Raw genomic sequence first — 142,376 nt, forward strand, 5'->3', positions numbered from 1 at the left:
ACTATAGCCTTACCTCAATTTCGAGGCGTTTTAAAAATTTTCCCCCATTTTTATGCCTTACTATATCCTTATCTCCGTCTTTAGGCGCTTGAAATTTTTTTGCAAAATTTTTAGTCGTACTATAGCCGTACCTCTATTTTGAGGTGTTTGAAATTTTTTCACACAATTTAATGCTTTACTATAACCTTACCACCGTTTTGAGGCGTTTGAATTTTTTTAGCAAATGTTTGTGCCTTACTATAGCCTCACCTCCGTTTAGAGGCGTTTAAAAATTTTTTGCAAAATTTTGTGCCTTCCGATAGCCTTACCTCAGTTTGGAGGCATTTGAAATTTTTTCGACGATTTTTTTGCCTTACTATAGCCATACCTCCATTTTGAGGCATTTGAAATTGTTTAGCAAATGTTTGTGCCTTACTATAGCCTTACCTCCATTTTGAGGCGTTTTAAAATTTTTCCCCTGTTTTAATGCCTTCCGATAGCCTTACCTCTGTTTTGAGGCGTTTGAATTATTTTTGCAAAGTTTTCTGCCTTACTATAGCCGTACCTCCGTTTTGAGGTGTTTGAAATTTTTTCGCCCATTTTTATGCTTTACTATAGCCTTACCTTCGTTTAGAGGCGTTTGAAATTTTTTTGCAAAATTTTGTTCCTCACTATAGCATTACCTCCGTTTTGAGGCATTTGAATTTTTTTTTGACCATCATTATGTCTCACTATAGCCTTTCCTCCGTTTTGAGGCGTTTGAATTATTTTTGCAAAATTTTGTGCCTTACTATAACATTACCACCGTTTTGAGATGTTTGAAATTTTTGAGGCATTTGAAATATTTTCGACGATTTTTTTGCCTTACTATAGCCTTACCTCCGTTTTGAGGCGTTTGAAATTTTTTTGCAAAATGTTGTGCCTTACTATAGCCTTACCTCTGTTTTGAGGCGTTTTAAAAAAATTTCCCTGTTTTTGTGCGTAACTATAGCATTACCTCCGTTTTGAGGCGTTTGAAATTTTTTTTGACTATTATTATGTCTCACTATAGCCTAAACTCCGTTTAGAGGCATTTGAAATTTTTTAGCAAATGTTGGTGCCTTACTATCGCCTTACCTCCATTTTGAGGCATTTGAAATTTTTTAGCAAATGTTTGTGCCTTATTATAGCCTTTCCTCCTTTTAGAGGCGTTTGAAATTTTATTGCAAAATTTTGTGCCTTACTATAGCCTTTCCTCCATTTTGAGGCAATTGAAATTTTTTAGCAAATGTTTGTGCCTTATTATAGCCTTACCTCCTTTTAGAGGCGTTTGAAATTTTTTTGCAAAATTTTGTGTCTTACTATAGCCTTACCTCCGTTTTGAGACATTTGAGTTTTTTTTTGACTATTATTATGTCTCACTATAGCCTTTCCTCTGTTTTGAGGCATTTTAAAATTTTTCCCCTGTTTTTATGCCTTCCTATAGCCTTACCTCCGTTTAGAGGCGTTTGAAATTTTTTTGCAAAATTTTGTGCCTTACTATAGCCTTTCCTCCATTTTGAGGCAATTGAAATTTTTTAGCAAATGTTTGTGCCTTATTATAGCCTTACCTCCTTTTAGAGGTGTTTGAAATTTTTTTGCAAAATTTTGTGCCTTACTATAGCCTTACCTCCGTTTTGAGACATTTGAGTTTTTTTTTGACTATTATTATGTCTCACTATATAGCCTTTCCTCTGTTTTGAGGCATTTTAAAATTTTTCCCCTGTTTTTATGCCTTCCTATAGCCTTACCTCCGTTTAGAGGCGTTTGAAATATTTTTGCAAAATTTTGTGCCTTACTATAGCATTACCTCCGTTTTGAGGCGTTTAAAATATTTTTGCAAAATTTTGTGCCTTACTATAGCATTATCTCCACTTTGAGGAGTTTGAAATATTTTTGCAAAATTTTGTGCCTTACTATAGCATTACCTCCGTTTTGAGGCGTTTGAATTTTTTTTTGACAATTTTTATGTCTCACTATAGCCTTTCCTCCATTTTGAGGCATTTTAAAATTTTTCCCCCGTTTTTATGCCTTCTTATAGCCTTACCTCTGTTTTGAGGCGTTTGAAATTTTTTTGAAAAATTTAGTGCCTTACTATAGCATTACCTCCGTTTTTAGGCGTTTGAAATATTTTTGCAAAATTTTGTGCCCTACTATAGCATTACCTCCGCTTTGAGGAGTTTGAAATATTTTTGCAAAATTTTGTGCCTTACTATAGCATTACCTCCGTTTTGAGGCATTCGAAATATTTTTGCAAAGTTTTGTGCCTTACTATAGCGTAACTCCGTTTTGAGGTGTTTGAATTTTTTTTTGACAATTATTATGTCTCACTATAGCCTTTCCTCCGTTTTGAGGCGTTTTAAAATTTTTCCCCCGTTTTTATGCCTTCCTATAGCCTTACCTCAGTTTTGAGGCGTTTGAAATATTTTTGCAAAATTTTGTGCCTTACTATAGCATTACCTCTGCTTTGAGGAGTTTGAAATATTTTTGCAAAATTTTGTGCCTTACAATAGCATTACCTCCGTTTTGAGGCGTTTGAATTTTTTTTGACAATTATTATGTCTCACTATAGCCTTTCCTCCATTTTGAGGCATTTTAAAATTTTTCCCCCGTTTTTATGCCTTCCTATAGCCTTACCTCTGTTTTGAGGCGTTTGAAATTTTTTCGCAAAATTTTGTGCCTTACTATAGCATTACCTTCGTTTTGAGGCATTTGAAATATTTTTGCAAAGTTTTGTGCCTTACTATAGCGTACCTCTGTTTTGAGGTGTTTGAAATTTTTTTGCGAAATTTTGTCGCCCATTTTTATGCTTTACTATAACCTTTCCACTGTTTTGAGGCGTTTGAAATTTTTTTGCAAAATTTTTAGCCATACTATAGCTTTACCTCCGTCTTGAGGTGTTTGAAATTTTTTTGCAAAATGTTATGCCTTACTATAGCCGTACCTCCGTTTTGATTTGTTTGAATTTTTTTCGCCCATTTTTATGCTTTACTATAAACTTACCACCGTTTTGAGGCGTTTGGAATTTTTGAGGCATTTGAAATTTTTGAGGCATTTGAAATTTCTGAGGCATTTGAAATTTTTTTGACGATTTTTTTGCCTTACTATAGCCTTACCTCCGTTTTGAGACATTTGAAATTTTTTTTGACTATTATTATGTCTCACTAGAGCCTTACCTCTGTTTTGAGGAGTTTTAAAATTTTTCCCCCGTTTTTATGCCTTCCTATAGCCATACCTCCGTTTCGAGGTGTTTGAAATTTTTTTGCAAAATTTTGTGCCTTACTATAGCATTACCTCCGTTTTTAGGCGTTTGAAATATTTTTGCAAAATTTTGTGCCCTACTATTGCATTACCTCCGTTTTGAGGTGTTTGAAATTTTTTTGCAAAATTTTGTACCTTACTATAGCATTACATCCGTTTTGAGGTGAAATATTTTTGCAAAATTTTGTGCCTTACTATAGCATTACCACCGTTTTGAGGTGTTTGAAATTTTTTTTGACCATCATTATGTCTCACTATAGCCTTACCTCCGTTTTGAGGCTTTTGAATAATTTTAGCAAAAATTTGTGCCTTACTATAGCATTACCACCGTTTTGAGGCGTTTGAAATTTTTGAAGCATTTGAAATTTTTTCGACGATTTTTTTGACTTACTATAGCCTTACCTCCATTTTGAGGCATTTGAAATTTTTTAGCAAATGTTTGTGCCTTACTATAGCCTTACCTCCGTTTAGAGGCGTTTGAAATTTTTTTGCAAAATTTTGTGCTTTACTATAGCCTTACCTCCGTTTAGAGGCGTTTGAAATTTTTTTGCAAAATTTTGTGCCTTACTATAGCCTTACCTCCGTTTTGAGGCGTTTGAAATTTTTTTTGACTATTATTATGTCTCACTATAGCCTTAACTCCGTTTAGAGGCATGTGAAATTTTTTCGACAATTTATTTTGCCTTAATATAACCTTACCTCCGTTTTGAGGCATTTGAAATTTTTTAGCAAATGTTTGTGCCTTACTATAGCCCATCCTCCTTTTAGCCTTTCCTCTGTTTTGAGGCATTTTAAAATTTTTCCCCTGTTTTTATGCCTTCCTATAGCATTACCTCCGTTTTGAAGCGTTTAAAATAGTTTTGCAAAATTTTTAGCCTTACTATAGCCTTACCTCTGTTTTGAGGCGTTTGAAATATTTTTGCAAAATTTTGTGCCTTACTATAGCATTACCTCCGTTTTGAGGCGTTTGAAATTTTTTAGCAAAATTTTTAGCTTTACTATAGCCGTACCTCCGTTTTGAGGCGTTTGAATTTTTTTGCAAAATTTTGTGCCTTAGTATAGCATTACCTCCGTTTTGAGGCTTTTGAAATATTTTTGCAAAATGTTGTGCCTTACTATAGCATTACCTCCGTTTTGAGGCGTTTGAAAAATTTTTTGACTATTATTATGTCTCACTATAGCCTTACCTCTGTTTTGAGGCGTTTTAAAAATTTTCCCCCGTTTTTATGCCTTACAAAAGCATTACCTCCGTTTTGAGGTGTTTGAAATTTTTTTGTGAAATTTTGTCGCCCATTTTTTTTTGCCTTACTATAGCCTTACCTCCGTTTTGAGGCGTTTGAAATATTTTTGCAAAGTTTTGTGCCTTACTATAGCCGTACCTCTGTTTTGAGGTGTTTGAAATTTTTTTGCCCATTTTTATGCTTTACTATAAACTTACCACCGTCTTGAGGCGTTTGAAATTTTTGAGGCATTTGAAATTTTTTCGACGATTTTTTCGCCTTACTATAGCCTTACCTCCATTTTGAGGCATTTGAAATTTTTTAGCAAATGTTTGTGCCTTACTATAGCCTTACCTCCGTTTAGAGGCGTTTGAATTTTTTTTGCAAAATTTTTAGCCTTACCTCCGTTTTGAAGTGTTTGAAATCTTTTTTGACTATTATTATGTCTCTCTATAGCCTTACCTCTGTTTTGAGGCGTTTTAAAATTTTTCCCCCGTTTTTATGCCTTCCTATAGCCTCACCTCTGTTTCGAGGCGTTTGAAATTTTTTTGCAAAATTTTGTGCCTTACTATAGCCTTACCTCCGTTTTGAGGCGTTTTAAATTTTTTTCCCCCGTTTTTGTGCGTTACTATAGCATTACCTCCGTTTTGAGGCATTCGAAATATTTTTGCAAAGTTTTGTGCCTTACTATAGCGTACCTCCGTTTTGAGGTGTTTGAAAATTTTTTGCGAAATTTTGTCGCCCATTTTTATGCTTTACTATAACCTTTCCACTGTTTTGAGGCGTTTGAAATTTTTTTGCAAAATTTTTAGCCATACTATAGCCTTACCTCCGTCTTGAGGCGTTTGAAATTTTTTTGCAAAATGTTATGCCTTACTATAGCCGTACCTCCGTTTTGATTTGTTTGAATTTTTTTCGCCCATTTTTATGCTTTACTATAAACTTACCACCGTTTTGAGGCGTTTGAAATTTTTGAAGCATTTGAAATTTTAGAGGCATTTGAAATTTTTTAGCAAATGTTGGTGCCTTACTATCGCCTTACCTCCATTTTGAGGCATTTGAAATTTTTTAGCAAATGTTTGTGCCTTATTATAGCCTTTCCTCCTTTTAGAGGCGTTTGAAATTTTATTGCAAAATTTTGTGCCTTACTATAGCCTTTCCTCCATTTTGAGGCAATTGAAATTTTTTAGCAAATGTTTGTGCCTTATTATAGCCTTACCTCCTTTTAGAGGCATTTGAAATTTTTTCGACGATTTTTTTGCCTTACTATAGCCTTACCTCCGTTTTGAGGCGTTTGAAATTTTTTTGCAAAATGTTGTGCCTTACTATAGCCTTACCTCTGTTTTGAGGCTTTTTAAAAAAATTTCCCTGTTTTTGTGCGTAACTATAGCATTACCTCCGTTTTGAGGCGTTTGAAATTTTTTTGCAAAATTTTATGCCTTACTATAGCCTTACCTCCGTTTTGAGGCGTTTGAAATTTTATTTGACTATTATTATGTCTCACTATAGCCTAAACTCCGTTTAGAGGCATTTGAAATTTTTTAGCAAATGTTGGTGCCTTACTATCGCCTTACCTCCATTTTGAGGCATTTGAAATTTTTTAGCAAATGTTTGTGCCTTATTATAGCCTTTCCTCCTTTTAGAGGCGTTTGAAATTTTATTTCAAAATTTTGTGCCTTACTATAGCCTTTCCTCCATTTTGAGGCAATTGAAATTTTTTAGCAAATGTTTGTGCCTTATTATAGCCTTACCTCCTTTTAGAGGTGTTTGAAATTTTTTTGCAAAATTTTGTGTCTTACTATAGCCTTACCTCCGTTTTGAGACATTTGAGGTTTTTTTTGACTATTATTATGTCTCACTATATAGCCTTTCCTCTGTTTTGAGGCATTTTAAAATTTTTCCCCTGTTTTTATGCCTTCCTATAGCCTTACCTCCGTTTAGAGGCGTTTGAAATATTTTTGCAAAATTTTGTGCCTTACTATAGCATTACCTCCGTTTTGAGGCGTTTAAAATATTTTTGCAAAATTTTGTGCCTTACTATAGCATTATCTCCACTTTGAGGAGTTTGAAATATTTTTGCAAAATTTTGTGCCTTACTATAGCATTACCTCCGTTTTGAGGCGTTTGAATTTTTTTTTGACAATTTTTATGTCTCACTATAGCCTTTCCTCCATTTTGAGGCATTTTAAAATTTTTCCCCCGTTTTTATGCCTTCCTATAGCCTTACCTCTGTTTTGAGGCGTTTGAAATTTTTTTGAAAAATTTAGTGCCTTACTATAGCACTACCTCCGTTTTTAGGCGTTTGAAATATTTTTGCAAAATTTTGTGCCCTACTATAGCATTACCTCCGCTTTGAGGAGTTTGAAATATTTTTGCAAAATTTTGTGCCTTACTATAGCATTACCTCCGTTTTGAGGCATTCGAAATATTTTTGCAAAGTTTTGTGCCTTACTATAGCGTACCTCCGTTTTGAGGTGTTTGAATTTTTTTTTGACAATTATTATGTCTCACTATAGCCTTTCCTCCGTTTTGAGGCGTTTTAAAATTTTTCCCCCGTTTTTATGCCTTCCTATAGCCTTACCTCCGTTTTGAGGCGTTTGAAATTTTTTTGCAAAATTTTGTGCCTTACTATAGCATTACCTTCGTTTTGAGGCATTTGAAATATTTTTGCAAAATTTTGTGCCTTACTATAGCATTACCTCCGTTTTGAGGCATTCGAAATATTTTTGCAAAGTTTTGTGCCTTACTATAGCGTACTTCCGTTTTGAGGTGTTTGAAAATTTTTTGCGAAATTTTGTCGCCCATTTTTCTGCTTTACTATAACCTTTCCACTGTTTTGAGGCGTTTGAAATTTTTTTTGCAAAATTTTTAGCCATACTATAGCCTTACCTCCGTCTTGAGGCGTTTGAAATTTTTTTGCAAAATGTTATGCCTTACTATAGCCGTACCTCCGTTTTGATTTGTTTTAATTTTTTTCGCCCATTTTTATGCTTTACTATAAACTTACCACCGTTTTGAGGCGTTTGAAATTTTTGAGGCATTTGAAATTTTTGAGGCATTTGAAATTTCTGAGGCATTTGAAATTTTTTTGACGATTTTTTTGCCTTACTATAGCCTTACCTCCGTTTTGAGACATTTGAAATTTTTTTTGACTATTATTATGTCTCACTAGAGCCTTACCTCTGTTTTGAGGCGTTTTAAAATTTTTCCCCCGTTTTTATGCCTTCCTATAGCCATACCTCCGTTTCGAGGTGTTTGAAATTTTTTTGCAAAATTTTGTGCCTTACTTTAGCATTACCTCCGTTTTGAGGTGTTTGAAATTTTTTTGCAAAATTTTGTGCCTTACTATAGCATTACATCTGTTTTGAGGTGAAATATTTTTGCAAAATTTTGTGCCTTACTATAGCATTACCACCGTTTTGAGGCGTTTGAAATTTTTTTTGACCATCATTATGTCTCACTATAGCCTTACCTCCGTTTTGAGGCTTTTGAATAATTTTAGCAAAAATTTGTGCCTTACTATAGCATTACCACCGTTTTGAGGCATTTGAATTTTTTTTTGACTATTATTATGTCTCACGATAGCCTTTCCTCTGTTTTGAGGCATTTTAAAATTTTTCCCCTGTTTTTATGCCTTCCTATAGCATTACCTCCATTTTGAGGCATTTGAAATTTTTTAGCAAATGTTTGTGCCTTACTATAGCCTTACCTCCGTTTAGAGGCGTTTGAAATTTTTTTGCAAAATTTTATGCCTTACTATAGCCTTACCTCCGTTTAGAGGCGTTTGAAATTTTTTTGCAAAATTTTGTGCCTTACTATAGCCTTACCTCCGTTTTGAGGCGTTTGAAATTTTTTTTGACTATTATTATGTCTCACTATAGCCTTAACTCCGTTTAGAGGCATGTGAAATTTTTTCGACAATTTTTTTTGCCTTAATATAGCCTTACCTCCATTTTGAGGCATTTGAAATTTTTTAGCAAATGTTTGTGCCTTACTATAGCCCATCCTCCTTTTAGAGGCGTTTGAAAATTTTTTTCACAATTTTGTGCCTTACTATAGCCTTACCTCCGTTTTGAGGCATTTGAATTTTTTTTTGACTATTATTATGTCTCACGATAGCCTTTCCTCTGTTTTGAGGCATTTTAAAATTTTTCCCCTGTTTTTATGCCTTCCTATAGCATTACCTCCGTTTTGAAGCGTTTAAAATATTTTTGCAAAATTTTGTGCCTTACTATAGCATTACCTCCGTTTTGAGGCGTTTGAAATTTTTTAGCAAATGTTTGTGCCTTACTATAGCCTTTCCTCCGTTTTGAGGTGTTTGAAATTTTTTGCAAAATTTTTTGCCTTACTATAGCCTTACCTCTGTTTTGAGGCGTTTGAATTTTTTTAGCAAATGTTTGTGCCTTACTATAGCCTTAACTCCGTTTAGAGGCGTTTGAAATTTTTTAGCAAAATTTTTAGCCTTACTATAGCCTTTCCTCCGTTTTGAGGCGTTTGAAATTTTTTGCAAAATTTTTAGCCTTACTATAGCCTTACCTCTGTTTTGAGGCGTTTGAAATTTTTTTGCTAAATTTTTAGCCTTACTCTAGCCTTACCTCCATTTTGAGGCGTTTGAAATATTTTTGCAAAATTTTGTGCCTTACTATAGCATTACCTCCGTTTTGAGGCGTTTGAAATTTTTTAGCAAAATTTTTAGCCTTACTATAGCCGCACCTCCGTTTTGAGGCGTTTGAATTTTTTTGCAAAATTTTGTGCCTTAGTATAGCATTACCTCCGTTTTGAGGCTTTTGAAATATTTTTGCAAAATGTTGTGCCTTACTATAGCATTACCTCCGTTTTGAGGCGTTTGAAATTTTTTTTGACTATTATTATGTCTCACTATAGCCTTACCTCTGTTTTGAGGCGTTTTAAAAATTTTCCCCCGTTTTTATGCCTTACAATAGCATTACCTCCGTTTTGAGGTGTTTGAAATTTTTTTGCGAAATTTTGTCGCACATTTTTTTTGCCTTACTATAGCCTTACCTCCGTTTTGAGGCGTTTGAAATATTTTTGCAAAGTTTTGTGCCTTACTATAGCCGTACCTCTGTTTTGAGGTGTTTGAAATTTTTTTGCCCATTTTTATGCTTTACTATAAACTTACCACCGTCTTGAGGCGTTTGAAATTTTTTAGGCATTTGAAATTTTTTCGACGATTTTTTCGCCTTACTATAGCCTTACCTCCATTTTGAGGCATTTGAAATTTTTTAGCAAATGTTTGTGCCTTACTATAGCCTTACCTCCGTTTAGAGGCGTTTGAAATTTTTTTGCAAAATTTTTAGCCTTACCTCCGTTTTGAAGTGTTTGAAATCTTTTTTGACTATTATTATGTCTCTCTATAGCCTTACCTCTGTTTTGAGGCGTTTTAAAATTTTTCCCCCGTTTTTATGCCTTCCTATAGCCTCACCTCTGTTTCGAGGCGTTTGAAATTTTTTTGCAAAATTTTGTGCCTTACTATAGCCTTACCTCCGTTTTGAGGCGTTTTAAATTTTTTTCCCCCGTTTTTGTGCGTTACTATAGCATTACCTCCGTTTTGAGGCGTTTGAAATATTTTTGCATAATTTTGTGCCTTACTATAGCATTACCTCCTGTTATGCACCCGTCTAGGAGGTAGGTACATAACCATATTACGCCGGAAGGTATTTGTCCCCAGTCCCCAAATTACTGATTTAACAAACAGACATGAGGTATATTCACAATTTATAGTGTTTCAACAATTTTTTTACAAAGCAATAAAGAACAAAAACAGGATCACAACTAGGGAGGCCAGTCTAACACTCAGGTTTCTAAAGATCCTGAAAATCACTGACAGAAAAATAAACAAAGGCAGAGAAACTGAACAAAGTCATTACTATAACCACAGATCTCAGTTTTTGGAGGCTGGGAACAACAAGGTGTGCTGCTGTCAGAAGCTCCACCCCGAAGTCAACTGCATGCTGCCTTTTATAGGTGGAGGACCTATCAGTGCAGCTTGTCTCCTCCAATCAGACAGCAACACCTGGAACACGAAGATCCACTCACAGCACTCTCACCCTGGAAAAATAAAAAGAGACAGACACTCTCCTCCAAAACAGAATACAAGATACAAACAGCTCTCATTACGGCCACAGTCGTAACACCTCCGTTTTGAGGCGTTTAAAATTTTTTGTGACTATTATTATGTCTCACTATAGCCTTTCCAATGTTTTGAGGCGTTTTAAAATTTTTCCCCCGTTTTTATGCCTTCCTATAGCCTTATCTCCGTTTTGAGGCGTTTGAAATATTTTTGCAAAATTTTGTGCCTTACTATAGCATTACCTCCGTTTTGAGGCGTTTGAAATATTTTTGCAAAATTTTGTGCCTTACTATAGCCTTACCTCCGTTTTGAGACGTTTGAAATTTTTGAGGCATTTGAAATTTTTCGATGATTTTTTTGCCTTACCTCCGTTTTGAGGCGTTTGAAATTTTTTTGCGAAATTTTGTCGCCCAATTTTATGCTTTACTATAACCTTACCAATGTTTTGAGGCGTTTGAAATTTTTGAGGCATTTGAAATTTTTTCGAATATTTTTTTGCCTTACTATATAGCCTTACCTCCATTTTGAGGCATTTGAAATTTTTTAGCAAATGTTTGTGCCTTACTATAGCCTTACCTCCGTTTAGAGGCGTTTTAAAAATTTTTGCCCTTTTTTATGCCTTCCTATAGCTTTACCTCAGTTTTGAGGCGTTTGAAATTTTTTTGCAAAATTTTGTGCCTTACTATAGCCGTACCTCCAATTTGAGGTGCTTGAAATTTTTTTGCGAAATTTTGTCACCCATTTTTATGCTTTACTATTACCTTACCACTGTTTAGAGGCGTTTTAAAAATTTTTCGACGATTTTTTTGCCTTACTATAGCCTTACCTTCATTTTGAGGCATTTGAAAATTTTTAGCAAATGTTTTTGCCTTACTATAGCCTTACCTCCGTTTAGACGCGTTTGAATTTTTTTTGCTAAATTTTTAGCCTTACTATAGCCTTACCTCAGTTTTGATGCGTTTTAAATTTTTTTGCAAAATTTGTAGCCTTTCTATAGTCATACCTCCGTTTTGAGACGTTTGAATTTTTTTTTAACTATTAATATGTCTCACTATAGCCTTACCTCTGTTTTGAGGCGTTTGAATTTTTTTTGCAAAATTTTGTGCCTTAGTATAGCATTACCTCTGTTTTGAGGCGTTTAAAATTTTTTTGCAAAATTTTATGCCTTTCTATAGCATTACCTCCGTTTTGAGGCGTTTGAAGTTTTTTCGCCCATTTTTATGCTTTACTATAAACTTACCACCGTTTTGAGGCGTTTGAAATTTTTGAGGCATTTGAAATTTTTGAGGCAATTGAAATTTTTTTGACAATTTTTTTGCCTTACTATATATAGCCTTACCTCCATCTTGAGACGTTTGAAATTGTTTGCAAAATTTTGTGCCTTACTATAGCCTTACCTCCGTTTAGACGCGTTTGAATTTTTTTTGCTAAATTTTTAGCCTTACTATAGCCTTACCTCCGTTTTGATGCGTTTGAAATTTTTTTGCAAAATTTGTAGCCTTTCTATAGTCATACCTCCGTTTTGAGACGTTTGAATTTTTTTTTAACTATTAATATGTCTCACTATAGCCTTACCTCTGTTTTGAGGCGTTTGAATTTTTTTTGCAAAATTTTGTGCCTTAGTATAGCATTACCTCTGTTTTGAGGCGTTTAAAATTTTTTTGCAAAATTTTATGCCTTTCTATAGCATTACCTCCGTTTTGAGGCGTTTGAAGTTTTTTCGCCCATTTTTATGCTTTACTATAAACTTACCACCGTTTTGAGGCGTTTGAAATTTTTGAGGCATTTGAAATTTTTGAGGCAATTGAAATTTTTTTGACAATTTTTTTGCCTTACTATATATAGCCTTACCTCCATCTTGAGACGTTTGAAATTGTTTGCAAAATGTTGTGCCTTACTATAGCCTTACCTCCGTTTTGAGGCGTTTGAAATTTTTTTTGACAATTATTATGTCTCACTATAGCCTTACCTCTGTTTTGAGGCATTTTAAAATTTTTCCCCCGTTTTTATGCCTTCCTATAGCCATACCTCCGTTTTGAGGCGTTTGAAATATTTTTGAAAATTTTTGTGCCTTACCATAACATTACCTCTGTTTTGAGGCGTTTGAAATTTTTTTTGACCATCATTATGTCTCACTATACCCTTACCTCCGTTTTGAGGCATTTTAAAATTTTTCCCCCATTTTTATGCCTTTCTATAGCTTAACCTCTGTTTTCAGGCGTTTGAAATTTTTTTGCAAAATTTTGTGCCTTACTATAGCCTTACCTCCGTTCTGAGGCTTTTGAAATATTTTTGCAAAATTTTGTGCCTTTCTAAAGCATTATCTCCGTGTTTAGGCGTTTGAAATTTTTTTTGACCATTATTATGTCTCACTATAGCCTTACCTTCGTTTTGAGGCGTTTTAAAATTTTTCCCCCGTTTCTGTGCTTTACTATAGCATTACCTCTGTTTTGAGGCATTTGAAATATTTTTGCAAAATTTTGTGCCTTGCTATAGCATTACCTCCGTTTTGAGGCGTTTGAAATATTTTTGCAAAGTTTTGTGCCTTACTATAGCCGTACCTCCGTTTTGAGGTGTATTGAATTTTTTTCGCCCATTTTTATGCTTTACTATAACATTATCACCGTTTTGAGGCGTTTGAAATTTTTGAGACATTTGAAATTTTTTCGACGATTTTTTGCCTTACTATAGCCTTACCTCCGTTTAGAGGCGTTTGAAATTTTTTTTGACTATTATTATGCCTTACTATAGCCTTACCTTTATTTTGAGGCATTTGAAATTTTTTAGCAAATGTTTGTGCCTTACTATAGCCTTACCTCCATTTTGAGGCGTTTTAAAATTTTTCCCCCGTTTTTATGCCTTCCTATTGCTTAACCTCTGTTTTCAGGCGTTTGAAATTTTTGAGGCGTTTGTAATTTTTGAGGCGTTTGAAATTTTTGAGGCGTTTGAAATTTTTTCGACGATTTTTTTGCCTTACTATAGCCTTACCTCCGTTTTGAGGCATTTGAAATTTTTTTTGCTAAATTTTGTGCCTTACTTTAGCCTTACCCCCGTTTTGAGAGGTTTGAATTTTTTTTGGAAAATTTTGTGCCATACTATAGCCTTACCTCTGTTTTTAGGCGCTTGAATTTTTTTCGACAATTTTTTTGCCTAACTATAGCCTACCACCGTTTTGAGGCTTTCGAATTTTTTTAGCAAATGTCTGTGCCTTACTAGAGCCTTACTTCCGTTTTGAGGCGTTTGAAATTTTTTTGCAAAATTTTGTGCCTTACTATCACATTACCTCCGTTTTGAGGCGTTTGAAATATTTTTGCAAAATTTTGTGCCTTACTATCGCCGTACCTCCGTTTTGAGGTGTTTGAAATTTTTTCGCCCATTTTTATGTTTTACTATAACCTTACCTCCGTTTTGAGGTTTTTGAAATTTTTGAGGCATTTGAAAATATTTTCGACAATTTTTTTGCCTTACAATAGCCTTACCTCCGTTTTGAGGCGTTTGAAATTTTTGTGCCTTACTATAGCCTTACCCCCGTTTTGAGGCTTTTGAATTTTTTTCAGCAATTTTCATGCCTTACTAGAGCCTTACCTCCGTTTTGAGGCGTTTTAAATTTTTTTGCAAAATTTTGTGCCTTACTATAGCCTTACCTCCGCCATTGTGCGACAAAACTTACAGTTAACTTCAAAACAATAGCCCTTTTTAAAAAGCGTTAAAAAACTAATGGAAGACAAAAAGAAATGCTTTTGTTTTGAAAAGGGGATGTTTGATTTTTAGCTTGAAGCTGGTCCCAGGACAATTTTACGCTCTGTTCGCAATGCATCATGGGGCAGTTGAGTATGACTAGTGTGCTCACTGTGCATACTTAAAAAATGTCCCAATATATTATACATTCGGGTATTTCTCACGTACTCAATCTTTCCATACTTTGTATGAGTAGTACATTAGTATGAGATATCAAACACAACGTTAGTCTTCTTTCCTTTCTAAAAAGTCCACTGACACTTTCTCATAGAGGTAATCTATCTATCTATCTATCTATCTATCTATCTATCTATCTATCTATCTATCTATCTATCTATTCAGTAGACACACAATGGGCCACTTGCTCATTCAGTTTTCTATATCTGAACTTTAAAGTTATTCATCACGACAATTAAAGCTTAACTGAACTTCTCGCTGCTCGAGCTCACATCAAACATATTGGATCATCTATTCTCTTGCTGAATCACTCTCTCTCTCTCTCTCTCTCTCACACACACACACACACACCTGCAATCATACAGCATTTGTACTCAACCAGTCATCCACTAACACAGAGCGCCCTCTAGTGTCTCTGTGCATTGATACAGTAAAGCAGGACAAAATTGGAGCTGATAAAAGATTGTCTTTAATGTTTGGTATTGTTAATGAATTCCATACCACAGCAGTTATGGGAGTAGGAAAACCACTTGTACAACCAAACACTGTGTGTTCATGCTAACACCATATGTACAGGAAAGCACATTGAAAAGTGTATAAAGTATTTATATGAGAAGACTCAAAGTCAAGAACGGTGGAGACAGCCACAGTCTAATGGATTTGTCCTTTTTCCAAACACTGGTTATAGATATTTATCAATTACATTGATCTCTGGAGTACATGTATATACACAAAACAACGATAAACCATTTCAGGAGCTTCTGTGATATTTCTCAAAAATATTTCACAATACTGCTGTATGTACACAAACTGAATTTATATTGAAAAAGTCTATTGTAGCTATATTTTTGAGTATCACTTCAGTCGCCCTCTATAATCTACTCAACTTTTGCACTCATTAGGAGATACTCACACATCGCACGTATCCGATAATAACCTCGAGCTGAATACAAAGTCTAGCAGCCTCTGCGGTACCTTGGCCCTCTGTTTCTGTAAGCTTTCTGAAATATGTTCGCACAACTGATGATCTCACATACAAAAATAGATGTTGTCTGGACTGCTGAGAACGTAATGTACAGGAACAAAAAAGCATCCACCAGCAGAAAAAAAGCCACCAGGAAAGCGAGGAGTTGAGCAAATATTAGCTATATCCTTCTGACCCACGAGATGAGAATAAATAGAACTGTTGTTTTGGTCCATCAAACACAAGTAAGCAAAATGGACCTCTTTTCTTTTTTTTTTTTTGCCATTACAAGCGTCAGTGTGAAAGACATCATCAGAAGGTGATTGATAAAAAGCCACAGGCAGGAGATGAGATATAAGATCTAGGAACTCTAAACAACTATGAAACTGAAGCAGAAAAACATCACTGAGTGAACAGATATCCTGTTTATTTCCCCTGGGGGGAGAGAGAGTTCAGAAAAAATAAAGACGGATGTCACTAAATGAGCTTCTCACCGTCTAAATTAGTGTCGAACTGCATTTCAGTGCACTTAAGGCGGGAAGGCGAATTCGATGCTGAAGCCGAGAGCGCCTCAGTGGCCACTCATTGAGCAGCAGGAGGTCCAGGCAGTAGCTCCGCCTCTCACGGCTTGGAACAAAAGGAGGGAAAATGGAAACAAGTTAGGAGAATTAGTTTGTTTCTGGGGGGTTTTTTTGGCGTCCAGTGGGTTTTCCTGGTATAAATATTGATGTGTCATCGTCCACAGTCTCTCCCTCAGACCTCTGAAAAACACTCTCGATCCTCTGAAGACATCTTTGCCACATGAACAAGACAAATAGAGACCTTTTTCAACAGAGACCAAAAACTTAAAGCACTTTGAACAGAAACCGGGATTGAAGCTTGACCAACATAAGTAAAAACATCTCATCGGAATACATTCACGTGGGTTTTCTGTACGTGAGGTACAGGCTGAGAAATTGTCCATGAGACGCCGATCCAAAGAGGAAGTTTGATTTTTACAGGCCGGCAAATTTATGAAAACTCCGGCAGCGACATGTATCGGGAGAACGCCATTTGATAGGATTGACTGTTTAAAGAGCACTTGACAATGTTGGTGACATAAGCCTTTCGGAAACACTAGAATGTAGCAAATTGATGAAAAAACGAGAATTCAGATGTAAGAAGCGCTTAAAGCAGAGGAGTTGTGTTACCTTAGTGTTGTGGATATGAAAGAAAAAGGCCCAAGAGGTCGGACCCAGGAATGGCGTCTGTGATCATGGTTTCTTTACAAAACGGTTGTCGTAATTTTGTGAAATGAAAAAAAAAAAAAAAAAAAAAAAACATGCTCACAGACGAGTCGTACAATTGGGTACAATCAATATCAGTTGTTGAACAAAAAGTAAACGTTTTCTGGTTTAAAGATATTTTCCTTTGAATGTGATTCTAAAGGGTCTGATTGACTCCTTGTCTTGTCTTCATGTGCACTGAAGTTAAAGCATCCACTGAACTCACTCTGCCTCACTCAGTGCCGATGAAGAGGAGAAGAAACGTGCCTCATCATCCTCACTGCGTCTCCTCATGCTCCTCACTGATGCACGTCTCCCAGGCGTGCTTGCCTTGCTCCTCCCTGTGGCCGTGAGGAGAGTGGAAGATCCTGCGAGGCAGCGGGATGGGCTGGGGCTGCAGGTCCTCCTCTGGGATGCAGCCCTCCCTCAGGTAGGGTTTGGGGGGCACAGAGGGAGGCTGGGGCCTGCGGTAAGCGATGTGGTGGGGGCCGTGGGTGGGAGCGTGGTGGTGAGGCGGAGGCCCGTGAATGTGGATGTCCATCCCTGGGTGGGCGTGTGCGTGAGGGTGGGAGTGTGTGTGCGTGTGAGGGTGAGAGGCAGGACTGCGGAAGTGGAAAGGGCGGACCGGGTCCATGGAGTCCATTTCTGGACCGCCATAGTGGATGTGCAGGTAGGGGGAGCCCAGGTACTCCTCGGGAGGGGACCAGAGGTGGTTGGGGAGGGGCTCCAGAGCGTCGTTCCTGATCGGGCCGGGCTCGGGGTACTGGCCTCCGAAATTACTCTCGCTCAGGGAGGAAACGCCACTGCTGGCACTTCCTGACAGAGTGGAGTTACTGCCTCCCAGTGCTGACTGTGGACTGGTGGGGGAGCCCGGGATCGGGTGGAGGGGGGACTGCAGAGGAAGAGACGGGAAGAATTACAGATGTGTGAGACTGCAGCAAAACAAATGAAACTTTTTAATTATAATGATAATAATTTTTTTATTGGATAAAGTCATAGCTTAGGCCTTATATATCATTGAATCAAACATCATTTACTCCAAAAAGGGAGGAAAAAGGTTGAAATTGACACCAAAAGTTTGTTTTCATCTCCACTGTGAAGGCGCTGTTATGTTGACATTTTTGAGCATTGCATTGTGGGATGTGGAGTCCAGTAGACTACTGTTTCTCAAGCACTAAAAGGGGTACTGGAGAGAGATTGAGTGGGAAATGAACAAATGAAATCAGTCAGTCTAAATGATACAATCAATAGAAATCAATCTATTCAGGAGCCACTAAATCAGTGTTTTTCAACCTTGGGGTCAGGAACCATATGGGGTCGCCTGAAATTTCTGAAAAATTAAAATAGATTTTTTTTTTAAATGTTTTAAATTGCTATTCTTTTTTTTTTTTTTAATGAAAACAACACACAATCTTAAACAACTGTTTTTCTATACTTTCACTTTGTGAAATGTAAATCTAGTTCAAATAAAATGTAGTTAAAAAAATATCTGAGCTCAAACATGATCAAAAACTAATTTTTTTTGGGCTTGCCAGAAATTCTTGATATCAAAATTGGGGTCACGATCCAAAAAAATGGTGAGAACCACTGGACTAAATAAATACTGTTTATTTCCACTTCTTTACAAAATGAGATTCGTTCAAATGTGTGTTATCACTCGTTCATGCCATCATTATGCTTTATTGTTGTTTTTAAATAGTTTTATATAAGCAAAATGTTGTAGTCGGGCAAAGGGGGTACTTGGATTTAGAAATAAGAAAAAGGGGGTACTTGAGCCAAAAACGTTTGAGAACCACTGCCGTAGACCACTGTTTCTCAAGTGGGGGTACGCAAAGGCACTACAGGGGGTACTTAAGAGAGTGTAAAATTAACAAATGAAAGCATTAGCAATACGGGGTTTTATAATATTCATTTTTTAGTTAAAAATGATAATCATAATAATGATGATGGAAATTTACTTGATTAGAATAAATAGATAAAAACTATGAAAATAAATGTATTCAGGAGGCACCAAATAATGTTTTAAAATGAGAAAATGAGATTTTAAAAAAAGTGTGTTATCACTCATCATTCCATCATTATGCTCTATAGTTGTTTTTTCACAGTGTTCTGAGCATGTTGTAGTTGGACAAAGGGGGTACTTGCATTCATAAATAAGAGAAAGGGGGTACTTTGAGAACCACTGCCGTAAACGGATGCATAGGAGCGTTTTTTAACTGAATCCTCACTGTGATTCCAGACAAAGAGGACAGTGATCCATTTGACACTATTTTTATACTTGTAGTTTGTTCCTGGTGTTCCTCGTGATGTCAGAATGAAGTCAAACAAAAACACTTCTATGCACTCGTCTCCGCATCGGAGAGGTTTTTGCTCTTGTAGTGAATTATTTACTGTCTCGTGTATCAAAATGTTTACTAAGTAAAAATAAAACTGCTGCTATGGCTGTACCTTTCGAAGAGAGCGGACAGGAAGTGCAGGGGGCGGTTCGCTGTTCTGATGGTGAAACGCATCACAGTGCATCAGGAAATGTCCTGAAAGAGAAGAAGGTACACAGGTAAATAAAGGACATTACGTTGGTTAGAGCTACTGTATGCTAGCTGGCAGGAGGAAGGATAATAGAGCTGTGTTAAAGGGTGTTCGATAGTGTGTCCTACTGAATGCTAACTAAAGGTTAAAGCATTGCTTGGTTTGGGGAGTGCAGTGAGCATGTCTAACATGAGGTCTAAAGCTATTATAGGGCCCAGTTAGTCACTATATGCAGAGGCAAAAGAAATGGATTACAAGTACTCACTTTACTGTGAGTGAGTTGCTTTATATTTCTATATCAGTAATTTTACTTGAACCTAAGTACATTTTAAAAGAAGTAAAGTCATTTGTTACATTTCTACACCTGACCATTACTTAGTAAATTATTCTTTTTTGTGATTATCTTTTTATTGAACATAATCCATATGTTCTTAGTCGTACCATTTTTGATCAACGCCCAGCCACTTTCTTTGGTTCAGGTTGTGGTTTCTACCTATTATGTTGTTACCCACACCATGGCACATTTGGCAAGGCATTGTTTTAGAGTTCATAAATGTATAGCTATACTTAGAGCCTGAAAAAAAATGTTTTATTTTGAAATGAGATGATTGGTGTTATTTTATACAAAAATAATTGTACATTTTGACAAACCTTTTATTATATACAGATGCCTTTGAGGAAAATACATTAAGTTCTAATTGTGCAAGATTTAATTTCTTCCTTTTTAAGTTTATACATGAGATGTTTACTGTATGCAAGGAGATTTATTACCAAAAATAAATGGTTAAAGTAAGTAGTAACTTTTAATTTGAGTACTATTTAATTGTGCTACTTTTTACTTGTACTTGAGTATCTTATATATGACTTTCTTGCACTTGTATTTTAATCATGTAACAGTGCTTCTACTTGAGTAGGATATATCAGTACTCAAGAAAATCAATCACATGCCTTGTTGCTGTGAAAAGATGTGGTGAAGTACCTGATGGGAAGGACCTGGGTGGCACAGGGGGCATGACAACACCTCCAGTGGAAGCTGGCATGTAGGTCACCTGCTCTCTGTTCTCTCCATCCAGACTCCAGCTGTTGGGGGCGTTGGGGGGAAAGACTGACGTACAGAAATAAACACAGACACACAAACATGAACCCACTGCCAACACCGCAACATTCAACCGTTCCCTTTGTTTGTGAGTTACCTTTCTCTGGAAGGTTCATGTGAGGATCAGCACAAGGCTTACAGGGGCTAACTTGCTGAAGTAAGGCACGCTGCATGTGGTTATTCTGAGAAAAACAACAGAAAACCAACTGAACATACAATAACGTTGCATTTTAAATCACACAAATTTCCCTAAAACTGACGCTTAATGTCTCCTTTAATCCATTTACAGTGTATTCTGTTCCCATCCTGATCAGGTTCTTAATGTGCTAGGGCCAGATTGTTCTTACACACAATTGACATAGGACACGTGTCAAACTCAAGACCCGGGGGACTGTTTAGAGCATCAAATTCGACCCCCTCGAAAAGATAGAAAAAACATGAAACTGTAAACTACCAACTAATTCAGTTGTCTCCCATGTTATTTGTAACTGTTCTTCCAGGTTCTCATTAGACAGGATGATACTGAAATGTTTCTATACTTGTACCTGTGAAAAGCGCTATATAAATAAAGATTACTTGATTTCTTAGCCCCTCCAAATACAAAAAATCTATTAAAATCCACAATATTTGCCGAGCTCAGCTTTCCAGTTCTTATATCACAACGGCAGACTTTTTTTTTTTTTTTTGGTTGAAAGAACTCTCAATTTTTCCAAAATCTGGTAAATTTTCCTCAAATTATTCCACAAAATGTCCCCAAATTCCCAAAATCAGGGAACTTTCAGTGAAGATCCTGCAAGGACTAATATACTCACATACTTGTGGAAATAGAAACAGAGGCATGTAATGTTGAATTCGCTCTCTTCACTACAAAAAAAATCTGTGGCCCACTTAAGGTCAAACTGGTCCATATTTGGCCCCTGAACTAAAAGGAGTTTGACACCCCTGACATAGGACAAGGTAACCATTTAAACCTGCACCTAACAGAGTGTGACACCCCTCCGTTAGAGATTCTGTTTGAGATTTTTGTATCAGGAATGTGAGAAGATATCAGAGTACTCTGAGAAAGGAATTATTGCCCCCAAACAATAGCCAGAAATGTCTTCATCACATTGGTTATATGAGCGCTGTGCAGCTGTGTCGTACCTGTCCATTCTCTGCGATGTTGTAGTACATGTTGTTGGCCCTCTCACGATGAGACGACGGCAAGAGAATCATGACTTCACGGTTGTGTTTGGCCTTATCGGGCAAGGACGGAGAACCTGGACAGAGAAGAAGTAGCAGGCAAACCTTAAAGTAACCAAGAAAACTCCCAGTCTACAGCTACAGTGTTTGACTTTTACAGGTTTTTTTTTTTTTTTTAAAAAAAACCACATATTATTGGCATTTTTAAAACACATATTATTCATGTTTTCCTTGTCCATCCTGTGTCACATCTGTATTTGTACCTCGGGCACTTGAGGGAGCAGAGTTGATAATCTGGGAAGAGTTAGAGCGGATTGAGCTCAGGCTGGACGAGGACGGGCTAGGCTGCGAAACACAAAATGTATACAAAATATGAAACTGAAATGTAAATTTGTTGCTCTGTAACATGTGCAATGACAAATAAACTCAACTCAACTCAAAAACTATTGAAAACGTAGCTCATATAAAGACTGAAAAAAGTGTGTTTACACAAACAAAATCAAAATAACGGTCACATTTTATTTGAAGACATTATCTGTCATTAACATGAATAAGGTGTCATAAAGGCTGTCGTTCGTTAAATTATGCCACCTTTGGAGCTATGTTGGCATTTTTTTGGTTAGGTGGAGGGATCTAGTGGGATTAGGTAGGGTTAAGGTTTGGGTTAGGGGTTAGGGCAGCAACTGGCGGCCCGGGGGCCACATATGACCCTCAGCCGAATTTTGTGTGGCCCCCAAAACAAATCATTAACAGTCAAAGTACACAAACAATTAGAAAAAAACACAAAATGACTCATAAAACACAAAATCACAACAAAGACAGACACAACAACCACTTAAACAAACAAAATAACGACAAAAAAACATTACAGAATAGCTCCAAAGACACACAAACTATCAACAAAATTGCACAAAATGACAGGAAAATACAGAAAACAACTTACATTACATCAAGCACACAAAAAATAACAAAAATACACATAATGACTCCAAAAACACACAAAATGACTAAAAACTTACAAAACAACGAGTTACAAACAGATACAGATACAATCACATTTTTGTGGCCCCCGCTGTGATAGAGTTGCCCATTCCTGGGTTAGGGTACCTTATTCATGCTAATGACAGGTGTCATGTCATAATAATGACAGTACACAATGTCAGCCTTATGTATAAAACTTCAAGTAATGCATTACCAAATTAATTAATAAAGATGTTTTTTTACAAAGTGTTCATTGAAAAGCTTTTATTTGGTTGTATGTATGATGTGTTTTAGGTTCTTTCACACCTGCATGTGTAAAGCGTCATCAGGGTGCTCGCCCAACAGCCCGTCGGTCATTATAATGAGGTTACTGGCCTCACTGGAGGTGTGAGAGGACAGCGAGGAAGAGGAGTGACGGATCGAGCCCTGCAGGTTCAGTGGACTAAAGAACAGAGGTTTGTTTATTTAGTTATGTTTTAGAATAATGTGCATATGTGTGTGTGTGTATAAGTGTGTATGTGTGTGTGTGTGTTGGACGAACCTGTGTCTGTGCATGAGGCGTACGCTCTCAGGGCTCATGTGGCTGTGGGAGGACAGGATGCCTCTAGGGGAGTTGACTCCTGGACAGCCTGCAGGGCTGAATCGATCCACGCCAGGGACGCCCTGCTGAGAGCCAATCATATACTGCTCTGAATATTCTGACTGCTCACACACACACACACATGCACACGCGCACACATAACATGAACCTCTGTTTAACCTCTGACATTTAAACAGGCTGAACTCAAACGACATAGACTCCATGTTGTAAATGATGGTTTCTGAAGTGATTCCTGATTCTTTACACATATTATCATTGTGTTAATTTGATGGCCCTCGGCTGTATCTAATACCTTTGTCTCCCTGGCAACAAGTTTCTGTTTAGCTCAGTGATCCCTAGTTGACATCCATGTCCTTTCTTGCCAAATGTCTTCCCTCTTTCTCTCTGTACTGTGCACAGGCCCATGTGTGTGTATACAGTATATCTTCTATTTTTTATTATTATGCTCTTTTATTTATATTTATTTACCTGCTGCTGAAACTGTGCAAATTTCCCCTTTGTGGGACAAATAAAGGTTATCTTTATCTTTATAAATCCATCTTGCTGTGTGTAAAGCTCCACACACACACACACACACACACACACGCACACACACACACACACACACACACGCGCACACGCGCACACGCACACACACGCACACTCACAGACATTCACACCAATGTTCCAGTCATACTCTGTTCCAACATCACAAAACAGACTGGGCTCCTTTAGAGTAGATTAGGTCAGATTAGATTAAACTAGACCACATTAGTTTGGACTATATACATTAATATTATAGTATAGACATATTACATTATATTACATTGATTAGATCACATTAGATCATGTTAGATTATATACATTCAGATTAGATTAGATAAATTAATATAAAATGTAATAAATTCGTATTGGATTAGATAGGATTAGATAAATTAATATTAAATTAGAAACACTAATTTTAGATTATAAACCTTCAGGATTGATTAGATTAGATTAGATTAGATTATAGGCATTCAGATTATATTATACTGGATTAGATAAAAATTGTAATAGAAACATTCAGATTAGATTAGACAAAATTAGATTAGATAAATTAATATAAAATGTAATACATTCATTTTTGATTAGATAGGATTAGATAAATTCATATTAAATTGGAAACACTAATTTTAGATTATAAACCTTCAGGATAGATTAGATTAGATTAGATTAGATTAGGTTCAATTAGATTAGATTAGATTAGATTAGATTAGATTAGATTAGATTAGATTAGATTAGATTAGATTAGATTAGATTAGATCAATTCATATTAAATTAGATTAGAGGCATTCATATTATATTATACTGGATTAGATAAAAATGATAACAGAAACATTCAGATTATATAGAAAATATATATCATATTATATTAGATAATCAGATTAAATTAGAGTACATTGAGTTTGATTCAATACTAGATTACTTTATTAGTTGTACTTATTCACACATGAATAATTACAATCAACTATAATTAAGTTGATAATAAATGAGATGTGTGGTGGATATTTCTTGTTGTACTGAGTACTGACTGTGATAGACTCAACAGTCTCATTAGGTGAGTGATAAACTGGTGATCTGCCCTTTGCTATTGATCTACTCACGTGATGTAAACCTGTTCTCATCATGTGAAACTGGTCGACAAGTTTTTTGTGGAGAGGACGCATCTCTGGATGCACCAGCTTCTCATGAACAGCCAGCCCCACCCCGAGAATATGAACCTGATGATGAAAAACAGCAGGAAACAGTTTGTCTGGCTGTTGTTGAGCATTATTTTATGTCGAGACAATGAAAATAAACCCAACCTGCTCTTGCATGAGATCCTTTAAATGTGTGATTCTCTCTGTATCCTCTGGATGACTGTTGATGTAGTCTTTGTCAAAGAAAGCCTGTGGTAGAGACAGACCGGAAGATTAAAAAAAAAAAAAAACACATTTTTACATCATAATTTTTTCGGGAACTTTTGGCTTAAATTTCTAACCATTCCTTGCTCAGTAGAATTTGGGTTTGGATATTTTAGCCCAGAGGTTGCAAAAGTACAAGTCTTCAGAACTCAAGTAAAAGTATAGATACTTGAATAAAAAATGACTCTGGTAAAAGTAAAAATATTGATGTTGCTCCCTTATTTGAGTAAAAGTAAAACAGTAAATGCTACTAAATGTACTTAAGTAATAAATTTAAAGGAAAACAAATGTCCCCTCAATAATAAGACTAAGCAAATTTTATATCTTCTATTTTTTTTTTAAGAATTTGAAGAACACTGGTACGTGGAAACAAGTGAAATCTGTTACCTTGATAATGTAGCAGTCATAATGAAAACAAATGTGTAAATAAAATGAATCAAGAAAAAAAAAAAGTGTAAATGGTCAATAAAACCCATGCAGAGCAGCTTGGAGTTTAAAATTTTGGAAAAAAACTTGAAAATGTTAACTATTAAACTAAGAGACCTGCCCAATGGAAAAAGCTCCAACTAAATGTTTCGTCTTTTTATGCAAAAGTAAAAGTAACAAACTCATTTTATAATGTAAGGAGTAGAAAGTACAGATATTTGTTTAAAAAAGTAAGGAATAAAAGTAAAAAGTCACCAAAAATAAATAAATACTCACGTAAAGTATGGATACCAGAAAAAAATACTTAAGTACAGTTACAAAGTATTTGTACTTCGTAACTTGTCACCTTATTAGTGTTCTGTAAATGAACCATTTTTTTTTTAATTTAGTGTTATATTATTATTTATTCAATATATGTTATGTATAGGACTGATCAAACCTTTAATTCAAACTATTTTTGAATGAATAAAACGCTGTAAACTATTCAAACACACGTGACAGACAGTAGCACTTTCTTTATTTGGAGTTTGTACATTAAGTCTTTGCTGCATTATGAGGAAAAACTGATGTCTCAGCTGGGAGAGGCTTCTATTTAAACATTATCTGCTTAAACTAATATATTAAATTTAAACACAGAAGACTTATTGACCTTTCAATGTCTATAACAACATATTGCATTATATATATAAATGATTGGTAAGGAGCAAAAAATAAATCCTACAGCTTTACCTCCTGATATCTGGCGATGCCTCCATTCACAGCCGCATCAATGACTCCATTGAGGCACATGCTGAGTGGGTTGATGTTGCCGTGATGCTTTCTGTGCTGATATTGGCTGATCAAAGTCCGCAGCTCCTGACTCTTATTCTCCACCACATAGATGGCATTCTCCAGAGGACTCACTTCCACCTTTAGAGAAACAACAAATACCCTCAGAGAGAACGATGGAGAACATGTTCCTCGCTAACACAGTTTTGTGTGCAGTACAGGAGAGAACCTCTGCTCTGTGCTTCTCACCACTTCTCGTCTTTCCACCTCGGCCCAGCGAGAGATTCCAGGGAGAGGACGGGAAAGGATCAGTGTAGTTCTCTCAATCCAAAGGCTCTGTTTAAAGACCAAAACTAAATGTTATTATAAGGTCATCATGTCTGGGAAAGGAAAATTATGTCGTGTGTAAAAAGTAGAGATAATAATAATAGCAATTATAGCCAATATTATATATACATCCAACCCCAACATGATTTTAGGTCACATTATAAATCCCCATGGAAACAACAGGTTAAGCCCTTTTTTAATGTGATGCATCACTGGATGTATTTCACATATAAACATGATTTGTGGAAAATTTAAAAAAAAAACGTATTCAACTACAATAATGGAAAAAGTGCCATATACTTTTTTTTTTTTTTTTTAAAAAAAAAACAACACCACATTTTTTCAATATTACTCGAAAAAAAAAAAAAACTATACCATTGTCGACGATATTACATTTTATGCCTAATATCAATGGGTCGATAATATCTCCCATCTCAAGTAAAAAGTATTTGGGGTGAGGAAAGCAGTTCTGCAGTTACTGTTTGTTTGTTTGTTTGTTTGTTTGTTTGTTTGTTTGTTTGTTTGTAAGAACCTGAATTATGTGTGTTTGTAGCATTATTTTGAACAAACTCTGACAGCAGGTACAGCGGCAACAATAATGAGGGTATACATTGTGTAATAAACAGTAATTCAACCCTGAAAAAATGTCCCTTAAATAAGTGAACTAATACAATTTACTTCAAATGATGTAGATATATAACAACTTATGAAGACCTGGTTTTTAGGGAGAAAATATGACAATAAAACACTCAGTGATATTATTTTGCATTAAAGAAGTCAATTAATCTCTAAATATCTGTTATTTAAAGGCTTGAACTTTTACCTGGCTGCAGTAAAAACAAGATTTAACACCTTAATGTAATGTCTGGGAAAATAATGGGAATAAGAAAATAAATTAAATGTAATAATAAAACCTCTGTGGCTACCACATGGTGTTCCATCATCATAGACTGCATGTTAAACTGCATAAAACTTGACCTGTAGTCATCATTTATTCCTAGTTTTACACACAGTGTAGCTTTTGAGTGCAGTACATCTTAAGAAACATATTAAACTATGAGGCAGAAAAGCAGCGAGAGCGCCGTCACACCGTACCCTGAACTCGTTCTCGCGGTCCTTGGGCCCCTTGTGGAAGGGCCTGTCATAGTGAAAGCGGGTGACATTGTTGATGCGGTAGAAACTCTTGATCCTCTCAGGAACACGTTCCAGCTGAGGCGCATCAGAAATGTCTGACACTGGAGTCACAGCGTAGATCTGTAAGTCTGAGAATCATCTGTCAAGGAAGTAACAAGTCCCAAACGGACGTAGGGGACACATTCAGGGCCGAGGACGTCACATTGAGATGCTGACGGACAGCAGTCAATTTTTTTTGTTTGTGGGATTCTGGAAATCAAGAATTTCTAATGTCATTTTAATTAATATTTGATGAAAATCCTTAATAACCTGAATCACTGGCTCATTAAGTCCTAAATAAGTCTTAAATTAGAGGAGATTGATGGGATGTTCAATGAATTAGCTGAGCTATTACTTAAAGTACTGTAATTAAAGGATTAAAGGGAAACACTAAAAAAAAAAATTCTAGACTTCAGAAAATCTTGTTCTTCTAAATCCATTTAGAATTAGCTTGGTTTAACATTAAGGATACACTGAGCGTCACTTTGTAGGATGGTGTCATCTGGCTGATTTGGATGCTGCATGGCAATCGCCTGAGGAAATTCTCCCAACATTCTTTGCTGAAAGTCTTCAAGTCGTTCGTAGTCATAACCACGACTGACAAACTCCTTGTTCTGCAGAAACAGGAAGATAACAATTATAACAAACAGCGACACACATAACAAAACAAATGTAATGTAACAATACACACATTAGACTCAAAACTCATAAAGTTGGGTCAATTATGATTAACCAAGATATGATTTTTTGAAATTTGGCCAATCATGAGAGATAGGGAGGGACTTCTTTGATTTTTTAAATGATTCCAGAATTAGTGATCCAGATTCCGTCCAAAATTTAATGGAATCTTCCATGAAGTAAGGTCAATCTTTGTTTAAAATTTTGTCAAAATATTTTTTAAGTTCTTTGGCATGGGTTAGGGCTGGGCAACTAAATAGACTTCACAATTACATAATTTCATCAAAGGATGTGTGACGAAAAGGCACTTACACATTTTATTTATTTATTTATTTATTTATTTATTTATTTATTTATTTATTTATTTATTTATTTATTTATTTATTTATTAAATTATTATTTTTTTGTGTTATATATACAAAAAAAATGCAGTGTACCTTTGACGACAGTTGTCTGTGAAATTGACATTTTGCTTGTTAATTAATGCAATAAAGTATAAAAAAAAAAAAACTTTAAATATGATTATTCTTTGAGACATCAATAATAATCATCAGCACAACATCCTGTGTGACGTAGTAGATATGAGCAAATATATCATATAACACTTAAAATGCCTCTAGCTAGTGGTTATATTTCTTTACACATATGTAAGTTATGTTATAGGGATATAATATTTATATAATTTAACGATAAACATGAGACAAATCAACATTTATTACGGGTGTATTATCTTGTTAGTAAGGCTTTTTAGGGTCTGTTTGTTTTACTGTGAATCCATAAAAAAGGGGCTCGCAGATTGTTTTCTTTTTTTTTTTACAAAGCACCACAATGCATAAATTAATGCTAGGATTATTTATAAAACGTTATTTGACTGCTAGTGCATCATTCATTGGGTTTTGCTTTGTTGCCAGCAAAATATGAGCTTTTTTATTAACCCTGGTTTTGACTCAGTATTGTATTTCCTGATAAGGATCTTAAGTCTGCCTTTTATTGAGTGGGGAGCAGGTTGAGACGCTGTGGGTTTTAAATGCTTCGGCTCTGAAAATAGCTCCTGCATCCAAATACCAACACAATCTGTGGTCACGCAGGCTGCAGCAGCATCAGCAGCAGCAGCAGCACCCGTACTGCACCCAGAGTGAAGCTGAGAGTTTTGTTTCCCATCAGCATCAGAGTCACTGCAGCTGTAACAGAGTCTTTTTACCACGTCAGCAAAACGACAGCCAGGGAGGGTCTTCTTACCCTGAGGAAGAAAGGAAACTTCCTGCCATAGAATCCCATTCGAAAGAACTCTGGTTCAATCCTCTGTTGCTCAATTATATTGTCGTAGTACGCCGCCTCCATTTTCTGTCACACAACGAGAAAGTCATGAGAAACAATGACATTATTATCACACACATTCCAGAAACCTCCTGATGCTCTGCACACTTTCCACCAACAGTGACAGACAGATGCTGTCTGCTTCTTTGGCAGCATCACACACAGGAAGTAGAGACTTTATTTACCCGTATCCAGCTGAGACTCTGATAATCATATAAGGTCTCATATTGGAAAGCCAGCTCCCGGCAGAGAGAGATCCCATATTCCCAGCACTGCACATCACAGGGAAAACGAGTCACCAAAGGAATGAAGAAGAACCATTAAAAGAATGATTTATAATTGTGAGAACACATTAGCAAACGCATAAATGTAACTCGCAAGGTAATAGAAATAGATAGGAATCATCTATGACAATTAAAGAGAGAAGTGTGTGTGTGTGTGTGTGTGTGTGTGTGTGTGTGTGTGTGTGTGTGTGTGTGTGTGTGTGTGTGTGTGTGTGTGTGTGTGTGTGTGTGTGTGTGTGTGTCTGTCTAAAAACGTTCTATTGTAGTCTCGCTATAACGGCTATTTTTTGTGTGTTAAGGTGTCGTATCCTGTTCGAGAGGTTGGGGGTTTGATCCCAGGGTTATACCTGTCTAGGTGTCGAAGTGTCCTTGGGCAAGTGACTGAACCATAGGTTGACTAGCACCTTGCATTGCAGCCAGTCCAACTAGTGCAGTGGTTCCCAAACGTTTTCTACTGCGCCCCATTTCTAGAATGAAAATCTCTCAGGCCCCCCCATTGTGACAATTAATATTATTATTATTCTTTAAATGGGTAAAAAAAAAAGAAAAAAAGAAGAAAAAAGCGTGAACTTTTTTGTGAAAAATAAAAATTTGGACTATTTTTCCTCAAATCTCGTAAGAAAAAATAACAAAAAAAAAATAAAATAAATATATATTTAATATTTAATATATATATATATATATAAAATATATAAATATATATTAAAATATATATATATATATATATATATATATATATATATATATATATATATATAAAAATAAGTGAATGTTGGTGTGAATGTGTGAATGAGCTGATATTGTAAAGCACTTTGGGACTACAGTACTTCAGTGTTAATAAAAGCACTACATAAATCACATGTGTCAAACTCAAGGCCCGGGGGCCAAATCCGGCCCTTTAGAACATTAAATTCGGCCCGCTCGAGACAGTAAAAATGATAGAAAAAAACATTAAACATTTTGTAAATTACCAACTAATTCAGTTGTATTGTCAGCCCCTCCAAGTTCAAAAAATAAATTGAATTCCACAATGTTTGCAGAGCTCAGTTTTCTAGTTCTGAAATCACATGATGGCAGTCTTTTTTAATCTCAAATTGTTGAAAGAACTTTCAATTTTTCCAAAATCTGGCAAATTTTCCACAAACTATTCCACTAAATGTCCCTAAATGACCAAAAATGAAAGTGAAGTTCCTGCAGAGACTGATATACTCACATACAATCATGTACAGTATATAACATTTATAAAAGGAAGTGTAAACCAGGGCACATTAATGTTGAATTTGTTCTTTTTCCCACCTATAATCTGTGGCCCACTTAAGGTCAAACTGGTCCGTATTTGGCCCCTGAACTAAAACGAGTTTGACACTCCTGATATAAATCAAGTCAATTTACATTTTTTAAATATTTGAAACAAAAACAACCAACTTTGCATTTTAAAAAGCCAAACAAAGGAACTGTGCAGCATACTTAACATACTCAGATGCTCTTTCGGCACCAATATGGGACTTCAACTCTGCTTTAAAGCGATGTTCCCCATGCTTTAATTCATATTAAAGGTGAGATTCAGACCACTCTACACACCTTGCCTTTGTTGAAGTAGTGGAGGATTTTACGGCTAAGGTTCTCCTTGCGTTGCCACTCGCTCTGACAGGGATAGTGGAGGAAATCCCTGAGGGGCCGATCCTCCCACTGCAGCAGCTCCCAGTACAGCAGCAGAGTGAACGCTGCCTCTGTGTGAGAACAGTAGAAAAACATCAGGATCATCCACTTTGTTACACAGCTACAGATGTTGAACAATGATGAGGTGATGCCGTATTGACTGCACTTTGGTGCAATGTTGACCCTACACAGTTCAGACTGCTTATTGTAGCCATTCATAGCCTAATTTACTGATTAATCCAAAATACATTGTTTACTATTTTTATAGCATTTATTCATTCATTGGCTCACACCCTACAACTCCCCTCAATTGTCAAAATAGGTGCCCCTCGATTTATCACTTAGAGGGTCCTTTCAGACATGAAGTCTGCAGGTCTGTTTTTAAACTTAACACCCCCAGATTCCTGTGAAATTCCTCATAGAAGTTTAGGGCCTCTGTTTAACCAATAGTTTTACATATGCATCTTTTCTGAAATCAATTCTTTATTGAAAAAGACTATAAACCTTTAATATCACACGTTAAATGCTTTAATACATTTCACCTGACAGTTTCTTGATTTTACAGTGTGGTTGGTAGATGGCTCACTATACTGGACTTGTATTTGTCTGTATTATCTTTGTATATTTGTAGATTAGTATTATATTTTCCTGGAGGTGTGCACTTATGTATGTTTTATTTTTATTTTCTATGTTTTAGTGTTATTTCTGGATCATCAGTAAAAAAAAAAAAAAAAAAAAAGCAATTTCCCCCTGGGATAAATAAAGTATATCTGATTGTGATTCAGACAGATAAAAGTTTAAAACCAAAGTTGAAATCAAAAATATAACCAAATAAACTCACACACACACACACACACAGAAAAACCAAAATCAGACAAAAGTAACACAATTTTCGATGTTAAAAAATATTAAAACTGACGTGCCATTTGCATGTGGGACATTTTTTTTTTTTAAATGGACTTGTTCTATATGCTGTGACCACTTTTAAGACCATTGTAAATGATATTGTGTTATTGCAAAAAAAGGCTGTACGATATCCATTATTTGTTCAATCAAAACTTGTGAAATTTAAAGATACTATTTATTATAAAATAGCACAGATAATGTTCAAAGCAAAAATAAAAATGCTCTTGACATGCTATTTATTTTTAAAAAAGAATATGTGACAATATTTTTTAGAAAGTTATGTGAAGCAGTAGAAACATCTTTGTGTTCGTTGTTAAATGTTGTATATAAAAGAAAGTATGTGTGTGTGTATATATATATATATATATATATATATATATATATTATTTTCATTTTTTTTTTTTTTTGCATTAGTTTGAAAACAGGCAACTCAAATGTACTTTACTTTTTGTGTGTATCATTGAGAAAGGTAACTTGAATGCTATGAATTATGTTGGGCATATAAGCATTATTGCTTCTGCCTGTTTTCAGCCTTGTTATATATTTATAAATTATGACCTATGTTGGAATATTATATTTGTTAGACTGAAACAAACAAATAAACTGAAAAACTGAAACTTAAGGTGCTGACAGAAAATGTGTACAAAAGCAACAAAAAAAAAAAAAAAAAAAAAAAAAAAAAAAAAAAGAGGCCGACTGTTGAATCTCGTTCACAGATCAGACAAAATGGTGGACACAGTAACGTCAGATAAGTTGCTAAGAAACTCTGTCAGCCACGGTTGCTAATAGCAACCGTTCTGTAGCGAAACGTTATTTTACCTCCCTGTCCATGTGCACAGGGAAGATGCAAGCTGTCTGAAACAGGAAGTAATGGCACAGGCGCTGCAAACACTCACAATCTGCTGGTTTCCTATAAGTTAGTGTGCAGATTGTTAACAATAGCAATGGTAGATTGTAGAATAATGGTGTAACAGCACAGAGTGCATTTTCTGCAGCGTCATCTAGATTCTTGCATTACAAAAAAAAGAGAAAAAATACCAGCATTAAGCTTCAGGGCTCTTAGAACGTCTTTACTTGTGTGTGAACGATGAGAATAGGAGCTCTGTAAAACAGGGTGGAGGTCCCTGTTATTGTTGTTATATATATACTTTTTAAGCTAAATACATTCATCCCAAAAAGGTATTACACTTTACAATGAATTTGTCTTAAATCCTGATTTACATAAAGTACAATAATCTGCCTTTACATGAAGAATCCAACTACATTTGTACTTGTATTGCCTTCTTGAGTTGAATCACATATTTGTGTAAACACATTGGTAAACTACATCCAACGCTGTGGGACATGAAGGTGTTGCAATATCTTCGGGGCTGCTTTTTGCTCTTTTACGTAAGCGATGATTCATATTGTACTGGATTAGTCATTTTTGGCTACTTTAAGTGGACACTGAAAAAAAAGTGATTAATCCACAAACACTTAAAGCTTGTTGAAAAGTAACCACAACCAGACAGAAGATATACGCCCTCCACTGTACAGTAATCCTCCCTTATTATTCATTTATAGAGATTTAAAGGTCACAGCACAGGTTGGTGCCAAAACAGATCATCAAGCATCTCATCATTAGATACAAAAACTATTCAGTGAAAGAATTGAAAACACTTTCATTGCCATAGTAGACTCACAAGTCTCTGTTTTCAGTCCAATATTATCTCTACATTATGAAGGTCTTGGTGTCTTGGTCTCAGACTGGCCACACTCAGGTTTTTCCATCAAGACTCGCCTAGACCAGCACTAATCTGCTGTTCTTCATTATTGTGATATGAGAATTATTTAACCGTTCCTGATTAACTAATGTTGTAATTTGACTTTAAACATCTAGCGTTAGCTCACTGATTGTTCTACTTTCTTGGAACTAGTCATAGTTTTCTTTGACTAGAAAACTATTATTTCTAGTCATACCTAAATACCTCTGAATACTCACTTTAGGCCTCATTCACCTCAAAAATAAACATCTAATTTTAACATTTCTAAAACAATTCTGAACTTATCAGTGACTTTTAAATACAGGGGTTTTGTCAGAATTTAGTTAAACCGATTTAACATTGAGCTTTTTAGCAATGATGTGCTTTGAAAGAGTGGCAGAGCCCTTGTTTTTGTCTGTCAAAAGTTTTTTGAAAGAAAACTAAAATTGAAGAGAGAATGCAGCTCACTGTTCAACCATGTCACGGTTTTTAAATTTGTTTTTTATGGTTATGTCTCTGTCTCGGTGTTAACTTGGTTTCAACTCCCAAAAGTCTTGGTCTTGTCTTGGTCTCTGTGCGTTCTGGTCTAGGGCACGTCATGGACTCGGATAATGTGGTATGAACACTTTGATCTTTCCTCTGGTGACAAAAATCCTAATCTCATTTATAAATATAAAATGAATTACACATATAAAATATATATATATATCATTATAATTAGAGATGGAGGGTTATGGTGAAGAATTTAATGAATAGAAAAAATGAAAAGTGGATTGGAACCATTACACATGGACTGACAACACACAGTCTCTCTTCAACCAGTTTATAGTAAATCTAAGCTCTCCCTTCTACTTTACATGTATTAGTTCTCACACGCTGTGTTAAAACTGCTGTCAGTGTAAAGTCAGAAAACAAGCTTAGCAACAGGCGTTTTTCCAGTGATATGAAAAGATTTGTATCAAGATCTGCATTCAACCAACCAGCACGTGTTTCCCATCCTGGGGGAGTGACAAAGAATATCAACGTATTCACAAGCTTGGAACTGAACGTGTGAATCCCTCACTGAGTGTGTTAATAGCCTTTTAAACTCTATGCTTTGTGAGAACAAAGAAGTTAGTTTACAAGGACAAACATGATGACACATCCTTTGAAACTCAGGTGAGAGAAATCCTGCGGTAGACGTCACATGCAGGCTACGCAAAGGAGACAGAACAATAGAGGTTTTCATCTAAGGAAGGGGGAGAGCTACATATTAGTAATGACGTGAATTAATAATTGGTGTCTTCAGGTGCCATTGTAACCCATTATTAATGTTCCAGTCCAACTGGTGATGTTTCAAAATGATGACATTTCACTGTGGAGTGGAAACTTCAATGTGCTCACAAGTTAATATTCATTGTTCTTTTGGCCAAGATCAAATAAAACCACATCTGGTAAGTTTTCGACCTCTGTCATGGTAACCAGTAGCAGCGTCACAAACAAGTCACTAGAAAACAAACATCTGTTGATCCAAAAAAGCACATTTATCCTGTTTTGTGTCATTTAAATCAGATACATTGGGAAACAATTTGAAAAAGTCTATTCAGTATCAAATCTACAATGTGATGAGAATCAGCTGTAAATTATCCGTGCATTGTTTATACTTCTGTCACGATTATGGGCGTATATTTTTCATTTTGAGTTTAGACATTAAACATTTAGATGTGTCTTTGTTATTGCTTTTTAGAGTTTCTGTCACGCTTAGTGTGTTTTGTTTTGTTTTATTTTTTCTTGTGATAAGGTTTCAGGGTTAGGGATAAGGAAGTGGGCTTGAAATCAGAGGGTCACCAGTTCAAATCCAACCTGGTGCATCACTGTGGTATGTTGGGCAAGTCGCTTAACCCGTGTTGTACGTTCAGAGTTCTGCTTTAATGAAGCCAGACTACAACCTGCTACTCTCATTTCAGTGATCCTGCATCATTTAAGTTCTGGTGATGCCGCGCTTCTGACGTAATGTCATCTCCGCCTTCGCTATAATTTCATGTTCACTTTTGTATTTTCTACAAGTGTAAAGTTGTAAATTTAGCTAAGCAAAAATGAGGTCACTACAAAAAGTGCTCTTGAGCAAGGCCCTATACTCTAGCAGCTTGTGTGTGCTGCAGCCTCAAGGGGGCTGAAGGAAAGGAAAGAAGAATATAGAAATTAACAGTATTTTGCCTTCAGGTACGGGTGAAAGTAATGGATTACAAGTACTCATGTTATTGCAATTGAGTTGCCTTCATGGGTACTTGTAAATTTTTTAAAGTATATTTCTAAGTCAGTCATTTTACTTGTACTTAAGAACGTTTTAAAAGAAGTAAAGTCATTCATTACATTTCTTGGTCTTTTTTACCAAGTTTTTACCTATTTAAAGAATTGTACATTTTGACAAAGCTTTTATTTTCTACAAATGCCTTTGTGGAAAATACATTAAGTTCAGATTGTGCAATATTTCATTTTTTCCTTTATAAGTTTCTACATGAGATGTTTACTGTATGAAAGGGAACCATGGCGAGATTTATTATCAAAAATAAACGTGGGGTGGGTAATTTCAGTACTATTTAATTGAGCTACTTTTTACTTGTGCTGGATTATTTTATGTATGACTTGCTTGTACTTGTACTTGAGTACAATTTAAATCAAGTAACAGTACTTCTACTGGAGTAGGATACATCAGTACTCTTTACACCTCTGTCTTCGGGTTATACAAATTATTGAGTAAAAAATCTGAAAACTTTAAGTAGACATGCCTAATGTACTAATGCAAAATATTAATTTGAGAAGGATTAAAATAATAAGTCTATGTCAATTGAAATGAATCAATTGTGTTGATCTAATTTATTAACTTACTTTCAAAGAACTTAACCCATTAAAGGTGCAGTCTGCAACTCTTATAAAAGTGACTTTTTGTCATATTTGCTAAAGCTGTCACTATGTAAGGACAGCTTTACATGAAACTAGGAGTTTGTGTGAAAAAAACAGACCCATTGAGCCCCTCCTGCTGCTGCTGCAGCCTTTGGCAGATTGCCAGAATGTACCGCGACTGAGCAAAAAGAACCAATCAGAGCCAGGATTGTGTTTGATGGGCTGTCTGACAGCTGTTGCTCACAGTCCCCGCCCCCTTCCCGGACCTGGAACGCTGTCTTTTTACTGTGTATGGTGTGGAAAAGTCGAAGATGGAATTGACGCCTTTTCTGCTTAAAAGGTAATTACTGCTGCTTGATTTACATTATGTTTGATTTGTAATTGTTACACTAGAACTCTGTAGTGCATGTGTTGTTCATGTGCGCGCAGCAGCCTCCGTGTGGCTGCTGTAAGTGACACTGTGTTGTTGCTGCTGCTGCTGCTGCTGCTGAGGTGTGTGCACATTAAGAGAAAGAAGCGTTGCAGTAATATGATTTTAACAGAGCATGTTATATCACTGTGATGTTGCTGTCAGACTAACGTTAGCTCGTTAGCTCCTCTGAGGGAGGGACTTTGAAAAGTTTGGAGGCAGGGCAAGAGATCAGCGGGGAGGGAGTGGGAGAGAGGGATCTGAGGGTTGTGGACTGCACCTTTAAGGTGTTACCAGTTAAAACAATTCAGTTAAGGTGGTCCTCAGTCAGTGAGTGGCTTTATTATTCTCAACAGGGTCTTTGTTTATTAAGTTTCCTGTCTTCTCTTTGCACTGTATCCTTTGGATTGGCTTATTAAAATAGACTAATATTAGAACCAACATCTATCTGTGTCACTTTCACAACTTTCCCCTATCCAGCCTCATTAGCTGAATCATAAAACCCTCTATGTGTGTATATATAGTGTGTGATATGCAGTGTCTCATTCACCTGTGAAGTCCTCTGCTTGCAGATGCAGATCACAGAGCTTGTGAATGTAGCGAATGTACATATCTTCCTTGTTGACCTCCGATTTGTAGAAGTTCTGGGGTGGGATCAAAATGTTAAAGAGTTAATGTAAGTCATCATTTGGGAAATATCTATGAAATGATAATAACGTATGCTGTGAATGTCTTACCATGAGGTTGACAGAACCCCCAACTTTTTTGTTCTCCATCTCGTCTCCCTTCATGCAGTCCCTGTGTTTGAGTTTTTAATTACCGCCTTATCGTTCACTGACAGGAATTAGTAGAGACAAGAGACATTAAATACAACTCACCTGTAATCCAGTAATCGCTCCACAAGTCTTGTGACTGATGTGACAAAAGAAATCCCTGTTTCTCTCCAGGTTTCCTGCTCAATCTTCTCCAAAAGACTACGGAGACATTAAAGTAAGAGACTCTTAGTGAAGGTAGTTCTAACAGATAACCCTTGACCTTAAATAAGAGCTTAGTACAGCTCACCTTGGATAAGGACCAAACAGCTGCGTACTGGAGTGTGACGGACACAAATAAAAGCAGGATTTTAAGAGATCAATAGCTACACACTGACATTTATCTGAATATTCCATCACACACACTGGCTAAACATTAGTGTGATGCTCACAGCAGGCTGAAGAGCTCTCGGTGATTATCATCGCCTTTTCCATCCGACACCATGCTGTCCAGCTTATCCATCAGCTCTGCCTCCACCTACACGCGCACAAACACATTCAGGCAAAAATCATGTGGGTTTGTGAGCAAGCGCTGCCACACAATCAGCGTTTCACAGCTTCACAGTGTCAAACGATGACCTGTTTGAAGTTGCCGTTCTTCCTCTGCTCCCAATCCATCATGTCGTGAAAAATTGGGATCATAATGTTTCGAACCTCGGTCTGAGGCACCAGGGTGACCCCCAGGAAGGGACCCATCATTCCCGGGATGAAATGAGGCTTGTTGTCACCTGTACAACAAAAAATGGCACAAAGTTATATGTGCAAAATATTTTTTACATGAATAAAGACAGTGAATAAAGCAGACAATTACAAACCTAATTTTTGCCACATACTGAAGAGCTCATATGCCATCATAACTCTCATGTCACCATACCTATGCAAATGATAATAGTACAAATGAAAGCAACATTAACACCAGGAAAATGAATTCTGTAGTATAGTGTTTCTCAAATGGGGGTTACGCAATGGCACTACAGGGGGTACTTGGGAGAGAGAAATTGATAAAAATTAACAAATGAAAGCATTAAAAATATGGGGTTTTCTAATGTTTATTTTAAGCTAAAAATTATAATCATAATAATGAGGATGGAAATGATCTTGATTAGAACATGAACTTAATATACAGGAGTAAGTCTTGGTCCCACACCAGGCAAGAGATGACAAGAAATTATAAAAACTGTAGAAATAAATCTGTTCAGCAGGCACTAAATCCTGTTTCGATCCACTTATTTGCAAAATTAAATTCTTTAAAATGTGTGTTATCACTCATCATTCCATCATTACACTACATTATAATTGTTTTTCATAATATTCTGAGTAAAATGTTGTAGTCTGACAAAGGGGGGTACTTAGATTGAGAACTAAGAGAAAGGGGGTATCCAAAATAGTTTGAGGAACCACTGCTTTAGCCCATAATTAAGTGAAAATTCATCAGCTTCTTACTTGTCATAGACTTTCTTTCTCTTAGCAGGGCTCAGGGCCTCCAGCTGCAGACTGGGCTGGTTGACGTAAAGCACAGTGAGGCTAAAAAAGGAGTTCCACACCTGATACAGAAAATAGAACGGCAACAAAAAAGCAAAACAAAAAAAGGTCATTACTCTATGAATCGTTTTATAAAAATGGTTTTGTGACTCTTTTTAAGACGCAAACCTTAAAATCAAAATCTGCCTCTGAGAAGTTCTTATGCAGAGCGGGTGATAGGAACTGTGTTGTCACAACGATGATACTGCGGAAAAAGCAAACATCACTCTATCAACTTATCAAGATCCAAATATACATTTAGAAACTGGAAACACAAGCATCCCGTTTAGAGCGGGAATATTAGAAGCAAGCCTGATCTAATGGCTGCGCGTGTTTCCTCACAGTGACAGAAAAGCCACACACTTACTGACTAGTCAGAAGCCGCATGACACTCCAATCCCGGGGGAATATAGTCAGTTTCATTAAATTGCGAAACACACAGAAAATCTTAAGCAGGAATTCCTGCAGAGGAACAAAACATCATCAGTCAGCGTATAAAAAACAGGCCACATTGAAATGTTTCAGTGGGAATCAGTAACACTGAGCACTGGGTAGGATTCGCACCTTCAGTTCCTCTTTGCTATGAAAGTTGTTGAGTAGATGATGAAAGTGGATCTCTGTCATTTGCCGCAGCAGAGACAGTAGACAGGAAACATACTCCCCCTGCTCAGAGGAGAAAAAAACAGGTGTGGATACAGAGAGCGAGGGAGAGGAAAAGGTTAATCTACCAAGACTTTACTGATATTTAATTTCCATCTAAGCAGCATTCTAAGTGGGAGCTTACCGTTATCTCAGCGGTGCACTGAGGACATCGCTGTCCCCTGGACGTCTCCACAGAGTGAGATTTGCTCATGATGGACAGCAGAGTTTGCAGAAGCACATCAAGTAAGCTTTCCACCATCATCTCCACTTCCTCCTGAACGGACGACTCCTGTAAAACAACCACAAACCCAAGAGGAAATTATAAACACGTGCTGTTTTTTCTGCATACAGACATTCCTACCATACGCAGTTTGCGAGGGCAGGGGGAGTGGTCAAAAGATACAAATTTTCTGCAGTGATGAAACCATGTTAAAATAGTTTTCTGCTGCTTTGATTCTAAAATATTAGTTAGTTTAATGTCACATATGTTAGTTCTACCTCAGGTGTGTAGTACACGTTTTCAGTCGAGACTTTAGGTTGGTTCTTCTTCTGTTGTGAAATTAACCTAACAGTTCATGTATGGTACTGCAGCAAAAATGAAGCAGAAAGCAGCCACCGGCCTGATTTTATCATGGATTTACAACATTAAACGACACGCCGACGGAACATTTTTGTAGTCAACATTATCAATAATGCTACTAATAATTTTTGCATTATTGAATATGTTACATGTGGCTGGCTAATCTCAAGACGGTCTTTATATTTAATTCTATTTTTTCTTTTGAAAGAATCTCAAACTCCTCCTACACAGGCTCACAATGTTCATTCATAACAGCTTATTCAGGAATACTAGTTAACTTATAACAAATGTTTGTTGGATTATGAAAAGTAGCCAGTGTATCTGGAAAACCTGCAAGCACACAGAAAGTCAAAGGATTCCTACACAGGATTAGAACCCACACCTTCCGACTGTGAAGCAGAAGTGCTGTCAACCACTACACTACAAATGTTTCCTCTATGAAAGTTTTGTCATTGTTATTTTTTTGTTTACCATAGAGCTAGTCTTGATTATGGAAAAAATGCTGCTGAGGATTCCAGAACATATTAGAAGCTCCCTCTGCTGGCGTAGATGTAGATGGATGTGATGCAGAACTACAGGCAACAAAATACTGCGAGACTCTGAAGGACAAGGAAGGAGAAAAGAGAGAAAACAAGACAAGGTCAGGTTAAAACAGACAGGAACTGAGATCTCTGACTGTGACAGATGCAACCTGTGTCGACGACGTACCTGGGAAGAAGAAGAGACGGCTCTCCACTGTACGGGCGATTGACTGCAGTTTGACTACGTCCATAGACTGGCCAATGTCCACCGTGCTGGGCATGCTTCCTAAGGTGCCTCGGACGTATTCAGCCACCTCCTGAACAGTGAACATCTGCAGCAGCTCATCAAAGATATCAGGAAAGCTGTTCAACAAGGCCGCCTTAGGAAGCAAAACACACAGAAGAGCAATTAGTCTTGGAAATATGGTTGCCGTATCAATATATCGACATTCTATCCATACGCAGTGCCCCTATTTAACCAGTTTAGTAACCATACCAATAGCACCGGGGGTTGTCCGTACGGCATCCGTATAAATACACACTTTCAATATAAAATGAAAGTTAGGGTTAGGGTTGGGGTTAGGGTTAGGTTATAACCCTATATCGCAACAATTTTTAGGGTTAGGGTTAGGGTTTGGTTTACGGCTAGGTTTAGTCTTAGCCACGTGACTTGAGCTGGCCAATGAGGGGTGCTGCATATGAATAGAATGTCTGTATATTGATATCTCAACTGTACGGATAGCCACTGCTTCATAAAAACTTTAGGGCAGATTTACTATAGTTTTGCAGCTGTAACAAGGCGTGCAAACTTCCCTACATGCGCTGATAAACAGTAGAAACCCAAAGCAATCAGGATTGCTTCTGTAAAGCATGCAACATAGCACGCACAGTCCATTTAGTGACTGGTGGGGCGCAATAAATGGGAGGAGAAAATGTTTATCAAACTTAGAACTATTTGCGGTGCCTCTTTTTGCTCATAAATTAAGTCCGTCCCAAAGGCAGGTGGTAACTCTCACAGCTTTAAACACAGAGATAAAGCTGCAGTGAATATTGCCAGAAGCTGCCGCGGAAACAGGACAAAAAAGGACGTTCAAATGCTTCAGCTAACATTTTTGGTACCAAAAATAATTGATAAAAAAAAAAGAATGATTTAAATAAAACTAGTCTATATTTTTAATGAAAAAAAAAAACATTTAATTGTGCTAACATATGCATAGCACGTAAACACCCCGTCACTAGGTGTCAGTGAACCACACCAGACCTTGTTAAACTACCTCACTCCTCGATGCATTTTAGCTTGGAAGTTGATTTATTTTCCTAAAACATACTGGTCACTTATTTTTAAGAATTTAAGAACTTAACAGAATCAGAATCTGTTGTAGAAGCAAAACTAAAACTTTTTTGAAAAATGTAATTTGACACATATACATAAACATACTACTTGTTTTTGATATTAGTACTTGAATTACAATTGGTTATCATTTACTTGTTCTAGCAAGTTTAAAGTAAATGAAATCAATTGTATTTCATACCATTTTATACTTGTAAAGGTGAAATTTGTAATTTTTGATATTGCGATATATCGCAATGTGTATCGTATTGTTGAATGAAAATCATGAATCGTATAAAATCGTCAGATCCATGGCAATGCACACCCCTAAAATAGATCAATAGGACAGTTTCCAAAGATGCCTGTTTTCTATGGGCAGATATGAGCAACGTGACAGGAACTGAAGGAATAGCCAAATTAAATGATAAGAAATTACCTTTTTAAGTGCATTTAATTAACAGCACATTAATTCATATTTAGTTTTGTTGGCTACATAACTGAATGAATTGTGCAGCAGACAGGGAAGTCCACCTGCTGCTTTATTACACAATCACCTGCAATTCAACTTCTTCAAATATAATTGTGTGCTTTCGCCCACACAGCTCTCCTCCATGTTAAAAGTGCAAAATGCTCATTCAAATAGGGCGGTCCCAACCACTTCTGCACATGCACCAGTTTATGCTGCAGTAAATTACCAACAACATGTAAGGAAACAGCGCCACCAAAGTGGTTTAGCACCTTTTATTTGACTTCTGAGTAAATTAGACCCTTTACATTATATATAAATATATACAAATATATATGGCTATGGTCGAGGGAATAAACTGATTTGACATCCCAACCCACGCTGCATTGTGGGATCAGGTCAAAGGTCACAGTAACCAAAATGTGTGCTTGGTAAAAGACTGAAGAGAAATGAAAACTATCAGAAATTTCAAGCACTGGAAAGTGCAGCAAATAAAAAAAATAAATAAATAAATAAAAAATTGGCAACAACAACAAGTTTGTGGAAACAGAAAGAATGAACTTTTAACACATTGGTTTTCAGCCTGAGAGCTGAGAGCAAAAGTGGCCGAATGTTCCTTAAAAGCAAAAGTCAGCAGCTTAAAATGAATAAACAACTTACAGGTTTTAGACAGCCTGAAACTGCCTGATCACCTTTGGGATTTTTTTGATGGATGGGTGGGGGGAAAGAGACAGGGCCCGCTTATGGCCACTGTGTATGTACAGTATATAAACTTTGAAGAGTATTTAACTGAAAGGAATGCACGGAAACAGAAAAGTGGTGAAGTTAGTTTGCTATTGGATATTCAGAAACTCAGCAGAAAATGCTCAAGAACTTGAATATTTTTGTCTAAATGTCTCGTCCACCGCCAAACCCACCATCAAAAAGTTTTTAGAAAATATTCAAACAAATATCAACCTAACTTCACCTCTATCTCCCCCCATTCCAGCCGCTTTCCAGGAATACAATCAATCACACAGTCCTTCCCTGAATCACCTCCCCACATGCACACACATCACCCAATCATACATTTAATTATTATATTCGTCCATATTTGATGTTTTCTGAGATCTGGCCTTTTAGTAGAAGAATGTATGCAATACAATCGGTGAATTACAGCAGTGGTTCCCAACTAGGGGTACTTGAACACATTGCAGGGGGTACTTGGAAACATTGATGAATCTATTTCCAACATGCTGAGATTTCAGAGGTCAACATGTTGACAACATGTAAATAAAACAAGACAGGTTATTAAATTGGAGTGACGAAGGCATTCTCTTAATCTGAAGAGAGGTGTCGGGGGTGCATGCGACAGGAAAGGTTGGGAAACACTGGATTACAGCATCCCACAATACTGTAATTACAAGCATGTCGACTGAATTTCTCCAATTTTCATTTCACCAGTGCATAAATGCTGTTTGAGCAGTGCATAATGGCACAATGCGGACTAGACTTACTGACTTAAGGTGCTTTGATTGCTAAAAACAGCTTCACAGTTCATTAATCGAAACCAATGGGTACTGTGACCTTTGACTACAAATTCTAACGCATGCGTAGTTAAAATGTCAATTGGGTCTATAGATCACAGAAAAGCATGCAGCTGATCACACCTCTGCACTACTGTGCGATAATGGGTTCACAGTATGTGCCAAGTATAGAAGTGTTAAAAGAAAATGTGAATGAAACGAGCCAAGAAAAAAAAAAAACACAAGTCAAAAAGCAGGAATAAAGGAAGGTAAAATTATCCTATGCAGAATAAATGAAACCAGTGAGTGGGTGAGACATTGTTGTGTGTTTTAGTCAGGGAGAGACAGAGACTGAGGTGTGAGATGTGAGATTTCTGACCTGCGTGAACACAAGGTTCTCTGAGCTGCGGCTGTCGAGGCTCAGGACAAAGCGAATGGACTGGAAAAGCTCCTGGATACTCGCTCTGAACTGCTCCTCCTCCATCCCACAAGTGGCCCTCGAGTAGAGGATACGAGACTGGACGATGAACTTGAACAGATACTCGAGTGCCTGAGGAGGTTTTAACAAAGATGCATATGAGTCAGTCAGCTGACCTCTCTGTCATATCACCAGAGGTGTAAAGAATATCAGAATCAGAATCAGTAATACTTTATTTATCCCAGGGAGAAATTACCTGCGTTACAGAGGCTCAAGAAATATTACAAATAAAAAGAATAAACACTAAACAAAGAAATAAAGAAAGAAAAATGTACATAATTAAGTAAAAGACTGTTAAATAAATAAGGATTAAATACAAGTGCACACATTACAGCACTTGTATTTAATCAAGTAAAACAAGATAAATAATAATAATAATAATAATAATAATAATAATAATAATAATAATAATAATATTAATAATAATGATAATAATAATAATAATAATAATAATAATAATAATAATAATAATAATAATAATAATAATAACACAAATATAAAAATGTATAAATATAATACAGATATGTACAACAATAAAAGCTTCTACTGATATATCCTACTCAGTAGAAGAACTTCCACCCCCCACGTTTATTTTTGGTACTAAATCTAGTAACGGTTCCCTTACCTACAGTACAATATCTCACATTTAAACTTAAAAAGGAAGAGACGAAAACATGCACAACTGAAACTTAATTTATTTTCCATAAAAGCATCTGTATTTTTTGTCAAAAAAATAACACCAATGAATTCAATTTAAAATAAAATCAACTATCAGGTTCTAAGTATGGCTACATTTCTGAACACAAAACTGTGCCATGTGGGTAACAACATAATAGGTAGAAACCACAACCTGAACCATAGGAAGTGTCTGGGAGTTGATCAGAAATGGCAAAGAATTAACGAAAATAAAAAAATAATCACAAAACATAATGATTTACTCAGTAACGGTTGGGTGTAGAAATTTAACAAACTACTTAACTTCTTTTAAAACGTACTTAAGTACAAGTACATTTACTGAATTAAAAATGTACTAAAAAAACAGTAACGTGAGTACTTGTAATTCATTACTACCTCTGCATATTGGTTGGTTATTAATAAATGACAGTAATGTTACAAATGTACAGAGAAGCACATTAAGTGCACCATCACAAAGGAAACTGAAAAACCACATCAAAGTGCTACCTTAGTGGTATTAACCAAGGTTTTTGACAACTTCCTGCGATTGGTTTTTCCTTCAGCAGGAAGTTCACTTCCTGAGGCCTGAGATGGTGTCACATTACTTTTATCAGCATCTCTGTTTGCCCGTTTCCTTGAGACTCGCAAACTAATCCATCTGAAGGATCTGGGACAAACCTAGAAGGATGTGTGTGTGTGTGTGATACTTTACCCTCATTGCTTCCTGAATGTGATCCTGTCGCACGACCTCGGCCGAGCGGTCCATGTACCATTTCAGACATCGAATCAGCTCTCTGTGCACAAATTATTATTTTACTTCTAACTCACAATTTCACCAAATAGCTTAGAAAACACAAGTGAATGTTTTTTTTTTACTTGTATGCAAGAGCTCCAGCAAAGTGGTTTTGGATGTAGGAGTCCATGACAGGCCTGAAGTGGTAAAAACGACTGTCCCTGAGCAGGTTTATGATAAACACCTAAATATAAAAAAACACAGTGCTTAGTGTGTACAACTTCTCTTCTGAGTCAAAAAAAGAATCAGACTACATTAATGAATTAATTCCTTATGATAGGTTATTTGTTGAACTCTCTTACCAGAGATTGGAAAACCAACGGCCCATATTTATCTGTGTTGTCGTCTAAAAGACAGAAGAGTGTATCCAAGACATCTCGCAAGAACTGTGGGAAATGAAGAAAACGCCCCAAAAAAACAGGAATCATGTTAAAGAGGGAGTTTTTTCTTCCCACTGTCACTAAATGATTGTTCATGTGGATCTTGTTGGGTTCTTTCTTTCTTACTATGAACTCTATATTTCGTTAAGCGCTTTGAGATGACTTTGTTGTCATTTGTGCTATATAAATAAAGTTGAATTGAAGATCTGGATGTTGTTGAAATAGAATTATTACTTGGTATTTTTATTACATGGTGACAAAAAAAAACAATATACACACTAATGTGATGTGAAAATACAACAACATTTTAAGAGGATGGCAAACACCAACTTTTTTCTCAATTCTCAGTTTTCTAGTTGTATGAAAACACTATAGCACAGAACTTTTATTAAACATTATTGGGCATTCAGTTAGATTTCCTATACATTTATTTTGCTCACTAATGCAGAGGTTCCCAACCTTTTTCTGGCCATTTTGATGTTACAAATGTCTGGAAAACCCTGAAACCTTTTTTTTTTCTAGAATTAGTTTTTGATCAAGTTTGTTCAAGTGTGTTACAAATGCAGCGTATTATAATGCCGAGATTAAACTCGAAAAGGCGAGAATAAAGTTGAATTTTCAAAAATGAAGTCAAACTACAATATGGTGATAAAAGTCAAAGGTTTGCTCATAAAGTTAAATCTATGGAAGCTGACTAGGGCCAAATCCCCACATGATAACAAACAGCAGATCGTAGCCATGTATCGATGAATGCGTTCAACTACACTTCGAAGTTGGGTTTAATAACAAAGAGGTTCTTTCTCTTTTAGCTCACGAACACAGTGTTGAAATCTCTCTATGGACTCTCACAAGATATTGCCATAAAACTGAATCTGTTCAGAAGGAAAAAAACAGTGAAGTTTGGAAGAGGTGGAGCGATCAGTTCCATCTGTGGCTATTGAGGAGCTGTACGGAAACAGATTAGGGCCAGTTTGGATGGAGACTGCTGTCATGTGGTGAATTGGCCCTAGTCAGCTTCCATAGATTCGACTTTATCAGCAAACCTTCAGCTTTTATCACAATATTGTATTATGAGGGGGTTTTTTTTCAAAATTTAAACTTTAATCTTGTATTTTCAACTTTAAAGGGCCCATGTTAAGGTAAATCAACTTTTCTGTGCTGTAAACATCATAAAAGTGTTATTTGGGCTTCATACACAAGCCCAAAGTGTTTTTATCATTGATTCCCTCAATCATTAGTTAGAGGGTGATTTGCTCCTTTCTTACTGCAGGGTGAGCCCAAACACCTCGCTCCAATTTGATGACGCGTTCCCACTTTGATGACGAATTTGACGCGGCACTGAGCTGGAGAAGCCACGCCTCCAGGAAGCTCTCTGCCGTGATTGACATGTAAACAGACACGCCCACGAAGGTGAGCATTTCAGCATCCTTCGCGCAGTGCTATGTATGTATTTTCTACAGTCTATGTATGTACGCCCTGCCACACGCTCTGTCTCGTGTTCATAAAGCAGCATGAGCTCGGCTACGGAGTGGGTGGGAGGAGGGCAGGCCGTCCCCTGGCCCTACGTCACCGTGCGGGGAGGAGGAAGTCAGTGTCCCGTCTATAGACACGCCCACTCCTGAATATGCATAAGTAGGCTGCAAATCAGCCTGTTTGTGTAGAGTTGCTCAGAAAGTGACTTTTCAAAGACTAAAACTCTAGAAAACAGGCGAGTTTGGGAAAATAAACCTCAAATATTGTGTTTTTGGAGTTCTTAGAACAAATGGACATGGGTGAGAAATAGCATGACATGGGACCTTTAATCTCGACATTATATTTCAACTTTATTCTTGAAATTTTAACTTTAATCTCAAAATTTCAACTTTATTCTTGATTTGCCCAAAATTATTTTTCCATCACAACTGGTCCTAATCTGCTTCTGTAACAATGTGAGAAGTGTGTTACTTTTTTATACTGAATTTTATTTGAAATGGATTTTTATTTGAGAAAGTTCAAGTATAGGATACAGTTATTTGATATTTATTTTGTGTGATGTGTATCTGAAAAATAATAATAATTTAAAAAAAAATTAAAAATAGAATTTTTTACCTCTTTTTTTTATATATATATATTACCAATTACTAGACATTTCAGCCGACCCCAAATGGTTGAAAATACTGCACTAATGGAAACATATATTTTATTTAATGCAACAATAAATACCTTGACAATCTCCTCTCCAGTGATCTGACGTAATCGACCAAGGATGTCCAACACTCTGTCTGGATGCGCTTTCCAATTCAGTAAAGCCAGAAGGTCAGCTGAAACCAAGTTTAAGTTTAAGAACTTGAACCAAAATCAAACAAAACAAAAATGAAAGAAGTGTGGTGTGCTGAAAAAGTGAGTTTACCATTTTGCGTCAGTTTGGTGGAGCAGAGGATGGTGGAGACTAGGAAGGTTTCTTTGGGGCTTCTCTGGAAGGGCAGATTGGCTGGAAGGTTGGGGCAGCTGTTAAAGTCCTCCTTACAGCAGGGCAGGCTCAGGTACAGACCCTGGTTACTGAAGGTGGCGTTTTCATCACACTATGATACAAACGAAGCAGGAGAGAATACATACTGTATAGATCAGAAACAACTGGAAACCAGATTAGTAGTGGAGCATTAAAAAACATTTACATTTAGGCATAACGTTAAAAAATCGACACCTGGGTCAATAACGCGACACCTAAATATTCTGTCCAACTTCATTTATTTTTGTTAAAAAAATTTAAAGGCATAAAAAGACACCAAATATGTGGTAACTTAGTCTATATATGCGCTCACTTTGATTTCTTTTATTTTTTTTGTAAATGTAATTTATTCTGTTATTCAAACGTCATTATATCATGTGGTACGACTGTCTAGCCATGCTTGCTGTTACGAAAAAAATCTTTAAAATTACTCTAAATCAATTCAAATTTATTTTCTATCCTATATTAGTTTTATTATAGTCATGTATAAGATTTCAAAGTATTTATATATTTTTTTCCATCATAATATCCACGTAAACCTTGCCAGAAATAATGATGAATTACAACAGCAGAATTAGACAATTGATGTATGATCCACAAACACTTACATTTCTCAATTTACATGTGCGAAAAGGATTAAGAAGAAGTGTAAACTAATTTAATCCTACCCCATTAATCACTATCGATTTTGCTCTTTTAAGTACAACTAATAATACAATTCATTATCCATATGCTTTTGTGTTCTGTGTATATATTTTGCAGAAGAATGCAGAAGAAAAGTCCACCTTTTTTATTTACTAATTCTGCATCTCATATGATGTGCACAGTAACTGAACAAATGTCAAAGTTGATCTGCTGTTTCTTGCAAGCTTTAGGATTTTGCAAAAAAGGTTTTCTGAACAGCATTGCTGGGATAAGCCTGAGAGAGATAGTGAGGATCTCTGACATTCGAGTAGACCTAGATTATGTGATCATCCTACCTTGTACACGTAAAGCTCGTGGCTCTCATCTGACAATGTTGTTCCATCTTCTCTCATCAGAGGAGTGAAGGCAAATCCAAAGAGTTTCTTCTCTCCTTTGTCTTTAGCTGGAAGGAAACCAACCACATGCATATCATCGTCCATATATAATCTAATCTCTCCTGATAATAATGATACTAATAATGTGTACTGGTGGCGTAACAGCAGCTGGGTTGCATCAGTGACTCACTGGAGCAGTGTCTGAACTCAAAGCGAAGGTGGGACCCTCTGAAGCGATCAATGGGAATGGGCAGCTTGACCATTTCACTCCAGCGAGGACTGTTGTTGTGATACAGGACGAAGGAGCGGTGCTCAGATGTGTTTGGCTCCCCACTGCCCAAACTGATACAGTCCTGAAAACAAAAAGAAATACATCTTTAAAACATCTCTATATCTTTAAATTATCTCTATATTAATAAACGTCTTTGTTCTGTTGAACAACTACAAGTAAAATATGATTTGCCTAAATCACATTTTTTCAGATATTTGCAATTATACATGACAAAACATTCAGTTACATAATTCCTTTCCAGAAGACAACTCATTGTTTAAGCTCATACTTCAGCACCCCTAAGGTGCTATGGGATTAATTTTGAAAGTGATTCAAATCTTTCCTTATTATCTTGCCCAAACAGATGATAAAAATTAAGCATAAATGGGAGGCTGGTCTTAACAAAATTTGGAAAGAAGCATTAAATGATAATTATTATTTTTCTATTAATTCTAGATTACAATTAATTCAATTCAAAGTTTTGCATAGGTTACACTATTCAAGAACTAAGTTTCATTCAAGTTCCCCCAAACTTCACCGCTCTGTGAAAGATGTAAAATCATCAATGGTACACTGGCACATAATTTTTGGGAATGTCCAAAGACTAAACACTTTTGGTGTTCAATATTTAAATAGTATTCCTCTATAATTAAAATTAATCTTGCCTCGGACCCAGAATCTGCCTTGTTGGGCATTTCCAGCACATTGGAAAAGGACAAAAAATTCTGTACAATGTTTGCCTTAAAATATGGAAATGTGATGCCCCACCTGTATTTGAAGCTTGGCAGGGAGAAATTATAGGAGTACTCCACATTGAAAAACTAAAATATGAAGTGTCAGGGAACCTACATAAATTTGACAACATATGGAAAACTATTTTGGAGTATTTTAAACTTTAGATGACCCCCATTACACTCAATTTGTTTGTGGCTAAATTATGGATACTTTACTATGATGTTAAAGCTGATAGCCGGAGTTTCTGAGAAATCTATGTCTATGTATCATTCTTTTGAAATAACAGCCTGCCCTCTATTTTGCAACGTGCAACTGATTGGGAAATGCAAGGAGACTTAAAGAGAAGGCTTGTTTTCCCAAACGAAGTAGGAGTCACCTCACTCCGCCCCGACATGATCTTCTTGTCAAGAAGCACAAAGTCAATCGTGGTTACGGAGTTTACAGTCCCGTGGGAAGAGAGACTTTCAGTAGCCCACAAACTTAAGAAGTTGAAGTACCAAGACGTCATATACACAGCCCTCTCTAGAGGTTGGAATGCAGCCCTGTTCCCTATTGAAGTAGGCTGCTGCAGGTTCCCTTCATCAACCATGGAACACTTTCTTCAAAAGATTGGTTTAGAACCAAGAGAGATGAAGAAGGCCTTGGGAGAGATCACCTCCGCAGCTGAGGAAAGCTCAAGATGGCTGTGGCTAGCAAAAGATCGCGGCTGAAACCCCTCTGCAGGTGTGGTTTAGTCTTTGCTGCCCCACTCAGGTGAAGCGTACAGGTTAAGGGGTGAAATGCTTGTGATCCTGAGACACCTGCTGATGATGCAGAGGGGTTCCCCCCCACAGCCACAAGAGCAATTGTCTATTTAAGCAACGTGCACCCTGTCCAAACTGCTAGAGCGTTTACCGCTTGTAGCATAGCATCTTTGATGTTTATTGTACTTACTATGGTCTATTGCCGGTGGTCATTCATATACATATGCATAATGTATATAAGTCATTCCTTCGTCCTATAGACCCCTATACAAATGAAAACGATTGCCGAGAATTTATCTTGGAGCTGCTTTTCAAAGGTGGAGGGACTTTCTGCTTTTAAAAGGATTCCGAACAGACCAGGATTTGGTGACATTTCTCATGGACAGGTAATAAACTTGTTTTAATCAAAAGTCATGGCACTCTAACAATAAATGTGTAGTTTTCGTAGCTATGTGACTTTGTTATGTTTTGGAATGCACGTGCACAAACGTAGAGGCGTGGCTTCTGGTAGATTGGCAGAGGCAGGGGAGGAAGTAGAGCTGTTGAGGGCGGGACATCGAGATGTTCTCTCAGAAACTCCGGATCGCAGCTTTAATAGCTTCATTGTTAGTACTGTGAATTGCGTTGTTTTGTGTAGTAGTTTTGTATTTGCTTGTTTATCCAGGTCTACCTGTGTTTAGGACAAACTCTGGACTAAGTAGTTTTTTATGTATGCTTTGTGCCTGGCTGTATGTCTTTTTCTGTCTTATGCTACGTTCAACACCAGATGCGTCACAAAATGTCCGTACGTCCAGATTACATACAAAGTCAATGAGATGTGAGTTTCCCAGATGCAAAATCTTTCCTGTGCGGCGGTGCGGTCCGATCCGCACGTTAAGAGAGTCGAGAGAGTTGGCACGCACCCGATTTTACGCATATTCGCACATCCGCACATTCGCAAGAGTTGAAAATATTGAACTCCTGCAACTGTTTTGCATATCGAAAGCCAATCAGGGTCTTTGTTGACAATGACGTCAGGCCGTCAACACGGACAGTCTCTAATCACACCAGCTTTTTTCACTGGTGGTTTATGTTTGTGAGGAGAAAAAGGAGCGCAGCGCCTCGCTTCAGCAGGCAGTGAAACTCTGGTGGGCGGTGCTTCGCTTCAGACGTGCAAATGAAGCGAATGGGGACACTTTTTTGATCCTGCGACACATGCGTCCGGTGCCGCAGAAGAGGCATTCGGAGTGAACGCAGCATTAGTGTGTCACATGTAAAATGTTAAAACTCAAAAATAAAGTTTTAAAAAAAAAAACATGAGAGCAAAGTTCTTCGCTAGTATGAAGAGTGATGATATAGCACAGAAAGACCAGTCATATGACAGTGTGTCATACTTTAAGTGTGTCGCCATCAGCGTAGAGCACATAGAGGGTGACTTCGATGTTCTTCTGGACGCTCTTGCCCCCCCTCTCAAACTCTCCCCGTTCCAAGGTCAGGTAGAGGTCATTGCGAATGTCTCCTTTAGAGTAGGGAATGCAAAGAATTTTACACATTTGATTTTCACAGCATTGTACAATAAATATATACGATTGAACACAATTACCGGTAGTTGTCTGAGAAGCATTTGCACAAGTTTTATTGTGGTTATTTGTGCATGTTGTGACACATAGCGTAACAGTACAACAAAGACATCTGAGAAACTCTACCCACAACAAGCACGTCTCCTGTGCTAACAGTGATCATAAGTCCTTGTCAAACATGCACATATAGAGCCTTATCTTTCTGCTGGAGCCTGATTTTTTGTTTTGTTTATTTTATTCATTGACGAATATAAATTACTCTCTCTGTCATCGATTCCACAAAAATATTATTTGATATCTGACGGGGTATTTATTTGAGTTCTTGTGAGAATCCTTCCGTAACCCACTGCTAAATTAACCACAACATTAGACTGCAGAAAACATTATGTCGCGACAGTTGTTTACTGACCTTTGTCATGTTTAATGAAGGGAGAGAAGGAGCCAGAGAATTTAAAGACAGTTTCACTGTTCTGCAAATTAGACAAGTTCAGGAGTTTTGTTTCATTTAATATGGTAATTATTGAGATAAACGGTAGGTCATTTGAGCTAATGACAGTGTGCTGAGGTATATTGTGGTATGTAGTATATTATTATTGTGATGCGGCTATTTTATACCGTGTACTGTATTGGATGCTTCATTTTTATTTAGTTTATTATGAGCAGACTTTTGATAAGTTTGAAATTGGAGTATGCTTTGATTGTTTAATACATTCGCTGGTTATTAAAAAGCATTGTGGCTTTGTTTTGTCTGTTTTTCTCTTTTATTAATTTACAGTATTTATTCAATTTAATAATTTGAGTTTGTATTGGTTGTGTTAACTAAAATAATAGTATACAGGTTGAAAATATCCTGCTGTGATTTTTTTTTAAATTTTATATATAATAAATATAATAATAATTTATGAATAATTTTCACGGGTGCCCCAAAAAAAAATGTTGCACGTGCCTGTTGCCAAGCTGTGCATCACAAATGAACTTTGAGTGGTCAACATAAATCAATCTTCAGTGTGGACTAAGATGTAAACTGCATTATTTCAGATGACCCTGCTGAGCTGTATCACAGTGTAACTCACGGCTGTGTCAGCATCTTTTGTGTAGTCCATTTGTAATGGAATAAATATCAGCAGCCGCAGCGGTTGAAGATATTGCAGTTATTTATAAATGAGATTAAGGTTATTTATATCCAAAGCCATTTCCCTGGGGACAGATGACTCACAAGGGCCAATAATGGAGAGGTATTTGACGATATCAGGGAGAGACACAAACACTGCAATGTCAGCTGATGAAATGTTTGGAAACACACCCATACCTCTCTCCCACTCTGTCTCTTACAGTCATCTTCATTGACCTCTGCTCCAGGGTTGGGGTCAATTACATTTTTCAATTACAATTACATCTTTAATTATCCATGTTCAATTACAGCTCAATTATTATTACGGCGACCGATTTCTTTTTTCTTGATGAGAATTGTTATTTTTAACCATGAAAGCCAATTTGAATTAAGTTCTCAATTACTAAAAGTTAAATTACAATTAATCACAATTACTGAGCCTGAAATAAATAATCCTACAAACTATAACATTCCTCTTGTGTTAGCATCTCTTATGATAACTTGTCAATTTTGACCCATGTCTTAAATCAGCTGTAAAATACACTAAAAACATTATCTATTATCCAATTTGTAATTAATCTCTTGTCTTCCTTGTTAGGCTTCCTTATCAATGAAAATATTGGAACTATTATTTTTGGTGTGGGCGTCTGAGCCTTTTTTTTTTGTCAGTATACCCCTCGTTTTAAAAAAAAATTAATGGTACAATGAACTGTCAAATAGTGGGAAAAATTGATATGAAACATATTTCACTAAATAGCTATGTATGTGTAAGCCATTAAACTGCAACATGATTCCCGAGTTTAAAATTTAATTAAATTGTTTTACAATTCAGTTACGACTACTATTATAATTATGTCATAATTAGTGTTGTTCCAATACTCTTTTTTTTTTTGTCCCAATGCCGATATCGATACCCAGTTACATAGTATTGTCTGACACCAATACATGTCAATACTGCTGTATTTTTTTTTTAAAAAAAAGACCATTTTTTCGTTGAAAATCAGGTCCTAAAGACGCCGACATTTCATCTCGTGTGAAGAGATGTTTGTTTGTTTTTCGGCAAAGTGTAGATATGCGACTCCATTGGGTGGTGGCGTGGACGAGATATGTAACTTTTATTATACAGAAGATATCAATGGGTCACTCCTTCAACGGACCCGTAAGAGAGTTTTTGTAGATGTAAACAGGAGTTCCATGAATCGGTGATTGATTGCTCAACCTGGCAAACCGGAAGTGTGTCTCCATGTAGTGAAATTGAATAGCGTGAATTTTCGGAATGTACTCAGATACATTTTTTTCAACAGGAAAAAACACAATTTCAAGTTACTTATTCAGTTTCAAAACAGTTAATGCAATTTCAAGATGTTGCTTTCAAATTCAATACCAACTATTAAAAATAAATTCAGTTTCGAGTGGCACAAATCTCAGTTCCATAACCCATTGAGTGGGTTTCTCTCTCTCTCTCTCTCTCTCTACATTTTCTCACTGCTCTTTCTGGCTCTTTTCTACCATCCTTCTCACCCTTTTTTTCTTCTCCTTCGTTTGGTTTTTCTTCACTGCTCGGTGGAGTGTTGCCAACTTGGCGACTTTCTCGCTAAATCTGGCAACTTTTCAGATCTTCTTGGCGACTGTTTTTGTCAAAAGCTACTAGCTACAAATCTAGCTACTTTTCCCAGTGTTATTTGAGACTTTTCTGATGTTTTTGAGACTGACGTCAGTGTGAAAGCACGTATCGCTCTGCAGTTACTGTCCTCAACCAGTGGGCGTGCATACTGTAGCTGTTCCCCACTCAACGTTCCTGAAGCCAAAATACAGCACATAGGAGCATTGCCATCTTGCAAGTTACACGTCATTTGGAGCTAGAGTTTGCGCGGTAGGGTTCAGCGGGAGGATGCCTGGTAACATGCCCCGCCCATTTAGCGTACTGCCCTAATGACTTACGCAGCTTAGCTACGCCAAGAATTTAAGTATCTTTCCCACTGGAAATTCTACCAATGTCTTGTTCAGATGATCTGATCATAGAGGTTAGTACTAGTTTCCTTACTGAAGAGTGGGCAACACTTGGTGACCTTCATTCCTCCCCCTTTCTTCATGCCATCTGGCCTCTGCTCTCCTCCTCCTCCTCCTCCTTTAAACCTCACAGCGTTTCTCACACCTACCGTGCTCTTTGCCTCCTTACCTGGCAGGATGACATCTGGGAAACCCAGTTTGCGTGTGAGTGCCAAGGCCCTGTTGAACACGGCCTGGTTCTCCCGTCTGATCTGCTCGAGTTCACCCCGCAGCAGCTGCAGGGAAATGATGAGGCCTGGGAGGTGGTGGGGTATAGCGGATTTAAGTGTAAAAGGGGAAGATAATGGAAAATGAGTGGGGTTGTGGGAGGGAAACGGGATTGAGGGGAAGAATACACACAGACAATGAGAAAGAGGAGATGTGAGAGGGAAGGGACAGGGGGTATTTAAAGGAAATTAGTCAGAACGTGGGTGGGAAGACAGACAGGAGAGTGGATGGAGCGACGAGTGAAACAGAGGGAAGAAGGAAAAAGGAACAAGAAAAAAACATGAAAGAATGTGACTCGTGAAATAATTTTTGGGGCAGCATTGATGCATGACTCACAGCTTCAAGAGTGAAGAAATATGCTTTGAATTGTCACAACAGCGTCTCCCGATGAGTCGTCACACAGCACGGCACTTTTGTAAAACAGCAATCGATGAGCTCTTTGTCTAAGCTATGTTGTTTTCTCTTTGCATTAAAACATATTGTGCACTTTCTGAAATCTCTTCTTTATATACTTATGACAAATTAAGGCTCCTAAAGTTTCCTTTTAAGATTTAATAATAGTTAAAAGCATTGGTTTAGACACATTACTCCTACTACTCCAATAGTAGAAGTGAAAGTAACAGATGTGTACAATATATATATTTTAGTTTTTTGTTTTATACGGATATATATTTCTAAATCAGTAATTTCACTTGTACTTAAGTAGGGTTTAAAAGAAGTAAATTAATTTGATGGATTCCTACACCCAACCATATCTGAGTACGAGGGATGCAACGGTAGAGTTTTCCCACTGTTCGGTATGCATCGCGGTTTTTGGGCAATGGTAACGATACGATTACGGCAATCGCAATATTGAGGGAAAAAAATCAAAATTACATTATTTTCTAAAATCGTTCAGTCCTAATTCATATATATGAATATATGTATGAATATATATATATATATATATATATATATATATATATATATATATATATATATATATATATGTGTGTGTACATTATTATTATATATATGTGTGTACATTATTATTATTATTTTTTATTATTATTTTTTATTTGGCGTTAAAAATAATAACAATTCTTATTTCATAGAGATTCCTTTGTGAAAAATAAATTAAGTTCCAATTGTACAAGATTTCGTTTCTTCTTTTTTAAAGTTTATACATGAGGTGTTTACTGTACGCAAGGGAACCGTGGCACGATTTATTACCACAAATGAAGGTGGGGGGTGAAAGTAACTAATAATATTTACTTTGAGTACTATTTATTTGTCAGCTTCCTTTCTAAGCTTTGTAAACAACAACACCATCCTGATCTCTTCTGATTGGCTGTCAAAAGTTGAATTGTTCTTTTACTTCATAGAGAGAAAAAAAAAAATGTTTCTTTTGGATTGTTCAAATGGTGAAAAAGTGCCAGCTCTTTTATATTAGCCGTGTATAATGACCACAAATTTCATTGATTCATTTTATCATTAAAAACAACTGTAAAGTCCTTACACACAGCCTAACTGTGGGCCTAAATTTGGATAATCCAAAAAAAAAAAAAAAGCAGGAGAAACAAATCATTTTGCATTGAGAGCTAAGGGGCAAGGGGCTAATGTGTTACTTTTTTAAAAAAAGAAGTCAGAAGTCAACGCATTAGCTGGCACATTTTGTCTGCCTCATATAATTATCTAACACTGCACTGGATCATTTTTTGAGTAATTGATTTTGTTTGATTGTTTCACTAAAAATAGTTCTTGTGTCAACGTGCTCCACAATGAAACAGAGAGATTATTGTTCATTTTTGCCCCCAGAGTTAAATTTGTCCATGCATTGGTTAATAACAAAAAAGAGTAACATTCAAAAAATAAAAGCAAACCTCTGCTATCTTTGTATTTAAGGTTCATTTACATTAAAGTGAAATGTATTAGCAATGATTGAATGGTTATATGAATTAGGTATTAGTTTTTATAGATTGTGAATACATTTTTTTATGGTGTAAGGGAGACTGAACTTGATAAGTTTTGTTTCTTTCAGCCCCCTCTCGAACGTGCATCTGAAATTGTACCTTTTTCATTTTTCTCGATTGCATACAGTATAGAGTATATAATTGTTTTGTGCTTGTTTAAGATAAATCGAAACAAAATAAAATAAAATACAGTAGGTCCAAATGTATGGACACTCCCATTTTTAAAAAAAATGTGGATTTGATCTGGATGAAACTCGGTGGGATAATTGAGGAACCAACTCGACATAAAGATCCATTAAATACGAGCCGAGGCAATTTTGCCAACAAGAGATAGAGATTTTTTTATTTTTCAAACTGATCCAGAATCTGTATATTGATCCAGATCCCTTCATAAAATAAATGCAATCTTTCATGCACCAAAACAGCATTGAATGCCAGTTATTTTCTCAGTTTTAGAGCTCATAAATGTATTTTGAATTAAATTCATTGATGTTATTTTGTTCAAAAAATATATTATTATTATTTTTTCATACATATGCATTTGTGGAAAATAAATTAAGTTCCAACTGTGCAAGATTTAGATTTTTTTTCTATTTAAGGGCTCATTTATAATAAAGTGAAATGTATTAGCAATGATTGTATGGTTTTTTGAATTAGTTATGTTTTTATAGATTGTGAAATTTTATTTTTCAAACTGATCCAGAATCTGTATATTAATCCCCTCATAAAATAATGCAATCTTCCATGGCCTCAGGTCATTCTTTGGATAAAATTTTGTCCAAATCTGTTAAATACTTTTGACATAATCCTTCAAACAGACAAACAAATAAATAAATATTAAAGCATTATACAGTATTCTCTATGCTGATACCTGTTGATACATATGTGTCAAACTCAAGGCCTGGGGGTCAAATCCGCCCCCTTTAGAGCATCAAATTCGGCCCACTCGAGAAAGTAAAAATGATAGAAAAGGCATGAAACAATTTGCAAATGATCAACTAATTCAGTCGTAGATATCTCAGCCCTTCCACAAAAATACAAAAATTCAATTAAAATCCACAATATTTGCAGTTTTCCACTTCTTATATCACATGATGGCAGTCTTTTTTCATCTCAAATTGTTGAAAGAACTCTCAATTTTTCCAAAATCTGGCAAATTTTCCTCAAATTATTCCACAAAATGTTGCCAAATTACCAAAATCAGGGAAATTTAATAGAAATTCCTGCAGGGGCTGATATACTCACATACTTTATCATTTCTATATCATGTATTAGTGGAAGTGCAATTCAGGCCACATTAATGTTGAATTAGCAGTTTTTCCCACCTAAAAACTGTGGCCCACTTAAGCTCAAACTGGTCCGTATTTGGCCCCTGAACTAAAATAAGTGCGTTAATATAACATATTTACCGTAGTTGGTGCTGGGGGCTGAGTATTTGGTGTTGGATTTGCGAATGATGTTCTCGTGTACCTGGTACCACTCGTTCTCATTGTTGCATCTGGAAGAAAAGACCTGTTAGCAATGCATCCATTAGCGGCTCCAGATGGAGAGTTTGGGATTGTGCGCATGGGGACAACATGACCGGCACGTTTCCCTGAGATGATTTCCTCCTGGAGAAATGGTAACAGCAGGGGGAGGTGCTATCAAGCAGTACATTAGCCCAAAGGCACAGCACACTAAGCAAAGCTGACAGCCAGCTCTCTACCAGCCTTTTTCATTACTGTGGGCCCGAAGGCCCCTGGGAAAGGCATGGGGAAAACGCACAGACTGGAGCCTTATAGGAGACGACAGTTTGGAGGCAACTCAGCTCTGAATCACGGCTTGCGTTTTACGAGGCAACACTGTGTCGCGTCAGCAGAGTCCAAGTAAGAGAAAAAAAAAAAAAAAAAAACACTATGGTTGCTTTTAAAATCTTTACTTGGCACCCACTTAGATTGTTGTTCTCAAAGTGCTAAAGAACAATGATAATAATAGGTGAACAACACAGCAAATTGTATGTGTGACATCTGACCCAGGACGTGTGCTGTGAAGGACACCGCAGACATTTTAGCCCGTGATTGACAAGAAAATATGCTGAGCTTGGAGTTTTGTCGCTTCGTCCTCTAACTTTTGCTCAATTATCTATGTGCCATTTCGCTAACTCGTGTCCCCTTCCCTGCGTCTTCCTGTCTTCACAGCGTTGGCCAGAGTAAAGGATTGGCTCTCCATCGCAGCCAGATTCACAACATGCCAAGTGGCCCTATCCCAGGCCCAGGGTTGAGCAGCTATTGATTTCCTGAAGGACACTTCATTGTCATTCTGCTCCAACTGCACCAAGTATCAAGAGCTGCGCTGACATGCTTAACGTCATAATAACATTCACGCAATCCTGATCATGATCTCTGAGTTGTCAACTTTATTTTTCAAAGGAGCGAGCAGAATATTTACCATAGCAGGAGCGAGCTAAACTGTGTATTTAAGGCTTATTAATACGCGGCAGTTGCTACGCCAACAAGTGGCTACTATGGTATGGGCTAGAATCAAAAGAAGAAAGGTGCCAGAGTTGGGGTCAATTACATTTTTCAATTAAAATTACTGTAGATCTTCAATTATCTATGTTCAATCATCAATTATCATGTTTTCCCAGTTAAATCAAATTTATAATTATTATTTTTCCCATTAAAGTCAATTACAATTACGTTCTCAATTACTTTTTTTTATTTATTTTTTGTCTGCACATGCTGTCAAAGCTGCACTACAAGAAGTGCAATCTTTTTTAGACAGCAATGCATTTTTTTTTTTTTTTTTTGTTATTGCAATCAAATAAATTGCATTATTTTATTGCATAATTGTGACCATCACCAGCCCTCCCTAAGGAATTACTAAAGTTCAAATTCAAATTAATCACAATTACTGAGCCTTTAATAAATAAGCCCATAAATAGCCTTTCTCTTGTGTTAGCTTTCTGTTAGCATCTCTTAAATCAGCTGTAAAATACACTAAAAAATATTATCTATCATCAAATGTGTTTCTCATCTCTTGGTTACCTTGTTAGGCTTCCTGATCAATGAAAATATTGTTTTTTTAAAAGGATCCTAAAGAGAACTGACAGGTAACAATGATAATATTAATGATTGGATTTATAGAGTGCGTTTTTCAAGGAGAGCCATTATTCATTCACAACAATCATGCCAGTGGTGGCAAGCTACGTTGTAGCCACGGCTGGCATTTTGCACCTACGGCCCTTCTGACCACCACCAACATTCATGCACAATTCATACCCATTCATACGAGGCAATGGGGGTAAAGTGCCTTGCCCAAGGACACAACAACAATGACTTGGATGGAGCAGTATTCAAAACCCCCAACCCTACAATTACAACAGTAACAGATTTTTAAAATTACGATAATAATTATGTCATAATTGTAATCAATTATCAATTACGCGATAACAATTGCATTTGACCCCAATCCTGAAATCGATTTGGAAATCAACTTTTCATTAAAACCAAAAGAGGGATTCACTCACGTGTAAACTTTCAGCACAAAATCCTTCTCCTCTTTGAGGTCTGTAATGGTGTGGAAAACATCGCTCATAGCCAGCACAGCGCAGCCGTAAGGTCGTCTGTACTGCACGTGAGCCGGGCCTTTCTTTGAGTCATTGAGCAGCATCCGACCTGGAAACATTTAGCGAGAATTGACTTTCTTAGCTCTTTCAAAATGATCGTCATCAAATAAATACATCTTCAAACGCTGCCTCGTTATACCTGTTCTTATGACATGTGCCACAATATACAAGTCTCTCTTCAAGTCTTTACTGCTCAGGTCCTGCACATGGAGACAATTAAACTCAGGAGGCTATAAGGAAATTATTTTGCGATAATGTGGGGGAAAAAAAAGGAATTCTGACCGTGAAGAGAGCACAAAGACGATCAACCTTTTCTGGATTTTTCGGCCCTCCGTTTTTGTTTAGTTTGACCATGAATTTCTCACTAAAAAAAAACAAAAGCCAAATCACAGCATCACGCTGACAGCATTTACTTAAACCACTGGGAAGACAGCATGTAGACCAGGGGTGTCAAACTCCTTTTAGTTCAGGGGCCAAATACGGACCAGTTTGATCGCATGTGGGCCGCAGATTTTAGGTGGGGAAATAAATTTTAACACTAATGTACCTTAGTTTTCAATGTCAGTTCAATTCACTTAAAAAAATTATTGTTTTTTTCACCAATTTTTTGTGTAATTTAAAGGAATTTTATGCAATTGTTTGTGGGAAATTGCAAGATCTGTGTAAATATTGAGACTTCTTTCCACAATTTGCAATTAAAAATGACTGCATTCATGTGGTATAAAGAAAAGAAAAGTACAAGCCCCTAAAACACTGTAGAGTTTCATTAAAGTGGTCAATTTGAGATATATACAACTGGATTTTTTTGGTAATTTACACAATAATACATTTTTTCACATTTTACATTTTTACTATATTTTACGGGCCAAATCGGATGGTCTAAATGGCCGGATCTGGACCCCGGGCCTTGAGTTTGACACGTGATGTAGACATGTACTATTGAGTTTGAACTAAAGAGCTGTTCCATGTGCTCAGAGACTCCTGGGTGTACCTGATCTGTTTGGCCTCACGAGTGTCGTACAGAGAAAAGAAGACGTCTGCATCCTCGCTGATGCTGTTGTAAGTAAAGCTCTTCAGATTGATGAAGAGGTGATGCGACACAGGGACACGGCAACCGTCACCATGGCGCTGTCTCATGCTGTCACCCTGGAAACACAGAAGAAAGTGACCACTGTCAGGAGACTGCACAACAAGAAGAGCTGAATACCTGCTGATCTGTAAACAGAGAGCTTTGTTAAACAGATCCCAGGCAAAGTGGGTGGTCCAATGATATATTATTTAAAGTTCGTTTTTACCCAACAAAACATTTGTGTTCTGAAGAATTCTATTCTTTGAAACTACTGCATATGTGATTATTTAAAGCTCACCAGCAGAGGTCTAGTGCTACGATGATTATACACTTATATTTTAAAGCTTTTTTCTTTGCATCTGTGGAGCAAATGTGACCATTTTTAAAAGTCTCAATAGTTAAACAGTTATTTAAAAATCCATGTCTTTAAATTAGAACTCATTTTCTTCTTTCCAAAGCACATCCACTTTAAATATTAACCGTAACACCCAAATAATTAAATATATCATTCAACATAATGTGTTTGTATCTTCAATAATAAAACACTCATGTATACTGTAACTGGTAGGTTTAAAAGAAAATGCATTGGTATTGTTGTTATGGCGGTTTGGGATAAATAACCAAAGCTTAGGGTTGTTTGGTCAGATGCCGACAGATTTATTTGTCAAAGGTTGCAACGGACAGACAAGGTCAGTTTAAACTATTTTTTAATACACATAACAGTTATTTATCTAATTTTATTTATTTAAAATGCAAAATAGGTAGATAAGAAATTCCGCGAGTAGGTTTACTCTGAGGGTTTCCTCGCCCCCATTGTCTCCCTTCAAAGATACAGTATCTGCATTTACACAGAAGCAAGAAACGTACAAAATACTATTGTGTGTTCTCAGACTGCGTGATTATGTATTATTGCTACGTGACGCAGTAATAATGAAGAAGATGTGAACTATACCATCATTTGTATAAATACAAAAGAAGGTTTTGGAATGAAAAACTTCTCTTTATTGGTAACTACAGTATGTTTTAAATTTCCATTTTGATATTTATTATTTATAGGGCTTAAAGCAATATGGCAACCCATCACATGACTGCTCATTTATTTTTTACTTGTCTGTATAAATAAACAAATAAATAAAAAAATAAATCTTCTTTAGTTGTTTGCTCTAAATCTGTGTCAGAAATGTCTTTGAAATCATTGATATCAACTTTTAGCCTTCACACACACACACACGTAATATTCCTCGTATATTTGGGCATCGCCATTTTGGAGACTTCAGATTTAATTTGTAAAAATGTAAATTGTTCACGTTTTCAAAATTCCCCTTTCCCAAATCTATGAAAGACATAATTATTTTATATTGACAAAACTGAGCCACACGTGGAGGTTAAGTCACTTTAATAGTTTTAATACCCTTTCTGACACTCAGAAAAACAACAGCATTTTTATTTTTAAAAAATATACTATATATATATATATATATATATATATATATATATATATATATAATACTAGTTTTAAAAAATTACATGGAAAGCTATATAGACGAGAAAATAAAATATTGCATACAAATAACGTAAAAAGAACAAAATTCTTCACAATTGCAGTCACACCGGTGCATGTGTGAAAGTGCTCCCTGTGGGAATCTGTCTTTTTATTCTTGCGTATGGTTCCAGTGATACACCACTGACAGTTGACAGGAATGTAAAAGTGATTGTGGTTCTGTATCAATGCCCTGACATCTGGTATAGTAACTGTATTAAACGTGTGATGTTAATGAGTAATAACAGCATTTAAAGTACCTGATTTGTGCTTTGCTGACCACAGTGTCTGCTTGATACGTGCTAAAAAAGAGAGACAAACAAAAACACGATGTCAGATCAGTCCTTTCATTACTTCAGACACACACGAGACCTAAGCGATGCCTTGACGGATGCTTCTTCACCCCTCACTTCCCACCCTGTCAAGTGCACATAGCACTAAAAGAAGCCCACATGGTGCAAAAACGTGAGCATGTGGAGGGAGGAGCACACAGCCTGTGGCTCCCACATGCTGCATGCCCTCTCTGCTCAGCAGCCTGAAAGACCTCTTCTGCTTCCATATCTAAAGAGGTGCCAGGGCCACGTGGCCCCTGCCAAACACAGGCTCACTTTCATCCACAGTGTCAGGAGGCTTTTTGGCATGAACGGAGAATTTAGTGCACGAGAATTCTGCGTGCAGTGCTCAGGAACATGGCAGTGGGATAATGGGAAGCTGCAGGGCAGTTGGAGTGCATTGTCACTGGCATATGGAGCTGCAGCTACTGACCACAGAGGATCTCCCTCTCAGATAACAGTCTCGAGCTACTTCACATTACATTTCAAAACATCTGTGCTGTAATCACATAGAACTGGAACAGGATCCGCCCGAGTAAGTCTCCTCTCAGCCTGCATGTGTAAGTTCGAAGGCACAAAATCTATACAACCAAATTACATTTAACGCATTACATATTGATGGCATTCCCTCGTCCGGTTGGTGATTCAAAGCAAGTCGGACAAAAACGTCTAATTTATTTCTCTTTAAACACAATGAAAAATTAATATGCGCGTTTTCCCCCCATAGCCTCACCTGGGCCTGTCGCTTGGTATTATGTTTGCTTGGCTAGCTCCGATCTCACTTATGAGAGTCACATGCATGGAAGTAAAGTAATGCACTCAATGTGGTGATAAGATAACCATAAGAACGGCTGACATGAGGCTGAATCCTAGCTGCTCTCTTTCTCTCCTGTGAGTCACTTCTTATGGATGGTTTGATAATCGATGCATTCACACATCCATACACATTCAACAGCACTATTCAATATGCAAAAGTGGGCAGTGCAATAACAGAAAGGAGCACAATATGTAGAAATAGCACACACTATGCAAGTTACTGACTCATTGATATAAATATAGTAAGCACACCCCAAAATATACACATCCATAGAGAATTAATTGTTTTTTTGTTTTGTTTTTTGCATCTAAACATACCAGTTTGTAAAGCTCTGACACGCTGATCTGATCCGGATCCACCATTTCAAACTCTTTCCTGGGAACAAGGTCTATTCCAAGGTGCCTGATGAAAATGTAGTAAAAAGAAGGGAAGGAAGAATGAAAGTGAATAAACTGTTAACAACACACAATGTTCCAGTTAGCTTTAACATCCCAGATAAAAAGAAACAGACAATCTCTATTTCTATGATAATTTTATTATCTAATATTTCCCAATAAACCTGTTTTGGCCCATTAACCTGCACAGTGCTCAGCTGCATTTTACATGTGTTTTTAACTTAAGACAAGTGTGGTCTTTTTTTTTTTTTTTTATCCAATTCTTTGTGATAAAATAATTGATAATTGATTCTGTGGCAGGATATTATGGTTTATCAACTCTTTTCACCTACTATGGGACTGAATAGAGTGTAAATATTTTATTTCTAATCTAAAATATGTGTATTTAATGCTAACACTAATAGAAGACGAATCAATCTGTCACAGATTGAAACTTGTTTTAGTTCAGGAGCCAAATACGGACCAGTTTGAGGTGGGCCACAGAGTTTAGGTGGAGAAAAAAAAACAAATTCAACATTAATGGGCCCTGGTTTGCACTTCCACGTATAAATGATAAAATATGTGAGTATATCACTCGCTACAGGAACTTCCCTTAAATTTCCCTGATTTTGGTAATTTGGGGACTGTTTGTAGAATAATTTGAGAAAAATTGGCCAGATTTTGGAAAAATTGAGAGTTCTTTTAACAATTTGAGATTAAAAAATGACTGCCGTTATGTGCTATAAGAACTGGAAAACTGAGCTCTGCAAATATTATGGATTTTAATTGATTTTTTGTATTTGGAAGGGCTAAGATAGACACAAAAATGCTTCATGTTTTTTTCTGTCATTTTTACTTTCTCAAGCAGGACAAATTTGATGCTTTAAAAGGCCGGATTTTGCCCCCGGGCCTTGAGTTTGACACATGCGGTAGAGAGTATAAAATAAAGTAAATAAACAAAAGCAGTGAGAAAGTGCAATCCACCACAAATGGTAAATTTGTTGGTATCTTCCATAGCGTACAGTCTATGTTTTTGTCAAAATCTGTTGACGTAATCTTGCCAGTGAAAGTATGACAAATAAACATCTCTGCTTATTGCAATCTATTAAACAGTCCAGCTACACTCTTCCAACCATCTTTAAATTTGTGTCTGACTTACTGTGGTTTTTCATCCCTGCATCAAGCTCCACCTCACATTGATGCACTTAAATATTGACCAATGTGGTTCAAAGTGAATACCCAGGTACTTTTATGTGCAATTAGGTGCCCGATCTTATTTTAAACAGACAGATGGGCCACCAGCATAAAGCTCTAACTCAGTTGAATTGGAGCCGGCACATCTTTATCTTTGCTACGGTTTGCCTGTCATAATGGAATCAGAAACTGGCAACAGTAATAATGAGGCTTTACACCACCTCCAGGGGATTTGCATTGACTTAAAGCTGCTTCAGATTCACTCATCTGCTAAAATGACATCATAGCAAATGCAGTTACACGCCCACTCATCCAGAGTGATGTGGACGTCTCCAGTGCCAAAGAAATATTCCTCGGTGGCCAAAAAAAGAACAAATGTTTTTTTTGTTTTTTTTTTTTATACGTGTCGTGCCTTCACGAGGAGTTACTCACTCATTGCCCCAGTCGAGCCGTACGGTGATGTGACGCTTGATCTCACGGGTCTGGTCCTGAGCGAGGTGACCCTGGATCAGCTGACGACGAAGGTCAATGAGCTCGTTCATCACATGACGCAGCTTGTGGAACAGATCCACCTTGTGTTTCTAGTAATGACACAAAGAATCACTGATGGAGACTTGAAAAAGTATTCATTTATTTCACTTTCAGGTCAAATTAGTGGTAAAGATAAAACAATAGTTTATTGCTAAAAGTCTGCTAGCATACTTATACTGCAGTAGAATATCTATTGCAACTAAGAGTGACATCTATACGACGGCGTATTAGGGCTAAAATAAAATAAATCTCGGCACTACGAGATAAAAGTCGTGATATTTCAAGATTAAAGTAGTAATTTTATGAGAATAAAGTTGTAATTCCATTAGATTAAAGGGCAACACAAATTGAAGTTTTATACATAAGGCTTACATTACGCTGTCATTAAGCTGTCATTAAGTGTCTTTCACTGAATTCTGACACCTTTGGAGCTATGTTGGCATTTTTTGGTTTAGGTGACAGGCTCTAGTTAGGTTAGGGAAACAAACAACAATTAATGACAGCCTTCATGACACCTTATTCATGCTAATGGCAGGTGTCATGTAATAATAATGAGAGCGAAATGTCAGTTTTATGTAAAAAAATTCAAGCAAAATGTTACCGATTAAAGTTATAATATATCAAGTTTAAAGCTGTTATATTTCAAAATTAAAATTGTGATTTTATGAGAATAATTAGCAGCAATAAGGTGTCATGACGACTGTCATTAAGTGTCGTTCTCTAAATTATGACACTTTTTGCTAAATGATGACACCTTTGGAGCTATGTTGGCATTTTTATTTTTTGGGTTAGATGGCAGGATCTAGTGGGGTTGGGGATTAGGGTAACAAACGACACATGTCATAATAATAACAGCGTAATGTCAGCCTTTGTGTATGAAACTACACGTAAAGTGTTACCGATTAAAGTTATAATAGTTCAAGTTAAATTTGTAATATTCTGAGAATAGAGTCATAATTTTATGAGAATTAAACGGTATCTTAAAAAACTCGTAATGGTACCGTACAGCGCTCAGAAATCCCTGTTGAAGTGAACGCAACTAACACCAATAGCCCTGAAATTGACCACTAGTTCCTCCTCCACAAAACAGGCTATTTGGCGATTCCAAATCCGTCTGTTTTTTTAGTCGGAACAAACGCAAACGTCTGTAAAGTTGCTCTAAAGTATCTTCAAAGTCCTTAAACTGTGTGGTGATAATGGACCAAAAAGCTCAATATTTAGCCATGTGTGAAACCTAAATAGAATTATAATCTCACTAAATACGTCACATTCTCCATAACGCACGAGTGAACACAGACAAGATCCTGTTTTGTACTTAAATTTTATTATCATAAAATTATGACTTAATGCTCAAGATATTATGACTAATCTGGAAATATTATGACTTTAATCTCATAAAATACAAACCGATTTTATTAAGTACGGTAGAGTATTAGGGCCACAGAAGAAAACAAAATTTTGAGGCTAAAAAGAAAAAACCTCGTGCTTCGTTAAAAAAAAAGCCGAAAAATCAAAGTCGAGTTTTTTTTTTTTGCCATGGAGATTAAAAAAAAGTCAAAAATCAATATCAAGATTTTTTTAGGGTAACGAAAGAAAAAAAATATTGGAGGGAAAAAAAAAAATTGTCATGCACTTCGAAAATAGTCGAAAATCAATGTTGTTGACATTTTTTTTCCACAGAGAATGCAGAGAAACAGGAGCTGCACACTGCTGTAAGTTTCTGAAGTTATGCAAATTCACACTGAATTGATATGTGTTTCCAATCGTAACTGTTATTAGGTACTAAAGCGAACTCTAAAGTATAGTTTAACCAGTTCCTCAAACCGCCTGCCAGGATTTTTGTACAAGCAGTCAGCAAAATGAAAAAAAAAGTTGACATCGATTTTCAACTTTTTTCTTGAAGTGCATGATTTTTTTTTTTTTTTTACTTCCAATAATTTTTTTTTCTTCAATTTTGAAAATCTCAACATTGCTCTCGACTTTTATTTATTTATTTTTTAACTTCCGAAAAAAAAAATCTCAACCTTTTTTCAGAAGTGCATGAGGTTTTTTTTTTTTTTTCTGTGGCCCTAATACTCTTCCATAATTAAGATACAACTTTATCCTCATAAAATTACAACTTTATTCTCAAAATATTACTACTTTAATCAGGTTTTGCCCAGATTTTTATTTTAATTTTAATGTGGGCCTAACATGCCGTCATACATCTAATACAGTAAACACTTAAAAATGTTTCTTCGGGGGGTACATGATTGCAGATTAAAAACAATCCTTTTTATTGTTGTTTTACTAAATGAAATAACAAGGCCACACTAAGACCTCGCTTTGTTTACATAAATTCAAAGATTAAGTGTCACCACACTGCCCATGTAAATTTAATGAGGATACACTTTGCATATTCTCAATGCCTGGTGGCAGCAAAAAAAAACTAAACACAAACATAGGGTTGATGAACGCTCCCACTCGTTTTCTGCAGGGCTAATTAAACACATTATAGGAAAAACCTAGTTATCCTATGACTGTTGCTGCCTAGTACCCTGCATTGGTGACAACAGGATAAGATGTTTCAACAGCCAGCCAGAGCTGCGTCCTTTTTACTACGGGAGCAACTGAGGCAACATGGCCCATATTCCAAAGGGGGGTAAGCACCAAAACCAGCGCTGTTAAACGAGCGCTTCATATTAGTCGAGCATCAGAGGAAGTTACATCACCACAGAGATGCCTCGGGATGCTCGGTTGCTCAGAGCATGAGCACTCCTCCGTGAGAGGTTATGTAAAATCTCACTCCCTGCTCTTAAATACGACCACTCAAATTCAAAACTCAAAGCCCATCGACCGCTCACTGCCGACCCCCTCGACAATTAGCAGGATTGAACACGCTGTAGATTTTTCAGTAATCGCTTTTGCCCCGGCGAGTAACGGCTGACAGAAGGTGGTAGATCTTAAGACGATGCAGGGGCAGGAAGGCTGAGAATCAATCAAGGGCTGAATGACACAGCATGAAATTGTATGAGACAGTTCAGTAGGCCATTATCCGTGTCCAACCACCATCTCTGCTCCTACACTGATAGAATAAGAAAATGCAGGGTGACAGTCATGCTGCCAGGGAAATGTCTAAGAAACCTCCATGTATGTTTGGACCATTTTTATGAATAAAATTATCTCTCCTGTATGTGCTGTAGGCCTGATGAGCCCTTAAGTTAGATTCAAAGACAAATCAGATCAGACAAATGTGCTCAGATAACATGAACCCCCACCAATAGGGTTGGGCGTCATTTGAATTTGAACGGTTCCGATTCTGATTCCTAACAATTCTTGATTCTGATTCTTTTAAGAGGCATGATCAAAAAAGTTTACATGTTTTAAGTGAGCTAATGAGCTAGCTAACCAAAGGTCTTTCTGAATGAAATAGTCTGAACCTCTCCGTGAATTTTAATTGTATGAACTTTATGAACTGGGCTGTTTTCAACTCTTATAGAAATATCAAATCTATGAATTTGAATATAAATATGATACATTTTATTTTCACAAGAGCTTTATTTTTGAAAACCTCATGAAAACACATTTCCACATCCTGAGTGTCTGATGTTGCATGTACTTGAACTCGATGCCTAACCCTATCCGCCAAGCGCCAAAAATCCTCTTTGACAGATTCACACTTTAAAGGCTTGGTAGAACAGGGTTTTTTGATTCTTTAAACTGATCCAGAATCAGAATATTGATCCAGATAACCTAATTCAATGGAATCTTCTGTCTTATCTTTGGTTGAAATTTTGTCTGTAACACTTTACTTGAAGTTTCATACATACCGCTGACATTACGCTGTCATTATCTGTCATTAGCATGAATAAGGCGTCATGAAGGCCGTCATTAAGTGCCGTTCACTAAATTATGACACCTTTGGAGCTATGTTGGCATTTTTTGGGTTAGGTGGAGGCAGTGACATGCCGTGAGCACTAGATCAGGGTAGGCAGGGCATTGCAAATCGAGACCACCTATGTCGACACCAATAACAATTCCATATGTTTCTGCTGGCAAGTGTTAATCTAACAAAATCAAGATCGTAAAACACCATTAAAGAAACTTAAACAATTATTCAATAGCAGCCTCCATACTCTCCCAACAACATATATCTCATGACACGGTTTGTATTGAAAACACATCAACTCAGAACAGCCTCAGTGAGGCGCATCCACAAAGCCAATCCTTCCTTTTGTACCATTCACTGTGGAAAGTACGAAATATTTTCTGAAACTTTCCTTTGCTGAAGGTCTGGTGGCTCAGGAGTTGGTCTCCCATCTTTTAAAAGCTGTCGTTTTTCCTCAAAAAAAAGTATCTTTATCGTCTCTAGCGCTGTCATCCTGACTGAAGTGGTATCCCACTTCTAGCTAGAGAACGTAGCAGCAGCCATGCTGTATCAATTCACTAATGCACTGTGAACGTACGTATAGCATTTAGCATAACACGGTTACATCCAAAGGCAGCGTAGCTATCTGCATTTTTACGTAAATGGTTTTCATATTGGGGAACTGACTGCGCATGCGCAAACACATGGAGACACAGGCTGTGGGGCCAGAGGCAGAGCAGCAATGTGCCTTCAGGAGAGGGTGTGGCCTCCTCTTGCCTCCTCCTGCCTTACAGCGGAGAAAGACTGTGCAGCGTCTCTGCCGTACCAGGAAATAGCGATGTTGAGTTATTTGGGCTAAAAGCACAAAATGCTGACACTTTCAAACTTATAGGTACTGTAGGCTATCGGAAATTGAAAAACAAATTATAATTATATTATAATTAAAACAAATAATCAAAATATCAATTCACCCTTGGGTAGGCACTGCCTACCTTGCCTACCCTGACTGCACGTCACTGGGTGGAGGGATCTTGTGGGGTAGGTAGGGTTAGGTTTGTGGTTTTTTTCTCTCGATGAAAGGGTTAGGGTTAGGGGTGAGGGGTTAGGGTAATGACACTTAATGACAGCCTTCATGACACCTCATTTGTGCTAATGACAAGTGTCACGTCATAATAATGACAGCATAATGTCAGCCTAAGTGTTACCATTTTGTCTAGTCTAACACAATCCTGCTAGCAGAAAAATAAACAAACAATCAAATAAACAGAACTATTGCATGCATTTTTCATCTTAGTAATGATTTAGTAATGCCAGATTCATGCACGTTTATCACTTTGTGTTGTGAAATAAACGACTGTTCTGCTACTGACCACATAGAGCTGCTTCCACAAGACGCCCCATTCTTGCAGTGTGGAGGTGGTCTCTGTGATAATGGGGTCTTCCAGGGGCACCACCGTCTCACACAGCCTGCAGCAAAAATAAGAAAAACACATGTGCACAAATGTGAGATGAGTCCGCTACCAGCGTTACCAGCGTTACCAGTCCTCACACACTGTAGGACACAGTAGGACATGCTTCACATGTTTTGTTATCTCTGTTCGAACCCACCCCCGTGTCAGGATACACTTATTATCAAAGCTTGTTTCTCACATGATTCATAACACTTTCACTTTAATAAGTGACAGTGGCCCTATGGGACCACAGGTTGAGAACCGTGATTGAGAGATTCTAATCATGCTAAAAGACAGAGCATTGTTGTAGTTAGACTCTAATAAGTCCCCAAGGAATGTATGGACATCCAACAAAGAAAGGTCAATGAGCCTGATTTCAAAGCTATAGTTTCTGGCAAAAATATCAGTGACTTCTGGGCCTCAGTTGTTAAACAACCGAAATCTGCAGCACAATATTTGCCCTGATATAAATTCATCAAAGGGAACATTCATGTGATAGTAACTCAGGGAGCGCTACTCTGATATAGGATATTGTTATTCTATGGTCTTGCGAGATCCAAATTATTAATAATTAGTTCGTCTGATGATTAAGTCATGGCTATTTTATTACAATTTCAGTTGGGCAACATTTTAAAACTAATTCTAAAAAAAAGGGTGGGGTTAAAATATACAGTATTGAAACATTTTTGATTAAATCTGGCCGTTTCTAATCAAATCTGCATTAGAAATTAATAAGGAAGTTCTGTCATGTTAAAAGGTATAATTTAATGTATTCTAAATTAATCTTTTTAAAACAATTAATCTATGACACAAGATGTATGCCCTATAGGCCTAAACCTTGTGTAAATGTGCAATTTTTCAAATAAAAGCTCAATCTGTCACTCTAAACCAGTGTTTTTCAACTTTGGGGTCGTGACCCCAAGTGGGGTCGCCTGAAATGTCTTGTAATTGGTTTAAGAAAAAAAATTTAATTATTAAATTCTAATTATGAAATTATTCTTAAAATTAAAACACAACTGTATTTCTCAAATATAAATCTAGTTCAAATAAAATGCAGTATAAAAATATTCTGAGCTGGCGAGATTTGTCACTAATCCTTGATACTCTGTATTGTAACACCGTAACAAACGCGATCAAAAAGTAATTCTAGAAAAAAAAAATGTCTGAAAATTGTGATATTGAAATGGGGTCACGATCCAAAAAAGGTTGGGAACCACTGCTCTAAACCAGAGATTGTCTTTGTCACTTTAACAGAGATGAGAATTATATGTTTTCGCCCACAAGTTTTGCCCCTTATGGTGCCCCACATGGTACCATTTGAATTCCCTGTTATTGCTATACATTTCTCATAATGTATTCATATCCATAACTGGCTACTTTTTGTCTTTTTTTTTTTTTTTTTTTACAACTCAACATCTAACGGTGCATTTACGGGTATAATTACTGGATGAATACTATTTATTTACAACACAGAGTTACACAATGAGAACTTACATATAGAACAGAAAGACTTGTGTCTGCTTCAGTGCAGCTTTTAAAGAGCCTCAATCAGCGTTGAAAGGACAAAGAGTGAAACGTGATTATCCCTGACCATCGTTAGGGAACAGCACACACGAGTCCACTAACCTCCTTCCTTTGTGGCCACATTCTTTGTGGTTCTGTGGGAACATTTAAAACCTAGTCTCTGATTCCTGTAACAGTCAGCTCTTATCCCACAAAAACAACAATGTGTGTTACCCATTAACTCCACAAGACTAAACTAATTCAGCTTAGTTCATGGGTGGCGCAGCAATTTTAATAGTGAGGGTGTTCTAAGGGTAGGGCAACCGTTGACTCCCGATGAGTTTATTAAATTACTTTACTAATAAAGCTGTTATTAAGTCAGTGATACTCAACATGTGGCTATTTATGTCTTCATTTTAATTACTATTCCCCCAGAAAACCTTAAAAAAAGGGAAACTTTTTAACCCCTTTTTACCTTTTTCTTTGGCCATTTTGCAACTTCCTTTGTCCCATTTTTGCCACTTTTCCCAAAAAATTTGACACTTTTTTGTTTTTCAGATTTTAGCTTCCTTTTTGCCAATAAATACCACCTTTTTCCTAATTTTTGTCCATTTTTTGCAAGTTTTTTTTGACACTTTTACCCCGTTTTTGTCTATCCTTCAACCATTTTTTGCTACCTTTCATTTAAATAAGATACCTTTTGCCCAATAAATAACACTTGTTTTCTTTTTCCCTACTTTTCGTTTTATATTTTTGCCCTTTTTCACTATTGTTTGCCACATTTTGCTCATTTAAGCTACATTATGCCATTACATACCACCTGTTTCCTCTTTTTTGTCAATTTTTTGCCACTCTTGACTGCTTTTGGCCAAATTCAATCAATTCTCACTCTTTTCTTGCCACATTTTTGACACTTTTGGACGATTGTTTTGCCTCCTGTTACTAATTTTTGGTCACTTTACTTATACTTTACTAATCACTGTTAACTCCTTGTTTACCTTGTCGGAACGGCTGCTTTGTCAAATGGCTGGCAGCGATCGGCTTTGGTCACCATTCAATCAATCTAACTGGACCAGTACGTTTCCAACAATGAATCCCTTTGTAAAAAGTGAGGGGGATGAATTTTTGCTTTTATGAAAGGCCGGGTGTGGCACCCCGACGGGTGAGACGCGCCTGGTTTAGTTTCTTGATGGAAGAAGTATAATACTGTAACGCCATTTTTCAAATCAACACATAATTGTTGGAGAGCAAACATAATTCCTCCTCCCGACTCAGCAACTCTAACAACTCTGCCACTTCTCTTTCTCTTTCCTTTTGCTCCGGCCTGTGTGGCCATGTCCAGCTGCTGTGTTTTGTAATGAATGTAGATGAGCACACCATGCGTCCGTGCACGTGTGTGTTTGTGCATGTGTGTGTGGGCAGCCGTCAGGAGGTAATTCTCTTCAAGATTGGATTGTCACTAAGCAGCAGTGAGGCTAAATTATATGGAAACAAAGGGAGCAAGACGCATCCTATGACATTGATCTGTTGATCAATCTTTAGCACAGTGTCTGTGAAATGAGAGACTGAGAGAGGATCATCAACTGCACCACAGACAGCAGGTCGGACTGGGAAAGAAGGAACATTTCTGTACATAATGTCTCCATCATGGTGAGATGTGATAAATCTGCACATGAGAATGACTCCCATGGCTTAAAACAAGACATCGTTATTTTGAGTGGCATCCCAGCAGTCTACACCATAGACCAGTGGTGAGCAACTTCTATCAGAGCAGAAATGTCACATAAATGCGATTGTCTGATCAAAGGGCCACATGATAAACAAACATGTTAGCATTTAGATTAATGACCAATCTGAGTGTTAATACAGGAAAGAAGAACAAAGGGTTTTAGCTTTGTAGTCCTTTTGTGTGGGTTTTCGTGGTGTTTTTTGATTCTTAGACATTTCGTATGTTTTCAAATTGATTTTGTCAATTTTCTTGTCAATATGGCAAATTTTTGTTGCCTTTTTGTGTTTTTCGCATGTCATTATGTGTGTTTTTGTTATATTTTTTGTGCTATTTTTGTCTTTTCGTGTATTTTTCTGTCATTCTGTGCATTTGTGCAATTTTGTTGGCATTTTGCGTGTCTTGGAAGTCATTTTGGATATGTTGTTGTTTATTTAGTCATTTTGTGTTTAAGTGGTTTCTTTGGTGTTTGTTGACATTTTGTGCATTTTGATGTCGTTTTCCATGTTTCTGGAGTTTTGCGTGTTATGTTGGGCTTCATAGAACTTCCAACTTCATGAATTACAGTTTTGTTTTGCGGGCCGCACCAAAGAACAACAACAACAACCACATCAACAACAACAATGGTGGGTAGCGAGACTCAGCATGTTAAAATCTGAAGAGAAAAACATTGTTGAAGATGCAGCTTCAACAATGCATTTTATATATATATATATATATATATATATATATATATATATATAATTACATGTTTTATTCATTTAAAATGGCCTATAACAGTTGTTTTATCAAATAAAAAAGCTAACTCTAATTTGCGCAATTTCAGAGTGTAATGCATCGCTATTGTTTCATTACATCTATTAAAATGCATTTCCTCTCTCCTCTGTGCACCTCTCACAACACCGGTACCGACACGCCCACTCACACTCAGAGAAAGCGCGTTGCCTACTTCACGATTAAAAAACCCAACATAAACAACAATAGACACAAAAATGACTAGATGACCAGAGGTTAACGAGAGGTTCACCCGTCAAGCAAAACCTCAGCAGTTTGTTTGGTTTTTTTGTATTTTAACTTGTAAACGTTCAGTTTTTTTATGCTTGGGACATTTAGGAATGTTGTAATAGTCAGATGAAAAATGTTCCATTGCAAAAATACATTTAAAAAGTTGAAACAAATCAGGGTCAACTGCTTGTTCAGGTACCAATGCTCTGTAACTATGGTAATGAGGTCCTGTAGTAATGCTGCATTCGATTGCACTCGGAACCCGGAAAGATCCGGGTCATCAATTCCAACCTCCGAGGTAAATGTATTTTATTCAGTAAGCTCGGAAAACATGCTGGCTGAGGAGCAAAAATGCTTTCTGGGAAAATATATTGACTCCTTGGGTAAGAGAGAGAGAGAGACTCGAAGTAAGAGTTAATTAAGACTTGAATGCACCAGCGGGGTGAATCCTGCATGTTTCATAGAACCATAGACCATAGACTAGTTCATTGAACTATACGGGTATCATTACTTACCCAGAGTAGCGTTCAAATGAACAAAGTAGGGATGGAAATACCACTACAGAGTTATTCTGCACTTTTAGTAACACATGCCAAATTAGATGGCACATAAAAGTAAAAGTTGAGGAGAAAGAGACTGTTTACGTCTAACGGTGGGTGCTGCCATTTTGCTAAAACATAATTCCGACCAACTCGGGGTGCGTGAATCCTGTCCGAGTTCCCGAGTCAGGGTTCCGAGTTCAAGGGCCGTTTTATTGCACTTTTTCGATTCATTCTGTCGGATTTATCCAAGTTCCGAGTGCAATCGAATGCAGCATAAGAGAGTCCTGCAAGGATCCAAACGACAGACAACGCTCATTTCAAGAACTGTATAATTCTAGAACTATACAGTTTTCTTTAGTTATGCTGTCCTATGTTTAGGTGGCTTTAAAACTTCACTTGTGCACTAAACACTGCATCTTTTTTCCCTCAGTGCATGTAAATGCAAATATTGAACACCTTTTTTGAATTGATAAATTTCACACACAAATAAAACGTAGTATAACATAATCAAACATCAATTAGAAATCATCTGCAGCACCATGTCGCCTGACATTGTGCAAATCGCTTTAATCCTGAGACTCACCCTCTGTTTGTCACTGTAGATTTCTTCACGTGGACATAGCTGATGGGGAAAATACCCTGTGAATAAAAAGTAAGGCACATTTTACTGGCTGTAACAGGGTTACACATCCAAGTGTGAAGTCCCTTTCAATTTTGATCGACTGTTGCTTTTTCTGCAGTTCAGACATTTTTGCTACAGAATTACATATTCATGACACTGCAGCGGTGAGAGGCATGTAGTGTCCTGGCTATGGAGAAGAAAGGCACTAGAGGCCGAACGGTGCCAGCTGCCAACCTCGCACTTCATCTTGTTTATTCTAATCTGCCAGATGTGAAAGATTTAACCAGAATGAGCAACACAATTCTCACCAGCACAGGGAGAGTGTGGGAGCGACTGAATGTAGGCAGCAGAACACACAACATAGAGGGGTGTTAGTGAGATCTGTAAATAGCTGATGAGAGTAGAGAAGGACAGCATGTAGCCACTAACACCCACATTTACCAGGACTGCATCGCTTTAGTGCTTTCTTCCACATTGCAGCACTGCATAACACTACAGCACCTGGCATTTCACTTTAAAGCACAGCCTACAGTATAGACAGGATTACACCAACACATACTGATTTGCCGTTATTTACTTACAGTAAATCTGCTACGGATCATTCCAACAATTTTCAAACACAAATTGAATCTATTTTAAGAACTCCTATCCTGAAATTAACTAGCAGCTTTTTTTGCTTCTTTGCACAGACTTCATTTTACGCGTCATGTCTTAGAAAGGTTGATGTATGGACTGGTGTGATCTGAATCAAGACCTTATTATTGTTTGATTAGTAACAATATATTTGTTATTAAGATGCAATAGAATTCTTTGCTATATTATAGGGACCTTCCAATCTCAAATGGTTTATATACAAACGTAAACCCACTATAAGTAAGCACATAACAAAAACTACTTTCTGTATAAAGACAAAGTTTAGTTATTATACGTATTAGGTGCTACTAATACCAAATAGCTATAGGAGAAATGCAAAATGCTGGCAAAGGGACTAAAGTTGAAAATTATTTCAGGCTACAATCATTGCTATTTACTAAATTAAAATAATTTTTAAAAAAAATGTTAATTTATATGCACTGTCCCTTTTTCATAAATAAACTTAATTTACTGCTTTTAAAACAAAAATGACAAAATACAGTGGAGTAAATACTATACAATGCTATTAAGTGTATAATTGGTAGTTTAGATGCATTATTTGTTTTCTATATTAATGATTGTACCATCTCCTACAGCTTAAAAGCAAAATGAAAAAGCTAAATATTGAGTGAGGTATACTATAAGCAACTATAAGCATATATATATGATCAGCTGTGTTCTATAGTAACATTAAAGAAATACATATCAGAACTTACATTTTTATTAAATCAATTCCATATTTAATTACCGTATTACATTATGATTTATTTCTTCTAGTTTTCTAGGTGCTTCTTTGTGCATCACATTATGATTGAAATGCAATACATCCTATTTAATGTAACTATTTTGAGTTGGTTCTCAAAAATAAAATAAAAAAAACAATGTCTGCAATAAAAATCTATTTGTGAGTGTGCTTTACTTACCTTAATGGACGGCTTCTTACTGGAAAAGCCTCTGTACCAACCTTAAATAAAGAACACAGTGTACACATTATAAACCTTCACCCAGACAAACAAAAAAAAATATTATTCTGACAATAAATTACTTTGTGACATAATAAACCATCACAATCAGGCTCTATTAAAACAAAATGTGAATAAATACATTCCACCAATACACACATTTTTAACAATATAATAAAACATGTGCTTAGAGAAGATAAAACTAAAAAAATAAATAGAGATTTCAAAACCTTATCTTTTAAATATTAATCGATCTGTTAGTTTAGTCTTTTTACAGTCTATGGTTTAGGCCAGCTATAGCCTCACTCAATGTAGGCTACCTTAGCCTAGCCTAGCTTCCCCTAGCTAAAGTAAGCAAGTCAATCAGTCAAAATATAAAAATTATAATTTTAGAAGCATGGTTTTCCATAGGTCTGAATGTAATACACGTAGCAGTTAGTCATTAAAATTGCTAACTAAAATGTTATGGACAATATTTTGCTAGAAATTTGATAGGAAAGCAAATGTTTCTGACTTTCTATGCATTACCTGCTAATGATTAGATTTAAAACTGTTATTTACGAAACAAAACTGCTAAAAATCAATTACTAAGTGAAAACCTAGAAACTCACCGACTCCTACAGAATGAATTGGTTAACTTAAATGAATAGGTTAACTAAATCTGCTCTTAAAAATGCATTAAAAAAAAAAATATATATATATATATATATATATATATATATATATATTGCTACAAGTCGCTAACTCAGTTGAATGATAGCTAGACGAGTTTTAATATGAATAATTCCTTACATTTTCAAAGAAAACATGAACATCTTATTGAATCCTGGGTGAACACAGTCTACATTGTCATTGTTACCATTGTCAGAAATTATACCTTCACTTTTCTCCAAAATTTGGACTGTTTCCCCGATCTCCAGGACCATGGCTTGACATATCGGTGATCGGAAGTTGCATATCACTGTGGAGGAAAACGAGAGATGTTTTTCAACTGTTAAATCTTGCATTAAAAAAGTGCACCTAATGTAACAAAGTGCACCTTCTCGTGTGGTTTTAGTGCAGTGGGAGTTGGACAGTCACTGTAGCGTTTTAATAAGCTGATTAACGCTACACAGCATACACTAAGCACTACTTAACAAGCTATAAGTATAAACAATCTCCCCCAAAAAGATACATTGTCACGTTAAAAGACAAATTCTTATGTGAATATTTTTAAATCCTCAAATATTACCCACATAAAGTGTTAATAAACACTGCTAACCATTGACTTATTTTATGCTAGATGCTAAAGGGTAAAAACAGACGTCTGACTGTATAACCTATCCCAAGTACTTGGTAAAAAAAAAAAAAAAAGACATCACTTGCCCACATTTTATTCTCCACCAACTTTACAATAACATCTCCAAGGATGCTGCACAATAAACCTTTTTTGTTTTTTTTTTTTACATCTGTACAGATGTGCAAGCATGTTTAAAATGGAAAAAAATCTTACATAATCTAACTGATATTTCTATATTTTACCTGCTAGGCTGCTACTGCAGCGGCACTATAGTACTCTGCCTGCAAGCAAGTATCCAGAAACTGTTGAAATACTCATTTTTAAAGCTGCCACCCCTAATTTTTTTGTATTAGATAAAAGCATAGCCTAAGCCTCATCATAGATCAATAAATCAAACATTATTTACTCCAAAAACTAAGGAAAAAGGTCGAAATTTTCATCTCCACCGTAAACGTTCTGCATGTTGTTTTTCGAGCATTGCACTATGTGGTGTGACGGGTGCATAGAAGTGTTTTGACTTGATATCACGAGGAACACTGAGAACAAGCCAAAACAAAAACTGTGTCAAGCAAACCACTGTCATCTTTGTCTTGTACAAAAAAATAAAAAAATAAAAGAAATCACAATAAGAAATTAAGTAAAAATGCTTCTAAGCGTCAATTTACGGGACTCCACATCCCACAATGCAATGCGTTTAATAAAAATATTTCAAGCGGCCTTTTAATAATGTTCTAGCTGCTGTCAGAGATTCTCTCATAAAAGCAATTCATAGATTTCATATTCAATAAAAAAGATAATAAATACATTTCATAAATGCAAACAAATGGATGTTCAATAACTTAATAAGTAATAATTCAGTTAATTAATGTAGATCTAATTCAAATTACAGAGAGACACAGGCAGAGAACGTATTTTTTGTTCCGTTTTATTGCGTTGCTGGGGGTAGATAGGATATCTAAAATTGTCTTTTAAGAAAAAGACTTCAGTTTAATTCCCTTGGAGTTGATGCGGCCAATGAGATATTTTATGCGTGATACGTGTAAAATGTGTGTGCGTTTTCGTGAGTTCATTGAAGTTTGGTATTTTTCTTTCTTAGTTCTGAAGACATTTGACATGTAGAGACATATTAATAAACCCAAGAACGATGTTGAGCCTTGATTGAATTCATCGGGAGGAACAATCTGTGAAGCTCACACTATGAATTTTATCAATAAAAAGAGATGCATGTCATAGAAAAGGCCTTGTACCATACATGCCTTTGGAAAACGTTTATAATAAGCACCAACGTATGACACAAACAGCATTTAAAAAATAATAATATTTTTTCTTCGAGGTGAGCTTGGTGTGAATCTCTATGCTAATGAATTAGCCAGGGGACCCAATGAGGGGGAGGAAGAGAAGGAGGAGCCTGTTCTCAGCTCTGTCGCCTTTTTGAAGCTAAGTAGTACTCACTTTCTGAGCTCGGGTTACTGTGATAATTAACACATCATCGACAAACTGCAGGGCTTTCTGCACCGTAACTGCTGAGAGCATCTGAGCATTTTAAATGAGCAAGCTTTTTGGAACTCCATTACTCTAGAGTTCAAATCAGGCATACTGAGCATGTTTTTATTAAGTAAGAGAGAGTGGATGGTGCTGAAAAAAACATCAATGTAGGGCTGGGCGATATGGACCAAAACTCATATCTTAATATATTTTCTCAAAATGGCGATATATAATACAAATCTCAATCATTTGAATGAAAATTACGTCAGACCAGAAAAACAACTCAGGGTTAAATGCTCTGATGCAAAATGATACATTTATTAACAAACAGTTGCATAACATGTGCCACTTTTGGCTTTTTTGTACTATAAGGGACAGCATGTGTGAGTGAGTTCTGTAGTGTGGCTTATTTAGGTGAAGGTCTGGGTGAGGAGACACTCAGCAAACCATCAAACTGTGTTTTTCATGCTGTTCTGAGAAATAGCAAAATAGAAAAAGTGGCAACTCATAAAACTAGTATTTTAATACAAATTTACCTATATATATATATATATAGGTAAATTTACCTATATATAGTTGAATGATAGCTAGACGAGTTTCTATATGAATAATTCCTTACATTTTCAAAGAAAACATGAACATTTTATTGAATCCTGGGTGAACACAGTCTACTACTATTGTAATTTTCTATATCGCCAAAATATAAAACTCGATAAATCTTGAATCTCGATATATTGCCCAGTCATACATCGTCGTCACCTTTCTCCTTTTGACTTCAAGTTATTTTATGGAATGATCTTTATGAAACCTTTTTAGAAACTGCACCGACTCAGTTTGGTCACTGCTTAACAGACGCTACATCTGAAAAATAGAGAATGGTTATGTTTGACAGTGCTGGGTGCACAGCAATCCTTCACAAAACCTGCCACCTGTTTAAACACAGACACTCGCCTGTTTCATTGCGCCTAAAATCTGCCCAGCATTTATATATCATCCAAACATGCACAAACAGCAAGAATTCAGACTTCATGTTCTTCCTCTACTTTCTCATACTGAGTAGAAAGTGGAAAAAGGCTAAAGATTGAGTGACGGACCACATGGATATTGTCCATTTACGCCTAACCAAACATTCGCTGTCACAGAGCAGCTGTACTACGAAGCTGATTATCAACATGTTAACTCAGCCAAGGGTTTTCCAACCTGGCTCAGTGTACGCTCACATAAAACAGGTGAAGATTGCAGCATCAGACCAGTCACAAACATGGTGAAACCATGCAGAGCAACTTATTTCACCATGATGAACAATTCTCTTAAAAATATGAAGAATTAAAATCCATACTTGGGGCTAAAAACAACACTGTTGCTACAGCAAAAGCAGGAAGGAAGGAATGCAAGCAGAACCAGGCTGAAGTGTCTGCTTTTAACCACATTAATGGTCGCTCCTGATAAAGCCTTGAGCAAATTGTAGGAAAATTCTGAACTCAGTTTGTCTGACTCTAGCCTTTCACTTTTACAAACAATAACCAGTGGGTCCCAAAACAAGTAAAAATCTGAAGGCACACTTATTAATCAGTATGCTTTATTTGCCAGGTACAGTTTAGAACAATACTAGGAATTGGACTTGATAGTTGCAGCGAAAGAATGCACATCAACACACCGGAGCAGCCATTTGCGGCGCCCACAAATTTAGGTGAAAAGGGATTAACAACAGGAGGAGAGGTGAGGGGAAAAAGGGCCGGTTTGAGACAGGTTTCCCTAAACAGAGAAGGCAGTGTAAAACCAGGAAAAAAAAACTGCCTCCACAAACATAAATTTAAGCAGGACACGTGTTATCACTCACATCATGTACAATATCTGTAAATGTGCATAATTATTTACTAATGCCAAATTAAATGTGACAAAGACCACTATATTACTCATGAAATATTTATTAACAAAATATTTCAAAAAAATAATTTACGTATAGAGTTTGCCTCTGTATTATGAAATGAGTGCATACAAAGTAGTACATTAAAAAAAATTATTTAATTTAATTTTCCAAAATTCCAGTTTTTTTTTTTCCCAAATTCCATGTTTTCCTCATTAATTTTTTAAAATTACGTTTTGTTTTTTTAGAAATATTAATTTTTTCGGGAAAATATTGGTTTTTAACTCCTGTGTAGAAAAAAATAAATACTAATAAATAAAAAAATCATAATTAAACAAAAATGTATATAAAAAATAAAATAAGATACAATTGAAAGGTGGATATAAGTTGTAGTGACATGGATTATTCTGACTGCTCCTGTTTAATTATTTACAATATGTCATAAATATGTATGAGAACAGCATTAATGTCACCCAATTGCAAATTCCCCTCAGGGATCAATAGTTTACTAGATCAGGTTTATTGATTAAGTATTGATTAGTCAAGTGCTCTTGACGAGAAACGGACAGAGTTTCACAGGCACAGCTAAGTTAAGCGGGCACTGGTCGGCTCTGATTTTAGGAGTCAGTGATGATTTGCATGTTTTTTTGGCGGTTTATATGGTGTTTTGGGTGGTTTAGGCGGTCTTTAATGCTGCCAGGATGGGAAGGGGTGGGCGGTGCCCCTAATGAATCAGAATCAGAATCAGAATTCCTTTATTAATCCCAGTATGAAATGAGCGGTCCCTGGAAACATTTCCCCATAAAAAAACATTCCTTGCCTCACGGTGATTATGTCCATTTCCGCGTTCAACAGTAGATTACGTTTTCATTGGTCGATTCCATGATTCCGTTTGTGATTCTGTTAACGTGGATTTTATAATAATAATGTATGGTTGTCACAAAATCCCACGGCACACCTGGACTGGCCTCACGGCACATCACCACATGCAACTCTCTTGCCTGTCGACTGAGGCTGTAAGACATCAGTTTGTCCATTTGTGCAATTTTTGTCAATCCTGTAGCTTTGTGGCACTTTTGACTAGTCAGACTCAGTTGTTGTCCTTAAACACAATAATAATAATAATAATAATAATAATAATAATAATAATAAGACTCAAAGACGCTTTACAGGAAGCAGTAAAGCAGTGCACATTAACTCAGAGCTCTAACCACTAAATAATAAATTCACTTTTCACTCTGGACGAGGCATTTTTGCACCAAGTCAAGCCGGAGTCTTCATCTCCCATGACTTCATGATCTTTGGCTTGTCCTGAGTTAGAGTGACAGTGAAGCCCTGCAGTGATGGAGATGGTAGAGTCACACTTAATGTGCTGTTCAGTAAAGTTGCTAAAACATTCATAAAGTTTTCCTGAATTACTCTGAGGCACATTCTGTATCTTACTGTAATAGAACAAGTGTTAGTCGTGGTAATTAAATGTAACTGGTGAATTATTCTAACTTGTGGCTGATTTAGTGTCAGTCATTAATTAAAAAAGGATAATAGAATGATCAAATTGATCATTGTGTTTCACCATAACATCACCCGTGTGAATGATTATATTTGCTTTGTTATAAAATGTCATGAAATGAACTTACAGGAGTAAGTTGATAAGGAAGTATGTTTTATTGACTGCATGATGACAAGTACAGTGATTTATTCACACTGTAAATGAATTATTCAGATTTACATTTATCACCTCCACCAAGGAGGTCATATCATCACCAGCGTTTATTTATTTGTTTGTTTAAAGCACCTCATGGATTTTGACAACTATTTACCGAAAGATAGACCTTACGCCATGGAAGATTCTATTAAGATTTCAAGTGGATGTGGGTCACTACATTGATTCTGGATATATATATATATATTCATATATAATTATAAAAATTCATTCTCGGTTTGTAATTGACCAATATTTATGTCATTTGACTCAGTTATGTCAGGTTGGTTTCTCAATTATCCCTCCAAATTTCACCCGGATCAGATCCCGATTGTGCATTTCATCGTCATTTTTCCGGAGATGCCCATATATTTGGACCTAGTGTATTTTTATTGTTATTAATGGGTTGAAAATGTATTATTATTATTATCATGGTACCATGATCACGATCACTGATCCTAATATCTGGCAAAGGGAATATTTAGTGCTTGTTTATTGATGAAAGTGTACTATTAAACATGGATATACAGTATTCATTTGTAAGATTATAGCAAAAGTTTGTTTTTAGAGCCACTTCAGTGATTGTTATAAGCTTTACCAATCACCTGGATGGTAATAGTACCAACAATGTTGTGTATCGCAGTTATAGGTAAGGTGAGGTTGTACATCCTTAGAATGTAAAAAAAATAAATAAATGTGTAATGTCAAAAGATTGGACACAGACGAAGCTTTATGAGAAATAGAAATAAAGGTAAACGAATTAAACTAAAGAGATTATGTGCAATAGATTAAGATGTCACATGTAACAATATGAGATCATCTCATTAAGCTCTACTTTAAAAGATTACGCAGGTATTCCTGTTCTGTATATTCAAAGTAATACTGATGAACTCAATATCAAAATACCTTGTTGAGTCTATCCAATGAGCAGATTTTATTCTCACAAATTTCTCATTTTACATCATCAATGCGGCCTTTTCAGAATCAAGTTTTCTGTGTTGGCGGGAAGTGAGAAGACAAGTTGGAGCTGATATTTTGTTTCAACACCACACACTCGCTCTACTGTGGATAAAAAGCCATTGTTGCAAACGGTGACAGTATTTGAACCTGTGAGTTGACCTTTTTGAAAGAGGATGAGACACTTTTTTACTAAGGACTGAGTCGCCCTAATATTAATATGTTGCTCGACTGTAAAATAGGACATTTGATCATTTAGGCATGAATCAGTAACACTTTATTTGCATTTATTTTCTAACCTCGCTGTTCCTTACCAGCAGTGCCGCCACCCGTGGTGTGTAGGAAGCATGGCGAACACGACACAAGCAGGCATGTTATGAGGCTCAGCATGGTTTTTAACCAGGAGGGCGACGAGAGAACACTACAAACCTGCTGTTAATGAACCCTGCAGGTAAATGAATTTGAGGCTTTTTTTTTTTTTACGCCGTACTTGAGGAAGAAGTCAAGAAGTCGGCCCATTTCAAAGCACATCAAAGTGTTAAAAAACAGACACAAACATGGTGTCACGCATACTTGCATCACATTAGGAAACAGCAACACTCAGCAGGCTTTTCAAAGTGCTCAGGTCACATTTACTTTGCATTTACTCTCAGTGGTATCACATGCACTGACAATGAAATCAGAGACAGTCTAAAGAACATGTTGCCTTTTCAGAAGGTCAATCTGTTCTACATCAGTCTGAACTGTGTGGCCTGATTCCTGCAGCCAACGTTCTTTGGAAATCTGTACTTGTGGATAGGGCTGTGCAATATGTCAAGATTCAAGATATATCGAGTTTTTTTTTTATTTTGGCGATATATTGAAAATTAGAATATCTCCTAAATCAAGATATACAGTATCTTTATATTTCAAAGTTTATTTTGTATTAAAATACTCATTTTAGGAGTCACTGCTATCGCTACTTCTCAGAACAGCATGAAAAGAACAGTTAGATAGATCACTGAGTGCATTCTAACCCAGGCCTTCCCCTTAACAAGCCACACCACAGAATTCACTCACACATGCTGTCCCTTATAGTAGAAAAAGTTAAAAGTGGAACATATTGTGCAGCTGTTTGTTAATTAATGTCCCAGTCCCATTGAGTATTTTTCCACCTTTTGTGTATTTTGTTTTCCTTTATTTTAGTTGTTCTTTTGTGTATTTTAATGTAATTTTTCATGTCTTTCTGACTCGTTTAGTGTATTTGTTGGTACGTATGTTCTTTAATTTTTGTTGTTCCATTGTTTATTTTTTTTCTCCTTTTGTGTCTTTTGGTTTATTTTTGTTCTTTCATTTATTTTTGCTGTCCCATTGTGCATTTTTTTTTTTTTTTTTTTGTGTATTTTTATTGTACTTTTGTGTATTTCTCAGTTTATTTGTATGGTTCTTTGTGTGTATTTTTTGTTCTTTTATGCATTTTTCTATTAATTTGTGTTCTTGTAGTCATTTTGTATATTTTTTGCATTTACTTTTGGGGCCGCTAGTTGTCAATTTTTGTGATGCACGCACAAGGTTTTTTTTTTTTTTTGCTTTTTTACCTAAAACACCATGATGTTATATTAGCCAGTGTGGCATTTTGCATCAGCAAATTTAACTCAGAACTGTCTTCCTGGTAAGACCTCATTTGAATTGAAATTATCAAGATTAATATAAAATATTGCTATTTTGAGAAAAAACATAATTGCTCCATATTTCCCAGTCTTACTTGTGGAAAGGTAAAAATGATTCTCTTCATTGTAATAAAACCTGTTTTATTGTAACAATGGCTTTTTTTCTGCTTCCAGTTCAGACACTAGACTCTATTACCTACTGTCATTTTTGGAAGCGTGTTTGCTGCCTTATTTACTTTTGGAAGCTTGAAACAACGCCTTCATGGCCTGATGACCTTGCTTAAAATTAGTGACAGACATATGCAGCACGGAACAGAACTATGGCACACAGAGGGGAAATAATCTGCAGAGGGGAAGGAGACGTTATTAAACACCTGCAGGAAAAACAGTAAACACTATTATGGCTTATAAATTGCTGCAGTATTTTTAAAACAACTGGGAGATAATGGCACCAGAAGCGCTTTGTCAGAGATGATTCGGCAAACTGGGAGTACCTCCATTTTCTGAGGATACTTTTCTTTAGGTGCTCCATTTCTATTTTCAGCTCTACCCAGTACAACTGTGGAACACCCTCCCAGACCACCTCAGGGCCCCGCAAACAGTGGATGCTTTTAAGAAAAAACTTAAAACTCACCTTTTTACACAAGCTTATTTTAACAGTTAATGCCTCTTTTTAGTCCTGTCTTTTTTAACAGCAAATGCTTGTTTTAGTCCTGTATTTTAATATACGTTGTGTTGTATTGTTTTAACATTGTCGCACTTTGTGATTTGGTATCAAATGTAAAGAGCATTGCAAATAAAATGTATTATTATTATTATTATTATTATTATTATTATTATTATTATTATTATTATTATTATTATTATTATTATTATTACTATTATTATAACTAAAGCATTCCTATGGTGTTTAACATCTGGTCCACTAGGGCTGGGCGATATGGACTAAAATTCTCACCAGAAAGACTATTCTGGGTTACATTTGCGGATACAAAATGTCACATTTATTAACAATCAGCAGCACAATATGTGTTACTTTGGGCTTTTTTCTTTTTTAACACACGTGTCAAACTCGAGGCCCAGGGGGCAAATCCAGCCCTTTAGAGCATCAAAGTCGGCCCGCAGCATAAGGTTGAATTTACAGAAAACATGAATCATTGTGTAGAAATATGTCTATGTAGTTCAACTACATGAATTCAATATATGAATTCAATGAAAGTCCACAATATTTGCCAGGGCGCACAGTTTTCCCATGCTTTTATCACATGATGGCAGTCCTTTTTAATCACAAATTGTTGAAAAAGAAATCTTTTTTTTTTTTTCCAAAATCCTGCAACTTTATTCAAATTATTTCACAAATTTTTCAAAAATTTTATAAAAATGTGTCACAAACTCGAGGAAATTTAAAGATTGAATATATTGTCTGTAACTTCCATTAATTTATCTATATTTATAAGGCAGAATAATGTTGAAATTGCTCTTTTTCCCACCTAAAATTTGCAGCCCACTTGGTTTCACACTGGTTCGTATTTGGCCCTTGAACTAAAATATATCTAATACCCCTGTCCTATTAAGTCCAATCATCTCATTGTGCTATTCATGCAGTTCTGAGAAGTAGCAAAAGCAGCGACTCCCAAAATGAGTGTTTTAATACAAAATAAGCTATAAAATCCAAATATGTAGTTATAGGCAATATTGTAATTTTCTATATCGCCAAAATAGAAATCTCAAAAAATCTTGAATCTCGATATATTGCCCGGGTCTGCCTTTACAAAATGTGATGTTTATGGAAAGAAAATAAGAAATGGTATGTTCAGGTGTGACTGCTTGAGCGCTACATGTTCCGATAGTTAACTGTGAATATTGCACACATTTTAATAATAACTGTTTTTATTTTACAATTAAAACATTTAATGCTCATTCCCAGTTTTACATGATCAAAAACAATAAAATACATTTATTTGAGGACAGTTTTTTGGTAATATTTTCACTAGTGTTTATTAAAATTCCATTAAATTGTGCAGGAGATCCAGATAAATATACTTATTTTGGAATACTTTGAAAACATTTTTAAATCACTATCCCTCATCATTGGCAAAATTTCAAAAAATAAAAATGAATCACACCTCGGTTTGTAACTGTTCTTTATGACATTTGACTCAGTTATGTCAAGTTGGTTCCTAAATTACCAAACAGGATTTCATCCAGATTAGGTCGTAATTGCGCATTTCATTGTGTTTTTTTTTCGAAATGGGGGTGTACATACTGTACATTTGGACCTACTGTATCAGTATCAATGGGGATATAAATGTTTTCCAAGCCTTTGAAGTGTGAATGACCATGTTACCATGATCAGGATCACTGATCTAGATAACTGCAAATATCCGTAAAAGAGGATATTTGATTTGTCCTCTGTGCTCTTGTTTTTATTATGATTTGTTTTTTTAATAAATCACATGAAGTCCTAATGATACCTTCACGGTGAATGTGTTTATATTTGCTCTTAAAAAAGATAAAGGCTTTAGTTGATGGTAATTACGGTATATTCCCTAGAACTCATGGTATCATTGAACTGTTCTCGTCCTTGCGAGGTGAGGTTTAGTGTGTGTTGGTTAGAGTTTGACGCTGCTGATTAAGACCACATAGATAATTCTTTCCTGGCTTTACTAGCCTGTCTCACATCCAGCTCCATTAAAAAGTACATCATGCTTTCCGAGCGGGCCAACTGAGTCATCGACTTCAGCACTACTTGAGGCACACTCACTCACTCGCTATGACTCGTTGCTGCGCCAAAATCTTGCGAACCAAGGAATTTGTTCCACAAAACCACTGGATCATATCTGACTCCGAATTAGTGTCCTAGAAAACTAGTTATACCTCCGAGCTGCATGGGAGTGTCGTATCATAACTGCCACACACAGATCTGATGAGCTGTAACACATAATCAGCCTCAGTAAACTTTCTACAACTAAAGAACCATGGAGGTATAGGCTTATTTCAGATCATTTGTTTGATTCCCCTGCAGCATGAACAATATGTTTCTGAGGCTTTCCTGCAGCTCTGCAGTTCAGGTAACAGTGACGTCTTCTTTCTGAATATTTTCTGTACTCCTGTAATTTACCAATCCGTCCACGAACTGCACTCAATGCAACTTTGCATGCGGTGGAGCATAAGCTTAAATCCTCTCTGAAAGGTAACTTTTCTGCTGCCAATCGTCAGAGAAAGGTCTGCAGCTATTTCTGTCATTTGCATTGGGGCCTGGGCAAAGAAAAGAAAAGAAAAACTCAATTTCTATGGAATCACACAATTGTAATCACAAGGCTAACTGTTTGGTAAAATTCCACAACTTACACATATTATTTATTTGAATAGCTTAAAGATCTTTGGACACTATTATCACTAAGAATATAGATCTACGTCTGCACACATGGTTGTAGACATTGGATTCATGACGTTATGTCTCATTAGTGCGCCGGAAAATAGAGCATGTTGAGGAGGAGCTTAAAGGGTCCATGTTACACTAACTAAATTAACTTTTCTGTGCTTTAAACATGATAAAAGTGCTATTTGGGCTTCATACACATGCACAATGTGTTTTTTTCATTAATCGTTAGTTAGAGGGTGATTTTCTCCTTGCTTGCTGCAGGGCGAGCCCAAACACCTCGCTCCAGGAAGCTCTATGCCATGATTGACATGTAAACAAACACGCCCACGAAGATGACCATTTCAGCATCCTTCGCACAGTGCTATGTATATATTTTCCACAGTCTATGTATGTACAGCGGAACGCCCCGCCCCCACGCTCTGTCTCGTGTTCATAAAGCAGCATGAGCTCGGCTACGGAGTGGGTGGGAGGAGGGCGGGCCGTCCTCAGGCCCTACGTCACCGTGCGGGGAGGAGGAAGTCAGTGTTCTGTCTATAGACACGCCCACTCATGAATATGCATAAGTAGGCCACAAATCAGCCTGTTTGTGTAGAGTTGCTCAGAAAGTGACTTTTCAGAGGCTAAAACAGGTGACTTTGGGAAAATAAACCTCAAATACTATGTTTTTGGGGTTCTTAGAACAAATGGTGATGGGTGAAAAATAGCAAAACATGGGACCTTTAACTTTAAAGAAGGGAATTTGTTGGTAGATGATGAAATGATCTCCACTTAATGAATTGTTCTAGGAAAACATACACTGCAAATATAGTTTATTTTATATCATCAAGTAATTGGCAAATCACATAATAAACGTGCAGGTTATATTGTGTTTTTGTCCCTGTAGAATGTTGTCAGTTATGCTTTTTGTATGGATTATTCTGGAAAGTGTTGTTTTCCTATTTAATGTGAATTCATCAGTGTGTGGTTGATTGCCCATCTAGGCGTGTCAGCTATTGGATGAGCCCTATTGCATATCCTGGCACTGACCCAGGTTAGTAGAGCAGGTTGTTTGATAGCGGTTCACATGTGTGTGAGTGTCCTTTAGCAAAACACTGACGCACAAGTGGCTTCTAATAAAGAATAAAAGCACCGTTACCATTGATCCGTGTGATGGTGTGCAAAATGTTGTGGTTGTGATTGGCTTTGAAACAGCACTTTGACAATGCTAATGTGGTTTGCTTCTACTTGTGATAGATCTAGAAACATCATGGCTTAAATGGTCAAATGGTTTTATTTCCAATCAGCCAGTCTGGGTGAGGGTTTGATTCCAGACTTTTTCTTGTATTGAGATAAAAGTGTCCCTGTAGCCAATGGATGGCCTTGTATTTCTAAGTCACTGTAAGTGATGAACAGTGTTAAGCACCTCGGAAATCAAGAGGGACTAAAGCACTGTGTAAGTAAAGCCTAGTAATTATATATTAGAAAGAATTGAGGCGATGAATAAAGTTAATATGAACATTTGCATTTAGAAAAGGAGGGACGATATATGTTGCAACAAGCTATCGCGATATTAAAACGTGACAAGATGTGTCGTCTAATAAAAAATTATCTACACAACGCAACACACCAGACTGTTATGGGTTGATTTTATTTTCCATTTTTAGATTCCTAAGAGTTGAAAAGGTCATACCCAGAGTAAGTATGTAAGTTGTCTTTTTTAACTTTTTTAAGAATACTGTATCGTATCGTTATCACAAGCCAATTTTATCCATCATATCATCAGTGTATCGTAACCCACTACTAGTATTTAGAGATCTTGTTATGTGGCATTAAATGTGACTATTATTTGTGAAAACATGGTAACACTATACTATAAGTCTGATACATAAGGCTGACATAACGCTGTCATTATCTGTCATTCGCAAGAATAAGGTGTCATTAAGCAGTCATTAAAGCTGATATCTGGAGTTCTATGTTTATGTATGATTCTTTTGAAATGTGAAAAAATACCTAACTAGTCTTTTACTATGGTCTACTGCAGGTGGTCATTCTTATACATTAATGTATTTAAGTCCCTCCTTCGTCCTATAGATTCCTATACAAATGGAAACGATCGCTGAGTGCGTCCAGCCAATAGGCTTCGACTTCCTGTTTTTGAGACCGTCGATCAAAGTGAATGCGGAACTATGCACGGAAACAAGGCCGCGCGTCACAACAGCAAACAGGTAAATAGGATTTTGGCTCTTACCTGACCCATAAACCTATATCAATGTGACCCGATGCGACCTTGTTATGTTCTGGGATGCGCATGCAGAAAAGTAGAGGCGTGGCTTCTGGTAGATCGGCAGAGGTAGTGGGAGGAAGTGAGGCTGTTTAGGGCGGGACATCGAGACGTTTCTCAGAAACTCCGGATATCAGCGTTAAGTTAAGTGTTGTTCGCTTTCACAAAATTATGACACCTTTGGAGCTATGTTGGCATTTTTTGGGTTAGGTGGAGGGATCTAGTGGGAATAGGTAGGGTCAGGGTAACCAACGACACTTAATGACAGCCTTCATGATACCTTATTCATGCCAATGACAGGCGTCATGTCATAACAATGACAGCACAATGTCAGCCTTTATGCATAAAACTTCATGTAAAGTATTATGGAAAACCCATGAAGGTTTCATTTGACAGTCTTCATAAGAAGTTAGTGGTGAAAGGAAGGGCCTGCATGTGCAGCATCTCAACCATTCATTTCAGAGTGGTGCAATGATGCTGTGATTGGCAGTCCATCACATGACATGCGATCAATTAAAATAAAATAAAATAGAAAATAAAGCCACAATAATTGATGATTTTGTACAAACAAATAATAGGATATGACGTGACGACAGCAGCAGCAGCATGGGCCTTGTCTACAGATATTAAAGCAGCCTGTCAACATCTGTTTTCTAGGAGAGAGAGAGAGAGAAAAAAAAAGGGGGGAATTCACCCGGTGATCGGTTTTCCTTTACATTGTACACCGTGTACCGTGCTGGGGTTACAGACTATGGAAGACCCGCATTTCAGCACCGCGGACAGCGCCGAGGAGCCCGAACTGTTGCTTTCCCGCACAAAAAAAAAAAAAAAAAACTACCTCCTCCTCCTCCTGCTTCTCTTCCCAACCAGTGGATCTATCTGCGCCTTAGAAAACCACCGCAGTCACACACACACACACACACACACACACACACACGAGGTGGAGATAGAGTTAAAATGCAAGACTTGTTTTTTTTTTTTTTTCTTTTCTTTTAAATAAATGTTTGTAGGTGTTTCTATGGAGTATAGGGATGTGGACCATGTCCATGTTTAAGGCTGCAGGAGCATCTGTTCATGACTCACCGACCTCCCTAATGAAAAGCTTCCATAGAGTAATCAGATGCTATGGATGGACTCGTTACTTCAGCGTTACTGTGTGGGGGGCCCCTGAAGTCAGCTTGTTGACTGAGTGAATGAGTCGTGCTGTCTTTCTTCTTGGTGATTATTTCTTGCTTTATGATGTCATCAAAGTGCAAAAAAAAAAAAATACCGCTGTGCTGTGGTACAGAGGGTGTAAATATGTATATGTCCTCCATCAGGGCCCCTGGGTCCCTTTACTGTGTGGATTGAAAGACGCACAGATGCAAACTGCAGCGGTGCTTCTTGTTTTGCAGAGGCTGTTTTTTTTTTTTTTGTTTTTTTCTGTCTCTGCAGCTGCAGCAACGGAGGCTTTTTTTTCCTCCACAGGTAGAGATTCTCCACTAAGCTCCACTACAGCTTACACCTGTTGGATGGGGCGCAGTCACGATGCCCTCTGGTGGCGTCATCACGAATCGTCTCATTTTTCTCCCTTTTCTTTCCCCCCCCCACAGACTAAAGGCTAAAATATCACCTTGACGCAGTTTTTAATACATTAGATTCACATAAATACTGCAGCTATAGGCGTGATCTCCAGGTTTGGTGTGTGTGTGAGTATGTGTGTGTGTGTGTGTGTGTGTGTGTGTTCTGCTGTAGCATCTTTATAATAGGTGGTGCTACTGGGCTCTATCATCCCACGCAATCTCTCTTTCTATGCAGTCACTGACCGTGTATATCAGCCATTATAAGTGTATGCGCTTTCCATTGGGTGCAACGGGCTTAATGTTGGAAAATATAGGCACACATGCATGGAAACCACCCACACACGCAGCATATCAATGATTTAAGACAAATACAACAAGCGATCTCTGCGTTGGATAATACGAGTCCATTCAACACAAATAACGCCGGTAATTAGCAATAAAAGACGAAGATTTTCTCACCAACTCCGATTTTCTCATCCTCTGTAGGAATCCACATATTTGGTTAGTTCCTCTCCGGTCGATCGAGCCACATTATGTCGATATTTGTAAGGTGGTGTTGCTAAAAAAAAAAATGTAAATATATGAACTGAGCTACTGAACCTATGCAGATAGAACGGGATGAACGGACTGTTAGAGGCTACATGTCTCTGCCGGAATCCGGATCCTGACGTTTGGTTTGTGCCAAGGAAAAGGGGGGAGGACGAGGGACCATGAAAGCCTCAGTATCTCTGCTCTATTATGTCCTGGTGCGTGTGCGCGTGTGTGTGCACGAGAGAGAGAGAGAGAGAGAGAGAGAGAGACTGTGTGTGTGTGTGTGTGTGTGTGTGTGTGTGTGTGTGTGTGTGTGTGTGTGTGTGTGTGTGTGTGTGTGTGTGTGTGATGCAGTCTCCGTACACATGCGCTCTCTCTCTCTCTCTCTCTCTCTCTCTCTCTCTCTCTCTCTCTCTCTCTCTCTCTCTCTCTCTCTCTCTCTCTCTCTGAATACAGAAAGAAGAAGAAGCTGGAGCTTCTACAGCTTTAGGTGGTTTCACAGTATGTTTGCTTACTTACATATGGGATCATGTACAGTATGTAGTCTCTCTCCATGTGTCTGTGGTTTGCTCCAGTCCCACCCACACCTTTAACCACCCAGTCCACAGTCTCTCTGTGATGACGTGGTAGTGTTGGAGGTTAGACACAAACACTGCCAGAAAGAACAAAATGCACCAACCTATGGCAAACATATTATCATTATGGCTACTTCGATATCTAGAAATCAAATGTGACATGTTACAATTAGGGCTGGGCGATATGGACCAAAGCTCATATCTCGAGACCAATCTGGGTTAAATTTGCTGATGCAAAATACCACACAGGTACTGTACATTTATCAGACAACAGTTGCAAAACATGTGCCAATTTTTTGCTTTTTCTCCTATAGAGGACAGCACGTGTGAGTGAGTTCTGTTGTGTGGCTGGTTTAGTGTATATGACTGGGTCAGGATGCACTCAGCAATCCATCTAACTGAGCTTTTCATGTTGTTCTGACGAAACAAAAGCAGCAACTCCTAAAACGAGTATTTTAATACGAAATAAGCCATAAAAATATATATCTCTCAGATATATGGGATAACTTTAAAGGGCACTGACTGTACTTTATGAATAATATTACATAATTGTATGATGTGATTTGTACTGTGTGACTGTATAAGTGAAGTTAAATATATAGATATATCTTGATATAAGCGATATTGTAATTTTCTATATCGCCAAAATAGAAAATTCGATATATCTTGAATCAAGATATATTGCCCAGCTCTTGTTGTAATTCCAAGTTGATATATCCACAATGTAATTTTGATTATAGTTGCATTTGTAATTAATTATGTCTACAATTCTTTTTTCACTATAGTCACAATGTTGATTGTTGATTTCAACAATTCAGCTCCAACCAGTGGAAATGTCAATTGTTGATATTTCTAAATGAAAATGAAGACGTAAGAATGTAATTTCAGACATTTATAATTTTATGTCATATCTAAAATGTATTTATAACTACTGAATATTAGATTCTTACTGGTAATAATTTTATTTGAGTTAAATTCCATTTAGAACTAGTCAGAATTTGATTTTAGATGTAGAAAAGAGGATTTTTCACTAGTAAAAATGGCGTATCCTATTAAATGTTAAAACTGCTGGCTGGAAAGCCTTTTTAATATTTAATCTGATATGTTGGACATCCAGGAATTCAATTGTTGGTATCTAAAATTGTAAAATACATTCCCACTTGTGGCACACAGTGGAGTCGTGGTGAACATGTCCTCCTCACATGCAGCTGTGTGGAGTTTGCATGTTCTCCCCGCGTATACTTCCCACAATCCAAAAAACATGGCTGTTGGTTTAATCGGAGCCCTGTCCAGAGTGCACCCCCGCCTAGCACCCAATGAGAGCTTGAGATTGGCACCAGCAGACCCCTGCGACCCCGAAAATGGAACAAGCAGGTCAGAAAATTGATGGATTCGCACTCGTCGCAATAGTTTTTTTGACACGTGGAAATTCAAATGTAGATATATGTATAATAGATATTCTTACAAAGAATTACTGATATCTGTTATAAGGCTGAACAATTAATTGCATTTGCGATATTATCGCATTATCATAAAACTGGATTTTCTAATCGCAAAGGCAATTATTATTTATTTTTTTTAATTTATTAATAATTTATATTCAGTTCTTTGCTAGATTGATTTACCTAAAAAACGCCCAATTGGTTAAAGCAGATATTAGTTCTCCTTACTATTCCTTCACTTTAGTATGTGTGATGTCACTGACTGGATATTAGTAAGCTTTATTATTTTTATATATTTATATATCTGTTTATTTTATTTATTTATTTATAGACTGTCCTGTTAAGTTCAGAGAGTGTTTAAGAAGTGCAGTCCACATGTTTACGTGTTACATGAAACGTATAGTTAGTTAGATATGTTGAGGCGGTAAAGCCACACATTTGTTTGCTTAATTGGTGTAATCTGTGCTTTAACAGTTATATTTTATATTTATTTAAAGTTCAAATAAATCTGATATTGTTTATTGTTAAACAGATTGATTTATTGCTTGTGTTCGTTGAAAAACACATGACAAAGAGGACCTTGAAAAAAAATAATCTAATTTTAAATCGCAATCGCAATATTGAGGAAAAAAGTCGCAATTAGACTATTTTCCAAAATCGTTCATCCCTAATCTGTTATTAAATGAAATATATCTGTAAATCCGTTTTGACTTGTGAAAATGTAATTACTATATGTGAAAATATATTTGTAGCATCTCAAACGAACTAGCAAGCCCTGCTAATTAAATATTAAAACAGTTTGTCATAACCATCCGTATCCCCATCACATGACTTGTTCTGACAACGCTGATGTAAAAGGAGGTTAGAATCTGTGCATGTCTTTCCGTCACAGCCTAAACAAACTGCTTTTTCCCTCTTCACTTATAAACTGGATGCTGACAGACTCACCCCATGGATGTGTTGCTTTAAGGGACCCTGTTGGCCATTAAAGTGGCAGCAGGCCACAGTTTGAGACCACCCCCTATCCATAGGTTGAGTCATTTCAAAGAAACACACCACGCAGCTACCAGCAGTGCTTTGTCACGGTGCAGTCATACTCCCACACATACTGTATAAAAGGTGCAACTCATCTCTAAAGGCCAAAGGTAGCATTTGGATTTGATTGATTTGTCGTGTACACTGGATTTCCCACCAGAACCTCCTCTTCTACCACTGCTGCCTGACATATAGACCAGGATTAATAATTGATGACGCAGCATGTGTGTCTATGCTTGTTATTTCAGAGTTTAACCACCTTTAGGGTTGGAGCAGGATAAAATACTATAACAGCAGTAACAACAATTATATTTTTGGCAAAATATGCAAAACAATAAAAGATTATATAGACTTTTCTATGATGTGGACTATTTACAGATTCTAGTTCAAGATAATGTTTTCTTTTATTGTCTGCATTTTAAAGTATATAAATGTATAATTATGTATGGTACCCTAACGCAGTGTTTCCCAACCAGGGGTACGTGGGAAAATTAAGAATTTATTTCCAAGAAAAGAAAGAAATATTTTCGATCATTTCACAAGTACGTCAATAAAATGGTACGTGTGCGCAATGACTTGTTTAAATGCCTGTTTAAAGGGAACATATTCAAAGAAGCTCTTTTTGCGGTAAATGTCATCAAACTTATATAGAACTCAGGCAGGTTCATTATTTATTTTGTATTTATATTACTTACTATTTTTTATTATTTTTCTGATTTTAACTTCATCATTTTCTTTAATAACAATATAATCATAATATATTAGTATTGATAATACAGTATTAATAATACAATTGTTTACTATAATATAATTTCTTATATTTATCATTTTTATTGCCTTGAAGGCAACATAATTTTATGTTTAATTTCAGGTAAAGAAGAAGACAATGCCTGAATATGAATTGTTCAATTTAAGATGATGAAATAAAACGACTTGCGTTAAAAATTCAGTTGTATTATGTTCTACTTTTGGAAAATCATGAACATGTATGAGTGAGGGGGTACTCATGGTATGACAAAAAGGCTCAAGGGGTACACAAGACAAGAAAGATTGGGAACCACTGATCTAACGTACAAACTACTCAGTACAAATATGCTTTGTTCTGCCCTTTTTGTATAAGTTTAACAGTTATTAATTGGCAGAAATTAATAATAAAAGATTTACCTATTCAAACCAGTTAGAACAGTGACATTATACTGATTCCAAGGGATATAATGAGGAATATACCGACCCCAACCTGTTATAACTTAGCATTGTAGAAAATCCAAGGGGGCATGTCCTTTCAGAATAAAAGCTGATTCTGTAAAGGTTGCAGAATTGGCCTTCAAAATAAAAGCTTATCACGTCATTGGTTGTGCAAAAAAACAAATAGTTCATATTTCTTTCAAAAGCAAATTCTGTGAAGGTTGCAGATGGCACCTTCAAAATAAAAGCTAATTACCTGTCTCACCTGAATCCTCGCTTGAATTTTTTTTCAATGTAAATCATCTTGTTTGTTAATGTTTTAGATCATATACATGTAGATTGTGGCGAGTGTTTTCATGTCATCTTTAAGGTAGGTGTGCGACTCACATGGTCTTATGATAGATCACACATTTGAACTAAAGCAGACGCGGGAAATAAACAAAACGAGGAATCTCCTCTTGAGTTTGAACCTATTTAGTTTAATTTCATTTAATTCATTGTTAAATAACAATTTAACAATTCGCAACTAAAAATGTGAATTATCTAATTATTGGAAAACTTGGTTAATTTTGTCGTATTGATCTTCAGTTCTATCTCTACCATAAAGGACTTTCATTACCAAATAACATAATGTTTCAAGATTGATATTTAATAAACTTGTTTTCAAATACGTCAAGTCTTTTTTTTTTTCCTACATGCAGCTCATAAATGATTTCTTTCCCTAAACATTATGTCCTCAGCAAACAAAATACATATCGGGTTGTTGAACAGATTAACAAAATAATTTGTGTAAACTTAAAGAATACATAGTTTTGGTGAACTTGACCAATGATTATTATTGCTTTTATTTATGTATTTATTTTATTTTACAGTTGCCAAAAATATATACAGAATAAAAAAATGAAAAATACATGCATTTTTTCCCTCATATTCCTCCCTCTCCCCCTGTACAATCATAAGTAATGATGAAATATACATATACTTTAACATAATACATAAACAAATGGGGAAAAAAATAAAAATTAAATAAACATATATTTTTTTTAAAAGAGTAAAATATTAATTGCTTTTATTTTTTAACTGTTATTGCTTATTGTTTGGAGCAGAGTGGCCTAGGCTTAAGGAAGCTGACTGAGGGTTGCTGGTTCACATTTACTATGAGGGACCATGAGTATGTCATGAAGACCTGATAGCTTCCAGGTTTGTCTTGAAATAAATAAAAAAAAAAAGATTCTTAATCTGAATAAAAATAAGGTAAAATAATGTTTAAAATCATTTATGGAACCCAGAGAAACCCTTTACAGTTCTCATTCTAGAATATATTGAGTTCTATTATAACATTTACAAGAACCATGATCTTAAACAGCTTAGTTGGATTGTGATGACTCAATGAATAGTAGTGAGTGATCCAATTCATCTTACAGAGTTGTGCTCACTCACTCATTACCAACACACTTAACGACTTTCTGGAAACGCAGGGTGTCATAAAATTAAAGTTTAGAACCTGATGATGAAGACAAGGAAAAACACTTTTGTGTTTGTCTGAGAATAATGATAAGAGTTTGATCACCTGCAGATAATGGAGGAGTAGTAAACCATCTTTGACACATGTAATGTTTTTGTTTTTTGATGATGTCCATTTCTGCCACAAGTGGACGGACAATTATTGGATGTTATCAAGTCTCGTGATCACATTTCAGAATTTCCAACCTCGACACTCGTCGGCCAAAACCTCTGGGTTTAGTTACTCTTTAATCTGTCTTGTCCTATCAACAAGGCAGCCATGACTAGAGAAATACGAGTAAATTGGTGAATATTGAGCATCAAGTGACTTTGATGTGGGAGATGGATTCAGCAGGGTCATTTCTTTCCATCGTACCAACACTCAGTCTGAGGGACTCCCTCTCAATCAGTAAACTGGAGGGGTGCAGGTTGAACTGGATCAGCATCGTATAGTAAATATGGTAAAACTTTACTTGAAGTTTTATATATAATGCTGGCATTATGCTGTTATTATGACATAACACCTGTCGTTAGTAGGGGTATTAAAAAAAATTGATTTCACGATATACAGACCCTTTCCAAAAAATTAGAATATCAAGGAAAAGTTGTTTCATTTCCATATTTCCATTCAAAAAGTTAAACTTTCAGAGATTTGAACAATTTCAAGACTTTGTTTATTTATACATAATTTGGGCTTCCAGCTCATGAAACCCACGAAAACAGGAATTCAAAAAATTAGAATATTGTGAAGAAATCACCATGTACTTTTCAGTTTTTGCAGAAAAAACAGAGGAGAAGGAGGACTGGACTGTTGGCCAGTGGTCCAAGGTAATCTTTTTGATGAAAGTATTTTTTTAATCAATTGACTTTTTTTCTGATATTTAATCAATTTTTCACATTTTCGTGAACGTGTGTTTTCTACTGCTGGAGACACCGTCACTTCGCGGCGGAGCAGCCTAACTACTGGTCATGTTGACCAGCTCCTGTTCCTACAAAAAACCTTTGAAAATTGTGCCACTTCCTCACCTCCACTCCGATAGATGGCACCGTAGATATAATAATTAATAGGATGTTTTGAAGCAAATAGTTGTGACTCATTTTGTCCTCTGAATGATCAATATCTTCTGATGAACATATACTGCAATTTGATTTTTCATCTCTACGTTTAATTTTGATATTGAATTGTGCAGAATGTCGTAATATTGAGATAATATCGTATTGTGACCCAAGTATCGTGATACGTATCGTACTGCAACATCCTTGCCAATACTTGACCTTAGTCATTAGCATGAATAAGGTGTCATGAAGGCCGTCATTGTCATTCATTACCCTCCCTAACTCCACTAGATCTCTCCACCTAAAAATGCCAACATAGCTCCAAATGTGTCCTAATTTAGCAAACGACACTTAATGACAGCCTTTACGACACCTTATTCATGTTAATGACAGATAATAACAGCGTAATGTCAGCCTTATAAAACTTCAAGTAAAGTGTTACTGTAAATAATTAGGAGGGAAACCAAGTCAAAGCTTTAAATCCCATCTCACATTTTGTATATTTTAGCTGCTGCAGCACTGTGGAGATACAAACACTGGTCCACTGCAAACATTTACTGCCTGACACACTGGAAGCTGGTAACTTATCCAACATTGCCAGAGCCAGCAGACCATAGGACACAGAAGAGGAGGTAATAAGACGCACATCCCAGTGTCTCATCCATCACCTGCTCTCACAATAACAGTCTGTTTCAGGAACCCGCTTTGGATGCGTTCAATGCTCCCTTTAGTAATAATCTGTCCTGTACACATGGATAAGCACATGTTTTAGGGGGTGTACACACAGTTTAAGACATACTCGATCCTAATGCGTTTCTGGTGACTATTTTAATGTGCTCTATAATTAACTGAGGGGGAGGCCACGGAAAATTTAGTGACAAATTTCTGCATGCACAATTCACCAGCCAAAGAGCCCTGAGGAATGCCACTTAATGAAGATAGCACTTTAAGGATATTATAACATCTAAGATGTGATTATTCACATGCAACTAATGTGCTTTGTAACCACTGAGACAGTGAGCGCTCTTCTTTTTTCAGACAGTAAATTATTGCAAGCAAATGTGGTTCTTTCACAAATGTAGTTCACTTATTTTTTGAGCATCACTGCAGCCATATGGAAATCGCTCTAAATTTACCTGAATTCAACATTTATAAAGGCAGATGGAAGAAGATGACGTCATTGCTTTATTTCTACACAACATTTACATAAGAGTGAACTGCACTAGCTGAAGGAAACCAATGCTTCAGCAGGCACACTGTGTACCCAAGAGAGATATCAACCCTGATCTTTTCACAGTACGATGACTCCAATAACCCCAAGACTTATTTCAGCGATTCTCATTAATAACAACCTTAAAAAAGCTTTCATATTTAAAGGCTGTTTCTTTGATTATGCTTCAATAGATTCCTGTTATTATGTAGTTTCTGATTAAATAGGCCAGTATCACTGATCCCGATATTTGCTATTGTGTTTGTGACTTTTTATTTTGGTAAAACCTGTAACAGAACATGTATATTTGGGCCTGACTGTCACTTCTCCTCGTCGGTCTTCCTTTATTAGCTGCGAAGCCGAAACATACGCCATTGCACCTTCACTACCGATAGGACGTAAAAGCCCATCTACTTTTGTCAAACAGACAACATTACCGCCTAAAACAGCTCATGGGGCACTTTGTTGGAAAAAAGATCTCTGATTGGCTAGATTTCTAAAGCTTGAATACAAAAGCCAGAGAAGGCACAGAGGTCCAGTGTCCTCTCAGAACACTTGCGATTACAATATGCAGCACAATAGCAGCACAGCAAGACATCCAGGTCTTCTCGCTGTTAAAACAGCAGCAGTAAGCGAGCAGGAGAGAAAACCAAACTAGAGGTTTGACATTTTTACACTAGTATCATTCAAAATCAATACCACCGTTGATACATTATCAATATTTTGGTTCCATTCATCCACCACTCTTTAGTCGTTTGTTAGTGAACTTTAGTGTCTTTGGTTTCCATATTCAGCTCTGCTATAAGGAACTTTATCACACAACGAAAAGTTTGGTCATTGCTGCATCGGATGCTACAAGACGATAATTCTAAAATATCATTGAAAGAAACATTCATTTTATGACTTTATTTATAGGAAAAATACTTTAGATACATACAAGCTGTACATAAACAGTTTGAGGCAATTCATATTTCTTAACAAAAAAATGAAAAACTAGAAATTAAAATAAAACTCGAATATGAAACGTTTGCACTGCAGTCAAAAATGTGCAGATGCTAGGCGTCGATTCCACCACCAGCGGCAGTTTGAAACTCCATCAGAAGAAAAACACTTGAAATCTTTTTTCTTAGCTTTAACACAAGCACATTTAGTTTTTTATGAAAAAATTTAGCAAGTTAAATGTTTTTATTATTGTTGGTTGTTTTAAACTGAAATTGAATGTCTAATTTCCTTTGGACATTGTTGGGGTACCTGGTAACATCTTTGTGCTTTATGTTACCTTCTCGCGTCAATATGAATGCATTGTTTAGGGATAATTTCAGAGAGCATTGGATGACTTTCACTTCAACAGAAACTGATCAGTAACCCAAGGCTTTCAATGCTGATGAATCCAAAGAGGCTCAATAAATGCGCTGTGAAGGTAATAAAATATAAAATCTTTTCTACAAATCTCACTTATCCTACAACCCACTTTGTTTTTATAAAACTAAAAAGGCAGACAATCCTTTACTGCCCTATCGTAAATCAATGTGTGCGTAATTCTTTCTTCTTTCCATCACACGATGCGTGCAGACACCTTCTGTTTCAAACTGGCAGTGCCCCAACTTATCTCCCACACTATCAGCTGATATCCTCCTCTGCTCCACAAATCCGTTCTTCTCCAACGTCTGAGAGACAGAAGTGTTGACATGTTGTCGAGGTCCTCGCTGCAAAAGGCCAAAACCTCCTTACTCGTTCAGGGATAAGATGATGTCATCCTCAAGGTCAGAGTTGTCTGAGCTGTCTGTTTGTGCGACACAAAAAAAACAAAAAAAAAACACCATTTCAGAGGTGTGGGAATACAGAGAATTTGTGCTGAATTGGTCAGTGGGTGAAGAGTAGAAGTGCCCGACTTGCAAAAACAGAAACGCTTTGACTCGCTGTGTCTTTCCTTTCTCTTCAGAAATGGGATTTTTTTTTGCCGGCAGGCTAAAAGACTGGAGAGCGCGCTTTATAAATTCTTTAGAGAACGAATGTCAGTCATCAGAATTGACCTTAAGAGGATGAAACTGAACCAAATATGAGCCTCTCATAGAAACCATTATCAATGGTTTTGTATTGTCCTCGTTTATTATTTTAATATTAAAAATGTGTCAATTAACCAACCTTTACCAGGATCAAAACATCCTATAAACAGCTGATATGCATAACCCAAAACTTCTAGTGGTGAAACAACTGACTTTATATTGATTTTGATTAATATTTTTTTTTTTTTTTTTTAATCAATGTCGCTGAATGATTAGCTAAAAAAAATGGTATCTGAGATTTGTATTGCTAATTAAAACTGGACACATAAATTTTCCTACACAGCAAACTAGTAATGAACGATATCATTGGCACATTATCATATCGGCTTTAAAATTAGGTATCGGACATTGCAATGATATAATTAACCGATGAAATAACAACTTTGCTTCCTTGATCAACCTATAGACATCATATGTAGATACCTCATTGCCTGTGGAGAGGCGTGGCTAAGCGCCACCATGTTGTGTATGGAACAAACTGAAGGTCAACAGAGTAAAGAGGCACTCAACAATCTCAAAGTAGAATTAGTCACTGAATATATCGATTTCCCAACGGTTTGATTTTTTCCCTCATATATAGCTACGACACAGAACGCTTTGATCTCATCAAAAGATGCAGTTTTTACCACTAAACCAAACTGTCATCACAGCGGGGCCACAAAAACAGGATTGTCTGATCTTAGGGCGACATTATCAATGTTCATGCCAGTATTAAGAATAATGACCAATCTGAGCATTAACATTTGTTTGTTGTCTTTTTGTGTAGCCTTTTCTGAGTTTTTAAGTCATTTTGTGTGATTTGGTGTCATTTTTGGAATTTCTGCTTGCATTTTGTGTATTTTCCGAGTCATTATATATGGGGTTTTTTGTGTTGTTTGCATTTTGTTTATTGCCAATCTGTGCCTTTTTGGAGTTTCTCAGTATTTATTGTGTGTACGCAATTGTGTGTTTCTTTAGTGTCATTATGCATGCGTCATTGTTTTGTGGGTTTAGGTGGTTGTTTTGTGTGTCTGGTGTCAGTATACAGGGATATCATATATAAGCCAAAAGTCCAAAATTGTGCATCTCTACAGCTGCATTCTTCTATGAATATAAATTAGAAAACATTGGTCACATTTACAAAGACTCGCCGACAAACTGCGTAAAAAAGTGCTGCTAACCGTTGTCTCCATCCAGATCAGCATCGTCGTTGTCAGAATCATCCTCATCGTTGTCGTCATCATCATCATCATCATCCTCCTCCTCCTCCCCACCATCAGCATCATCTTCGAGAAGACGTGCAATCTCTTCATCAGAAAACTCGTCATTGCCATCGTCATCTTCGTCCTCCCCACCATTCTCGTTCTCCGGCTCCCCAATAAGAGGATCAGTATCGATGTCATCATCTGAATCCTCATCGTCATCCTCATCTTCGTCCTGATCATCATCCTCCTGAAAGGCACAGGCGATATATTTAATATATGCCAGTTCTGAGCTAAAAGGCCAATAATTTTAACTGTAAAAAAAAAAAAAAAATCGGAGGAAAAAGTAGAAACCTGATCCTCTTCATCCTCCTCCTCTTCCTCAGCAAGCCTCTGCCGGCCGACCTCATACAACCGGCACACTGTGTCAGTGTTGACTGAGTCTTGGTTCTGCAAGGAGAAAAAACAAAACGTTAAAAAGCTGTTTTAGATTTCAGGGTCAGCTTTAGCACCTGTTGAAAAGTAACAACTTCACCTCAATCACAGCAAGGTAGCAGTCTTTTGTATCTGTGCAAAGATCAAATATGTTCCTCTTGACATCAATAGTAGCTGAGAAGAGACAAGCAAAGTGTCAGTAATCGATCTACACCATGATTAACACTATTATACACTGCTTGTGTATAATAGTACAGAAGTGGATTAGGGTCAATTTTGATAAAGAATTTTTTTCTGGGCAAATCAAAAATAAAGAACTTTAGAGAATGAAATTGAAATATGTCGAGATTAAAGTATAAATTTAAAAAATAAACTAAAAAAAACAATATTGTGATAAAAGTCGAAGGAAGGTCTGCTAATAAAGTCAAATTAGAGCTGGGCGATATATCGAATATACTCGATGCACAAAAGGGCACTATTTGTTTTAAAATATTGTAGTGGCATTATGTACAAAAAGTGCACTTTAATTTTGTGTTTTGAAATGCCATGTGAGTTGCATCCTGCACTAATGTCTTGTTTTGAAATGTCTCTGTGACAATTTTGCACAGAACGTGCACTTTCTGTTGACAATTTTATGTTTGAGCCACTCACTGTTTAATAAATACAGTTATGTCAACTTTGACTTAGTTGTGATATCCCCTTTTTTGCATGAAAGTTTAAAATTGGCATATATTAATGCAGTATGATCAAGAATGTTTTAATGTAGACATATAGAATCATCATACTGGTGTGATTTTGTGCATCAAAGTGTTAATTCAAGGGTAATGCAAAATATCGAGATATATATCGTGTATCGTGACATGGCCTAAAAATATCGCGGTATTTATAAAAGGCCATATCGCCCAGCCCTAAGTCAAATTCACCAAATGACAACAAACAGCAGATCGTGGCCGTCTACAAAATCTATATTTCAAAGTTGGGTTTAATAACAAAGAGATTCTTTATTTTTTAACTCATAAACACTGTGTTGTAATCTCTAAGTTTTTGGCAATATATTATCACATTCCTTAATCTGTACAGATGGAAAAACCAGTCAAGTCTGGTAGAGGTGGAGAATTCAGTCCGTCTGAGGAGTTGTATGGAAAAAGATTAGGGACAGTTGTGATGGAGACTGTTGTCGTATATGGTGAATTGGCCCTAGTCCACTTTCACAGAATTTACTTTAATAGCAAATCTTTGACTTTAATCTCAACATTTAGACTATTCTTGATTTGCCCAAAATGATTTGTCTATCAGAATTGTCCCTAATCCGCTTCCGTATAAAAGCACTTGTAAAATATGAATACTTTAATTCTTACCTATTGGTTTGTAGTCTGTGGCATTGAAAGTCCTGAACGAGGAACCAAATGGACTTTTCATCTGCATATCCAGCATTTCATCATCATCATCCGCCTGTAACATCGCTGCAAACAAAGAGCCAGAGAGTAATGAGCTTTAAAAAACCCTGCTTGGCTGCAGTTCTGGCTCCTGAGTGCTTTCTGCTTCTTGTTGCCGGGAACGCCCATAACATGACATGAACCAGCTGGTTCCTCACGCTGCCAACTCACTACCGACTTCCATATGGCTCTCAGTGTGTTGCACCCAGTGTATGCATGCAAATAAATAGTATACCTCAAGCTTTGCTCTGTCATCATTCTAAATGAACACACATTTTTCTCAGTCAAACACGATTAGCCTAGAGTGGCCAATAGCTGCTCACCCCCATATATCACGGTGCCATTGTTGTTGAAGACCATTCTGCACTGGTCCAGTGCAGGCACTGTGTGAAGCAAGTGGAAGGTCCGCAGGTCCCACTGAACATTGCAGCTAAGGAATGGGACTTTCCTTTTCCAGCTGAATAAGACAAATGAGCTCCGAGGTTCTTGCACAATCAAATGATTAAATTCACCCTGGGGATATCATTAGTTTTTAAAGCCATAAATCTTTAATGTTTAGCAGTGAATTGACATCTTCACTGGTGGCGCCTTACAGAAGCCACTTCTACATGAATCACTGATTAAAGTTTAAGGTTTTGGTTTAAATGTAAGGAAAGTGAAATAAGTATAAACCTCTTTTCAGCCTCTGTAATACAAATACTATTATCTGTCTGTACTTGAGAAGCAATTTATAAAAATTCTTTTTTAAGTCCAATAGGGTCATTCTATGTCATTTCAACAAATTTTCAGGACCCACGCACCTCAGTTTAAAAAAAATTCTGAATTTTTACCAATTGTTCCTTAATAATTCAATTGGCCCACTATAAATACTTTGATCGGATGAATACGTTTTGAGACATGGAGAATTTAGTAAAGAGTCTGGACAATTTGTGCTTCCTTATTTTTCTTCCATTTTCAGCTTCCAATATCTAAAAAAATGCACCACATAGGAAACTGAAAGTTGGTACAGTAATACAGCTCCACCTACTCTCAGAATATACAAAAATATCTGCTTTACATTACATCTGGTGGAGATACCAGCTCCTCAAAATTGAAAAAAAGTTCATGGGGATTTGGGGCTTGAACATGTTTGGAGCTGTATTACTATACCAAAATTCAGATTCCTGTGCGATGTAGTACCTGAGATATTGGAAGCTGAAAATGGAAAAAAAATAAGGACAAGCAAAAATCGACACACACACCTCACTAAAGTGGTTATATCTTAACTCATTCAGTGCCAGCCATTCTCAGATTTTCTACCCCCTCAGTGGCAGCCGTTTTTGAGCATTTTGACTGATTTTAAAGAACCACAGAATATTTTCTATTATGACTATCTGAAATCTGACAGATTGAAGCCTCTTCTTTCATCAAAATAATTTTTTTGTTTCTGGCTCGTTTTTCGTTCTTTTGTAATCAGCCGTTGAATAGAGCAAGTTTTACACAAATCTTCAGTTTCAGAGCAAAAAGCTCAGAAAACAGCCTTTTTCTAAAAAAAAAAAACCCTGTCAGTGACTTAAAAGCTATTTTTTTTGCTTTAGTGACAACTCTAACATCTGAACATTGGTTCCTTATATATAACATAAAAAAACAGATTTATCTATCTGGGTCAGAGTTGAATGGATTTCTTACTGTATTTTGGCGTTCCTCCAACTTTCTCTCCAGTCAGTCTGCACACACGTAACTTCCTCTTCCTCCCCGACATAAAGAGTGTCACTGCTTACCCTGTTTTTTTTTTATGGTTTTATCTCAATTGTCACATTATCCATGAATTCCACACTTGCTCTGGTCGGAGTGTGCGCTGCTGTGAACGTCAACTCTGTAAGTAGCGCCATTTTCTGTCTCGTAAAACGCCTTTCCTCTCTCCCTCTTAGCTCTGCTGAGCATGGATGATCTCTCATTCAAATGTGCGCTGCTACCTCCTACGTGACATCTATTATTTTGCTATCTGGCTCAAAGGCTGGGGGTATTTTGTACCCACCTCCACACCCACCCCCTTCCTCCCAACACGCAGTGATAACCCGGTTAGTTGATGGTTTTATCTCACGATCACAACATTATCAATAATCCACTCACGTCCACACATGTTCTGTGTTAGTATGTGGTGCTGTGAGCTGCTGGATACTTCACAATATCACTCTGTAGCGACATAATCTCCCTTCTTTTCCTGCTTTGCTTGGTAGCATCAGTGGCTAATCTCTCATCGAAAGGTGCGCTGCTGCCATCTTCAGGACACAGTTGGTCACTACAACACCCCACAGCTTAGATTTTGATGAGGAACCTCCGCCAGGGTGTTTTCTAGTAATCCCCGTGAAAAAATGCAAATGACAAGTTATCTCGTCAATGGCACTGAGCGTTTGGATTTGAAATGACGAGATATCTCATCAATGGCACTGAGTGAGTTAATAAGAATTAATCCGATTAAACTGCAAATTTGCAATGTGAATCATGGAACAATGAGTAAAAAATTCGGAATTTTTGGAGGCTGAAGTCCGTGGGCCATTTGTGAAATGTCATAGAATTACCCAAAAACATTTTAAACACATTCACTAAAAAAAAGTGCGAAACTAGTTTTAAACCAACTATTTTAAAATTCTAAACCTCAATATTTTCACTTTCACCTTTACACAGCAATCATCTAAAAATCTCACTTTAAAAAGGTGTAAACCGTTTTTAATGATTAAACAAATATATTGTTTAATTCTCACAGTAAAATAAACTTTTTACAAATAAACTATAACTTTAAAGGATACAATTTCTGTGTTGATGATGACTTCCAGGCCGTTGGGATGGAACACACCACTAATGTTCATGTTGAACTTGTCAAACTTGTGGATAGCTTGAGCTGTGCGCACGTCCCATAACACGCCGTCATTTAGCACCAGGTCGTCCGTCGGGTTGAAGGTGGCGCAGTTTCTCTTGTAGTTGTTGGCAAGGTCAGGATTATTAAGAGTCAGGGTCATCTGACCCGTCTGAGTGTCGTAAATCTGATGACAAAAAGCAGAAAAAATAGATTCACACTTTGACCTTTTTCCAAGTGCTTGTCTGATCCTCGTAAATTTTAGTCTCCCATAGAAATGCTACCACACTCATGGTTGGGGTCAATTATAATTGTAATCACGTAATTGATAATCAATTACAATTATGACATAATTATAATGTAAATGTAATTGCGAAAAAATCTGTTACTGTTAAAATTGTATTTGAATTCTAATTGAGTTCAGATATTTAAATTTGTAAATTGAAATTCTATAAAAACTGTATTTTACAATTTAATTAAACGCAAACCTGTGGAACCATGTCACAGTTCTATGGATTACACATACGTAGTTAATAATTATCAAAATATGTTTCATATCAAGTTTTCCCACTACCTGTCAGTTCTCATGAGAATAATTTTACCACTAAAAAATATATAAAAAGAGGGGTATATTTACACAAACAAAGGCTCAGACACCCACACCAAAAACAGAGATACCAATATTTTATTGATTAGGAAGCCTATTAATGTAACCACGACATGAACAACAAATTGCATGATCGATAATACATTTTAGTTACCATAAGAGATGCTCACAGAAAGCAAACACAAGAGGAAGGTTCAGTTTTATGGGTTATTATTAAAGGCTCAGGAACTGAGAACGTAATTGTAATGACTTCCGGGGCAAAATAATAATTGTAATTTTATTGTAATTGGAAAAAATGCCGGTCACTGTAATCGTAACTGTGTTCCAATTGAAGATGGACAGTGTTGGCAGTAACGCATTACAATTGTTCCTGCAATATATTCCTTTTTAAAATAACGCTGTGATGTAACATTACTGAAACAGAATTGACTGTTACAATCACAGTAACGCAAGTTCCACTGACACTAAGTAATTCCACTGATATTACAATGAAAACAAAAAAACAAATAGTCAAAACAGTGTTGAAGACACCACTGTAAATTCTGCCCCTTTTTGCGGCGTAGAAGAAGAACCTTCGCACCGACTTCCTTCCTGCAGACCGGACTGTTGCAAATCATAACGCATGGCCATGGAAACGGACTATACATTTGTAAGGTGGAATTACTCCCACGATTTCAAATTCAGTCATCCATACCTAATGATACCTGAACATTAAGGCTTTCTTTGTGTTTTAATAGATACAATTATGTTTGTATATTTTTATTCAAAAGGAAAAGGAAAGTGTTTTATTGTGTCACATTTGTTGACATTAGTCTGTAATGATATCATTGTAATAGGATTAGTATTTTAAAATGGCTTCACATAACAAAAGTGTAACTCAGTTACATTTTGGAAATGGTAATATTGTAATACAAATTTGTTACATTTTAATGCCTGTAACTAGTAATATAAAATGTATTCCAATTTTAGAGTAACTTGCCCAACACTTAACATGGATAATTGAAGATGGAATTGTATTGGAAAATTTTAATTGAGCCACACTCACTCGTGCCATGTGCTCTTTGGTTCCGATGACACGGTCCTGGGAAAGCTTACTGAATTCCACGTAATGGTCACCCAGAAAGGAATTCCTGCAGACAATAGGAAAGAATTTTTAACAATGAAAACACAAAGGTGATGAAGAGTATTGCAGCAAGGCCTTTCAAAGCACAACTAAACTACACCACTGAAGAAAAAGTCAGCAGTGTGTGAGTTTTGCTTCAGTTAAATCACGCAGATGAATGAAGCCGAGTGCTTGTGTTTCCTGGGTTGAGGACTGCAGCCCACAGGACCTCAGCTTGCATCATTAAACAGCATGTCATCTTTCTTTTGTCAACTGCTTCCTTTCTGACAGACTGAACTTTCTGTATTCTGACAAGAGAAAACCACAAATGTAGGCAGCGGGATTGCAGACTAGCGTCGTCTTCAAAAAACTCTGGAGGCCGATAGTGTTGTAGTGGAATGTTAGTCATATGTAGTAGCTTCAAGCAGTTTCACACTTGAGTTCACCAAATGTATTATTAAGTGTTTCTATTTGAAGAGAGGCTCACTAAATCAGCAATGGTGTAGCTGTTTAAAATATGAGTTGAGAGTTCTTTGAAAACATCACTTACTTCATGATGAACACAGATTTCATGCCCCACAAAGCAGACAGAGGGTACGTCCAAGAGGCTGACGTTAGGAGCAGTGATCCATCCTGGAAATGTAAAAAAGTAAAATGGCTAAACAACATATGACACAGGTCAATGTCTGGGATCTATTTCTATTGTCCGTGATGAAATTGAAACTTTCTCCATCCAAATCCATTGAGGGATACTTAAATGTTTTCAACCTGCAGCTCTAGGAAGAGTCCAAATGGTTTTTTTCTATCACTACTGTTTTAAACAATATGAAAATTGTTACTTTTAGCCAATTTTATTAACATATCTATTAAAGCAGAACAAAGTAACTTGTGCTTAGCGCTCCCCCTAAAGGTCCCTTTTGGTTATGTCACTATGTCACTCCCCCGCCCCACTCCACAGCTACATGCGCACCGATCACTGAAAAATCCTAATACAATAGTGACACTAAGGGTGCTTTCACACATATAGTCCCATGTGACTAGTATGAAGGAGAGAGACAAGTAAAAAAAATGAATTATTTGGTAGTAATACGGAAGGAAGTGTGGAAATGTGTGTGAGGTGTTTGTTTATGTGCTGACAAAGCGGCTCTGAGGATGAGTGGATGAATGATAGATAGATATGTGTGTGTGTGCTCCCTGATGGAACGCTGGGTTAAGAGTGTGTGTGTGTGTGCGTGATGTGCAATCACACACACTATGACTACAGTGTATGTAATTGTTGCTGCTGAGCTGCCACTGCATGGAGTTGCTCCGTTCCTCAGACAAAGGCCATTTTTTTTAGCTGATGATAAAAGTGTGAGAAAAGTAAATTTGTAGACAACCATGTGTTGCCATGTTGCTGGTCATAATCTAGCATTAGTTTGTATTGGGCTGTCGTAAAGCAGTACGTCTTGCCACCGGGTCGGAGGCAGGAAAAGTTGCAAGCGTGGTTTTCTGGCCAGAGACAGCAGGGAGAGATGAAAGACCCCCTCAATCACCCCATAAACACTTGTATAAAAAAACATTTGAAATTTCCTTATTAGAAGATCGATGCCAAACAAAACACATAATTGTGCACGATATTCGTTTTATTAACTTTTAAAAATGGGACAACTTTACCGTTTTACGTGATTGATGACATGAAAAGCCCCATTTAGCCTATTGTTTTTTTTTTATTGGAGTGAAGCATTCACCTGCTTTTTAGACCATTAGTAGTGAAAATTGCAAATTGTGGTGCTTTTGGTTGCAATCAGGAAATGTAAAAGATGCCAATGTAAACCGCTTTTGTTTACCAAAGAGGATAAACAAAATCTGTGATGCAAAAAACTGGGACGCAATTCCTACTCTGCTGTTTCGTAGAGAAGGTATGAAACAGAGAAGAAGAGCTCTCCTAAGAAACCTTACTCTCCCTTAAGTATATGTTTATATAAAGCAAATGCTGAAAAAACCAAATAAAAACACTACGGTGATGTGACTATAGCTTGTAAGTATATAAAGACATTCTCTGCTATATGTGTTCTGTGGTAGGCCACAGGTTAAAGACAATGTCATACTTACACTAGCAGATATAATTATTGAGAATAATTCCTTTAGTTCAACAATCTAGATGTTTAACTTAAATGTTAAAACCTCTTCTCTTCACTCTTTTACTCCTTAATTAATGATCAGTATCATCATTATGGCTGACAAATGATCAATGAAAGGTTAACAACAACTTTACATTATTTCAACACAGTCCTTGCAGGTTTCACCTTGTTCTTGTTGTTTTTAATCAAATACTTGAAAAAGATGCTCTTTGTGACATAAAACTAGGATTGGATTTCATGTGAACCTTAAGGTTTTGAGATTCATTGGCCCTTTACAGCTCAAACACGTGATGGCATTGCCATCAGGGGAAGTGTGTGCATCTACTGACCCTTGAGGGTTCCAGGTGAGTGATAGCAGAGCTGTGACAACTATAGCTGGCTTCCTCCTGGCCTGTGAACACATTGTAGAGTTTGAGCTGCCCTGTGCACGTGCCGAGCATCAGGAACCGCTCACGAGCTGAGAAGGCACAACACATGAATCCGCTTTCATCCTCATCTGCCTCCCTGAACACAGAGATTGGCCGAAACCTGCAAAAAAAAAAAAATCATCAAATTAAATAAAATGTATGTGAAAAGTAGTGAAGCACCAAAATTCCGGCCACCGAAAATGGCCCAAATGGGGAGTTTCAGTCGCAACCAAAGCACACGTGGAGATTCACACGCTCTGTGACTTAAATGCACTTTGTGTTTTCATGAAAAAACATATTTAATTTGACTCTCTTTCAGCAGCCCAGTCTGTTATAGGTCTGTGCAATATTATTTAATGTATGAATGGGGTCAAGTTAAACATTTAATTTTCTATATTTAATATTGTAAATTTTTAATTGATTTATTCTTTGACGCATTATTATTAATTAATACAATTGCAATGTTTTAATTTGAGTGAGGTTAGTACACATTCAGAGCCATAAATGCAATGGGACTTGTAATTTATTTCGGTGTTTCAGCCTTGGTTTGTTCATTTTCGGTTTCGGCCAAGAATTTTTATTGTGGTGCATCCCTAGTGAAAAAGATTACAATGTGTGTGTGCCAGCTAAAATTGTGGATGTAGTTGTAAAACAAACCTGCTGAAAATGAGATGTCTGTCAAAACATCCTCCGTCCACACCTCCATATTTTGGATAAATAACCCGCTGTGTGTGTCGAGAGGTAAAGCTGATGGGGGCCTGGCGCTTCTGCTTGGGTTCAGGGCACTGATGAGGGGTGAAGAGAGAAAAAGGTGGGCACGTAGCCACGGGGTTTTTACAACGTGCGTGCTGCTCTCTCAGGTACTCTGTGATAATGCCGTCCAAAGCGGGGGGAGAGGGGAGGTGTCTGTCAAATTGTTTTTTCATTGCAGGACTCTGGCTGAAGGCACCGTGGTCAGACTTCTGCCGCAGCACCCGAGATTTCTTGCAGCTCACTGTGCTGCATGGCGTCTGACGATCTCGAGAGAAAATTATTCTTCCGATCAATGGTGAGCCGTGGTTACAGTGAGAGTTGGACGCTGAGGAAAAGGCAGTGGAAGAAGTGCTGGTTGGTTGTGACGTAGAAGGTCGAGTTTGTTGATGACTGGACGCAGGGGCTGATGAATAAGAGGAATGGCTCCCGTGTCTTACTACAACTCCATTAGCAAGCCGTGGGTTCCGAGGCAGAGTAGCACCAGGAGATACAGATGGAGGCGGAGCAACAGGAGTAAAAGCTGAGGCTGAATGAGAAGAATGAGCCACACATGACATGGGGAGCTCTGCCTCCTTAGTGAGGGAGGTGGCGGTGTCGTGGAGGCCTTTGGCCATGAGGTGGTTTCTAATGAGAAGCAGGAGCTCTTTTTCAGGGAACGTGATCCTGGACTGGGCCACCACACTGGCCCTTTGCAGCCAGGCCAGGGACACGTCTGTTCCGATCAAAAGCGGTTTCCCAGAAATTCTTTCAATCAACTCAGCTGCAAACTTACAGAACTTGACATGTTCGCTGCGTTTGTCCTGCAGCAGGGGCTCCTTCATGAGCTGCTGAATGTGTCCGCTGCTGAACAAAGGCAATTTACTAATGATCTGCCTGACAGAGCAGGAGCGGGACAGACCAACCAAAGCTTTGCACGAAAGAGCTCTGATCTGATCCGCATCCGTAATAGGCATTTTTACCGTCAGCAGGGATAGCAGCACCTAAAGGGCACACAGAATATACATAAAAACATTGATTCAACACATTTTATACACATGCTTATCCTGTTTAGGACCATGGGCAATGAAGCATATCCCAGCTGTCTTTGGGTGCCAAGAATCCTCTAGACAGGACGCCAGCCTTTTGAAGGGCTTAGAGACTAAAACCCACAGTTACACAGAAAATGCATTCCTCTGGAAACTCACTCCATACTGATTTTAATAATTAGAGAACCTACATGCAGTGACGCTAACCATGACATCACTGATGAGGCCTGCTATATCTTTGTACGACATAAATATAAATATGAATGAATGGAAACATATTCCACCTAACAGTTGGGTTGGGCATTGAGTGCAGAGCATCAATTGGTCACGGGACTAACTCAGATTCTCCCAGAACTGCTCAAATTTAAAAATTTAGATTCCTACTTTTAATACCCAGTCCGCCGAACGGAAGAAGCTGTCGAACACCCACAAAGGAGAATCCACCGGAAGTGTTAGCTTTAACATTTAGGTCAGTTAGGGAATAACAGGAGAGCTACGCTAATTAATACTGAGCTAAAGTTACAGTAATAGCGACATCTTTAGGAATCAGAAATGGAATTGCTCAAAATTAAACGATACCCAACCCCACTTATCAGTCCTCTTCTTCATACTCAAAGATGCCAAATTAAAGTCATTACTTCACAATAAAAGTATCCAAAGGCATGTGATGAGTGCAGACTCTACCTTGATGCCATTGTTAGACTGCACCACATTCCACATTTTGGTAAGGACGCTCTCACTAGCTTTGGTGTGATGGGACAGGCGACGCCGAGGGGTGCCAGCGATAAACTTGCCAATGCTGGACATGCGTTTGTCTGGAGCGCAGACGCAGTTGATGACGACCTGCAGGGCCGACTTCTGAATCTCAGCATCGTTTACGAAAACTTCGCCCTCAGCCACTGCGAGGACTATGCTCATCCCTGAAAGGAGAAACCAACGACTAAATCAAAGTGCTTTAAATAAATAAAAATATGCAGATAAACAAGCTGTTAAATGCAGTTTTCTTCATTCAAATTACCAAATAGTGTAAGATGTGCTCTGAGGGGCTAAAACTGCCTAAATCTACTATTAAACAGACTACATAGATATATTAAATCTCTACACCTAAATGTTCCAATGTTATCTTTAATGATTTTAGGCTCTGATGACACATACCAACAGTAGAAACTGTTGATCCTCCCTCTTCTAGCACTGCAACAGCCTCAGACAAGAGCAGCTGGGTCTTTGGCACAACCGTGAGGATACTCAGGATGTCAAGGGCATAGCGGACAGTGTCACTCCTATAGCCAAAGGAAAAAAGACACAATATATCAGTTCAAGAGCAAATAAACAAAAACAAACTGGTGAAATATTGAGCGTACATACAAATGCAGATTTTTGACAACATTCATTTTTCATTAGTGACTATGTCATTACCTGCCATAATAGGTCCTCCAGTCACAAGCAATAGAAATGAGCTGCAGGAGTAGCTGGACACAGGACAGCTTGTAAAAGACTTCCGCAGGTTCCCAATAAAGTCGCAGAGGACCATACTCTATGAGATACTCCATCATTTCCACCACCTGTTCACGGCTATAGCTGACAGCCTTAACAAAAACACAGAAGTTCATTTGTTGACTAAATGATAAACATAAGAAAAAAAAACCATGTACTGCATTATCCGGTATATAAAACGCTATTTGTATTGATTTTAAGTTGAGGATGCAGCAACACGGCAGAGCACTCTATGGGCCATATCCACAAAGAATAGAGCACAAACGCGTTAACACCACAATTTGCTCATTATAATTTGCTCTAATCATATACGGGCACTATCACACTAACAAAGTATGCCATCTTTAAGTGTCCCTAAAAATCAGGGGTGGTGTAAATTTTGCAACTCAGTCCAGTTGGAGGACAGCACAGTGCAGCATGAGATGTAAGATAATACTAGTGTTCACTTGCATAAACATGTTTATGCAAAGTCAGAAATACGTGTTAACTGCGCTGCTCTAACTGCAAGTAGCAAATCACGCTGGTGTTTTAGCAGCTATTTGCTCTGAGTCTTATTTCCATATGAGGGTTGCAAATTTGCACAGGAGTAAGAGTATTCCCTCATTTACATACAATCAAATGAGACCGGCGCTACTGGCGGTGGTGGCACGGTTTGCCTATGCTCTGTGGAGAGTGCGTACAGTTTTTTTCTCATTTGCGCCAGTTCAGCGTTGCATACTCGGCGCAATTCTTTGGAGGATGTGACCCGATGTGTGATTTTTCAGCAAGTTGGCACACACATGTCCAGTGAAAGCAGTTGTTGGGAGGCAGAACCGCTTAGGGGCCACTGTCATCCCTGCAGCGGGAAGTCTAAACTAGCACAGATGTGATGTTTTGGGAACAGTGAATGCAGTGAGGCACATACAGCACGCAGGATGGATGCGACTTGCCTCGTACGCAGGACAGTGTCTGAATGGGAGAAATTGCGTGGGAGCGAGTGGCTGCCGAAGCTAATACCTGTAATAAATTAAAAGTTTATGGACTGAGAAGGGCTGTGAAACTCATCAAAAGTAAATGTAAATCTCTAATAAACCAAAACAAAAGTTCTGATAGAATAAATCATTTTGAGGGAACCCTCATCAGCCAATAAGAGTGCGGCTTTTGGTCACGGTGTGGCCTATCAGTGGATTTTTCCAGGAATATTGTAAATGTTTTGGAAAGCAGCCAATACAGTGGTGTGCTCTATAACCCGGAAAATAACTTGTAACATTGCAGCGATGTTTTCGGTGTCCTCTCACCTTGTAGTAAGGCTGTGAATGAATCAGGGCACCCCCCTCTGTGCGCTGCAGCGATTGCTTCACCTGCTCCACCTTAATTGCAAGATGGGCCTCGAAGTACCTGCGCACAGCCATGCAGGTGTGCTTGGCTGTCTGCCTACTGGAGAAAATCTCATCGTCACTTAGCAGAGCTCCCTGGTCTTCGGGGTTCAGGATTTCCAAAGTACTAACCTGAAAGCAGCCAGTTTAAGCCAACATTAATGCTCTTTTTACTTTTTTTGGCTCCTTAAAGATTGCTGGATTGGGTTTTCTAGCAGAATGTATGTACAGTGATAATAGTTGAGAGGAGCATGCACGCTTGTTTTACCAGATTGACAAGGCGCCGGAGTCCGTCTTGCCTGTCAAAAAGCTCCAGGACGGCCCGGAAAGAAAAGGAGATGGAGAAGAACATGGTGGCATGGCAGCAGCCTGATGCATGTGAGCACTCCAGGAGCCACAGTGTGTAACCAACAACGTCCGACAAGATGGCATGGGGCAACATGCACACCTTGAAGAGAGAAGACAGCCATGAATACAAACTGTACATTTCTGCAAGATTAATGAAATACTGCTAATAATTCCTTTTAATACATGTTTTTAACTAATAGTTTGTTTTGTGCTTGTTCTGTACCCTCTCCATTGCATCTTGATTATAGGCAAGGTAGTAGAGGCACAGTGACACCCCAGTGGCAGCCATTGATGGCCTGGGGATTTCCAGCAACTTCTGAACCCCTCCGTGAGCAACAAACTCAGCAGCAAACTTTTTGTGCAACAGCAGGGAAGCCAGATACTAAGAAAGAAAAAAGAAGGCACATTAATCGGTCTCATGATGATGATGTTACTTTATTTGTTTATTTGGAGAGGACAGTGCAAATTAATGAACACCAGTACTTTGTGTAAATGTGCCAGATTTAGCCATTAGTTACTTGGACATACTATACACACGAACATGAACATAATACATACATTATTTACGACCAACCGAAGCAATTTCTTTTTGAAAAAACTTTTATCGATGACCACATGACTGATTTAAAAGCTTGCTACAAAAGAGCAAATTTACCTTCAGGGCCTCAAAGGTGAGTTGAACATCATTGGTCTGCTTTAAATCCATATAGTGCATGAGAAGCTCACGAGCTCCCATTTGCATAAACACGGCCAGCAGCTACAGGAAAACAAGAAATTCACAATTCAAAGAAAATGATCTTATAATCTATATATTCAAATAAAGAAACACGTGATTATTCTTAAGTCTTCACTTTATCTAGAACCCTAAAACGTAATCTCCCGTTAAGTACTATTAAAGCATTTCAGAATCCTCCGATATAAGCTTTGATCAACGTCTGATAATTAAATGACTGATTAACAAGACAAACATTCATTTTTATCAGTAGATTATAAATTCTGATAGCAGTAGCTGCTCTGAATAAACATGGACCAACCTCCTGGTACTCCCCTAGAGGAGTGAGATACTGCAAAATGAGCCTCTGCTCGATCTCTGGGGTCAAAGGGTACAGATGATAGTTGTTGCCGATCACCCAGGGGCTCATCTCAGACCAGCTGCTGTTGGACAGCTCGCTGAAGTTCCTCTCTGTCTCTGGCAGAGAGAAGTTTAATTTGTGTTTTGCAGACCTGCCACCCTCCCTCTCTGCTCTCCGTTTAAGGTAACTGCTGCTATCAGGCATGCTGTGCAGCATCAGTGAACTGGGGGCAGACATGGGCTTCATCATGGTCTTAAAGGCCGAGTTGGCACTGCTGCTCGTCTTGTGAGCGGAGTTGGGACGGAAGGAAAGCTCGTTTTCAGGCTCGATGGTTGAGAAGGAATTGTTCCGTTCTACCTCACTTCCAGTTCCATCTTTTTCTGTGCCGTTCCTTTCCAGTGCAAAGGCCTTTTCTTCAAAGCCTCCGTCAACAGTCACTTCATCTAAAGGTACCAACGGCTCACTGACAGTTTTTCTGGGGCTGGGCCGTTTCATCTCTTTTTTGTTCTCTGTATCCTTATCTTGAAGCTCGCGCAACCGATGCAACATCAAAGGCACCTGTTTGGAGTTAATCATTGAACATAAAGTGATGAACAGTCGCTCTAATATTCCACCTACTGGTTGTAAAGCAAATTGTGTCATAAAAGTTTAATCAGTAGATCCATAAACTACAACACAAACTTATATAAACAAAGCACAATAAAATTCCTACTGACCAAAACAGAATTCTCCTCTCTGTAGTTAGCTGCGATGTCCTGGTTCTCCATGGCTCCCGCTAACAAACCGGTGGCATAAATTCGTAGGGGCTGCTCAGCCTCCTGAGCCCACTTAAAGAGACGCTCAACGATTCCCTCCTGAAATAACAAAAACAAAAAGCTGTGAAACACTTATGGACTTAATATGTATAGGATCATTATACAGTGGTTTCTAACCACCGAGCCGTAGACCGGTCCGTGGATCATTTGGTACTGGGCCTCAAAGAAAAAACAAAGTTGTACAATATTAAATGTTTTATTTTTATTAGTGTTCTGGGTATTGTAGAATAGAATATATTTTAATGTCATTGCAACAGGAACAACAATATTTAAAAGTGCCATCCAGAGCCAAGACAATTATACAAATACGATAGAATAAATAAACAATAAAAATCAGTTAAAACCCATCACGCTCACAGATAGTCGTGCTTTCATTATTGCACTTTTCCCCCTAAAGACACTGCACCTTAGGTTTGTTTTTTGATGTAGAGTGCGGTGAACGCTGTGGGATAAAAAGCATTTTTAAATCTGTTCGTTCTTATCTCAATAGATGAGAAACATGGAAATTTCTGCTTTTGTACACATTGCTTCCTGGCTTAACAGTGAGGAAGTAAGACAGGCAGATGCATAGATATGAATGTATGTTTTCATATCTATGAGCACCAGCACAGCAGTAACTTGAACAAACTACATACTACTGAGGTGTTTGCTGTAAGAAACTTTGCGCGAATCACTCTTGTTTGAGGAACGTAATTAGGGCCCGAGCACTAGGACCCTGTTGTAACTCTCTCTTGACTTTTCTCTTGCAGCTGTTATGTGAACTTTGGCAGCAATATCAATAATCTGGCTATTAGTGAATATGGAAAAAGGCTCAATCACAGTTGAGGGTTGGGAACAACATCAATCTCCTGTGTAAAAATACAAGAGAAGACGACGCACCTTTTCCTGAAACACTACAGCTGTCTCCAGTCCAGGCATGATGTTTTGCAGTAGACGACACGCTGCTGCGTTCAGGGGAAATTCTCTGCTAGTCATCACATAGCTGTTCACCAACTGTAAACCAAAAGGATTTTATAGTTGACAAATTCACATAACATAATTTAAAGAAAAAAACTCTAAATGTTTCCTTACAGCATTCATGAAGTCATCGTTCTTAAACAAAATCTTAAGAAGATGCCCCAACATACATTCTGGATCAGCTCTTCCTGAATGCAAAAACAGAAACAGTAAGAGGGTGAAACTGAGCTCTACTTTTCATGTTTTTCTATGTATATTTCTATGTTAATTTCCTACCTGGGTGGCGATCATCAAAGGGATCTGGATCTGCTTTATGATACTCTTCCGTCTCTTTCTCCACAAGATCTGAGATTCTGAAAGATTTCCAACTATTTATACCCACCTTCATTGTTTTTAACTTAGCAAACCAGTGAACAGTGCTCCTTACTTGGTGAGAAGGTTAACCAGTTCCTGGGTGCTACCTTGTTGCACTCTCTCCCACTGTTCCAGCAGAGCAGTCAGCTCTGCCTTTGAGTCCACACTGGCAGACGCCGCCGCCATCACAGAGCCTAAAAGAACAATTAATGTATGAAGCAAGATGAAGGCAGGTGCAGAATAAGAGCAATACAAATGCAACCTAGACATCAGGCTGTGTGATTACGTTTGAACAAACTATTAAGGGTTAAAAAATTTGCCTAGTGAGTAAAACCTCTAGTGGGAATGTTTCCTCTAGACAATTTTAATTTGAAAAAACGGAATTGTGCAACAGTGACTTCCAGTTGATTAACACACCAGTTGACAATGTATTAGTTCATTTAAAAAAAAGGGGGGGTGGCTCATAATGACTGCCAATTGCAGATTGAACTTAATCACACCCACTGTCAGTTTAGAAATTTAAAACCAGAAGCGTAGGTGGCAGGCGGAATCGCCAACTACTCTCTTTCTGGCTGCCTTCTACTCTTAAACATGTTCAGAAATGATTCCTTACTCCTTTAGCACCAAAATAATATCTGTAAAAGTCAGGTTTTCCTATTAGCCCTGTCTGCTAGCGCATAGCATCTCTTCTTCACTGCGCAGAATAGCTGCATTTTGACCAACCACTGGGTTACCAGCGTCATCTGCTGGTCGAAACAGATATCTGGCAACTGCAACTGAAGGAAAACAATCATTGTCTCTAAATATTTCCCCAATAATACAATGAATTTTAACATTCACAACATTATTGAATTGATCTAAATTAAATAAACATCTTTAAGAAAGATTCAACAAAGAAAAGAGTTGCTGGTAAGAATAATTCACTGACCAAATTCAAAAAAATAGATTTTGAAGGAGTTTTTAATTATTCTCTATGGAATTGAATATGTTTTTTGTTTTTTTGTTTTTTAAATGTTCATGGTCAATATCATCATGAATTATATATAGCATTCCACCTTTTTTTCTGGACATCTCTATTTTGTATTAAAATACTAATTTTAGTAGTTGGTGCTCAGTGTTTTTGCTACTTCTCAGGACAGCAGGAAAAGCAGAGTTAGATGGATTTCTGAGTGTGCCCTAACCCAGACCTTCCCCTAAAAAAGCCACACTACAGAACTCACTCTTACATGCTGTCTTTTATAGGAGAAAAAGCCAAAAGTGGCACATATTGGGCAGCTGTTTGTCAATAAATATGCCCATGTGACAATTGGCATTGACAAATTTAACCCAGAATTGTTTTTCTGGTAAGACTTTGAGTTACAAATATTGAGATTCATGTCGTATATCGCCATTTTGAGAAAAAATATTGAGATATGAGTATTTGTCCATGTCGCCCAACCCTAGTTTTGAGAGAAAAGCCTTGTTCCAATTGATAATGTGCCCCATCAATTATAGCTATAGGAGAAACAAGTTATAACTCATCTTTGTCCACATTTATTGATGAGCAAGTGGTTGATATTAAGGTTTATGATAATACTGACATTTGACCTTCTTGACCGGATCCATCACCAACTAGTTTGGAAATGCACTTCAGGAAATATGTTTACACATTCAAAAAACAATTCAACTAAGACAGCAACAATTGTACAGTAAAAGCAGCCGTCAGGAGGCAGAATGTCAGTTTTTTAGCAATGTCGTGCAGCCCTAAACCCGACACACGTCTCCACATCAAACCTAGTGAAATAAATGCTTTTGTTTGTGGAAAAAACTTATTTCATGATAAAAATTCTTCAACTAGAATGTGTGTATTGCAAATTCAAAAAGTGAAGAAAAAAATATTCTTAGGGGTAAACATTTTATCTTAATTATATTATAATACTTGTTTTTCAAAGTAGTACATACTAAAGACCCTATACCAACCTAGATAGCTATGTCATGATGTCTGTATTCAGGATTTGAAAAAGTTATTTCCACTTCAGTTCTGATCAGTTCCGATCAGTTCCCTTAGAAAAAGGCGTGATAACAAACAACATTTAAATATGTCACCAAGCCGATATTGATGTGAATCCTGGCTCCATCTTTGGTTGAAGGCTAATAAGTACACCTGACTAGAGACAAGCTGTCAAACTAGTGCTATGCTAGTGCTAACAAATCCTAGCTTGCTCCTTTGAACAACATTTTCTTATTTATTCAAACACATAATTTCAGCTCAAATGCTTTTGAGTGTCTTGACTCTTTTAAGGTTGATACGTCCTAATTATTACCATCATTGCATTCAGCAGAAGCCCTGGCTGCTTCACTCTAAAGCTAGTTGGTTAAAGCTAAGTTATTAGCTCTATAGCTCATTGGACACGCAATAAAAAAGTACAAAAGTTTCGCGTTGCTCAATTCATGCAAATTGTGAACGGTCCATACAACCGTAGTTTATAATTACTGTTCATAAAACAAGTCCAAACATAACGTTACCTTAAGGGGCTAGCTGATGGCTAGCAGCTAACCGAGGCTAGTTATCTAGCATGCTAACTTTACCTTGTTGGTCCACGCAGCTCTTTGGCCGTTTTCCGCCAACTTTCTCAAGATTTTATCCTACAGAAACAGACTCCGGTTTGATCGCTGCCAGAAGAGTCCGATTATTTTATTCAATGTCTCAAATAGGAAGCTTAAATCCCTATATTGTAGCGTTGTGTTGACGCTCTATTATCATTATGGAAAACACGTTCTTCACTTCGTCACAAGCGCGCCCGTCGACTGCAAATGACGCAACAAGTCCGGAAATAGTTTTTTATTTTTTTTCTTAAAACCTTTCTGTGAATGGCGTAATAACATATGTCGGGTGTGATAGATCGTCTCCAAAGCAGTAACTGAATTAACAAAGTGATAACTTTCAAACATTTTTTATTAAACACATTAGATGTGTATCAGCCTTAAAGAACTTGAAAAATGATCAAATTCACTTTAGCGTGTTTTTTTTCAGTCTTTAGTGAAAACATTATGCCTCAATATTTGGGTTTGATAAAACTGCTTAAACATACAATTAGATTAAATACACACAGATACAATAAGCATTATTGCAAAAATAGAATTTTATATCATGATGAAGTTTTTATGAATGATTAAAGATTACCAAGGCAACATTTAGGTAAACATTGAGTAGATTGTATACTGTATTATAATGTGATCCCTTGTTTTCAGTAGCATGCAAGGTTAATACGGTCTTACACGACTCTTGCATTTACATTACCGAACAACAACAAGTAGCGGGATAGTTTTCTGCATCGACTTTAAACTCATTTCCATAAACAAAGTAGACGTTTGATTTTCCTTTCCACAAGTAAGTGACCTTGGTGACGGGGATCAGCTCAATTGTTTGACGCTGCAGACAACAACAACAACGAAAGAAAAAAAATAACAGAGAAGCTGAATTAGATTTTTAAAACACCTTTAATCGTGAAGACATTTTTTATTATCCTAAAGTTTACACACCTGTTGTAGAATGCGTGATGTCTGGGAAAACCTGCCCTGGTGTTCACTGACCAAACGCTGTGAGGCCTGCACCACAGAAGGATCAGGGAAGCCCATCAGTGGGTATACCTGCAACAGATGACCCCAAATATCTTAATTGTTAGTTGTTGTCAGTCTGCAAGATTTGTTTTACTTAAACTGGGTAACATGCATTTTCATGGTCACCTCCTGTGTAGCTCAGAGCTCAGCAATGTAAAACACAAAACTAAAAGTAAATAAAAACATTAACTAAAACTAGAGTTTACCCTGGGATTACTAAAATAATTCTGATTGATTTTAATGAAAAATACCAGGATAAACTTTTTACCAAGTACTGAGAGTCCCTGTACAGCTCTTTGCCAGACACTTTGCTCAGGTTGGCCACCTGAAGTCCACTCAACTGTTCCACAACGTAGTCATCAGAGTTGTTGGCCCTGTAAATAACATAAAAATAAATGCATTTAGCTTTAATAAAATACAGTACACACCAATGTTTCACCAACTTAACCAGTGTTGAGCAACTGTTGGTATTTTAAACATTAGTTTTTACTGTATTTGTCCTTGTTGTCTTCTATGTTCATAGTGGTTTCTTTTTTATTTTGTCAATGAGACATTTTGGTAAACTCTGGTTCATTTGGAGAATTGTTTTATAAATGTCAAAAATCACAACCAATTGATCAAAAAAATACTTTAGCTGCTCCACATCCGCAACAAGAAGCTGGAGAGCTTTTACAGGTTATAGAATCAATACTGGAATACCGTATCCCAGTATAGTTCTGTGGCTGCACAGCAAAAAACAAGAAGTCTCTCCAGCACATCATCGAAGAGAGGAACTCCAGCTCTCGGACGTAGCAATGAGTGGTGTGTACTTTATAAGCTACAGAAAGCTGGTTTCATTTCCATTTATGTTGCAATGAAAAGTTATGACCCTGCTGTCCTGTGACCACAGAAAGTTCCTTAGCATCTGCATTTATTCACAAGAGTAGACTCACTTAACAGTGAAATTACATGTAAAACAATAATAATAATAATAATAATCCCCGCAACCCTGAAATAGGACAAAGCGGGTCTGAAAATAGATGGATGTATAATAATAATAATAATAATAGGGATAGTTTTATTACACTATACAATACTGAAGGTGCTATAAGGAGTTACTCAAGAGTCAAATAATTCAGCAACTCACTAATGAAGGTAGAGGGGTATTCCATAAAGGAGGGTTAACAAACTCTGAGTGAATTCATAAACTCTGGGTCAACATACCCCACGATGGGAAACTCTGGGTATCGGACTTCTATTACAGCTGGTAAGAAGTGGGTTAATCAACCCTGAGTATGTAAACCTTGGGTTACTTACGTGCACGCGCTCGATAAAAAGCCATCATCAATGGATAGACGGTTAAATGAACTACCATGGTAACCACCCGGAAGAGAGAGATTTATTCACCCTGATGGATGAAATAATCCGGCATTTGAGGAACATGAGCCGGTTCTATAGGTGCGTTCACACTGAACACCACTTCAGTGACTACAGTGGCTTAAATCACCCGTGATTAGTCGCGTTTTTTGGTCGCTTCATCACTTTATCGCTTCAGTGACAAGACGAATAAAATGTGTCTGAAGAGACGTGGCAGCAGCATGAATGGCTGCATAGAGAGCCCTCCCGTTACACTGGCTATAAAGACAGTGACTGCAGCTTCATATCGCATCATTTACATTGATTTTTAATGTAATATTGTCACCAGAGCCATCTCAAAGTCCAAAAAATATGTCATAATTCTTTACATTCTCCACAGGTTTGTATCCAGGGAACTTTACTACAGACGTCAGTAGGCGTTTTAATGCAGATCAACCTCTCATGTGACTTTCCCTAAATGCTCTGCATCCACAATGTTATTTGCACAAAAAAAACATTAAAAAAAAAAAAGTAAAGTAACACAACATTAGTAATGATCTAAACACGTCTGTGGTGTGTGATGTTACTAATGTGTTTCAGAGAAGAGTGTCAAGTGTTCAGAAATGGTGTTTTGGTGGGCGGAGCCAGGTAGAAACCCAGAGTTTCTTTGATAAAACCTGCCAGCGACCAGGTTTAGTTCACAGACCATTCGCGTTTAGGAATGGGATACTCAGCTTCTCTAATTTGAGCCTGAACATACTCAGAGTTTGAACATAACCCCTCAGGAAGATCAATAATCAGCAATAATTGACAATTGATTCAATAATCGTTATTAATCGAAAATCTGTTTGTAATCTAACAAGAATTCAATAAACGGAATCAAATTGAACTGGGAAGTTGGGCTGATTAATCATCCCTACTTAAAAAGCTATTCCACACTGTTTTAGTATATATAGATAATTTCATATTTTATTTTAACTTATTCTTATACTCTACTTTTTTTCTAATTTGAAAATTTTCTTGATTTTTTTTCCCCTTGAAATAGTCAATTTAGCATCTGCTCCACCAAAATATAGTTTTAAATTGTGTGATGACAATAAAGATCTTATGGTTTTATTCCTGTAAGTTCTTTATAAGTTAACCATTTGGGTAAAATATTACCAATTTATTGTAAGGTTGATGTAGACCAAAAGTTGTTGTTTTCCCCGACATACGTCACACTGCCTTGATCCTTGCCCATTGCAATGATTGCAGCTGTAAAACAAAGCAAAACTATTAATATCTACCCAAACCAACATACAAACATCAGCACTATCATGTATTCACAGTGCTGTAATTTGAATTATTTAGAATGCTTCTTTATTAATAGTTTAATCAGTGACTGTTGTGTTTAAAAAACAATCACAGCATACTTTTCCCTTCCTCTGCCACTGCAGTGGTGGCATCGGTCATCTCCATGACGGAAACCAGATCCATTGCATACCCAGCAGACTTTCTGTTTAGGAGGTAAACATTTTTTTTTTTAAATAATCTGATTAGGTTTGCATGGTGTCCCACTTAGGGTCCTCTGCTCACTGAGGCCTGTTGGGAAAAAAACACTTACATTACCAGCACCTGCACAGTCGTTACAAGGTTTCCGACCCATCCCCACGCAGCCATGGCAGGGCTGGAAAAACAAATGTTATACTATCAAATTTATTTTCCATTTTCAGAACCAATTACCACTGGTCCCCGTTTTATACCTTCACAGACGACGTGTAGGGAACCTTGATTGTGTCTTTGGCATTCAGAAAGAAGTTGGGGATTTGGACACTAATATCCCAGGGCCCTGGTGGTGGCTGAGCAAATGCATCCACTGGCTGGCCTAAATCCAGGAAGTTAAAAACCATCAGACAGAGTCAATTCGAAGCTGTTACTCACAATAATCTTTTATTAGATAAAAATCAGGGTTCTCGCCAGCACTGTTTAACATAGGGGACTCCCTCGTTGCAATTTTACCAACCTTTCTGAAACTGTGAGCAACTTCATAGGTACTGTAAAGTCTGAAAGTCTACCAGTTAGAAAAGCACTTCCTAAATACCAAATGTTCACAGTTCCACTTTATGTAAATTAGATAAGGAGGGCTAGCGGTAACTTAAAAAGTTAGGAAATGTTTATCCTAATTTATGCAATAAATACATTTTCATTACATTGCATAGAAAAATATCACCATCCTATTTTACTAGCTACAAACAAACAACTATTAACTAATAGTATAACATGTAACATTTGTAAAACAGAAAAATTGTGCCACATTTTACAAAAATCCACCTTGCATTTTTTTTAAATTTTTCTCATATTATAACATACCACAACCCATACACCCAATCTGCAACACTTAAAAACATTTGTCACAATGTTTCAGTGAAAATAAACATTTAAAGATGGTTACATTAATAATAAAACTTTATCACTTGCAGCAGCATTTAACCCTACTAAGTAGCACTAACTACATCTGTCATATGTATTTATCTTTGTGAGTTTGAATCCTGGAAAGAAAATCAGATTTTAGACAAAGCTTATTGGTCCATGCGGGCACCGTGTTGGTGACCCCTGCCCAACGGAGTGATGTTACACCCTATGGTGCATTTTCAGCAGCGTGTGTTAGTTCATTCGTTTTTTTTCCTTTTTTAATCGGTACCATCGTAATAAGTGTTGCACACAATTTATTTAATACAGGCGATCTGCTTGGATGCTCCCGTCTTTACCTGAGGACCCCTCAAACCCCTACAGCTACTTAGCTGCCCCCGATGCTGCCTGTGAGCCTCCTCCGCTTTGTAACCCATAATCACCGTCCAATATAAACACTGTGCTTGATAATCTAAAAGAAAAAAATCAACTAAATCCAACATTACAAAAATATATATTATGAAATATAATATAAATGTGTAAGTGCGAGTAGCTCGCCACTGTCATTGGCTCTGGCATGCATCGTAGCAGAGCTGTGCAGTGATTGGCTCTGGGTACACACATGACTCCAGTGGCTGTGCTTCGCTCGCGGTAGACAATTTAAAAAAATTATTCATTAACTGTAGCATTACAGTACAAACAAATGCGACGTCACACAGCTTTGAACCAAGCTGTAGCTATGTAGCAAATATGAGCTCTGTCTGTCCTTGAACACCAGAGATATTCGAGGCACAGACAGACAGACACACAGACAGACAGAGATTCCTTGATTCATTTATCTATCTATAGATAAATGAGGTGTTATCTATAGATAGATAACACCTCATTTAAATTTGAAAAACGCATTTTGCAATCAGTCTTTTGAATGAAATGTTATTTCTTGTCTATAAACATTCATCAGAGGAGGACTTGTCACCTATATCAAGCTTAGGTAACCAACTACATTCATCATTACCTTCACCAAGTCAACAAATAACTTTTGACTTTAAAGTAAGGCTGGAACAAAGATTAAATAACAACAACAACAAAAAAACTAATTTAGCTTTACTTCACTAAATTTGGCCCTCAGAGAGTTATAAATTTCAAAATGTTGCGCGCCACATGATCCCCTATGCTTTAAAGAATTCCTGGTTAGAACCCTGAAAATGATAGTGCATGACTCTTAGATCAATCTATAAAACATAATTTACTCCAAGAAGAAAGGAAAAAAGTTGAAATTGGCACTTGAAAGTTGGTTTTCATCTCCATCATGAACACTGCTGACATTTTTACACATTGCATTGTGGGATCTGGAGTCCCGTAAACGGATGCATGAAAGTGGTTTTCCTTCTTGTGTTTCTTCACCAGACAAGGAGGACAGTGATTCACTTGACGCCATTTTTGTTCTAGTTTGTATTGCCCGTGATATCAGGATGAAGTGAAAAAAAATAAATAAATACATCACTTCTCTGCTTCTGTCTCCGTCACTCCACATCCCACAATGCAATGCGCAAACGGCGTGTTTACAGTAGAGATTAAAACAAATTTGCAAGCGGCATTTTCAAGCTTTTACAACTTTTTTCCCAGCAAGAGATTTTGGATTTATTGAAGAATAAGGGCCTATACCATGGATTTATCTGATGCATAATGATCATGGGTTGCAGCTTTATTTAAACCTTAGACTTGAGCATTATAAAAACATAAATGTATGTTTGTCGAAACAAAAGCCGTAAAGAAAAACACTGATTTACCAACGTAGGGCTCGTGATTCCACTCTGTCGATCTAGATTCAGTAAATGTTTCCAGCCGGTACTAAAAGAAAAATATAGATTCAATGGTTGAAAAACACATGTATAAATCATTGTCAAGGTATGAGTCTGAGCAGGTAACCGACTAATGTTATTTAGTCAAGAATTCTGTTTAAACAATCATACGTGCCAATAGTCAGCTTCCTCTTACCCTGTAAGTATTGAAGGCCTCCATGTTAGTGATTACACCATCTTTTGCTGGTGCAGAACTGTAGCAACATTTACTGGAGGCGTATAGGATCAACGCCTCACGAGCAGTTTCTTCAGTTATCGATGGGATACTGGCAGAAGTAAAAGGATGTTATTCAGTTGATTTTGCAATCCTTTTAAAAGGAAGAGAAATTCATGATTGAGTTGCAATACTGAAACCACTTCTCAGGGCCACGTGATGAAAATCATTTTGCAATATTTTAAGCAATAATGCAAGGGGGAAAAGGTCAAACGCTTACTTCCAATCTGGCATTTGAGGTGCAGATTCAGGCTGAGGAACAGGGCCAGCAGGCATTGGAGGTGGCAGGAATCCACCTACAGGAAATAGTGAAAGGATACTTAACTTAGTTCACTAAAGTGAGGAATTTTAGACATCAAAATATATTAAGGTTTTAGCCTTCCATCTGAGAAAAAATACTTCCTGGTATTGTGGAAACCTGAGTGTAAGGGGAAGTGTAAACTTTAAAGCACCTATAGTATTAAATATGTGTGTTACTACAACACTATAATGTAATATGCCATCATTGTTGATTGTGGATGCCCACTGATCTGAAATCAGTGTATGAACTTCTTCTCGGTTAAGAAGGCCAAAAAATGTAAGCGCGATGGTACAAGAGTGTGTGCGCACCCATACAGTATATTCTTTTATATTCACTGGCATATATTTATTTGTTTGTTTGTCGTCTGTTAGCAGGATTACTTCAAAAGTCCTTAACAGGTTTTAACAACATTTTGACCAAGATTTTACACAATGGAAGATTATATTAAGTCTTTAATTTGAATGTATTGATTATTTAAGAGGGACAATGCACATAAATAAACAGTTGTGCTGTAAATGAGCCAGATTTAGCCAAAAGACGCTAGTTTTCATCCTCCTCATTGAGGAGGTGACAGAATATAATACAGTTGTTTGAGATTGTGTGTGGTGTTTCAATTTGAAAAGGAATAATATTTTTCTAAATGACAAAAATATGTTGAAAACCCCTGTTTTAGCCCATGTTATAGATGAGTGTGTCAACTCCAGACTAAAGGGATCCAAGTAGCCAGGTGTGGAACAGGACAACATGTGAGTACGTGTAGCAGCCTCTACCTCCACCTCCTGCCACAGTCCCTTCATAGCCAGGCATGCTGTCAAACATGCTCGCTGGAGGAGCGCTGGGGCCGTCCACCGCTGCGGGTGGGGCAAACATGGCTGGGGGAAAAAAAAAAACCAGAAGAACCAGTTCATTCAACTGTTGAATATGTGGGAAAAGTCGTGGCACAAGTTCACTTTTTAAAAGCCGAACAATAAACAATAAGTTGCGCTGATGTAAGACAGAGAGACTTTCTAAACAACTCTTAACTTCTCCCAAGCCTCTCAGGTGGATCGTTGGGTCGTCTTAGAAATATAAGTCCCTTACCTTGGGCTTCCGTGTTAACATCCATCTCCGACTTAGGTAAAGTTAGAAATATATTCACAGATATTCAGCTTTCCCGGACCAATAACTCATGAACGGAACATTGCTTTTACAAAACCGATATTTAGTTGCGATCACAGCAAGGTGGACCGCAAACTACAACCGGACTTTCCTCAATTTTCCTCAAAACGAGCCGCCCTCCGCGCTTGGGAATTTGTATTGGCCTCTACGCGGAGCCGACTGTGGCTGGAATGCGCAGGGACCGTCTGCAAATTGCAACAAAAATTGATACAAAAAATAAAAACCAATAACTTCATTTAGGAAAGTGGTAGTGTCATCAAACTTACAGCACACATAGTTGAACTCTTCTTGATCATACTACAACACTTGGTTTTAATAAATGTGCTTTCACAACATTTTTGTGATTTTTTTTTCATTAAATAAGTACTAATAACTGTACTATCACATGATGTAGTGTCATCAAACTCACAACACACATAGATTAACTCTTCATAATTATACTACAACACTTAGCTTTAATAAATGTGCTTTTATAACATTTTTATGATTTCTTCTCATTAAATGAGTACTAAAATATGCAATAACTGTACTATAACATGTTGTCGAGTCATCAAACTCACAACACACATAGATTAACTCTTCATAATTATACGACAACACTTAGTTTTAATAAATGTGCTTTTATAAAATTTTTGTGATTTTTTTTTTCATTAAATTAGTACTAAAATATGCATTAACTGTACTATAACACGTTGTCGAGTCATCAAACTCACAACACACATAGATTAACTCTTCATAATTATACTACAACACTTAGTTTTAATAAATGTGCTTTTATAAAATTTTTGTGATTTTTTTTCATTAAATTAGTACTAAAATATGCATTAACTGTACTATAACATGTTGTAGAGTCATCAAACTCACAACACACACAGATGAACTTTTCTTCACCAGGACACCACAGGAAAGAGGAAGAGAGCAATTTTTATTAAACATTCTAGTATGAAACACATATACTGTAGAGCTTCTTATATAGCTTCATCACACTTTATTAGTAACACAAGTAATACATAAAACAAACAAAATCTTGGAATCTAGAATAATCGAGATTTGTTAGATATTTATACAAAGAAACAAAACAGTTTAAACTATGAATTTTTTTTTTACAGCTGCACCCATTTTTTAACAAAGCTCAGCCAAGCCCAGTCAAAAATAAAAGTTATACAGTTATTGTATATTTTAGTACCTATTTAATGAAAAAAAATAACTAAAATGTTATAAAAGCACATTTATTAAAACTAAGTGTTGTAGTATAATCATGAAGAGTTAATCTATGTGTGCTGTGAGTTTGATGACACTACAACATGTTATAGTACAGTTATTGTATATTTTAGTACTTATTTAATGAAAATAAATCACAAAAATGTTATAAAAGCACATTTGTTGAAACTAAGTGTTGTAGTATAATCAAGAAGAGCTCAACTATGTGTGCTGTAAGTTTTATGACACAACCACTATCCTATATAAAATTATTGGTTTTTATTTTTTTTGTATCTTTTTCCGGTGTTGCAATTTGCAGACGGTCCCTGCGCATTCCAGCCACAGTCGGCTCCGCGTAGAGGCCAATACAAATTCCCAAGCGCGGAGGACGGCTTGTTTTGAGGAAAACTGAGGAAAGTCCGGTTGTAGTTTGCGGTCCACCTTGCTGTGATCGCAACTAAATATCGGTTTTGTAAAAGCAATGTTCCGTTCATGAGTTATTGGTCCGGGAAAGCTGAATATCTGTGAATATCTTTCTAACTTTACCTAAGTCCATCTCCGCGCGTTATTCACTGCGACTCCGTACTAGACTCAGACCAGGGTTAGACCCTGATACTATCGTGTAAACCCAAACTATTTACCCTGCAGGTCCTGGTTCTAATCTACAGAGTGCAGTGCAGGACGTGACCTGTGCGTCAGAAGTGACGTCACTCGGATTCTTCAGAAGAAGCCGAAAAACATTTCCACACTTTTCATACAGTCATAAATACATTTAAAATACACAAGGTAAACATATGCGTGGCTTACCAGGCACTCCTTCGGCTGTGGGCATATACCCAGGGTTTGATAGTCCGTAATTCGGCCCACCCTGAGAACTGAGAGTAACGGAAAACGAAAGTCAAACAAAAAAAGTGGAGAAAACAACACGAGCCACGTTGAAATAAAAAATAAAATAACCGTAAAAAACAAAAAAAAAAAAAAAACAAGCAGCACTTTTACCTCACAATACGATTATACTCCATCTTCAAACTCTCGACGGATGCGACACAAGAAGATTTTCAGTTATTGGTGATGACCTCAGTCACGCGCAGACAGTGTAGTTCACTAATCATTTACTGGTGAAGCCGTTCCCCCCACCGTGCTTCCTTCCTGCTACACAGGATGGAACCCTCCACATGGGTCTAAACTGCGTCAATCCTACTTTGAGAGCTCAAACTAGGAGAAATAAAAAGGTAGAGATTTCATGGGAACAGGAATAAATTCGCATGTATAACGTTTGCATAACTGTCTATGTCAAGTTTTGGATTTAAAAATATGGTGACGTCCCACCATCCAACCAAGCTTCAATATCCCTTATACTTAGTTTAAACTTAAAGACAACTGTACAATAAATAAAAAATAAAAAAATACCCACCGGTCAACCATTTACTAAACACAACTATGTGATTTATGGTGTGCCCATTGTAAAGTTATGTTATGCATGTTAAATACACAGCAACTGTTCGCCACAAACCACGTTTAAAAAACTTATGTGAATTTTTGTTTCCGTTACCTTTGAACAAATTTACAGCAATAGTTCTGAAATGTGTGACGTTTATTTCTCATAAAAATAAAATGTCAATATTAAATCTAAATGTTAAATATCAAATCTAAATGTCAATGAGCTTTTATTTAGGTACTGCCGGTGAATTAGCATATTAGTTCAATATTTAGTTTCTCCCGTGACATTAAATTTGACAATTAACATTTTGATTTAACAATTAGATTTACATTTATATTCTTTTTGGACAAGAAAAAAAATCACAAATTTTCCAAATTATTGCTGTAAATCTGGTCAAAAGTAACGTAAAAAAAAATAAATAATTCACACATTTTTTAAACATGGTTTGTGGCTTAATGTTGCAAAAAGTTAGTATGGGCAACTTTACAATCAGCGCCCCATATATGAAGCACATTTTTTAAAATTATATATACACTTCATATACAAGTCAACACATTGCATATTTACTGTTAATTTCACAATGCTTTTCTTTAAGTTATACATTAGATTTTATTTTCATTACATTTTTTTTTCTTTTATCCCACAACCATGGCCCAGCCTATACGCAGACTAAGCGGTTGCTTAGGACCCCCCCTGGCCACTAGAGGGCCCCCAACCTGGCAACCCCACTTGCATGTTACTGGTACTGCTGAGCATTTCGTTCATCAAAACTGCAGGGCACATTTCCAGTAATCTGTTCATTCCAGACATGCATGTGTTTGTAATTACAATCACCAATACTCTTAAGCATGTTCATAAATTTTTCCTTACCCCTTTAGCACCGAAAGAATATCTGTAATATTACGTGAATATCTGTAAAAGTCATGTTTTTCTATTAGCTCTGTTTGCTAGCATAGCATCTCTTCTTAACTGCTAGAACAGCTGCATGACAACCGAACACTAGGTTACCAGCGCCCTCTGCTGGTCGAAACAAATATCTGCTGTAATTAGAGTACACTGACTAAAATTGAATATCTATTATGAAATAACTCATAGCTTTCATGTTGTAGGTTTGTCAATCACTAAACCTTCTGAGTTTCCTGGTTTTACCCCTTGGCCATATTTGCATTTTTTTTATTTATGTTCATTTGTTTTGCTTTTAAATGTGACCAGCAATGGCACAAGAACGCCTCACAGGTTTAGTAATAATAAGCATTAACCATCAGGTAGGAAAAGAGATCATTTACAATGATGTCATAAATGACTTTTTATCTCAGAAAGCAAGGAGGATAAAACTCTGACGAACCTAGCCAAAGCACTGCACAAATATTGCACCATATTTATTTACATTTTTTTAAATATTTTTCATTCTTTGCTTTATTTTTAAATATTTTATGTTGTTTAAAAACGTTGTTTTTTGCACTGTTTTTTGAACACGCTTTTACCAGTATGTTTATTGTTAAAGGAATTTCTATTGCAGCTCGACCTTTGCTTTAGTGTCCAACTATGTACAGTTTGCACCAAAAGAATGCAAAATTCTGAAACGCAAAAAAAAAATATAGTGAATAATGACCCCTATGTCAATGTTTACTGCTTATTTATTTGAATTCTTTCATTTTGTTTACTTTTTTGCACAATTGCACTGTACTTTGCTTTTACTGACTGTGAATAGTAGATTGGTTTTAGTCTATGTTTGACTTTGTAAAACAGACATTCTGTTTTTGTTAATTGACTCATGTGTTTGGTCAGCAGTGAGATGGAAATATTTCAGTTAACTTTTTGTTTACTTACATTCGGAGTGTTTACCTGTGTTCTCTGTTTGCTTTACTTGAATTTAAAAGCACTTAACTATTTCACTTGACTTTTGACACAGAACGATTGCATGTTACAAAAAATAAAAGCAGGAAGTGCAGAATGTCTTTGTCTTTTCAGTTTAAATTGAGGTTTGGAACCATCAAGTGTAAGTTTCAATCAACAAGAATGACAAATAGGTGTATATGCACCAAAATGTTTTTGCACTGTGGACCCCATATAATGATTTTGCTTAAGGCCCCCAAATGACCGGGGCTGGTCCTGCTCACAACCCTGAAAACAGGAGCAAGCAGGTCTGAAAAAGAATGGATCGATTTTCTTTTATATTTTTTTATGTACAGTTAGTTCCATATATATTTAGACCCTGACAAAAATATATTCTTTTTCCTTGTTTAATGAAACATAGTCCAATTATATTTATATAATGGACATGGCCATAAAGTGCAGACTCACAGCTTTCATATGAGGGTATCCACGTTCAGATTGCATGAAGAGCACTGGTGCTGCTACGTGCGTCAAAGACACGGCATTGCTTGAGTATAATGTCGTGTTGTGTACCTTTGGCACAGATCACTCTTGCAGGAATTACAGGTGACAATCCCCGAGGTGTCGTTCTTCTTTGTGAAAAAGCAGCCCAGCTCATCTCATCGCAAATTCATGAGTGGGGTAAGTTTGTTTACAGTGGCAGAATCAATAGCAGAATCGTAAAGGGTTTTTGTTGGCGAATCCAAAGAATCGTTTGACTACGAACCGGTTCCCAAACGAAACTG

The 142,376-nt window shown here is 37.0% G+C and overlaps 3 protein-coding genes across 6 annotated transcripts; all 3 read right to left on the reverse strand.

Annotated features, from left to right (window-relative positions):
• Positions 1-14,930: 14,930 nt before the first annotated feature.
• On the reverse strand, positions 14,931-98,139 carry dock3 (dedicator of cytokinesis 3). Of its 3 annotated transcripts, none has more exons than XM_028452242.1 (54): positions 97,812-98,139; positions 82,084-82,167; positions 81,168-81,208; positions 79,573-79,628; positions 74,133-74,229; positions 68,817-68,965; positions 67,134-67,218; positions 65,928-65,969; positions 64,050-64,204; positions 63,341-63,422; positions 63,198-63,258; positions 62,960-63,107; positions 60,861-60,949; positions 57,402-57,527; positions 53,926-54,050; positions 50,994-51,156; positions 50,765-50,871; positions 49,686-49,857; positions 49,499-49,596; positions 47,219-47,302; positions 47,000-47,100; positions 46,836-46,917; positions 45,350-45,520; positions 41,857-42,049; positions 41,620-41,747; positions 40,711-40,857; positions 40,491-40,589; positions 40,294-40,388; positions 40,056-40,131; positions 39,849-39,949; positions 39,221-39,279; positions 38,985-39,133; positions 38,798-38,883; positions 38,656-38,682; positions 38,472-38,567; positions 38,331-38,391; positions 38,144-38,237; positions 31,576-31,724; positions 29,896-29,982; positions 29,633-29,737; positions 28,188-28,329; positions 27,638-27,804; positions 26,465-26,551; positions 26,177-26,356; positions 24,923-25,006; positions 24,722-24,838; positions 23,040-23,161; positions 22,805-22,940; positions 21,781-21,862; positions 21,479-21,594; positions 20,433-20,517; positions 20,219-20,344; positions 19,162-19,244; positions 14,931-17,605 (listed from the first exon to the last, which is right to left on the reverse strand). In XM_028452242.1, the coding sequence occupies exons 1-54, from the start codon at positions 97,846-97,848 to the stop codon at positions 16,991-16,993; spliced, it is 6,249 nt and encodes a 2,082-aa protein (XP_028308043.1). In that variant the 5' UTR covers positions 97,849-98,139; the 3' UTR covers positions 14,931-16,990. The 3 variants fall into 3 exon arrangements, with proteins under 3 accessions (XP_028308043.1, XP_028308041.1, XP_028308042.1); XM_028452240.1 differs by having other exon boundaries at positions 23,040-23,182; XM_028452241.1 differs by having other exon boundaries at positions 16,991-17,605; positions 23,040-23,164.
• Positions 98,140-107,435: 9,296 nt separating this feature from the next.
• Positions 107,436-129,038, reverse strand: dcaf1 (ddb1 and cul4 associated factor 1). The gene is made up of 25 exons (XM_028452110.1): positions 128,825-129,038; positions 126,330-126,450; positions 126,179-126,255; positions 126,017-126,090; positions 125,825-125,938; positions 124,847-124,984; positions 124,092-124,688; positions 123,713-123,814; positions 123,281-123,439; positions 122,978-123,157; positions 122,632-122,841; positions 121,277-121,446; positions 121,016-121,140; positions 120,545-120,780; positions 118,740-119,815; positions 118,005-118,203; positions 116,103-116,185; positions 115,496-115,580; positions 113,797-114,030; positions 111,331-111,424; positions 110,930-111,034; positions 109,672-109,745; positions 109,491-109,586; positions 109,116-109,386; positions 107,436-107,672 (listed from the first exon to the last, which is right to left on the reverse strand). Exons 2-25 carry the CDS (start codon positions 126,440-126,442, stop codon positions 107,617-107,619), a joined length of 4,668 nt encoding a protein of 1,555 aa, XP_028307911.1. The 5' UTR covers positions 126,443-126,450; positions 128,825-129,038; the 3' UTR covers positions 107,436-107,616.
• A 135-nt stretch (positions 129,039-129,173) lies between these two features.
• Positions 129,174-139,460, reverse strand: LOC114466573 (protein SSUH2 homolog). Of its 2 annotated transcripts, XM_028452112.1 has the most exons (13): positions 139,314-139,460; positions 139,122-139,189; positions 136,727-136,828; positions 135,876-135,951; positions 135,578-135,707; positions 135,370-135,430; positions 132,934-133,055; positions 132,795-132,857; positions 132,604-132,686; positions 132,353-132,445; positions 130,125-130,230; positions 129,779-129,886; positions 129,174-129,668 (listed from the first exon to the last, which is right to left on the reverse strand). In XM_028452112.1, exons 1-13 carry the CDS (start codon positions 139,334-139,336, stop codon positions 129,528-129,530), a joined length of 1,176 nt encoding a protein of 391 aa, XP_028307913.1. In that variant the 5' UTR covers positions 139,337-139,460; the 3' UTR covers positions 129,174-129,527. The 2 variants fall into 2 exon arrangements, with proteins under 2 accessions (XP_028307913.1, XP_028307914.1); XM_028452113.1 differs by lacking the exons at positions 139,122-139,189; positions 139,314-139,460 and adding an exon at positions 137,037-137,289.
• Positions 139,461-142,376: the final 2,916 nt, after the last annotated feature.

This window comes from Gouania willdenowi, chromosome 7 (assembly GCF_900634775.1).
Source record: "Gouania willdenowi chromosome 7, fGouWil2.1, whole genome shotgun sequence".
Lineage (NCBI taxonomy): Eukaryota > Metazoa > Chordata > Actinopteri > Blenniiformes > Gobiesocidae > Gouania > Gouania willdenowi.

Bases quoted from the DNA above. Each gene is read 5' to 3' on its own strand.
- dock3 (XM_028452240.1), bottom strand. From the start codon at position 97,848: ATGTGGATTCCTACAGAGGATGAGAAAATCGGAGTTG. The intron at 82,168-97,811 runs GTGAGAAAATCT...TTTCCTCCACAG, and splicing joins GGATGAGAAAATCGGAGTTG to TGATATGCAACTTCCGATCA. The intron at 39,134-39,220 runs GTTTGTAATTGT...TTTGTTGTACAG, and splicing joins CAGTATGTGGCAAAAATTAG to GTGACAACAAGCCTCATTTC.
- dcaf1 (XM_028452110.1), bottom strand. From the start codon at position 126,442: ATGGCGGCGGCGTCTGCCAGTGTGGACTCAAAGGCAGAGCTGACTGCT. The intron at 126,256-126,329 runs GTAAGGAGCACT...GAAATCTTTCAG, and splicing joins CTGGTTAACCTTCTCACCAA to AATCTCAGATCTTGTGGAGA. The intron at 123,815-124,091 runs GTTGGTCCATGT...GTTTTCCTGTAG, and splicing joins CTCTAGGGGAGTACCAGGAG to CTGCTGGCCGTGTTTATGCA.
- LOC114466573 (XM_028452112.1), bottom strand. From the start codon at position 139,336: ATGGAGTATAATCGTATTGTGAG. The intron at 136,829-139,121 runs GTAAGCCACGCA...TTTTTCCCCCAG, and splicing joins CACAGCCGAAGGAGTGCCTG to CCATGTTTGCCCCACCCGCA. The intron at 129,887-130,124 runs GTAAAAAGTTTA...CATCTGTTGCAG, and splicing joins ACAGGGACTCTCAGTACTTG to GTATACCCACTGATGGGCTT.